Source organism: Miniopterus schreibersii (assembly GCF_964146895.1).
Source record: "Miniopterus schreibersii genome assembly, chromosome: 8".
Lineage (NCBI taxonomy): Eukaryota > Metazoa > Chordata > Mammalia > Chiroptera > Miniopteridae > Miniopterus > Miniopterus schreibersii.
Genome location: NC_138109.1, coordinates 49,187,762 through 49,331,940, shown reverse-complemented (window position 1 = coordinate 49,331,940; position 144,179 = coordinate 49,187,762). Strand labels below are relative to the sequence as shown.

Here is a 144,179-nt window from a genome sequence, read left to right as displayed (position 1 = left end):
TAGTTAGGTCCAAACAACTTTGTAAGTTTATATGTCCTAATAACTTAAATACATTTGAAAAGTAATACACATAAATTTTTAATATTATTTTATTTCATCCTTAAAGCACATTTACTTAAGAATGGCACATGTGTAACTATTGGGCCCTGCACAACTTTTGCAATCTTGGAATCAAATTGGACACCACCACCCTCACTTCCTGTTCCACAATGATTTTCATGCAGTACTTGCTTTTTATCACAGCAACCACCAAAAATCCAGCTTTACAAACGTACAACAGCACCAAGAGGGATGTATCGCTGTAACGTTGATGCTGTGACCTTTATCAAGCTAGTAGTTTGCATGGTGTCCAACAGTCAAGAGTATAATTATGTTTCTCTCAAAATTTAAAAAGCATCCCACAACACCCCCTGTGAATTCAGCGTGGCATCCCAGGGCATCTCAGCTGCAGCTTGGGCATTGCAGGGTAGAATGATAATTTGGAGCATGCTGTGATAGATCATTGCAGTAATGACCCCCATGAATCAGGCCTTTCTGTACCCATGCACTGGAGCCAATGTGATTTGCTTTGGCTAATGGGACATTGGTAAATGTGACACAGGCAGAGGCCTGGAAAATACAGGTACTATGAGGTGAGAAATCCTCTGCCACCATGTAACACACCCAGGTTAGTCCCCAGGGAGATGAAAAACCTTTTAGAGAGAGGCCTCAGCCATCCCAGACACTTGAGTGAGGCCAGCCTAGACCATCTAACTCTATCCAAGCCAACCCAAACAAAAGAGCTGCCCACTGATCCATAAATCATAAAACATAATGAAACTTTTAAAATTTTAAACCACTGTTTTGGGTGCTTTTAGGCAACCAAAGTAACTGATAAAATGTTAAAGCAATTGCACTTTATACTTTAGGTAATAGAAAACCAATAAAAGAATTAATTTCTTTAGTTGAATAGAGTTATTAAATGGATGAATTCATGATCATTCAATTGTCCCCTTGGAATCGTCTTAGAAATAGCTGTGATTTTCAGTTTGATAGCCTCAGGAACAGATCCTGAATTCATAAACATTTTATTGTGAACAAGATTAAAAAATTGACTTCATTCATTTAACCACAGGTCTTAAAATTATAATATAAGTGATCATTAATATGTAAGGAAGCCTGTTTGTAAGGAAAATGTGAATATTAATTTGATTATCAAAAAGGTAAATAGATACTTTTTTGCAAAGTATAAGAATAGCCCATTCAACCCTAAGTCTAATTGCTGACCACTATAACCAGAGTGACCAAAACCCAGCCACAAACATGGAAACGGCCTCACAGCGGCAGAAATGTGTCTGCCACAAGATGCTGAATCTTGATGCTAATCAGAGCCATTCTCAACCAAATGCTAATTCGATATAGCAGGGTCCCAACCAGAGCTCACAGAATGTCAAGGGGAACAGTTTCCAGCAGGGGAAGTAGGCCAACAATCTAAAACACACACACATGACCTTGAAAGTACAACCAGGAGTTGCTCTTCAGGACTATGTGGTTTAAAGTGCTCCAGGAAAATCACCATTGCACAGAACGATAAAATATATTCTCTATAAGGAGGAGACTAAGTCACCAAGAAAATGATGTTTGTGGAAATAAGTTGAAAGCTCTACAAAAAGATTTCCATTAAAAATGATTAAGAAAAATAGTATAGGCCTTGCTCTTCCCCACTTTGTACCTCCTGTGCCTCTTCCAGCTCTTTTTCCCCCCTGCCCAGCCTGCTGGCCAGCAGCAACCCACCACTAGATGCCTGACAGCAAACTCACAGGCAAGAGCTAGGACCAGGTCACAGCCTTCAGTAGACTTCCACACCAGCCCCTTTGCGGTTCCTCGCAGCAGGTCCCCCTCAAGTTCTCACTTGTCCACAGTAACTGCTCTGATTTGCCAACTCTCATCCTAGACCCCCTAATTCTTCAGCTTCAGTTTTTTATCCCAGCAAGGAGTTTTTTGTAGCAATTGAAAAGATGAATCTAAAATTCATCCAAAAAACTTTGACAAAAAACAAAGTTGGAAGACTTGCACCCTTTGATTTCAAGACTCATTATAACAGAATCTATAGCAGAGCTGTAAAGATGGACACCTAAATTATAGAGGGGCAAAATATTTGGTAGAACTGCTGTCTGAGGTAACGGGAAAATCAGGCCACATGTCTACTGAGTCTGTAGCTCTGGGGGAAATGATTGTTGGCCAGAGAATAGCTGTGGGCTCGCTTTCACTTTGTACTTCAGGCAAAGTATTACAAGAGATGAGCTCAGGAAATAACCAGTTACTTTATAAGCAGAAATTGAAGAGCCAGAAATTGGAGGCCCAACTAGAAAACTGTTACAAGAGCTATGCACCAACATGGATGGGAGAAGGGCCTTGCCTTCTTCTGGAGATGTTCATATCCAGATAAACTCCATGCCCAAAACATGTGCTGAAAAATCTAAGCTCAAGAACTACATGGAAATCCTCTTGGAATTGGGCTTCTAACAATTTCTATGTATTGAAAAAAAACATTATAAACCAGACTTTTCTAAGAGAAAGGTATGCTTGGTTACTGGTATTATTGGCAGGACCTTCTGCTGTCTTTCACTCTGTCACTTTATTATAGCTTAATCATTTTAAATCTTACTTTGGATCATTCAAGCTTCTGGGAAGTACTTTGGATTTTTGGAATTAGACTTCATTCTGAAATTTCTTTTCATAGGCTCAAAATGGTTTATTTTATTGGTGCCTTCTTTCATAGTGCCTTTTAAATCCAAGAGTTACTGCTATAAGTTCTTCAAAGAATTATGTCAGTATTACTGAATTTTGTCCCCATATCAGTTTGGTTTCATTACCTTATTAGCTATGGGGAGTTTGGTGATATAACTAGATAGATTCTTGGGATATAACTGGCTTTGTTCTACCTCATTTTAAAGCTTTTGGATTTTACGATATCTGAGAACTTTCAGACAGGTTCTGTGAATATTTTTGCCCAATCGTATTATAGAGTGACTTGTTCAAGTGAATACTTGTTCAATATGTCAAGCTGAATTTCAGAAGATTTTTCTTCCCATCTGTAAGCTTATATTTTCCAAAGAGTGTATTACCTTATGGTTTTACAGAGAAAAAACATGTCCACTGTGCAGAACTGGTTTCAGACCATATCAACACAGGGAAAGATGGGGCTACTTCATTACACCTTCAAATATAATTCAGTCCTATAAATAAGACCACAAAACATTAATTTCATTGGGTTACAATGACTATTACTAAAGGCATTAGGATAGACATCAGTGCCAAAAATGAAGAAAAAGTTTTCCAAACATTTTTGAATACTAGAATAACATTTAAGTGTGTATTTCAATTTTTTTAATTAAATGAGTAAAAGAACACAGTGTTTTTAAAAATATGTAATAGTCAACCTAATATATATATGAATTTTTTTTTAATACATATCTTTATTGATTTCAGAGAGAGGAAGGGAGAGGGAGAGAGGTAGAAACATCAATGATGAGAGTCATTGATCAGCTGCTTCCTGCACACCCCCGACTGGGGATTGAGCCTGCAACCCAGGCATGTGCCCTGACGGGGAATCGAACCGCGATCTCCTGGATCCTAGGTCGATGCTAAACCGCTGAGCCACACCCAGCAGGGCTATGTGAATATTTTTCTACACTATTTGACAGATAATTGCAGTATAAAGTTGTAAATGTGTCTTCTTGTTAATGTTACCAAAAACAGCAACTATATTAGGTACTGCTAAGATTACTCCTGTGACATCTTTCCTAATTCCAGTGGAGCGGGTTCCCTACCTTCTCTGAGGTCCACCAGCTCTCTCTGTCACTCAGGAAGCTACCACTCTGCTTTGCAGCAGAGCTGTTTTCTGACTTGCTGGTCTTGTCTAATCTCTGCTCTAAATTGTGATTCCCCTGAGGACCAGGAATATTTCTACTCCTTATTATATTTCCAGTACCAGGCATAGCACCTTGTATGTACACTGTGGATGTTCAATAAGTATTTTCTGCATGTTAGCATTTTAAATCCAAAACCCACTCCCTGGGATGCTGACTCTGCACATGCCAGAAGTCATTGCACTCTTTGGTTCAGAGCTTAACTGTTGGGTAATGTATGATGCTTTCTCATGGGAGGAGGGCACTTTTGTAAGAGGATTCCGTGATGATGAACAGGGAAAGTAAAAATAGTGCCTAGTTGTATCACAAAAATTAAGACTGTCACATGAGCCAATATTTTAGCTTACTGATTAGAAGAAATTGAAATCCAATTTCTGAACATTTTCTTTACTGAAAAACAATTTTTATAAAAGAAAGTTAGTTAAATTTGAAAATGTCATATCAACATTTTCTCTTAAACAAGCCAGTGAGGAGAAAATGGGCAGTTGCCTCCCTTTCTAATATCAATACATTAGCAAATGGTATTGACACCAGGGCTATACCATTAGCAGGTGGGTGGGGAGGAAGTATTGATTATCTGTAATGTCCCCATATTGGTGATGTAAGGGAACCAGAAGCTAAAACATGGGGACAAATAATCATTATTCAGTATGGAATGGTCAAAGCCAAAAGTGAAAAGATCACTGTCAATAAAATATTGAAGAATACTGAATGTGTTCACTAAAATCTGGAATATAATACAGGAGATATATGCTTAAAGTTGAAGTGGGAACAAATTTAGGGTAAATAGAAATAAGTGCAAGTTTTTTTAAAGGGGAAAACTTTAGATTTTTTTAAGAGACAAAGGCAGATAAAAATGAAAATATAAATAAATCAATAGATAATATCTCCATAGTTTATGGATAGCAGAGAGATTTTTGCAGAAGTACTTCCCAACCTGTTGGGTTCTGGGGCCCCTCGGCCACTGTCATTATTATAAGGAGACCTTAAATACATACACATAACAAGCCTTCTCTATGGATTATACAAATATGCCTAACACGTACGTATTCCCATTTGACATAAACACATAGATGCTTTACTGATGAGTGACATAATGTACAGACAGGTTGGGGAAGCCAGGCAGGCTGATCCAGTAGGATCACACTCACCTGGGAAGAGCTGTCAGAGGGAGTGAGAGGACTCTACTCACTGGGGGGACACATGAGCAGTGGGGGGGGGGGGGGGGAGGTATGGCAGGAGCCTGGGCTTTGAAAGGCCCTGAGCAGAAGAGAGAGAGATGCAAGCAAGACGGCATAAGGCTATGTTGTGAGGAATGGAACCTCTCAGATCTTCAGGAAAATTATCACATTCATAAAATCCTGTGTATGGTTAAAACTTTAATGGGAAATGTTTAAGGGGCTGAGCTTCTGCATTTGGCCCAGAGCTCATCCCAAACAGCAAGAAAGTGAAAGTAAAAGGAAGCGTGAGAAATTAAAATGGGGGGAACTCAAGAAAACATGAGCAGCACATTGCCTGTTACAGGCCTTGGAAATAGGGGTCCAGCCTTTAAGGGACTTGGGGGCTTTGGGCAATAAATGAGTTTCTTATATAAATTTACTTAAAAGTGTTCTTGAATTGTTAGAAGTTTTTGTCATTATGTGTTTCCTTTATTGGTGGAAACATGCAAAAATAAAAGTTTTACATTGAAAAAAATCAATCTCGAGCCCTGGCCAGGTGGCTTAATTGGTTGGAACATCATCACGTACACCAAAAGGTTGCAGGTTCGCTCCCCGGTCAGGGCACAGTCCAGGTGTATAAAGAAGGCGGCCAACCAATGTTTCTCTCTCTCTCTCTCTCTCTCTTCCCTGCTTCCTCTCTCAAAATCAATAAAAACATATCCTCAGGTGAGGGTGAAAAAATTAAAAATGTTTAGGAAAGTGTGCTCCTCTTAACATATTTTTTTAAAAATCAATCTTTATACTACAAGAATTCAGACCACTGTTTTCAGAGCACTGGCCTGTTATGATTTATGTCAAGAGGATCACAAGTTGTCAGCTTCATCAGAGAGAAAAGACTGAGCGGGGTCCACTGCAGAACTGTGAAATGCCATGTAGGCCGCTGTATAATACAGGCCTTACATGACATGTGCTCTGCAAGTTCTTTAAAATAGAATGGATATTCAGAGAAAAGTAATCCAGAAGAAGGGAACAGAAGAAAGAACAAGCTCATGTGATATCCAGGCATGTGAGGTGGCTTTGCTACAGGATTACTGGGTACTGGGACTGACTCCAAGGCCTCTTTGGATTATCAAAGAAGTAGAGTTTACATGAAGGCAAGTTCCCAGATCATTGCTCTGTTTACATTTCTGTGGCAAGAGTTAAATATCTGTTTTAAGTAAAAGAGTACTACCTCTAGCCACCTCCTTTAATGAAAATCATTTAGTAAAGCCACTTCAGAGTTCTAAGAACAGGAAAATTCTGTGTGGTTTTCTTATTCCATTTTACAGCAGGAATCAAAGTTCATTCAGTGCTCTAACTAGCAGAGACCCCTAATTTAATAAAGAACTAGATTTTTACCCTGACTCTCAGTCGGTTGAGAGCACTCCCATGCGAGGAGAGGTTGCTGGTTCAATTCCTCAGGGCATGTGCTAGGGTTGCCGGCTAGATCCCCAGTAGGGGGCATTCAGAAGGCAGCCAATCAGTGTTTCTCTCTCTCCCCTTCTCCCTTCCTCTCTCTCTCTAAAAAGAAAAAAGAAAAAATCAATAAGAACATATTTTTTATTTTTAAAAAACTAGATTTTTTTGTGTTTAAAAAAAAACCTACATTCTTCTGTATGGCAATAGAACATATAAAAAAAAAGTTATTTAAGAATCCTCACTCTATCTTCCCTGCACCCACCTGTTTTTTGTTGTTTTTTTCTAAAAAGCTAGTAACTTTTCTAGGTTAATTGGGGAGAAAGAAGATTTATATCTAATTCTCCTTCTAAAATCTTTCTTTTTACTACCTTCAAATATTTGGGCTTTGCTTTTCACCTTGAAAAATCTTTTTTGAAATACATACACACATAGAATTTTGTCAATCTCAGTTCCAAGTAGAAATGCAGAGTCAGCATCACTCTCTGTAGCATGACGGGAATTCTGATGCCATCAGAGGTCAGACACTCCCTCAAACCCACAGCGCTCGCCCACAGGTACACATATAGCAACTCAAAACCCTTTTCACTTAATATAGCACTTTCCTGGGAAGAAACCCAAAACTTTCATAATCAATATACATAAAACACCATTTAAATAAAGCTGTCATCTCAAAGCCTCCCGAGCAAGAGCAAAACTTCTGGCCTAGGACCATTACATCTGAGAAAAGTGCCTGAGAGCCTTCAAACTCCAATGTTCTGTCTGAAAAAATAAGCACAGCCAATTGTGTGGACACAGAGCCAGTTCACTAGAAAGTAGATATAGAAGGAGAGGTTTCATTAGAACTGAGATGTGGTCAGAGAGGAATGAAAATCATTAACCCCAGGGTTAAAAGTTACCCAGTAATTTTCTAATCATTCTTGCTAATTAAATCATAAAGTCATAGAATCTTAGGATTGGAGGAGGTATTAACATATCTAGATTTCAGAGCAAAACACTGCGTTAGACACATACATGACTATCCATATTTTGTTAATTCATTTCTTATGATTAATGAAATGTATTTGAAGACAAGCAAAAAAAAAATAAAAAAACCTTAATTTTAAAAAGTTACCAGCAATTTTACTTCCAGCTTAAATAATAAAAAAAGAAGATATGAGTATCAGAAGGAAATTCTGATATGCATTTATGTACATTCCTTCTCTATCAAATGTGAAAACTATGGTCACACACAGCGTGTGGCTGCTTCTAGGGCCTACAGTGGGATCTCTGTTTCACTGACATAGGTCAGTTGCTTATACTTCAAGCTCTACTAAGGCCAACAGAGGCAGGTATTTTATTATAAAATTTCTCTATTTCTTTACATTAGCCACATTTCATTCAAAAGATGACTTACATTTGCCCTGGAGTCCAAGACTTTGTTTAAATGAGGTCACAGATGCTTAACACTTCCCAAGCTTATTTCCACCAGTCATTCACTTGGTTCATTTATCTGAGTTCTTTCATTGAACACTGGACTGAAATGCCCCTGATGAGATTTTTCTGGAGAATAATGTGCTGTTGGCCTGAGAAAACTGGCTTTAAAAATTATCTCCTCCTTTAGCTCTAAAAATGTATCAGTTACATCTCTGAGATAAAGCAAAGCATGCGGGGGAAAAACCCACAAATGTCATCCATGTGACCTTGATTTTCTGGGATAATGCAAATTTCATGTATTAAAATATATTACTAAGTGTCAAATAATAGAAGTTTTGTTAAATAAATTGTCATATATCATACAATGGGCAACTATATAACCATTTAAAAGATGTGTGGAAGAATATGAAATGGAGCCTGGCCGGGTGTGGCTCAGCGGTTGAGCATCGACCTAGGATCCAGGCGATCGGGGTTCGATTCCCAGTCAGGGCACATGCCCGGGTTGCGGGCTCGATCAATGACTCTCTCATCCTTGATGTTTCTGCCTCTCTCTCTCCCTCTCCTTTCCTCTCTCTGAAATCAATAAAGATATATAAATTTTTAAAAAGAAAAGAAGAATATGAAATGGAAAATGTAAGACATGTTTAGGTTAGAAGCCAGGTATAAAACACTATTAGTGTATAATCCTAATTTTGTACACCAAGATAATAATTGTAGTTATATTGGGATAAAATAATGTGTAATTTTTATCTTTTAATTTTTCCATATTTTCTAACTTTTCTATAGAAAGTGTTATTTTATCAAACAGATTAAAAATAATTTTTAAAAAATACAGTCACTATTGTCCACTCAGCAAAAGATATCTGAAAAAGTAAAAGTTGCCATGTTTTCTATGATCTTCAGGATAAGTATCTTTTCAATGGTCTTTGAATTCATTCTTGCCCCTTGTTTCCAGTCAAATCTGTATTACTTTCTATTGCTGCATAAGAATTTGCCCCAAAACTTAGCAGCTTAAAACAATGCATGTTAATTATCTCACAGTTTCCATGGGCTGTGAGTCAGCACAGCTTATCTTGGTCTTTTGCTTCATGGTCTCTCAGTAAAGGGGTTGGCCCAGGATCTATAGTCTCATCTGGAGGTTTGACTGAAGAAGGATCGGCCTCCCCAGCTTGCTCAGTGGTTGTTGGCAGTATTCAGGCTGTTGGACTAAAGACCTCAATTTTTTGCTGGCTGTTGGCCAGAGGTTTCTCTCATTTCCTTGCCATGTGTGCTTCTCCCACATAACAGCTTGTTTCATCAAAATACGCAAGCCAAGAAGACAACAGAGAGGATCTGCTCACAAAATGGAAGTCACAACATTTTGTAACTCAGTCACAGAAGTAACAGTCCATCACCTTTTTTTTTTTTTATTAAATATATCTTTATTGATTTCAGACAGAGGAAAGGAGAGGGGGAGAGAGAGGTAGAAACATCAATGATGAGAGAGTCATTGATCAAGCCCACAACCTGGGCATATGCCCTGACCGGGAATCGAACCCTGATCGCCTGGATCCCAGGTCGACGCTCAACCGCTGAGCCACGCCCGGCCAGGCTAGTCCATCACCTTTGTCGTAGTCTGTTGTCTAGAACTAAGTCATTACGCCCAGCCCACACTCAAGGGGAGAGGCCTAGAAATGGCACAAACAAAATAGGTGAGAAGTCTGCCTCCTACTTCATTCTTTCCAATTAGCCCTCTTGTCATTTCTTTAATATATCTTAAAATCAGTTCTCTTTTACATTGAAGCTCTTTCTTTAGAGTCTATAAATTTATAAAAATAAATATAACAAAAGTCAAGTTTTCCGTTTTATACTTTAAAGTTTTTAGATAAAATAAATAATGTAATCATCATTTTCTCCTGATAATAAATTGATGGACTTTTTTGTATGTGTATGTCTTTAAGAGATTTTGTATTTCTTTAAAGGTAAAAAGAAACACTCTATCACCATGTTATCTATACCAACAAGCTATTTTAAAAACCTAAATATGTATATAAAGTATAATACAGTCATCAGAGGGAATAACATTTAATCACTAAAATCATGTTCTAGAAAAACATTTATGACATCAAAAATACCTTCTATATTGTTAAATGAAAAAAAATCAAGACATAAAGAAATATAGAGAGAATGATCACAATTTGTTAAAATATAAAAGCAAACAAATGGGAATACTACTCTAAGTATATACGCCAAAATATTAACAATGCTTCTCTTTGGGTATTAAAATCTCAAGTGATTTTCCCCCTTCATAATACTTTCAGAATCTATTTTATCAATATATTAATAATAAATTATTCTATTTATTAAATATATATTAAATATGCTTGTTATTTATAAATAGTGAATAGCATTTTCTGCTTTCCTCTCAATAAGGCAATATATAAAATTAATATACATCTACTATGATTTAATTAATACAATATTAATATGGCCAATATTATCTGCAAATTCCTAATAGAATCTTTGAATAATCCTTATATATTAAACAATTTTGAAATTTAAGTATTGTAAATGGATTTTAAAAGATGTAGAATATTGAGAAAGTTACAATAACCACTGGAGAGAATATTAGTATCTAATAAGCCTAAAACCAAAAGAGAGAGAGAATGAGTAATCTAAACTCCTTCCAGATGAAACCTCTTCGGAGCATGAAATGAGTGGCATATATATTAATAAAGATTTCAAACAAATTCATTTATTTTTTTTGCTGTACAATTTGAGTGCCTATTGTGTGCAGAGTTACCTCTATAGGTCTAAATTCAAATTGTTAGTTTGGAAACACCAAATCCAAGTGAGCATAAAAATTTTTTCCTGCTTGCTATATTAAATCATTTTTAAATGTCTAACAGTATTTTCTAATTAATTTATTTAATTCTTATGTACCTACCTTAAACGTTTGATAGAAGTTATTTGCTACTGAATTTTTGGTAAACTAGTCTTCTATTTTTGTCACATTATGGGAAGCAGACAAAAAAATTAAAACAGAAAGTTCAACATTAATACATCATCTCCATAGCTTCTAGCAAATTCAATTCATTTTCTTAAAATTTGTTTTCAATTTTTAAGGCACTAAATGGAAAATGAAGAAAAGAAAAATTAAAGGGGCAACCTCTCAAAGTTTTCTGAAGACAAAGTTAGCCACATAAAATTGTCTAATCAATCTTTTTTCATAAACATTATCAATTTTACCATATCTTTCACACCTACATTTTGATATAGGCACTGTCTTCTTTTTTGAATGATGTTCCTTACTAAGTAGAGAAATAATATATAATCATGGTAGAGGAGTTGGAAAATAGACAAAGGCACAAGGAAGAACACACAAGTCACCCACAATTGTACTACACAGATTTTATATTGTTAAAATTTATATTATTACCTTTTTTATATTTTTCACTACAGATCCTGCTGAATATAAAGTCATGTGCTCTCCCTTTTTACTAAATATTAAACATTTTCTTATGACAATAAATGTCTTTTGAATACAGTATTTTAAGGATGTTCCATCCTGGTGATCATCCGTATCCAAATCTCTGTTTAATTATTCAACATTTTTTTTAAAAAATATATATATATCTTTATTAATTTCAGAGAGGAAGGGAGAGGGAGAGAGAGAGAAACATCAGTAATGAGAGAGTCATTGATCGGCTGCCTCCTGCACACCCCCTGCTGAGGATCGAGCCCACAACCCGGGCATGTGCTCTGACCGGGAATTGAACCCTGATCTCCTGGATCATAGGTCGATGCTCAACCACTAAGCCACACCAGCCAGACAATTATTCAACATTTTTTAGCAAGTTTTATAACAGCATTATGCTACACTTTTAAATTAATTGATAAGGTTTTAGCATGATGTCTCTATCCTCTACAATATTTTCTATAAAATAAGAATTATCTTTTCCCAAAACTTAAACAACTCACCTTTTCTAACTATCTGCACGCAAAGTCGTTGTAGAGGTGAGGGGAATTCACCCTGGTTATTGAGCCATTCAGGTTTTCTACACTGAATCAATTTTGGTGGGTTTTTTCCAGAAAATTATGTATTTTATCTATGGTGGGAATTCCTTCTCAAATAGAGTAAGTTGTGCTGAATATTCTAGTTTTCCAAGAATATTCAAGATGGTTTAAATGGGAAAGTAGAAGGTAGCAAATCAGGCACTTTTAGCCTAACTGCTAGAAGTGGCTCAATGGTTGAGCATCAACCCATGAACCAAGAGGTCACCAGTTCGATTCCTGGTCAGGGCACATGCTCGGTGTGCAAGAGGTAACCAACTGGTGTTTCTCTCTTATTGATGTTTCTATCCCTCTCCCTCCCCCTCTCTCTAAAATCAATAAAGAAATTTTTTTTTAATTTACTATGTTCTAGATGATATGCTAAGTGGGGTAGGTGTATTATCTAATGCAATCTTTACAACCAACTCGCAACAAGTAGGTATTATTATTCCCATTTAAGAGATGAGGAAATGGAATATTGGGGAAGTAATTTATCCAACTTAATTCCCTAACTATTATGCAATATTATCTCCTATTAAGAGCCATTTTTCTCTACTGTTCTTTAATGTATTACTTAACTTGATATGTTTATAAACATTAACTATTTCTGTTACCTGTTGCAGGTGATCAAAGAATCTGAACTGAAAAACAAGAAAGGCAATCTAATGCCATTAGATACAAAAGACTTCATCACCATGTCAGAAGAGGGACGGGCTTAGAAAACTCAGACTTTTCCAAAAACTGAAAATGTTACACATTCTACATTTTCATGCCTAAATGAAATTCTAAGTGCAGGGCTTGGTCTGTAGTACATTAAACGATATAGCAATGATATTTTTACTCACCTCCTTATCTTAGAGCCAAGAGATTTGCAACAGCGTGAATTTCTCAGTGTATAGGACATTTAAAACATTAATTATCTACAATTTGTAAAACAAAAGTGAAAATATCTATTAGGAGAATGGTTGAATTAGTGCCTCAACAATCAAATAATCAGGGGTGGGATTATACTAATTAAGAGTCAGTGACTAAAATAATTAAAGGAAAATAAGCACTGGCTTAGATCAGTTCTTAGTACAAATAAAGGAAAATATCACTGCTGTTTAGCATTGCTTGTGAAATCCAATTTGGAAAGTAACTATGTAATTCATTAGTAAGATACTTTAGCATGGACCAGAGGGGGGGGGCGAAAAAGCCATTTGCTCATTTAGATCAATTAACAGCCTGTTAGTTCCTTAAGATGATTTTCTGTGTCCTTCGCACTAAGATACTCTATGATAATGAAGCAATCCTAATAAAATTATTTCAAGTGAAGTCCCATTTGTGTAGGAAGAAAGGATTTTTTTAAAGGAAAAGTACAAGAATTTGAACATTTCAGTCACCCGGTCAGGAGAGTAAAATACAAATGAAACAAAAACGCAGTGGATGGATGCCCGCTCACTGAGCCCCCAACTAAAAGCAGCCCTGACATGTGCCATATTGCCAAAGAAAAATGCAAAGAAAGGAGTGTACGAACAAGTTGTCTCACACCACACAACTAATCTATGCATCTCACTTTTACTTCATGTCTTTGAGAATAAAATCCTCTAATGTGGATCATCTTCTCTGAAGACAATGGGGTCTGCGTGGGTGGTATTGTTTTATCCTATGTCCAGTATTTCATGAACATTCACATAAGCCTCAACAAAAGATGTTAGCCATTTCTTATTCATTAAAGTACTGATTTTATTTAAAAGTAAAAGCAAAGCTCTGGCCTGTGTGGCTCAGTTGGTTGGGCATGGTTTTGTGCACAGAAGGGTTGCAGGTTGGATTCCTGGTCAAGGCACATGCCTGGGTTGTGGGCGCAATCCCTAGTAGGGAGCATGCAATAGGCAGTCCATCAGTGTTTCTGGCTCTCCCTCTCCCTTCCTTTCTCTCTAGCAAAATCAAATCTATGTACATACTTTTTAATTAAATAATAAAAGTAAAATCGTGTCAGCATAGGTAAAGGAAAAATAGTTTACTAATATGCCTGGCTATCTGTTTACTATGCATCATGCCAAAAAAGGATGGGTGGATTTTTACAAATTAGGGAAATAAATTGGGTTGGTCAGACTTAAATATAGACTATTTGTAGTAGTAAATACTGTGGATTGACATGCTCAACATCATTTCCAATGTCCTTGTGTTATTCCTTCTGATTATATAGTGACCATAAAGTCTTTCCCCCTCCCCCCCATTCCCTTGCAGTTACGGGTTCTGGAAATGACCTAAGCCAAAACCACACGCACTCAATACTTGAATTCAGCTCTAGCCGGTTTGGCTCAGTGGTTAGAGCATCGGCCCGCAGACTGATGGGTCCTAGGTTTGATTCCAGCCAAGGGCAGGTACCTCTGTTTCAGGTGCAGTCCCCACCCCCAGTTGGGGCGCATATGGGAGGCAACCTATCAATGTGTCTCACATCAATGTTTCTCTCTCTCTCTCTCCCTTCCACTCTCTCTGAAAAGCAATGGAAAAAATATCCTCAGGTGAGGATTTTTTAAAAAAGACTTGAATTCAGAACTGAATTAATTGTGAGACAGGCAGAGCATGTGGCATTGTTTGTGCTGGTGCAGATAGAGCAGAAGTGACACGGCCCCAGAGTTGGTGCTGATTTCACAGAAGCAGCTTCCTGACAGTGGTAGCAGCTCCTTTAGTAATTCGGTTGGGCAGTGAGGCTTTGGAAGTTCATCCTAATGTCTGCCTCCTAGCTTAGAGTCTTCTCTTGAGTCCTTCTGACAGTTCTGGGACCTCTGTAATAACCTATAATACATCCCTGTCTGCTTGAAACAGCTACAGCAGATTCTGTTCTGTGTAACTGAATTCTGACTAATAAGATGATTTATGTAAAATTCAGCTTAGAGGGGCCCAGAGACAATTAGGGGTCCCAGGTCATCAATCAGGAGGGGCTCACTCTCTTTGGATAGTTGAGATTGCTGCTTGAAGTGGAAATTGTGCCCTCGAAGAAAAGATACATAATCCTCCAGATCTGCAAAAAATGAGGCACATGGATAGACTCTTGTGACTGTCAGTCAGGAGACATGGTCTCTCACAGGCTACTGAAATCCAAGTCCAACATGTAAGAGAAACTTGCCATACCTAATAAAACACTGTGGACAGAGAAAACAAACAGTAGTGCAAAAATGAGGCACAGATCAGCTATGTTAAGGGATCTAACAATAGCTTTATGTCCAACATTTACCATCTAATTGTCCATGCTATTCCTGAAACCAATTACTAAGTTCCAGAGATTATGAGATCCTTATTAAAGCAACATGAAAAATGTGGACATTTAAAATAAGATTAATACTTAAAGAAGGGGCTTCACTAGGTATAGTAAAGGAAATTTTCTAGTAAGGCACTGATTCAACTTTCCATTGGCTTTTACATCCCCACTTTTCTTTGTGAGCCTCTGTTATACTGTGACCAGTTATAAAGCTCAGAGAAAAAAGTTTGAATTGAGGGTATTGATTTGTGATTCAGTTGCTTCTCTCATGGGCAACTCTACTCATACAGTAACAGGAAATCATTCCTACAGGCCCTGGACCTAAATTGACAAGTATAGTCTATAAGGAGGCAGTTCTATGTTATTATAAGTATAGAAAAAATATTACAATTTCAACTTTAAAAACTCTTGTTTCTAACAAATGTCATTTAACTATAGCTAATGATTCTCCCAAGTAATATCAGGTGATAATAGAGCTAATGTACAATAAATAAAAGGAAAATATCCTATGATAAATAGAAAGTATTATACCTCAAAAGTGTTGGTCAATTACTTAAATGTGAAAAACATCAGAGAAGAAAAGTTAGTTCAAGTGAGAGCTGTTGAAACAGTAACATATGAATCAATATCATCCACATAATATTAATTACTAAATGCAAAGAAGCTCAACTTGTTTTATTTATTCAGGCAAAGAACAAATAAATTCAAAATTAGATGCTTGCTTAAAACTTACTTAAAAGTTTTGAAGTCAGAATGAGGTTTTAAAGTTTTTTAATGTACTCATTTAATTTTATGCTTGGTATGAAGCCATCTATAACTTTCACAGGATATTAACCATAATCACCTCAGCAGTACTTCAGTGCTCAGTCATTTCTTTGCCTCTCAGGTCTAGAGGTGGGTTTTGTAAAATTCGTCATTTGCTCTGAATACTCTCTGAGACCATATGATATAATCCCCAAGATTCTGAGGAGAAGCTACCTGAATATCAAAGACACTTTAGCTGTCAAGGAGCTATCCCTAGTGAGATCACAGATGAGTTCAAAAATCAGACTGGACAAGATTGGATACAAGAATATAAAAAATACCAGACTTGCTATTCAGGTTCTGATAGACATGAGGTAGCAGGTGGTGCAGGCGAAGCTCCCACTGGTCAGCCAAGATAGTTTTGTTTTAATTGCCTAGTGAATTCTCTTCTGCCATATTGGGAGGCAAGGTGGTGGAAAGTTGGGACATCTCCTTCTAATCAGTGAAATAAGCTTTAGATTACCTGGAGGAATCTTTCTGGAAGCCAATTAATTTATTTTAAAAAATTAAACAAAGGTGATTAACAATGTTTATCAAGAAAGTAAAAAAAAGACAACCAAAGACATACTCCATAGAATTTTAGAATGATCACTCTTGAAAATGTCACCTGTCTCTATTTCAGTCAGTATAACGTCTAACTTCAGAATTTCTTTGGATGTCATTTAAGTAGGAATCCAAAAATATGTCCTGGGGTTTAGGGGCTGGGTGAGAAGAGTGAAGGGATTAAGAAAAAAGAAAAGAAAAAAGAAAGACTCATGGACACATACAATAATATGGTGGTTTCCAGAGGGAAGGGGTTGTGAGGGAAGGTAGAAGAGAGTAAAGGGGAGATAAGTCATGATGGAGGGAGACTTGACTCACGATGATAAACACAAAATACAATATATAGATAATGTGTTGTAGAATTGTACACCTGAAACCCATATAATTTTATTAACCAATGTCACCCCAATAAATTCAATTTTTAAAATATCCTGATTACAATGAATATTTGATTCTCTGGAAAGAAACATCATTGATTTCATTTTTTAAATCCCACAGTTACAAATAAGGTTACTTTAGGTTTAATATTCAGGGAAGCCTCACAAATATTCCCTATTCATCAACTCATGAGTTAATATGTTGAAACTGACTATGCTTATGTATAGAAAAGAACTGAGGGAGGGAATATATTCAGGGAATTTATAATCATCTCTATAAACTCACCCCTTCAGAATATAATTTAGAGTTTTAGGACAAAAGTGGGCCTTCTGAAGCATTAAACTTCCCAAGTCATTTCTCAGAACTCAAGGGTCTTAGAGGCCTAAAAATGGTAAATGATAAGATTCCACGGTCCATGAAATATCAAATGCTAACGACAATTTCAAACAATAAGTGACACACAGAGCATTTGATAACAAGCTGCTACTTTTTAAAATTTGTTCCCCACTATTAAAAAAAAATTAAAGAACTCAGCAATCACCCCTTAATAGTTTTCTGAAACACATACTACCCAATAATGACTCCAGAAGCAAAATACCCACAGCGCACATCAAAACAATTAAACCATGAAATCACTTTAACCAGAAGAAGCTTTGGAGGCTTCCATTCCCAAAAAAATGGTCCAAACCTTTCTTTTCTTAAATCTTCCAAAAACTTTTTATGCCAGTGATCACAATTTTTTTAAATCCAGACAATTATTAGCAATTAAAGTTTTTTTAACCTAAAAAACCACTGAAATTCTTCAGCATATGTTTTCTAACAGTCATTTAGCCATTTAAGTCTACTTGCTGGCCTGACCTTGCATGGCTGTTCCCTTTACTCGGGCTGAAAAGAGCAGTTAACTGAATCTCTAACCCTGTTCTCCGGGCTTTAATCCCCTCCACAACTTTCTTCAGTTGAGTGACTCAGAACATTGCTCTGGTAAAGTATTAACAGGTTCGATTTTAAAGAGATTTCAGGACTTAAACTCAAAACTGGATTCAAATCCTGTCTTTGCCACTAACCAAATATGTACCATAGAGCAAGTTATTTAATTTCTCTGGGCTGTTTCTTCATCTTTAAAATGGGGATAATCAGCCTGTGTCTCAGTAGTTAGAGCATCAACCTGAGCACAGAAGGGTCGTGGGTTCAATTCCTGGTCAAGGGCACGTACCTGGGTTGCAGGTTCCATCCCCTGCCAAGGTCAGGGTGCCTGCAGGAGGCCACCAATGGATGTGTCTCTCACATCAATCTCTCTCTCTCTTTTTCTCTCTCTCTCTTTTCTACCTTCCCTCCCTTCCATTCCCTCTAAAATTCAATGGAAAAAAAATACCCTTGGGTGAAGATTAACAAAAATAATTAAAAAATAAAATGGGGATAATCATTGCCTACCTCAGAGGCTGCTGAGGATTAGGTGAGGTAATCCTACAACTGCACACACAGTATGTACAACAAATATTTGTTGAAGTTCTTCTTCAATTATGTTTTTAGTGCTCAAAGTATCTTAGGCCTCATGCTGTGTGCTGGGGACACAGTGGTGAGAGGATATAAACAATCCCACCCCCAGGAAGCTAATATTCAAGTGATGAACATAGAGTAAAAACAAGCTAATAAAATAATTACAAATAATGATGTAAAAGGTGGAAACAAACAAGGGCTGAAATGAAGCATACAGTGAGGAGGGAGAAGGTCACAAAAGGCTTCTTCAAAGGAATGGCATTTAAACTAATAACTGAAGGGTGACAAGGACCTGACCATTCAAATAGGAGGGAGGGTGTTTGAGGCAGAAAAAAATAACAAGTGAAATAGCTCTGAGAAAAGTAAGAGCTTGGAAGTGAAAAGAAAGTTCAATGTAAACAGAGCACAGAGCACAGAGCACAGAGCTAGGAGGAATACGGCAATGAGGTGGGCAGGGCTTTGGAAGCCACTATAAGGAGTCTCAAGGGGACTGATGTGATCCCATTAACAAAAGGCACAAAGGGTCATTTGCCCATGTCCCAGTCAGGGCTCTTGCAATGGTTCAATTCAACCTCCCAAGTACAGAGAGCCAAGGTTATCCTGACCACTCCACCAGGCACCCAAAGGACCACTTCTTTTTCTCAGCTTTATGTATATGTAGGCCATATCATTGTGAAAAAAGAACCTGAGAGCAGCCACTGAAATAAGCCAGAAGTTTGGGCTGATGGGGTGACACTCCTGCTGAACAATGACAGGCAAGCCTGCTAACAAACAAAATTCTCGCCAAGTGTTGATGACAGAAACAAAGAGGGGGTGGGGAGTGCTGGCTCTATGGCAGCTGGCAGGCTCTGGTCAATGACTCAAGCTTCCGCAAGGGTCTTGGTGCTCGAACCCCGCCCCTCACTGTGGGTCTTACTGCCTCTGCTGGAATGAGAGATCAGAAATCTTTAGAAGGCTTTGGCTCCTGCGGGTCTACACACTCCATCTAGCCACAATGTGCCTACAGGAAAACAGGGCACAATGCTCCTTTGTGTGGGCCTCCAAAAATACCTCCCTCTCCCCTCCTTCCCAACACACACATTAGTCTACACCTGTGAAAGTTCTTCCTCTTGCCCCCTCCTTCCTCCTAGTTCTTTCACAGTAGACTCTGTGGGCCGATTACTAGAAGCTAAATCCCCCCAAATGAGTGCCCCTTCCCTAAAAGACAGAAAAGAGCTTAATGTCAAACCCTTCCAGAGAAAAAATGAGACACTGACACTTTCATTTTAAAGAAAGCTGAACCCTCATATCCTTCAATAAACCTTTTTAGAGCACTCTCAGGACCATGTAAAATACATTAGAGGGAGCAGGAGTGAAAGAAGGGCGAGCAAGGCAGAACCTGTGGCAGTGGCCCAGATGAGAAATGAGGTGTGGCGTAAACAGACGACAGGCAACTGGAAAGAAGCGGAGATACTTGGGAGGCATTTCTGGAGATACAATAAAAAGGACTCGCTGCTAAATTAGCTGCGGTAGGTGAAGCAGCAATGAGGTGAATTATGATGCCACTGCCAGAAAAAAAGTTAGGAAAATAAGACTTTTAAGAAAAGCCTCAAGTGTTTCAAGTTTTGACAAACCAAGTGGGAATGTCAAGAGAGCAGCTGAACACCAAAGTACTGAGCTCAGAAGAGAGCGAAGAGAGACCCAAACTAGAGATACATGTATCTGGGAGTCGTAAATATAAAGCTGTTCAAATCCATGGGAATGGATGAGTCACCTATGGAGAGTGTAGAGTAGTGGGTAAGAGCCCAGGTCCAAGGCCTGAGGAAACCCATGGAGGGGGATGGGTAGCATGGACAGAGCCAGGAAGGGAAGGGGAGGCGAGGAGAGGAGGGGAGGGCACCGAGGGAAGGTGGCTGCAAGGTTCCCATTCTCCTCCCAAGACTACAGTGTGCCCTTGCTCTTCTGCCAGTCCTTAAATGCCCAGGGTTTCATTTCCTCATTTTTTTTTCCAGAGCAGAAGAGGAAGTTTTCATTTTGTTTAATGCAGAAGAAAGTCTTTGGTTTATTTCATTTTTATATTTCTGTTTACTTTTCACTGGAAAGCTATTAAAATTAAAACAAATCTAGTTATTTTTATAATAACCTATCTGAATAATAAAGGGGTAGAAGTTCTAACTTTTAGAGAAACCACTTTTTCAAGGCTAAATTAATTCATTGGATCTATATCTTAAAATCATAAACATTATTCCCCCGATATTTTTTAGATGACACATAGATAATAAAGGAAATCATGTTCAGCATTCTACCTGTACATGAAGGGACCTTGCTAAGAGAAACATATACAAGGAGAATTCAAGTAGCATTTTTACACACTTAGCCTTCCCATAATCAAAACCACAGCACCCATTGCATGTAGGAGGCAACCAATCAATCTGAGTCTCATCAATGTTTCTCTCTCTCTCTTTCCTCTCTTACTCTCCTCCCCCCCCTTCCACTCTCTCTAAAAATCAATGGAAAAAATATCCTCACTTTTCAACTGAGGACTTTTTTAAAAAGACATTAAAAGTACAATATTTTGGGAAGAAACGCCTGGCTGCAAAAAAAAAAAAAAACAATCATATAAAAAGTGCTCCCTGGGGAGGGAGCAAAATGAGAGGGGAGAGGGTCAATGGTGGGGAAAAAGGGGACATCTATAAAACTTTCAACAATAAATTTTTAAAAAAACAAAAAACTGCAGCACCTACTTTACTCCCATTTCGAGAAGTCACTCTTCTTATCATGCAAGTCAATTCCATTCCACTAAAAGCAAAAATGTTCTTTAGAAACAATTTTTCAGAGGATCCTCATCTATAAAACTAGAAGAAGGTAAAACACCTAATAAGGGTAAGATAAGTAGCCAATATTTATCAACATCAAGCATGAAACAGTGTAAACTAAGGCAAAACCATCACATAGAGTGCCAACTGGAAAGTTTATTTCTTTTTTTTCCCTTCAATTATAGTTTGCATTCAATATTATTTTGATTAGTGTCAGGTGTACAGCATAGTGATTAGACAATCATATTCTCCACAAAGTATTCCCCCTCAATATTTTCAATACTCAACCGGCACCATACATAGTTAGTACAATATTGCTGACTGTATCCCCTACGTTGTACTTTACACCCCGTGACTATTTTGTAACTACAAATTTGTACTTCTTAATCCCTTCACCTTTTTCACCCATCACCCCAAACCGCCTCCATCGGGCAACCATCAAAATGTTCTCTGTGTCTATGATTGTTTCCATTTTGTTTGTTTATTTTGTTCTTTAGATTCCACATAGAAGTGAAATCATATGGTATTTGTCTTTCTCTGACTGACTTATTTCACTTAGCATAATATTTTTCAGGTCTACCCATGCTGTCACAAATAATAAGACTTCGTTCATTTTTATGACCAAGTAATATTCCGTTGTATATATGTACCACCACTTTTTTACCCATTTACCTTATTAACGGGCACTTGAGTTGCCTCCATATCTTGGCTATTGTAAATAATGCTGCAATGAACATAGGACTGCATATTTTTTTTTTAAATATATTTTTATTGATTTCAGAAAGAGGAAGGGAGAGGGAGAGAGAGAGATAGAAACATCAATGATGAGTCATTGATCAGCCGCCCCCTGCACGACCCCTACTGGGGATCGAGCCCACAACCCGGGCATGTGCCCCAACTGGGAATCGAACCAGGATCTCCTGGATCCTGGGCTGACGTTCAACCACTGAGCCACACCAGGCCGGGCCATATATTCTTTTGAATTAGTGTTTTGGATTTCTTCAAATAAATCTCCAAAAGTGGAATTGCTGGGTCATAAGGCAGCTCCATTTTTAATTTTTTGAGGGAACTCATACTGTTTTCCATGGTAGTTGCACCAGTCTGCATTCCCACCAACAGCGCACAAGGGTTCCCTCTTCTCCACATCCTCACCGACACTTGTTTGTTGATTTATTGATGATGGCCATGCTGACAGATGTGAGGTGATATCCCATTGTTGTTTTAAGTTGCATTAGTTACACTGAGTATCCTTTCACATGTCTTAATGGCCACCTGTATGTCTTCTTTGGAGAAGTGTCTCTTCTGGTCCTCTGCCCATTTCTTTAATTTAGATTGTTTGGTTTTCTTGGTGTCGAATTTTTGAGTTCTTCATACATTTTGGATATTAACCTCTTATCAGATGTATCATTAGCAAATATCTCTGGGAAGTCTGTTTCTCTAACAAATACTTCTAGAATACCAAGTTACATTTAGAAAATCACCCACTTAGTGAAATTTTTTAAAACCCTACAGTCATACAGTTATTTCCCATACTATTGTACATCCATTTTACCACTTATCTAACTTTATTAGAGATGTCCTTTATGTCTCTGTTTAGAATTCTTGAAGTCACATCTATAATTCTACCCTCGTGCTAGGCCAGGACCTTCAGAGACCTCAGAATAAAGGTCCATAATTTATTTCCATTGGAATCATCTGGAAGAGGTATTAAAATGCAGATCCCTAGACCCCACCCCAAATATATGGAATTAGCATGGTATTTGTGAGGAGACATGATATTTGTAACAGCCCTGATAGGGCCTTCAAACTGTATCAAGGAGATAATGAATCCAAAGGTTTCCACAACAACTAAGAGCTATGGGCTGATATATCTTCTACTTACATTATCGTTTGGAAACTACTGCCATGAAATTGGTTGAACAAAGAGGAAAGTGTCACCCTGACTAAACCTCCCTCTTATAACAGAAACAGCTTATGACTATTTTATCCTGAAGTACTGTGGCAGTGCAAAACTGCATAGCTTATGTATTTTCACAGAATCAAAGCAAAAATTAGGGAATTTTAAAACGAAGAGAACTTAGAAATTATATCTTGTACAAAGTAAGATGAAAAAAATATATACCAAAATATATTAATAACATAAAGACCTGAACAATCACATGTGTTATTCCCATCATTTATTTAAACAAAAGAAGTCTAATATTTAAAACCTCAAATCTTTATTTTTCTTCATGATAAAAATGTTTCTAATGAAAAATTTTTATTTTAAGGAGTCATTTTAAATACATGAAATATAAAATTATTGTAGCTTTACAAGTAATTTATTTTTGATCAACACATAAAGATTTATACATCTACAAGTAGAAATACAGTAATATATTTTTAAACAATATCAAAATGTAATTTACAATTTCACATATTGCTTCATAGTTTTCTAAAATTCAATCTCAAAAAATCATTTTAAGGAATATGCTATGATTTTAAAAAAGGAAAAACTTTTTTTCCAAAAAAAGTAGAATATTTTACCTGCATATAATCAATACTCTTGCATGGCACAAGCAGTTAAAAATATTAAATGCTTACTTAAAACCACCTTTCAGAATATTTTAATTTCTTTTTTCAGTACAGCTTCAAAAATATTTATGGCTGTGTTTAAGTCTTACAGAGACTTAATGTCTCCAATTGAAATAAAGATGTCATATCCAATTTTCACCCTCCCGACTGATAATAATCCTGAGTCATTTCTTAGAACTAGGTCTTCAGGTAATAGACAGGGACAGGCTGTCCCATTTGTACACTTCACAACCTGAGAAACATTTTATAACCATGATATGTGCAAGGACATGTAATTACTCTGATATCTCTTTCAGTGTGTGTCAAGAAGATAATAGATGCACATTTCACACAGAGCACTAATACTTGGGACTATGAGTTGAACAGCATCTCCTCCCTCTTTATTCACTCCTAGCTTCTAACTTATTCCATCAGAATAAAAGAAATGCTATTGATATCCATATATTTTTAGATGTATCAGAGAATAAGATGGTTATTATGTGATCAGTTTTTTATGTCTTTGGTGGATAACTGTACCTTATTTAGAAGAACCATCATTTTGAAAACATCATTTGCAAATGAAATTCATTTTGCTCCTATGCCAGGTAGGCAATGATAACTGACAGATATTAGGAAGGTTCTCTCTAGACTTGATGAAGATCTACAGCAACGACATGGACCTCAATAAAGTGTGCTTAACTTGGAAAATATTTGTTAAAGTTACAGGTGAAATATTGCACATTAAAAATCATTTGGAAAAATTAAGTTATCTCGAGTTAATTCTCTCTATTTAGTTCATCACATTATACTATTAAATATAGCAGCCCCTAACAAATTACATATAGCAGCCCCAAGCAGTTAACTGATTACTGCTTTAATTATTGAATTATGCAAGAGTTTCATGACATGTAATTATATAATTATATTTTTGAAACATCAGGAAAACCCAAGAAGCACCTATTTGTAATCACCAGAATGTGTACATTTGATGAGCACCAAGCTTTGTTCAAGGCGCCACTGAGCCTAATGGCGAATCATCACCTACATGCTCTGCCGCAAAGAAACATAGTGTGCTCTTAGTAGCCATTGAAAGATGCTGTCTTGCATGGAAGGAAATTAAGACTAAAATAATTACTCTCCACTGGGAAAAAAACCTGCAGAACAAGTGAAAATGACAGAGGCCTCCTGAAAATGTTTAGTGGTGCCAATGAAATGGCACGGTTTTAAAAATAGATGATTTGTCTCATTGTAGCAACAGAAAGGTAGCCCACACTATTAGACTGTGACAACTAAAAAGAGGGTGTGCTCCCTTTGTGCACTGAGAGTCACCAGGAGGCACAAAGTTCACAAATAGATACATTTTCAGGTAAGGGAGCAAAATCACAGAAAGAAACTGTCCCTGTCATCAGTTTAGCAATAGAGGTGAGAGATGAAGACATTTGAAGGAAAAATCTATTAGAATTAAAGCGCCTGTGCCCAGCTGAAGCCCTTAATAATGGTAACTGCCCTTTTAATGCTGACAATTCCAGTTACCGCTGTACATGGGCATCGATACCTTACACACCGAAATCCTAGAGAGATCATGGTGAGCACACTCACTTTGTGAATTTGAGATTCCATAAATCACACGGTATCAGCACCAAGTGTCGATCTTCAAGAGTACCCACAAAGGAAGAACAAACTGATATCAATCAGTAACAAACAATGACTCCCTATTTCAAATCTAACTTCTAGTGCCAAGAAATTTATTTTGTTGTTCAAACTAAACTGTTTCTATGGGCCTCCTAAGTCATCTAATAACTTTCCCATCTCTAAAAATATTCTTTTGTGTGTGTGTATGTGTTTCTTTCTAAGAGAAGTGATATTAAGAATTAATCGCCACTTGAGGACTTCAAAAAACAAAAAACCATGAAATAAGTAGCAACAAACTACAGCCTGAGTTGGATCCTATTTTCCGATGACGGGCAAGAGCAATAAGACAATCCGCATTCTCTGACTACTTGTATTACACTAATGACTAAAACCGCTTCTGTGCAGCTCGAACGAGACAGAGTAGCAGCCACATAGCATTATACTTACGTGAAACGGGAGTGGAAGGCAGCAAAGGTGAAGTTGCACCAGAAAACAAGAGTTATCTAAGCATTAACCCAGCATGAAAAGGGAACTACTTCTGGTTTCCTAGAATGCGGCCCTCACGAGTTGCGGTTTCTGATTACCGTGGCAGCACACAGCATTTTCCATCTAACCCTTTAGAAGAACGCTTGGTCACACCAGGCTCTGCCTTATTACATGATCTATGTTGAAACCATTCATTTCCACTTCTTTTACTTCTGTAAAATGTCAGAAAGAAGTGATAAGACAATCATGTACCCTCAATTTTCTCAATAATGTAAGGTTTTAGAGAGAGTCTGTTAGAACTCTAAAATAATAGTCCCATATATTTTCTCAATACTCCCTTCCTCCTTTATTTTCACTGGGGGGAAATCTATTTCTGACAGTATCTCCTCTAAAGTTTAGGGGGCTTAAAAGTGTTTCTCTTTCACCTAAAAAATGTTCTCAAACATAGTTATTTTCTGAGTAAATCTCTTTCAAAAGAGAAGTTATACAAAGACTATAAAAACTTTCCCTGAAGTGCTTATAAAGGGTAACATAAAAAGTAGGTATGGGTGGAAGAAGAAATAATGTTTTAAGAGCTGTTTTATAAAAATCAAGTATAAGTGATTTGTACCCTATCAGCTTTTTTCACCCTTCTTCCACACGTGCAAACACACACAGCAAAACAGATTTCAACAGGTCTTAAGAAGCAAAGCAGCAATTTACAAAGAAGCAAAATATAAGTCAATCAATCACTGTTTTACAAACAGAGAAAGTAGACCATAGACTTCAACAAGCTATAGGAATCTTCCTCCCCTTACTCGGTGGACTAAAAATTAAAGCAGTGCTTCCAGACCTATAGTAGGTATACTTCACATTTCATTTCCTGAACACTTCCTGTTCAAGCTAGTATAACACAATGAGGAGGCTATGAAACAAATTATACTCCAATCCTAATTTTCACTGCATTAAGATTTTTGCAAAAGAACTACAAAGTTATTGCAATCAACTACTTACATGTGGAAAACAAAACAATGGTATTGATGGGAAGCAAAATCATCTATCTAGAAATACTCCCTAAAACTTACTTTAAGAATACCTTTAGAATGAATATTAAAGTTGATCAAATTTTAGGTGATTTACCTTAAGCATACTATATATTCAACTGCATTTTAAAAAAGTACCTAGAAATCAAAATTATATTTCAAAAAAAAAGAATGTATTCCACACACAAATAAAACCAAAAACCAAACCAGAGTCCATAACAGTGTCTAAAAGCAGATCTTACAGGTTTATTTTGTTTATTTTTTTAAAAAAAGGAACAATGATTAATTCTCCAGTGATGGATCATCCACATCAAATCACCCTCTCTTGGCATCGCCGATGGCTCCCCAAACATCAAAGACAAATTCATCTGGGAACGCAAAGTCTCCAAGAGTTTTGTCAAGTGCCACAGCGAATTCATCTGGATTACCTTTGTCTTTTCCAGCTTCAAATATTGTGGTTGCTATCAAAAATAAATTTTAAAAATTATTGATACATGTGACAGCTTCAGAGGACTGAGAAAAATAGCACCAGAAAAATTACTTTCTAAAAGGAACATGCATAGATATCGCATATTTCTAGTACAAATTAAAACAATGATACTCCCATCACATACCCAGGTAACAAAGATATTTTTAAACAATCTGTCCACCACACCCAGGTTTGCAGCTGCCACCCCTGCCCTCTCGTCCACCGGGGAGTCCCTTCTGTGGGAAGCTCCGGCATTCCTAGGGGCAGAGCAAGGACTCTAGAGAGAAAACCCTGCGGCTAACCGGCCAGGAAACAGGGTCCATCCCTTCCTCCACCTCCCCACTGTCACTAGCTCTCTCAGCCTCCTCTACCAGCCCCACGCTTGGCTCTGATGGCACCTAGTGCTCCTTCCCCAAAGGAGAAAGACAAAGGGTAACAGCTGCAATGAGTCAACCAAGCCAGGGAGAAAGGTAGGAATATATCTTTCTACTCATGGAATCAAGGCAACGTTTTTCTGAGCCCCTTACAAGTTTGGGACAGAAGATGAAGATGGTACCCTTGCTCTGCTTTTCTAGTAAGTTGCCTGGGGAGCCCCACCTCCAGGAGTACGCCTTCCCATGGGAACCGCCTCACCGCCTGGGAGCCCAGGAGGCTCAGCTGGTGGCTTTCTCAGCTCCCTAAAAGCACTGGCAACTAGAAGAGAGATCGTGCGGATGTGATTTGGGACTTGGGTGAAGCACCTCCAGGTAAAAGGGAAACACCAAACCCTAGCCTCTCCTTTCCTCCCAGGTAAGGCTGAACGAAACAGAAGGTTGCATGATTGCTCTGAATGAGCCAAGAGGTCAGGTCCTTCAGTTTAAACCCAATAGGGCTCTGAAGAGCGTTTATGACTGTTCCTCACCTCAAACAGCTCAGGACTAACACACACAGCTATGGGGAAGGGGGGGATTTCAAAGAAAGGCACCACAATCAGAGCAGAAGTGGGATGTGGATGGGGTGACCTGCTGCAGAGGTCGAAGCCCTAGTAAGATGAGGCAGACTTCCACAGAGCTGGATGCCCGGTGTGAGGCTGAGGGTCCAGGCGTTACAGAACAGCGTGGGACTGGGGGAGGGCAGCAGCCGTGCTAATGAGAGATCGGTTGCATACACGGGGACTGATCCCATAAACACACACACACGTAGAATAATAGGAACCAAGTTTGTCACTGTCAAAGAAACATAAATAGGGAAAGGGAGAAAACTAGAATGGAATTGGAATTATAGAGATCAGTGGAGATATATATATACATAGGTATATATTTCAATAGAGAGATTAAAAATATAAAGGTAAATATATGCACACACATTCCTCAATCCACCTGGGAGCAGTGAGACCCAGAAGCAGTGAACACACAAAGCACCCAGATCTTGGTTCTTACAAATCACTCTCGACTAAGAAGTCTCAGACTGAGCTCCTCGGAGCAATGGCTGACTCCAAGGCTGGAACAGGCAAAGTACAATATGAACCAAGAACACCTTCTGCCAGGAAGTAAGAAAGTGTCAAAAATTGTTAGAACATGTGAAAAAGGCACAGAGCTCCCAATGACCAATTCAGGGACAATCTGGGCATTAAAATAAATCATATGGTAATAGATTATAATCCCATTGAACAAAACAGGAAACCACGAATCCAAAATGAAATGATTAATTAATTGACTGACTGACAGGCAGCTGGAAGCAAGGAAGGAGGCTGAGTCATGAGGAATAGGATATTTACATAGTTTCAAAATATCTCCACCAAATATGTATTAATTACAAAGAAAATAACTTTACAGTAGAGCTTAGCAAACACCACCTTACACAAGCCATCAATATGAACAATGTCAATAGTAGAACAAATCCAAACCCCATGCCTCCTGGTAACATGTGAGGGAAAGAATATGCATCCCACTTGTGATATTTCTGCCACAGGGGTAACCTGAATGAATTGTGGAGGAAAACAGGCAAACCAAAACTGAGGAACATTCTGTCAAATGGCTTGCTTGGACGCTCCAAAAGCCACGAAAATCAAGAGCAGGAAATGGTTGCAAATCAAAGTAACATGGTTTTGAACATGCTCTTTTGCTGTAATGGATATTAAGACATTTGGTGAAACATAAGTAGGATATGAATATTAGATGGTAGTAATGCATCAATGTTAATTTCATGATAATATGAAAGGTTATATTGTGGTTAGGTAAGAGAATAACTTGTTTTTTAATTATTGTTAAATTTACTTTTAATTATGGTTGACACACAATAGTATTTCGTTTCAGATGTACGACATAATGAGTCAGCATTTATATACCTTAAAAAAGTGATCCACCACCTCCATGCTGTTTCCTTCAAGGCCAAGCCTATTCAGCAAATTGCCCCCATCGGCGCATTAGATTTCTCTTCCTATAGCTCACCTCCGACCCTATTAGGTAACGAGACAAAAGGACCAGGAAGCTCCTGTCCCTCTGAGATGGTCTGTCATTCCCATATAGAAAAATATTCCTTGGGTTGCCAATGCTTCTTTCAGCAACTCTAAACCCTAGTCTGGCATTCTGACCCAAAGCACCCTGGCTCCAAATGGCTGGACTCCTCTGCACTAACGCTACGCCCTCATAAAGCTGACCGCCCAGAATGCCATCCTGCTTCCTTCCTGCCTTTGCTCAGGACAACCTCCTCCTAATCGCTAGCTCCACCAGCAACATCTTTTCTCTCCTTCAAGGCTCCTTCCTGCAAGAAACTCTGTGTCCACAACTGGTAGTGATATCTCCATCCTCTAAGCCTTCTGCCAGCGCTCTTCACACTTGAGTGTGCAAACAAACTGCCTGGGATGTTGGCAAAATGCAGGTTCTGGTCCGAAGCTCTGCAGTGAAGCCTGGGATTCTGCATTTTCAGCAACTCCCAGGTACTGCCAGTCCCTGGCTCACAGTTTGAGTAATAAAGTTTTACAGGACATATTTAACTTTGCTCTGTATTATCTGTGTTGCCATTATTTCCACCTACATATTTTCTGTCCCATTAGAAAATAAATTATCATCAGATCTTGAATAGCTGGCTCAGTCTTTTATGCATAGTAAATGCTGGTAGAAGGGTAGGCACGGGAGGAGGCCTTGCCATTAGACTATAATAATTTTTGGACTGGCATAGTTAGCATGTATTGGGGAAAGTGAAGCCCAGAACTCTGGTCCCATAGCCAGGATGTGCAAACAAGTACTCAAAACTTAAAGATAAATATTGCAAAAGTAGGACTCAGGTTCAGAATTTTACTTAGTCAACCATTTTAAGTATTTCTTATAGGCCCTACTGATAGCATTTACTGCGACAGTTACCTAAAGATTATACTGATAGAGGGATGACATACAATCTAGTTGAGGGAGAAACAAGATGCACACAGATAAAAGATACAAGAAAACCCACAGACCATTCAGAAGCAGAAATTAACAGTGTGGATGATTTTGTTTTTAATTTTTTTATTTATTGACTTGGGGGAGAGAGAAACATCCATTTGTTGTTCCAATTATTTATGCATTCATTGGCTGCTCCTTGTATGTGGCCTGACCAGGGATGAACCCGAAACCTTGGCGTACAGGAATGATGCTCTAACCAACTGAGCTACCCAGCCAGGGCTGGCAGTGCAGATGACTGGTTCTCTTGAATAGTGAGGGAAACAATGACAGGGATCAGACATTCACAGATGGACACTGGATCAGCCAGTTTCTCTCTCTATTTCTCTCCCTCTCTCCCTCTTTCCCTCTCTCCCTCTCTCCTCTCTCTCTCTCTCTCACACACACACACACACACACACACACACAGAGCTATAAGACAAAAACTTGGTACATGGTTTTCTAGTACCTCAGGAAGCTCAGCAGCACTGTCTGGTGTACCGAGCCCAGACCTATTCAGACCTGGCCTGTTCTCATCTGCAACTCTGGTTTGAGTTCCTTAGTCACAAAATAAGAAAAATGATGGATTAAGATCCCCATACTATAACCTCACAGTCCAAGCTGTAGAATCTCACTCATACACTCATGCTGGCACACACAGCAGAAAAGTGAAGAAAAACTCCTACACACAATATAGTCCCAGAGTTGGCCCAACCTCCAGTTATACAGCCCTACATGTTCTAACTCCACTACCATATTACTAGTAATAACTAGTAATGATCATTGCTACAAATGATAATCGCTATGCCTGTTAATTATGATGTGAGAGGAACTTTATACATATTATTTAATTGAATGCTTTGGCACTCTTGTGAGGTTTTTATTGTACCCCTTTTACAGATGTGGAAATTAAGATTCAGAGTTTAATAATGTGCTCAAAGGCCACAGCTTCAAAATAATGAAATTAGGACTCAGACTCCCTGGGGACCCACCATTTTTGTGCCTCTCATCAGATATTTGGTCAACAAATATTCAGCAAGTATTTACTATGGAAGAAGTACTATGGTAGTAGCTGAGATTAAAAACTGAGGAAGATATGGTATCTTCCTTCAAGAAACTCCTGGTCTCCTGGCTGGGCGTGGCTCAGCAGCTGAGCATCGACCTAGGATCCAGGCGATCGGGGTTCAATTCCCGGTCAGGGCACAGGCCCGGGTTGCGGGCTCGATCCCCAGTCAGGGGCCTGCAGGAGGCAGCAGATCAATGACTCTCTCATCATTGATGTTTCTCTCTCCCTCTCCCTTCCTCTCTGAAATCAATAAAGACATATTTTAAAAAGAAAAAAGAAACTCCTGGTCTTACAGAAGCAACAAAAATACCAATTAGGTAGCTTCATAATTGTGTTGGAAATATTGTGTGTAATACAAAGCTCCATAAATCTTTTAAAAACCAGGAATTTGCTACAAAAATTTTAACAGAAATTGCAAATGCAGTATGCACTAAACATGTTACGAATTTTTGCTAATACATAAGGTATAAACATAGATTTGAAACATCCTTACAGAAGAAATAAACTGGTATGACTGTATGCTTTTTCATAAAAGATTGTATCTCTATTTAAGAGAAAAGCAAAAGAACTAGGAAAATGTATCACATTAACATAACAACAGCTACTAAAATGATTCTCATCTGTTAACTATAATAGATCTGCAATATACTGCAATAATATTTAACATCTGAATACAATCTGGAAATAAATACACCACTAACTGTATTGTTATACCACATATAACAGCTAACTGCTGACCTCTTGTGGCTATTTCAAGAATATCTTTATATCATTACCACTACTGAACAACTTTTATAATAATTTATTTTGGTGATATTGATCAATCTATATTTTCCACAAAGTTCTTAAATACTTAAACAGAACTTTAGACATACAATATTACTGCAAAGGAAAGTCTTGGTATCAAAATGCCAGAATTGAATCTCAGCTCTTTAACTTGTTAGCTGACTTGAGTAAGTTAGCAAACTTCTTTGAATCTATTTTAATAAAATGGCATATAGCAGAATTTAGATAATTAACCATCACCATTGTTAATTTAACCTTTAAATCTATAACTGTATCTCTTTCTATGAAAGGTCTTCAGCACTTACTTTCCCTAATGCTTTTCATAAATGTCAACTCATTTCAAACAAGTCATGAGTCAAACATCAAAATACATCCAATGTAGATTTTTCTAAATGAAATCTATTTCCACCTGGCCAGCATGGATCAGTGGTTGAGTGTCAACCTATGAACCAGCAGGTCACAGTTCGATTCCCAGTCAGGGGACATACATGCCTGGGTTTCGGGCTTGATCCCTGGTAGGGGGCCTGCAGGAGGCAGCCCATCAATGACTCTCTCTCATCATTGATGTTTCTGTCTCTCTCTCCCTATCCCTTCCTCTCTCTGAAATCAATTTAAAACCTTTTTTTTTTTTTAATGAAATTTGTTTCCAAAACTTCATTGGCTTTATCTGAGAAGGATAACTTTCTATAGTGCTTATTGTTTTAAATTCACTGAAAAAACAGAAACCATCCTAGGAAGAAATGTAATTATCTCTATTAAAATACCATTATTATATACTTTTAAAAGAGCAAAAAGGACTTTATAAGAAAAAGTGACTTAGAAACTAGCATTCAGATTTCCTTACTACACATTTCTGGATCTCTTTATAAATTAGAAATCCAAAAATTCCAAAGTTGTTAGAATAATCACCCAACTCCTAAATTGGTATCAATAGAAAATATTATAGTTCTATATACAATTTACACTGCATCTTAATATTCATTAAGAAACTTATATGACACACAATTTTCCATTAAGTTAAGTCAATCCTATATAAGGTCTTAACTCAAAATCTTCCAGAACCTATTTTTCCCCCCAATGGGTAACATTCCAAGGCAACCCTTTGGCACTGCATTGCTTGAAAAGTCCTAGTTCACAACTTAACTTTACAAGCAAACAGAACACTTTTATCTTCAGTTACTCGCTCCATAAACTCACTTGAATTATTTTTTCATTTTCAAGTGGTAATTACATCCCAACATTTTGGGGTTGTTGTTTTGAGGTTAGTGTTTTGGTTTTAGTTATTTTATTGCCATATTACTTTTGTAAATTTTTAATTTACAAAATTAAACTTATATTAACATCTCCAGAACAACATTTCTGAAAACTAAGAAACACGGGGAATACAGACAAATAAATAATTCATCTGTTGAAGCAGTGTAACATTTGTGATTTACATTTCATGCCAATCAGATCTGAATGAGAGAGGTTCCTAATTTAACAATGGGTGCATCCTTCAAATAATTACTTTCTTTGAACTTTACCTCCCTTGGTGACTGATCACATGGCTAATCATGTACAATGATAATGACTTTTCATGTCATTGGAGGAATTTGCTACAGGTGATTAATTATAAAGGTATTTCTAGTTAATTTATAAGAAATTTGTAAGGAACGTTTAGTTCCCTGAATTTGTCAGAGTGAAAGAAAATTGACTCTTAAAAAAAACTGTTTCTTAATTCATTTATAATTACTTGTACCACTGTCCAACATTCTTCCTTATATACTTGTGTATTTTAAAACTAATTTCCTGAACTATTCCCAATTTATACTTAAATAACTATAAGACCTATACCTAAAGTTAAGTTTTAAAGTTGAGAACTGTTCTCAGTTTTCACCTTGAAAAGTGGGCTCTCCAAGGTTGGAGAATCATGCTACTTGATGTCAAAGTACACTATGAGGCCACAGTAATCAGAACAGCATGGTACTGGTCCTGGCTGGTGTGGCTCGGTTGGTTAGTTAGAGCATCGTCCAGTAGACCAAAACGTGGCAGGTCTGATTCCCAGTTGGGGCACATACCCAGGCTGCAGGTTCAATTCCTGGTCAGGGCACATACCCAAGTTGTGAGTTCAATCCCCAGTCGGGGCACATGCAAGAGGCAATGGATGGATGTTTCCCTCTCACATCAATGCTTCTCTCCCCCCCCCCCCCCCAAAATCAATTTTGTAAAAGTGCTTATATAAAAAAAGGAAATTTAGCCCTAGCCAGTTTGGCTCAGTAGTCAGTGTCGGTGCATGGGCTGAAGGATCCCAGGTTCGATTTCAACCAAGGGCAGGTACCTCGGTTGCAGGTTCTGCCCCAGTCGGGGCGCAAGCGGGAGGCAACCAATCGATGTGTCTCTCTCACATTGCTGTTTCTCCCTCTTTCTTTCTCTCTCTGAAAAAGCAATGGAAAAATATCCTTAGGTGAAGATTAAAAAAAAAAAAAGAAATTTATTAAGTACTTGATACAACACACACCCAAGCGCACACAAGAATGCATACAGGCACAAACCCCACTAAGTGCACATTTACTCTTTGCACATCCAGCAGCCACCTCCCCTTCTTAAGGGAATATTTACCTTCATAGAAGGCACCAGGGCTTTCAGAGTCTCAGCCCTTGTGTTTCAGAAATTACTCTCAGCTCCAGAGGTGTGGCCCAGACCTAACCATCCCCCTAAGCTCAGTGACTGGCTCAAGTGAGCCAATCAAACCAACCAGAGACAATCCTGAGCATCTTGTTTGAATGAATGACTTGGCAAAAGCCCTCCCTCTTTCCCATGGCGTTTTACACCAAGATGCAGAGGGGTGGAGCCGTGGCAGTACTTTTGACTTCATGAGGGAGGGTCTGAAGCTGCCAAGAGATACCATGGGGTGTGAAATTAAATCAGAATGGAGAGAAGAGAAGTCACATCCTGATAATAATGTGAGAACTCCAGATCTAGTCATTCTTGAAGCCAGGATCTACCTCTGGACTTTTTAGTTATAAGACCCAATATATTTCCCTCCACCCACGATTTATTTTTTCCTTAAGTCAGTTGGAGTTCAGTTTGTTGTTTTTGTTGTTTGTTATTTATAACTGAGAGAGTCTTAATTGATAAATAAGACTGAGATCCTAATGGTGAATGAGAAATACACAGAAATTCACTGCTCAATTGCCCTTATCAGTCATACACCAGGTGTGTTCTTTTCCTTCATATTTCTGATTCATTTATCACAGGGTTTCATTAATCTTATAAATGTACACAACTTTAATGTAATAAACACAATTTAATCAATGTACAGCTAATATATCAAATAATCCATTTACATGTATCATTTTCAAAATTCTTTTCATATATATTTTTCAAATCCATAAAACAAACCTATGAAGAAAATATTATTACAGTTAATAGATGAGAAACAGAAGTTTAGAAACATTGACTTAACTCTAAGGCTTCACAGCTGGTCAGTGGTAAAGGCCAGGTCTTCTTTTCATTATTCTTTATTATCTCTATTTTCATTATGCTTTTCATTACTATACAGATACATTATATCATGAAAAGTATCAATGACTATAAGTGCAAGACAGACATAAATATTAAGTTCCATCAAATTAAAAAATATAAGACTTTTAAAAATAGTATAATCTTACCTAACTCAGTATCTCGAATTCCCATGTACAATTCAAGAAGATCATCCACTTTTTCAATTGCCTTGGTTTTGGTCTCAGAGGGCTTTATCAAAGAAAAGAGAAGTAAGATATTATACTTGTATATGAACTCTCTTGAATGTCAAGGTGTACACATAGGGGGAGGTCTGAGTGGAGCCAGCTCATGGTTGTTCACTTCAGCTAATTTCGGTGGAAATATATCTAGAATGTGCTCTGCAACTCAATACAAATCTATACAGTAAACACTTATTTTTAGTGTCAGTGAAAAGTAACATAGCCTCACTGGTGTTTTTAAATGATAATTCTGGCTGCTGTGCTGAGCACAGAGGGAAGAGGGGCAGGGTGGACACAGGAAGACTGACTATGTTCAAGTAAGACATTGGTGCCTTAGGCCAGAGTGGTGGGAGTGGAGGTAGTGAGTTGTTGTATTCTGGCCTGTTGTGCATGTAGATCCACCAGAATTTGCTGATGGAAGGGATGTGGGTCATGACAGAGAACAGTCAAAGATGACTACAAAATGTTTCACCTGAGGAGACTGGAATTCATGCATATTATCTTTCATTATCAAAATCTTAAGTATGTTTACTCCTACAGGTGGCTCTGCAACTTTTCTTGGCTCTCAGAGCTTTGGTTGATAATCTCAAATATTCTGAGCCAGTCCAGATGTCTATAAACTCCAGAAAAAGTTGTCTGTAGGAAGCTGAGGATTGCTATAGATCACAGTCTCTTCTCAGGCTCTTAGTTTCTATATTCCTCCTTAAATCCTTCAATAATGTTCATATCGATTAAGTAGGCAATGAATTAAAGTTCGTGCTTTAATTAGGATGTATGGCATCTCACTTAACCTCGTGGTTTTACCTCTCTTTCCAGCTCTAATAGCCATCAGTGTCCATGCATGTCCAAGCAGAATGGTGACTAAATGAGCATAACCTACCACTTCCTCCACGGTGGCAGGGCCTTTTGATCTCAGGCGAAGTGTCTCCCTTCCAGTACCAATTTTTCCTGTCGAGATATTTCCAGCTTTTGACCTTGGCTCTATTTCTGTAAAGATAAAATAGATTGAGGAAAGGTGTATATATTCAGAAAGAATTCCAAAAGACTGCTGGAAAAACTAATGTGGTTTCCATCACAAAACTATGTACAATTATTGTAGAGATTTGATAAAAGTTATGTCTTCTTATAGACTTTCCCAAAGCAAATCTACCTGCCATTCATTAGTCTCATAGGGGAGTCTCTATGAGAGGTCTGGCTACAAAAAGAAAAGGGAAATATTTGAAATATACAGATGGGAAAGACTGGAAGCTATAAGGAATAAAAAATAAAATAATTAGCTTTATTTATTTTATTTTTTATTTCTTTAATCCTCACCAGAGGATATCTTTTTCATTGCTTTTCAGAGAGAGTGGAAGGGATGGAGAGAGGGAAAGAAACATCGATGTGAGAGAGACACATTGATTGATTGCCTCCCACATGCACCCCAACCAAGGCCAGGGATCAAGCTCGCAACTGAGGTATGTGCCCTTGGCCAGAATCGAACCCAGGACCCTCAGTCTGCCAGCTGATAGTTTAACCACTGAGCCAAACCGGCCAGGGTTAGTTGGCTTTACTGTAAGAGTAAAGAGGTGTACACAGCGGGAAAGCAGAGGGACAGAGACACTGTTGTTTGAGTACCTACCTTCTGTTTGATGCCTGTTCACAAAATCTCATTTAGTATTCCCACCAATCTGTGAGGCAAAGTATAGCCCTCATTTTACAGAAAAGGAAACTAAACTCGCTAAGGCGCAGAGCTGGGATTCAAATCCAAGTCTTGTGATCCCAAAGTCTGTACGCTTTCCTCAACACTCCAGCACCTCGCCTCTTAGAAGCACAGGGGATAAACTCAGAGGTGACATAAGGAGAGAAGCAGGTTCTAAAGAAAAAGAGGCTGGGAACAGGTTCCACGGAAGGCTTCCCTCAGGGGGCGAGCAAGAGACAGGGAGCAGGAGTCCAGGGGAAGCCACTGTTTCCCTTACGCTTCGTTTGTGTCTGTTTTATTTTTGGTTTTGGTTTCCCAGGTCGCAGAGTTGCCCCCCAATACTAAGCAGTAGCATAAGTGAGTGAAAGGGTAGGGTGGGGACTGAGGATAACTGGAGGGGCACCCCTACCTAGGCCACGCCAATCCCTTATTCCCTGTGGGAACGTCGGCCTGCGTACTCGTTTGCAAAGAAACTGGATACTCGGAGTTTTTTATGAATCTCCTGATTTTTAAGTTTTGGCCACTGTGTCAAACTTTTAAAAACACTGTGGTAAAAATAAGAGAGACCTGAGGATCGGATTCCAACCACAAGCCACCAGTTTATAACTTCTGCAAATATCCTCCAAGGCCCCTTGACTGAGGCCTCTATGGGGCAGCAGTTTGGGGCAAGGACAGGAGGTGGGGGGCAGATGCTGCACCAAGAGCTGGAGGTAACTGATCTCCAATGGGGAACCCCAGGACAGGCTGGTAAATACAAGCAGGTGGAGAGACCCACTGCACGAACACATTCTTACTGACTCAGAACCTGGAATAATTCCCATCTTCAACAAGAACTGTTTCGCTATTGAGAATCTACTCCAAAGTGATTAAGGATTTTACGTATTAATTTCGACCTGCATTCAGGGACAGAATTACCAAAACATAAGTTTTCCTCTGAGAAGGAAAGAATTAAAAATGTTCATGAGGTAAAGTAGAGCAGATCCCCAAGGCAAACGCCTATAAATGGTGACTGGTGATGCTAATGCTAATCATGGTGGCCAGAGTCTCAGGAGACCGGAGCTACATCAGCAAGTCTACAGCGCTGGTCTCGCCAGTTACACTGTGTCCCGTTTGAGGAGAATGGATTAACAGAAGCAAGATGCCCAGTATAAATTTTCCAAAAAGGGGCCCAAAGAAACGGACAAGGTCAGTGTGTCATCTGCACCATCCAGGATTCTGTACCGCCCAGCAACGCGAGTGCTCTCAGCTGCGCCGTATGTACACCTACAGTGCTCAAGACGGTGCCAACTTAGTAAATAACCTTATGCTCCTTTACCGCACATACACCACACCACCGAGATTTAACCAAGTGACCTGCTCTGTATGCTTTGTCTGCCCATATAAATTTGCTGCGGGTGGGAAATGAGCTGCTCAGCTAACGTGTGTTTTGGTCCACAGCTACGTATACATTTCCAGTTGTAGAGTGATAGATACACTGGCGTTCTAACTTAGCAACAGGTCTCTTGTAAGTTTGGTGAGCATGAGATAACCCTGGAAAACTGAAGAACTCTGGATACATTGGAAAAAATAAAGGGTTTCTGGGATTTACAAAGCTAAGGACCCAGACTCTGGAATGCGGGAGCTTCACGAAGGGGTTGTCGTCCATGCCTGTCAGCCGTGTCAGCCAGCTGCCCTCGAGGATGTCTCTATCTTACTTGGCTCTTACCTGCAACATCAGTTGCTTGAAGGGAAAATGTATGTAGAATAAAATATTTTTTTTAATTAATAAGATTTTTTTAAATCCTCACCTGAGGATATGTTTTTTTTATTTTGAGAGAGAATGATGGAGGGAGGGAAGGAGGGGGGAGAGAGGGAGGAAGGGAAGGAGAGGGGAGAGAGACAGAGATGGGGGGAGAGAGAGAGAGAGAGAGATACCGATGTGAGAAAGAAACATCAATTGGTTGTACAAGACGACACTCCAACAAACTGAGCCACTCGGCTGGGGCAATAAGCTTTATTTTTTAAAGCAGTTTTAGGTTCCTAGCAAAAGTGAGCAGAAAGTACAGAGGTTTCCCATACACCCCCTACTCACACATACACATCGCCTCCCCCATGACCAACATCCCCCACCACAGCGGCACACTGTCACAATCAATAACCTGCACTGACACATTACCACCTAGTTTAAGTTAAGGTTCACTCTCGGTGGTCCATTCTGTGGGTTTGGACAAATAAGTAATGACATGTATCCACTTTTGTAATGTCATGCAAAATAATTTCACTGCCCTAAAAAATCCTCTGTGCTCTCCTGTTGGTTCCAGATTTCCTGTTATCACTGAGTTTATGGGGCCTTCCCTTCGAGAGCAGTATCTCACAATCAACCACTTGGTGGCACCAAAGCAGAAGTTAAATTTTAAATTCTGGCTTGGAGGCCTTCATGAAGGCCGTTTTCACCGCTAGGGAAACAGAAGCCATCTTCTCTATGATCCTGTGATTCAGGAATATAAGTCAACCAGTGTATACATGAAAACAGGCAGGATGCTTCTGTTCACACATTGGGGGAGGCAGGGGGAGAGTGGGCGGTGGGAGCATTCTGTGGTTTTTTAACTTTTTTAAAGATTGTGACTATTTCAGTCTGGCCTACTTTGGGGATGCTGGCCTGTCCAAGTATGTCTAAGCAACCAGGCCAAGCCCTAAACCGGTCACCTCACTTCTCATGAACACATCTGCATGGGGCTCTGTGGCGGCTGAGCAGTGAGAGGGATGTGGTCCACACAGCAGACACTAGTAAGCAGCCTGCAGCCAGCCGGATGCACTGGATTCCCAGGGCTCCCCACCCCTGGGAAGCATACTCAGTACCTGCTGCTGCGGGTTGCTTAGGCACAGGACACTCACAGCTGCTCCTAGTCACCGAGAAGCAGTCCTGTATGTTCCCGACCCTTTTGTGGCAATTATATCTGTTATTCTAATTATGTAATTTAATTTAGAAGTACAAGAGCTGGTAGGTGTGAAACGAGGAGTTATTATTGCTAGGAAAACTAGGTTAGCTGCTTTAGAAAGACTCCATAAAAGTGAGTTGCAAAAAAAACAATTAGGTGTGGGCAAGATGACGCTAGGAGATTAGAGAAAAAGTACCTTTAAACATCCATCATTTCACATATCTGTGTTTTTTTAAATGCAACAGAACCCATAGATATGCATTAAGGTTGTGATTACATAAGAAGGGTAATAAAGCTCCGATTTGTGTCCTCTGCTCAAAGAAAGGGCCTTTCATATCATGAGAGTGGTAAAAGAATGTATATTTATATATCTTTGAATGTGTATAAACACTTGTATTATTGTTTAGAATACCCCACTTCAACTGGCATTTTCAATAAACAGACCAACCCCCAGTCTCTGCTATATCAGAGAGACAGGAAAATGGAGACGGCAAAAGATACCTGTCTTTAGACCTCCCTGGGACCCTAGGGAAAGAAGAGGGACAGGAGCCAAAGCCTTACTTTCAGGAGGAACACATGTAACATGACTTAGATCCCCACTGGCCCAGGCTGACACAGTGGGGAAGCCGGGCACTCTTCCACTTCTGCTCAGAACAAGGTCTGGCTCTGGTCCTGAGGTGGCCTGGAGCACAGATCACAGCTTTCACAGCATCATTTCTGACCCCTTCATCCTACATTCCTACTTTAATTGTTAAGCTTAAAAACAGCTGATTGCTGTTATCTACCTTCTACTCATGATTGACATTCATTCCAAATGCTCCTTAAACATCATTCTAAGAAGTCAATCACTATTTAGGGTGAGTGTCTTGGGACATACAGATTACAAAGTTTTTAGTATTATTAATTATGGTGATTGCACTTTTCTCAGATTAAAAACGTGAGCATTTACTAAATTTTGTGTTAATGGGAGTTTACAATGTGGATGAAAAGGGGTTGTATGGAAAGTAACCTCACTGAGTAATCTGATCATAAATTCCTAAATGGGCAGGTCACACCCGAGACATATAACTTCTTTAGTAAAAGGTTTATCTTGCCTCAAGCAAGCTTTGTCCATTGTTTCTGCGAGTTTAGGTTCACACATCTTTAAAATGCCTCCCATTGCCCAGCGTGGCTCAGCGGTTGAGCATCCAGGAGATTCGATTCCCAGTCAGGGCACATGCCCGGGTTACAGGTTCCATCCCCAGTAGGGGGTGTGCAGAAGGCAGCCGATCAGTGACTCTCTCACCATTGATGTTTCTATTTCTCTCCCTCTCCCTTTCTCTCTCTGAAATCAATAAAGATATATTATTTTTTAAAATAAAATTCCTTCCATCAGACCCCTTAGAAGAGAAACCACCCTCAAGAGAGCACATAATCCTGTTAACTATTCTGTAATCCAATTCCTACCTGGCTTTCTCCCACCTTCATGTAATCTTCCTTTCGTTACCTCTTTAATCCCAAATGCATAAAAGGTGCAATGGTTGCCTTGAGAAGCATTTTTCTCAATCTGTTGAGATGTTGCTTCTAGGCATATCATATCCTCTCTTTGGCTTCAATAAATTTTTATAAAAATTCTCTACAAGTTTGGGCATTCTCAGGTCAACATGAATTAGAGTAGAAAAGAGCACATATTTAGCCTGGGTCTCAGTCCAGCTGGGTCTTCCTATTGGACATGCATTTATCAGTTACACTCAGTATTCATCTAACACATCTGCTGCATCCCACAAAAGAACCTGGCTCTTCATTTATCTTTTCCCATAGTATCTTTGTGGTAGATGCCAAACCCGTGGCTAGTTAGCTATAAGAAGGGCAGAACAAACTCTATGACATAAAAAGATTAAGCGGCATGCTCTACCCCCAAAATTTGTCATTGCGAGCACTTTAAACCTTTGCCAAAAAATACATGAGAGCGCCACTGTCAGATAAAATGCAAAACATCTCAAACAACTTTTCTCCCAGGCATTCCCCAAACCATTTCTACACCCCCACTGCCTCATTTCCAGTTATCACTTTTATCACTTTTATCACTTTCTCTAGGCTCTGAAGGCAGAAATCTTGGGAGTCACATTTGCATATTCTCAGCTTCCTTCCTCTCTGTTTTAGGGAAACATCATAATGCACCTCCTACCCCCACTTCTGCCTTTGCAATATTACCCAGGCTTTTTTCTTTTCTTCGAATTCCCACTGCTGCCCCTAATCCCAGCCCTTATCATTTACCCCCAAACTGCTGCAGCAGCCCCTTACATGGTTTCTCCTCTAATCAAATATAGCTACATTGTTCTTCTGGGTTTAATTCTCCAAAATCTATTTAATCCTGTCATTTTTCAGTTCTAATATCAAAATGATTCCCAATTATCCTCTAAGACAAGCTCAGGTTCCCCTCCTAGTTTTCAGAGTTCTTCTTAACGTGGCCTGGAGCTACTTTTGCGGAAGCATTTGCTGCAGTCCCTCCTGCGAGGCTCTTCACTGTCCTGAACACTTCCCATAGGAAAGCGTCCTTCCTTGTCCATACTTTCCCCATCCCCCAAGGACAAGTTCAAGTGCAATGTTCTCTAAGAATCTTTGTCACCTAGTCCAGCCTACTCATCATATCTTTCCCTTCTCGGAACATCCATTTAAATTTCTGTAGTGGATTTAAATTTTACTCCAATTCTGGAAAAAATAGATGTCAGATTGAACCTGACTTTAAGCTCCCTGCACCACAGATATGGTGAGAAATTGAGTCTTGGTTATGCTGGAGAAGTCTTTCTCCCCCTCTCAAGATCTGGAGGGCTGATGTTAGACTCAGTTTACACAGACTCTACCCTGAAGCTCTATATCCAAGTCAGGGTGCCAAGCCCAGGGCACTGGGAGTCTTTCACCTCAGGTTATAAGGCCATAGCTCTTACAGCTCTAATATCACTATGTAACTCTATCAGGCATCCTGTCACCTCGCAAGGGAAGTGACATTGGAATGGGACAGTGGTCCCTGATAATAGTGGGACCTGACAAAAATCATCTGTCCCGTGGCTTTCTCTTTGGGGAAGTTCCTCCCAATCTTACCACTTCTCCCAGCCACCATCACACTCTAAGCCTTAGAAGCCCTCCTAATCACAGACGAGTCAGCAGAATTTCACTTTGTTTAAATTGCATTACAGCACATATCATAGTTCTAAAGAGGCAATAACACATAACGTTGAGAGCACAAGCCTGGGAAGCAAACAGGAGTGGAATATTATCCTTGCACCTCCCGCCCACCACTGAGTGACCTCAGTGAGGTATTTAACTGCCCAAAGCCTCAGTCTGCTTATCTAGAAAATTTCATAGGAATGGCATGAGGATTAAATCAGGCCCTAACAGTAGTCCTGGTAACAATGACACATTCATGTAGCACTGTGTGCCAAGCACTATTCTAAGTACTTTACATGCATTATTAACTCATTTGATTCTCAGACTTTATGAATAAGTCAACAGGCATGGGGGGGCAAGTAACTAGTCCAAGATCACATAGGTAATAAGCAGCAGAGACAGGAATTAACCCAAGCAGTTTGGCTCAGAGTCTATGCTCTAGACCATGATACCATATTGTTTCTAATAAGCATTCAATAAATGGTACCTATTACTGCTATTAATAGAATTACTTGATTTTTTTTGATTGATTATAGAGAGGAAGGGTGACAGAGAGAGAGAAACATCTATTTGTTGTTCCACTTGTTTACACATTCATTGGTTGCTTCTTATATGTGCCCTGCCCAGGGGTCTAACCCACAACCTGAGTTATTGGAATGATGCTCTAACCAACTGAGCTACCAGGCCAGGGAGATTACTCAACTCTTAAGGAATCTGCTCCTTTATGTAAACTGTAAGCTCCTTGAGGACAACAAAGATGCTGGCAATGTAACAATTGTTAAAGAGCTGGCTCCAGAGCCTCAACGCCTGGGTTAGAAGCCTGCCTCCGTCACTTGCTAGCTCCAAACCCTTAAACAAATTGCTTACCCTTTTAGAATGTTTGTAAGGATTAAATGATTTCCTACTTAGCAAGTACTTATTCAAGTGAATTGTGGCTATGACAATGACATACTGATATATTTCACTATTTGATATGAGACGTGGTATCACCCACCATCCATCTTTCCAGGATCTGGAAGAGTGCCAGGATTCTCAACAAATACTTGCTAATCAGCAACTTAACCACATTGTTTTCCCTGTTTCATGTAGGTTCATCTTGCTTCTAAAATTACTCCATAAAGAAAAGGTTACACCTTCATAATAACAGTCGTTAATATTAGCTAACTTTTGTTGACCTTACAAGGCACCAAGGACTGTTCCATGACTTTTTAAAGACGTTTAATCGTTTAAAACTCACAGCAGCCCAATGTGGTAGATGCTACCATCATCTTCAGTTTCATGAGTTTCATGTGTGAGGAAACCAAAGCAAAGAAAGGTTAAGTAATTCACCTGATGTCACATTATCACACAGATGTATGTGGCAGAGTCTATGTATTTAATGACTTGCACTTTTGTTGTCTCTTTTGTGACTTTTTTCATATTCCCCAGGATATCTGGTAGAGTTCAATAGATATGAAAAAGTACCAAAAGCATTTGTAGTTTGAAATAGCATGAATAATAGAAAGTACTTTTAAATGTTTGAAATATCTAAAAAGTCATACAAAACTTAAAAGCCAAAGTTTCTCTTTAAAATCAAAGTGTACTTAATCTTTAAAAATGAGTACATAAGTTAAGCTGAATCGCGAAGATGAGGTCCGAGTTTTCCAGCTGTGAATTACTCAAAGGACTCAGACATAATTCACATACTGAACATCCTATTCTGATGGACACATAGCACAGAAATACAGACTCTAAAAGAAGACACAGTCCAGAGGCCTGTTACAAAACCTAACCCCGAAATAAAGACTATCAATGCTTTAGGAGGTCAACTTTCTTTCAACTCCGTTTCTCATTTTCAAAACACTTTACAGAAACATTTCAAGCCTCCTTCCACAAACCTCTTTCCATAAAGAGCAACAACTACAAATTTTAAAAAGTCTCCAGGATAAACCAAGCAAAGACTCTTCTAAGTAAAACTGAATCAAAGCCTCATACATTTAATATTTTTCTGCCATTAAAAGGCTTCGTGGGAAAACAAACCAGTTGAACTAGTCTGGTCCTAAAGCCAGTTAAATGGAAGAGCAAATTTTCATAGCCTTGGGAAAATCTAGGTTCACAGGGCACACTCTGCAGGGTTGAGCTCATTGTGGAGATATATTCCTTTTCATTGGCAAAAGAGGAAAGGAAGTGAGCCATGCCCTAAAAAAAAGAAAAAGAAAATACCACTAGAGACATTCCAGCCAATACTTGATAAGGACTGGGAAGGTTGCCATCAACTCATGGCTAGAAGAAGGAAAATTTGGATCAGAAGGCTGCTGACCAAGAGAAACTATGTGAGATATTTCCCATTAAACTACAGATTTTCAACAAGGGAGTCATTTAAACCAGTGGCTTTCAAATGTTTTTCTCTATGACACACAGTGAGAAATATATATATCATATCATGACCCATAAATACACACATATATAAATATACATATATACACATACACACATATATATAAATAAAACTGAAACACATATGCATACACAGAAACAATGTAATCAAAATAATACCCACCGTTACTAAGCACAAAACACTATGAAATTTTTAGTTCTATTCTACTTTGTGAAAGAACACTTTGATGCCATCAGGGTCTCTAGATAGCCCATTGTGAAACAACCATTTTTATAGTACCCAACACCTAGCAGAAAAATCCTTAAAACCAGTCACCCAAAATCAACTGACAATACCTTTAACTCTTCAGATTCATTCTAATACACCAAGACTAAGTGTATCATGCTTGGCTAGAGTCAGATTCAAAATCAAGAGAAAACTAGCACTGCTTTGCCTAAAGAACAAGGTAACAGCTTAGAGAAATGGGAATCTGGGCATCTGCCTTTTTCCTACCCAAAAGGAAACTTCCCCTTCACTGTTCCGTGTGATTTTGGGGGGCCTGTCAGTCATATAGCTTGCCTTCCCCACTATCAAGATGAGCATGCGACCTAATCAGTTTCCCCCTGTACCCCAGGAATTTGGATCATGAGTGGAGTAACATCGAGGCAGAAAATAATTGGAAGAAGTCAATTAGCCAGTACCATGAAAGGTTCCCGGTTCACATATCTCTGAAACAACCATGGTTCCTGAGCTTCCCAAGACTTGATCAAGTCTTTGTTTCTGAGACTTACCTATTAAGCTTTAGAAAAAATGTCTTTTCCTTAAATTAGATAGTGCTTATTCTGTAGCTCTCGAAAACATCTTGACACACATAATGGGCCCTAGAAGTGGGATGTGGCTAGTGGTAGACCTACATCTGGAAATGGGAGCAGGTAGTAAGGATGCCCCTATTCGTGGCTGAGTTGTGTAATCATCCATGTTACACCTTTACAAGGCAGCTAACTGCACTACTCCCTCTTGCATTTTGGGACACACAGTCCACATGCCTTTGCAGGCTAAATCTTTAAGAAAATTGGTAGGAAAATACTGGAGTGTGTGGCCATTTCTGACAACTTTTGGCAAAATCCCAGAAATGACTTAGCTTCGGTCGAGGTGGCCTATCTAAATCAGAGAAGAGAAAATTCAACCTCACCTAGACGGGTCCTTTCTCCTGGTAGAAATCTAAGATTTAAATAGTCAAATAATCATTTTTTTAAAAACCTATGAAATTTGAATCGATGCATCAAGGATAATGCTAGAAAAACAGGGAGGAAGAAAACATAGCAAAAGATTAGGACCAAGAGAACTGGGGGAAACCTAGTTGCTCAGGTGCCTCCTGATGTATACTCCCTCCTTGGCAAAGAGCTAAGTGATGGGATGAAGTCATAGGATGAGAAACAAATTAGTGTTGCCTTTATCTCAGAGGCAAAAAGATAAACTGCAAAATTAAGGGCTCAAGGATGGGCAGGGCAGTAAGACCTACTTCTGAGGGAAAAGTCCCCAGGCTGCAGCCCAGAGGCAAGGACCAACCCACAGAGTAGAAAATGCGTGTAGACCAGCAGACTTAAGTTGTGTACCATAGAAACCTTGGAAAATGAAAACCTGCCATTGCTCCAAAATCAACCTCCAGGTATCCTAACCCACAACACCACCAGAATTTGGGGTGAAATAATATACCCTCACTAGGAAAATTGTACTCGGTGTTGTTCTAAAACCTTTCATGGAATTCTTATGAGGCAACAAAGAAAAATTGGAAATGATTAACTCTGGAAAACCAGATTATGTGGTAGAAATAAATGTAGAAAGAAAATCATATTCCTTGGGCTCTACTATGAGAATGACTTTGATTTACAGAGTCTAAATCAAATAAGAATACTGTATTTCTCTCAAACTGCCTACGTGCTATCAATTTAGATGCTACGACACAATGGGAAGTTGGTTACCAAGCAAAGTGACTTCAAAAGGAGCTGCTGGATAGAAATCCAAGTGCTGGCCCACCTTCCTCTGTGACCAGTGAGCTCAGACGCTGCAAGGCACCATGCAGCATCACTGTATCCACAGCCATGGTTTCTAGAATGGTCCCTCCAGGAGCAGCACTGGCAAAAGGCATCCTTTCCTACACCTTCTTGGAACTCTGTCTCCCACAAGTAACATAACTTACATTATATTTCTATTAAATGGCACAGAATCACTTGGAAGCAGAAAAAAATGTCCAATTCCATATGGCTAGGATCTGCCACGTACTTGCTGAAGGAAGGAGAAATGTAATTCCCCAGACCCACTGAGTTCTCCCATCATTAACATTAACTACCCTGAGAAAATAGCCATTAGACAAACTACAAGGAATATTCATGTTCTGTGAGCAGAGGAAAGAACGTCAAGTGGGTGGGGTCACGGATGAGTAAGGGCCGGCCCAGAATAATTCTGAAGATATTTTGACACTGATGAACACTAGGCCATCACTTGGCTTATTAAAATAGTGCTGGGTACTGAGAGAAGCTGGCACATTTTCCTGGACATGAGATGGCCCTGGGGGTTTGAACAAGAGTTGGAACACAGCTGCCATGGCTAAAACCAAGCCAGTACAGATGTCACACCAAGTAATTTCATACCATCCCACCCTGCCAATTCAGAATGCCAATGGAGGAAAAGTATTGAAGGAAGTCTTTAAAATAGACTAGATAACTATTCTAAATACCGATTCTCTGTGTAACTAAGGTTTTTGCTATTTAGGTCCATGAATGACAGTTAATGTAGTTCAGAGAGCTGAATAAAAAGCTTACTGCTCAGGAAGATGAACGCAATACAATGCGCTGTTCTTGGTTTGGAACAGCCACATCGAACTCAAAGGCTCCAGAACTCCAAACGCTTTTTTTAGAAAATGTCCTTCTAGGCCATGTTTCTGTCCTTCAATGGTTGCTCTCCTCATAAGTAGCACTATTCTTTCCTGTGTTCTTAACTGAAGCACATGGCACCACACCGAGGTGCTCATTTCCCTTAGAGAGAAGTCAGGGAAACTAGAAATTTCAGGGGGAACGCTTTGTAAAGTATATGATGTCTAACCACTAATACAAAATAATATTCAATGTAAACTGTAATTGAAAAAAAAATGTTTCAATAAAAAAGTAAAAAAATAAAAAACAATTAAGCACTGAGAGAGCCCTGAAAAATATAACTAATCATAGAAATAGTGGTAATATTTTTTTTTTAATCCTTACCCAAGGATATTTTTTCCGTTGCTTTTCAGAAAGAGTGGAAGGGGGAGGGGAAGAGAGAGAGAGAGAGAGAGAGAGAGAGAGAGAGAGAGATCAATTGGCTGCCTCCCACACGTGCCTTAAACTGGCCGGAACAGAGCCTGCAACCGAGGTGCGTGCCCTTGGCTGCAGTTGAACCCGGGACCCTTCAGTCCACAGGCCAACGCTCTAGGCACTGAGCCGAACTGGCTATGGTAATAAAACGATTTTTAAAAGAAAGATAAGTCAGGGGAAAGGACCATTTCACACACACACACATAAAACCAACTTACCAAATGCCTTCTTAGGTTCTATTAACTTCATGGTAAACAGTTCCTCTTTTTTTAATTCCTTTAACTTCTTAGCAACATCAAAATGACGCCACCCAACAATATTTTCTCCATTTATGGATTCAATGTGATCCCCCACACAGATTGTTTTAACTGAGTCAATTACGCTGCCATCTTGAATTCTCTGAAAGAAAATTAAGGATAATGCTTAATATAAAATAGAGCTGGGTAACATTACTTTTCATGTTCTCGAGGCGTTATACACACTATAGTAACATATTAACAATGCAGTTTAATGCTCAGTTAAAAACGGAAGACGAAGCAACGAAAGACAACCCTCTCACCTCCAACCATTCTCCTTTCTCTGTAGCATTCAGAATTCAGCTCCATCAGTCACCACCTCCTCTGAGAAGCTTTTCCTGACATCTCCCCCAGCCCCAATCTTGGGGAAGGTGCCACTCTCATGCTCCTACAGTACTTTTCGCTACGTATTCTGAGCTCTAGGCCAAACACTTTACATTTACTATCTCATTTAATTTTAACAACCTTAATGAGAGTTTCGTGTCACAGATCAGGAAAATTGAGGCTTAGGAAGATCAAGTAATTTTCCAAGTTCAGCATAACCACAGTGCAATTGTTCATTGACCTCTCCGGCTCCATTACTGAATTGTAATGTCTTTGGGGAAGGAGATGGTCTTATTGTATGCCTTGTACCTAGCACAATGCCCGCAGAGAAAAGTCCCTCTATAAATGACAACTGAATCATTCCAACATGAAGCCCATTACATAAGAATAGAGCTTGAGCTGTTTATACTGGCTATATTTTTTTAAACCTTTGTTACAAATACCATGACTCAAGACTTCGTACAACCTAAGCTAAGAAAATTGATAGTTAAGAAAAGGCAGGTGTGGTTACCACTTGGGGACCAATAAGAATGATTTTATACTATCATTTTTCATGTAGATATTTTAGGTGAGGAGAATTTAGGGCCCAAGGAGAAATTTCAAATTGATTTTTCTTCAATCTATCTTACTTATATATAATACATCTCTACTGCAGCCTCAAAATAAGCCCTACACCTCCCTGGGATAGCACTAAGAGTTTCTGACGGGATTTTAGGACAGGAGCTCCAGAAAAACTGTATAAGTGACAACCCTGCAAAAGTTGGACAGGTTCCTCCACAGAGGTAAGAAATGGAGCCAAATGAAGGCCACAATCAGTCTCAGGTGTCACAAGTCCTTCATGGTAATGACAGGATAGGAATACCAGGGGCTGCTGCTACTATGTGATAAAAGTATGTGTAGTCCCTACTCTTGCCAGGTGGAAGATTAATAGAAAAACATCTGAATTAGTCTAAGGCTGATGGATCACTGTGTCCAATATTTAAGAGAAAAACTCATCTCATGTACCCCAGCATCTTCACAATATTACCAAAAGAAAAGAAAAAAAGTTGTAAAAGACTAACCTGGGAAGGTTGGGCATTTTTAATTTTTGAATTTTATTAATAATATTCCAAAACTCACAACAGGTTTCTTTTTTACCCCGAAATTTTAAGAACACTGCTATGTTCATTTTAATAGTAACTGTTACTATGCTTCATGCCAATGACACAATAATGCCAATTCAAACAGGGCTTATCATTTATCATTACAATGGTTCATTATAAAGCAAAGAAACCAGAGATTTCATAATCTAACTAGCATTGTTTTATTATAGGTCCATATTAGCCTTGTAAGCTATGGAAACAACAGGGGTAACCACAACACGCCACTCCTAGAAACATAAGCCAGATTAAACAGAACACTAAAGTCCAAAGAAACAAAGAAAAAAAAATCTCTAATATTCTGTCACCTAATCATTCTTAAACCATTAAAGAATGTGAAAATCTATAACTCTGACTTTCTTCTTAATTTTTATTCTAAGTTATTTCTTGATACGTTCTGAACCCATTTTTTTTTCTTCTTTTTTTTAATGTATCTTTATTGATTTCAGAGAGAGGAAATGAGAGGGAGAGAAAGAGAGAAACATCACTGATGAGAGAGTCATTGATCAGCGGCCTAACCTGCAACCCGGGCATGTGCCCTGACCGGGAATTGAACCCCGATCGCCTGGATCCTAGGTCGACACTCAACCGCTGAGCCACGCTTGGCCGGGCTGAACCCATTTTTCTCAATCAACTACACCATACAAATTTCAGTTTCACATATTATTTTTCATGTAAGACATTGTTATAATTTTATTTTTTAAAGCATTATATAAAACTAATTAAATAAAAGTATTTAAAGACCTGTATGAATCTTACCAGTAAATTAAAGGGCAGAGGAACAGAAATCTAGGGTCACCTGGCCTGTGAGTAGCCACAGAAGTCACCAGAGGAGTGCCCAGACAGAGGGAGGAAGGGCAGTCACCAGAAGCCAGCAGGCAGCAAGGTGAGAGTCCAGGTGGGCAAGAGAAAAGTCAAAGCATATGTAACCATCAGGGGCAGCAGATAAGGCTCTGGGATGAAGAGACAGGAAAATCAACATAAGAAACCTACAGAAGAGCACCATAAGGTCAACCAGATATAGAAGCAAAGTGGGGGATGTCCCTGAGCCTTAGCTTTCTAAGTAGATAAAGTATGAGGTAGCAATTGAGACAAATTCTGAAATCTAATATACTTTGATAATCATGCCATAATATGATAGAGATTAATAATGTTGCTAAAGGTGTTATTCAGGCACAAAAGACTAGTAAAGGGGGGAAAGAGGCATTCATTCTATACTTTTATATTTACTGAGTCACTTAACATCATTCTCTAAAACACAGAACTTTCTCTCATCTGACTTTGGAGGATGCTGAAAAAAGCAAAGAAGACATTAAATGTTTTTTGGAAGATAAGAATTAACAACATTATTAAACTTAGAGGTCCCCAACCATTTCAGACCATTATTATAGTATCTTCCATCATTCCATCCCGTATATTGACAGAACTCTGTCTTCTCTCCACAGGTATCAGCAGAACTCTAAGGTGCCATCCCACCCTCCCCAGAGTCTTAAGCAGCAGATTCAAAGTTGTTTGAGCTGCATGGTCAGCAACTTTGAGATCTGTGCTGCTGACCCCCCCAAAACGGTCCTCAAACTTTGTTCAAAATAACAAACTAACATTCATATAACGATTTTAAATAATTGTTTCATTTAGTCCCCACAACAAGCCTAGGAGGGCAATATTTAATATTCCACTAGTGAATGAGATCAAAGCACAATGAAACATGGCTTAACGAAAACAACACAGCTAATCAACAACAGAACTGGGTTTCAAATGGAGACAGTAAAATTCTAAAACCTCATGCTCTTTCCACAAAACACTCAGAATCAGACAGATCTAACTAACCCAAGATCAAATGTCTAGTTAAAAAAAGAAACAGAAGTCAGATGAGATGACCCCAAGAGCAGAGTTTTGGGTTATACCTGTCCAAAATGACCTATCACTTTGATAATCATTTTGCAGTATATATATATATATATGTGAATCAAATCAATGCTCTGTACACTTTAAATGCACATAATGATATATGTCAATTATATCTCAGTAAAGCTGGGGGAGAAAATGACTTGTGATCTTTGAACTCTGAAACCTCTTTTTTGACAACCTCCGCCTTTCCACTTTACTTTTGCTCACAGCTCCTAAAGCGTTCTTCATCCATATCATGGCTTCCAGATTTCAAACATTATCTATTTTCTCAGATCACCACTTCTCTTCTGGCTTTACCTCTTCTCACAGGTCCTAGCTTCCATCCCAGAATCCTCTGCCCCCTTGAGCTTATACATTTCCAACCTTGCTGATTATTAGTTCTGGATAATTAAATAATCAAAAAGTTAGAAATATATAAGTACCATATTTCTCAGAAATAAAGATCATTCTAAAATGTGATTAACTTAGTTCTACTAAAGTAAAAGTACCCCAAATCATAAAGATTTCTGTAAGAGGACATTATGAGAATGACAGTTCGGTGGTTATTTATAAAGCACTGAATTCAAAGTAAATTTAGTTTTTTTAAGTCAATTCAGCCTCATTTCTTAATTACATGGTATAAGCTCTTATTCTTATTTTGAATCAAAAAATAAGTCTTCTCTTAAACTAGGGATCAGCAAACAATGGCTCATATAACCACTTGTTTTTATATAGCTCATGAGTTATGAGTGATTTTTACCTTTTAAATGGTTGGGGGGAATAATTGTGACATGTGAAAATTATACTAAATTCAAATTACAGTGCTCACAAATAAGGTTGCACTTATTTAGAATACATCTATGGTCAATTAAGTATTGTATCTATCTGCTTCTGTGCTGTAATGGCTGAGTTGAGTAGTTGCAACAGAGAGTGTATGACCCTAAATTATAATAAAGCCTAAAATATTTACTATCTGGCCCTTTATAGAAAATGTTGGCCAACTCCAGTCTTAAAATGTTATAGGAATCTATAGATTTTGTTATTTAAATATACTCAAATTTCTGACTAACTTATATACCTTTTCCTGGGAAATGTTGAAACTTGTATATTAAAATCATAAATGTTTAAGTGTGTTGTCTTTTCACCTGAAGAGGTTCATCTGTGAGGACCATGCAGTACTATTCAATACATTTTTCTGCATTGATTCCATCTCCTAATTATGTGATGATGTGTTATTATTGCCATTATTCAGGTATTAGCTATCAATTATGAGTACTGTAAAACAGTTCATATGTGTCATCATTTTATACCTAAATAATCCTATAAAGTAGATGCTAATATTCCCATTTGAGAAAAGGCATAGAGAGGTTTAACGACTTGTCCAAGGTCACACAGCAAGTTAATGAGTGGTTGAACCTAGACTGAAAGCGGGCCTGTCTGATTCTAAAGCCATGCTCCTATGTATCCCACTGCACTGCCTTCCTAATCACAGAATCCTCCCTCCTTGCCTTCCCCTCACCTGAAGCCCTACCACACTGTCCTATTCTTAGCTACCCGACTTCCAGCCGCAGCCGAAAGCATATCAAGTAATCTTTTCAGCAGCACATACACTAAACTGGAACCATACAGAGAAGACTGCATATCATTCTTGCACAGGGACCATGCTAAACTTTTAGAAAGTCTCTTTTTTCTTTTTTCTGCTTATCTTGGCAAAAAGAAACTCTGGAATGGTGAGCCAGAAATTAATGAAACTGATTACTGCTCAGGAGGGGGGCAAATGAGTAATGAGGTAGCAGGGATAGGGGGAAAGCAACACATCTCTGAATATATCTTTTAATATAGTTTTGACTTTGGGTCATGTTAATATTTTACACATTCAGAAAAAAAATAAGTCCAAGAATGAGAACAATAGCTCAGACTCGATTCAGAGAAGCAACTGGAGTCGACAGCATTTCAAATGGATAACAATTATGGGGGGGGAGGAATAGGAGAAACTATTCCAGGTAACTTTTGAATAGAATACTTTGATTATATATAGACATTTAGTTTGCAGACCAAAAACTGCACAAAAATCTTGAACTCTTCCTAATAAATTTATTTTTCATAGTATGGATATAGCAATTCTAAAACTATTTTGTGTATATTGTAGGACTAAGCAAATGAGTACATATTTCAATGATTTTGAAAATTATGGGGAAGTCAAGAAGAACCCTGTGGGGCAGGTATATAAATGGAAGCATAATAACAAATTCTCAATTTCTAAAATGCATGTTTTCTAACCCTGCCACTGAAAAGACCTAGAAACAGTGACACTGCAGCAGCAATGAATGAGTACAACTGGCGTCCAAAACTTGCTTTTGAAATATCAGTCCTCACTAGAAAACATGAGTTCCTTAAAGAAATAGTCGATTCCATACCTGGGGAAAAGAAGATACAAGATGAGACTAGAAAATCTTGTGCCAAACGGAAGGAACTGCTCACTAAAATGACAGGAGCCACATCCAAAGGACACAGGCGCCAGCTGAAAGGGATTCCTGCAGGCCACTCTCAGAGAATTTCAGCAGCAAAATAAGCAATGATAATGGGACTATATAACCCACTGAACGAAATAAGAAATCATGTGTCCATGATAATAGATAAGCAAATAAATAAGTGGAATGCTTTTTTCAACAGAATGTTTTAAAGAAATATATGAGGAATGATGGAATTAGAAAAACTGCCATTTTGCAACCATTATAGTAAAGACTGATTCGGGCAAGACTTGCCAATAGATGCTAAGTCTGTGGGGTATAAGTAAGAGATATTGTCATAATCTCAAAATATCTCCCCACAAATTGTTGCAAAGGGAAATAAAACTTGGCAGTGAATAAGACTGGCAGACACTACCTTAGACAAGTGACAAAAATTCACGTGACAAGTGAGACAAACCAACATAACAAGCCTTCTGATGTAGTGCACAGAGACGGACACACGTCACTTACCTAATTTTCCTGCCAAAAATGCATAACCTGTGTTTCAACATGAGGAAAAATCAGGAAAACCCAAATTGAGGGATATTCTATGAAAGGCTGAGGAACTTTTCTAGGATAAAGAAGACCAAAAAGACATGACAACTAAATGAAATCCATGATCCTATATTGGACCTACACCAGGGGGAAAAGCTATACAGGAAATTAATAGGAGAATTGATAAAATTGCAATATGGACACATAATAGATTAGTTTCAAAACGTATCACTGATAGATTTTCTGAACTTCATAGTTGTACTATAGTTATACAGAAGAGAATATCTTTGTTCAAAGTAACTACAATCTGAAATATTAAGGGATAAATAGATGATATATGCAATCCACTTTTTCAGGCGATTCAGGGAAAATTACATATATGTCTATGTGTGTACATACACACAATATGTGTGTGAGAGAGAAGAAAGCAAATGTAGCAAATGGTAGAAACTGGAGATCTGAGTAAAGGGTTTTATGGGAGGTTTTTATATTATTATTCTATTCTTTTAATAAATTTGAAATTATCCCCCCTCAATTTTTAAAAAATCCTAGCAACCGTGTACACAGTATAGTATTCATTTCTCGTCTAAGTTGAACTGTGTGTCAGCAGTTTGGTTTATGCACCACTTCTCTTCCATCATGTTCTCTGTCCCCACAGGGCTACTGACTGGAGCTCTGAGGCAGGCATGTGTCTGACGAAGCATAAAAAAAAATAGAAACACAAGCCCTGAACATCAGAGGTTAAGATCTAAAAAATCCACGCATGTTTGCAAAACTTCCAAGCCCTTCCCTGCTGGCATTAGGAAGGAATTGCTGCCTGTGGCCCATGTCCTGAGCTTCCCCCAGATAATCCCACATGACTTTCCAACTCATGGATTTTCCATTTGGTCACCCACTCAACCTTCAGCACAGTCATATCTTCTGCAGAGCTAAAAATAGCCATTCTATCAAATAGGAAGGTGCTATTTACAGTTAAGAAGATAACTCCCCTAAGACTGTTTGTGGCGGTTTTTTTTTAATGATGACACTGCATCAGCAAATCAAGGATTCGAACAAAATAAAGGCATGAAAACATGCTCTGTTGCATGAAGTTTATCACTTATTATTAGCTCAGTAGGACTGCCAGCTCTGGAGTCAGATCTCTCTTGGAGTCAAATCCTGAATTTGTCCAGCTGTAAAACTTGGAGCAAGCTACTTAAACCTCCTGATCCTGTTTTCTATGTCTGTAAAATAGAAGTTGATAACTGTGCCCATGGATGAATCTCAGACATTGATGTTTAACAGAAAACACCAGAAACAGTAGAGTACAAAATATATGATTCTACCTATATGAAGTTCAAGAGCAAGCAATACTATGGTGATAGAGGTCAGAAGAGTGGCTACCTTTGCGGGGAGAATACTGACTGGGAAGGGGCACAAGGAAGCCTTCTGGGTGGCAGAAATGAAATTTTCCTTGATTTGGGTGGTGGTTACACAGGTGTAAGTATACCAATATTCATTAAGCTATACATTAAAATTTGTTACACCTCAACAAAAAAGCAAATAAGATAAAAAGCATAGTACCAACCAAACAGAACTATTGTAAGGATTAAATGAGAAAATGTAGGCAAAGTGCCTAGTACATGATAAGTCAGTGTTATTACAACTACTTATTATAATAATAGAACTGTTATTTTTAAGAGATGAATCTACTTTTCTTTTTTACCACTCCTCAGTTCTTATAGTTTTTTCATACCATTTGAAACTTTCTTCTCTTGCCTTTGCAGATCTATTGTGCTCTCCTCGTATTTGGATAAAGGAATTACATAGTTCAGAAAAGTGTGAAGAGCATTTTTAAAGAAGTAAATAAGATAGCCAAAAATATGTGCACTTGGAAATAACACTAAATCAGGAAATCAGCATGGAAATCATCAGATTTAATGAGCTACAGACCTGCAAGGGCTCATATGGATGAGTAGGCACCAGGGCCAGGCTTTCAGTAAGTTCTAAATTCTAGAGGAACTTTAAACTGAACAGAAGAAATTCAAGGAATGGGTAAACAAAAAATGGTGTCTTTAAAACATTTTTAAATGAAACATTACAATTTCCAAGTTTCTTTGACCTGGTAGATTTTCTTAAATGTTACCCTCAGTTAGGTGACACAGTTAGTTTTTTAAGACTTACCTTTATAAAAGCACTGCCAATACCATTATCTGTAATGGTGATACCAAGTGAATCCTCAGATTTATACACATTCACTTCTTTTTTGATCCCTTTCACGTGGGCAAATATGAAATCTTCAAGACCTATCTGTGATCCTAAGAGTTTTTCCATGTCAACTTTAGGTGTGTTTAAAGTGCAGTATAAGATCTGCAAGGAGAAAAAAAATATTTTAGGTCAGTTTCCATCAGGAAAACATTCCTGTCATTAGTTTACTTAATAAATATTTGAGTGAAATAGTCCCTAATTTATGATACAAGAGATTATATCAGTAAAGTACAGCATAGGAAATATAGCCAATAGTGTTGTGGTGACTATGTATGGATGGTGCCAGTTGGGTGCTGGAAATATCAGGGGAACACTTTGCAGGGCATGTGACTGTCTAGGCATGATGCTCTACACCTGAAACTAATACAGAATAACATTAAATGTAAACTGTAATTGGAAAAAAAATTAAATAAAAGGTTACATCAACAATATTAGGTGATATGTATTGTTTCCCATAAGCCAGGCTTTGTGCTAAGCAATTTACATCCATTATCTGATTTAATCCTCACAAAAACTTCATAAATACATTATCATTTTCATATTACAGATGAGGAAGTTGAGTCTTAGTGAAAGTAATAATTTGCCTATGCCAGTACTTGTCAATCAAGATTCAGTTCGGTTCTTATCAACTTCAAAGTGGTTTAAACTTCTGTTACCTTCCATTTACAATGCTGAAATCAAAGGTTGTGTTCCCAGGGCTAAGGTCATGCTATACATATCACAATGCAAATACAGGCAAGACTATTTTTGAAAACTGGTAAGAAAAATTTTAATGAGGATAATTTTATTTATCTTATATTACAGTGCTTGAGAAAGGTAATTCAATTAGTGAATGAGGTGCTAAAATGAAAATGTCAATAGCATGTCTAAAATGGACCTTAAAGATTAATCCATTCCTTAATTTTAAAAAAGAGGAAACAGGTCTGGAGAACTTAATGCAACTTTCCAAATTCACATGATGGTAGAGACGGAATAAAAAACTAGAACACTGAAGAGTTGTGTGGAGATTTTAAAGGGACTTACGTTGACCAAGTCTTTATTTTACCTCATTTCCTTTACCTCATTTTACTTAACCTTCAGTTACTCTTTTTTTTAATCTTTTTTATTGATTTCAGAGAGAGGAAGGGAGAGGGAGAGAGAGACATAGAAACATCAATCATGAGAGTCACTGATCGGCTGCCTCCTGCACGCCCCCTACTGGGGACTGAGCCTGCAGCCCGGGCATGTGCCCCTACCGGGAATCGAACCAAGATCTCCTGGATCCTAAGTCAATGCTCAACTGCTGAGCCATGCCGGCTGGGCTGCAGTGTTACTCTTAAGTTTATCAACCCAAATTTGGGTATTTTCGGGCCCAAATACAAAAAGATGGAAGAGGGGAAAGAGGGTTAAAAGCATGGCCTTGGTTTGGAACTAAGGTTCAACAGACATTTACTGAGCACCTTCAATGTACCAAAGGACGTTTTAACAGAACTGCTTTATACCAAAATGGCTAAATGGAAAATTTCTTAACTTTTGCATTAAGTGATATTTGCCACAAATACTGTTAATCCTTCCTCCACCCCTGAGCCTTGCTTCAGCCCTCTCCCCACATTTCTAAGTTTCACACGTTCTTAACTCCTGCTGGAACCTTGAGCCTTAACATATCCACAAATCTCAGGAGCCTCATGAATCTCAGAAATGGTACAATTACTACCTATTAAATAGCTTTTCTAAGCCACATCAAAGTGGGTCTGAATTAGAACAGCTCTCCCTGCTGTACAATTACAAGTCCAGCCTGGTCAGCATAGCTCCGACCAAAGCCCAGAGGAGCGCGACAGAAGCTGGCGAGGGCAGGGAAGAGGCCTGCGGTGTGGGAGAATGAAAGCCTGTAAGGAGAACTACCGCCCCTCCCTGTCCCCTTCCATTGGGCCGTAAGCTGCGCTAACCGCCTGGCCTGGGACTTTAACCTTCTGTGTTCTCAGGGAGGACGTGTGACTTTGTAGTTAGTAAGTTTTTGCAAATATTCCCTATTGTAAAAATTGTATTATTCACACACAAAAAGAGTCATTTAAGCCAAGAATAGCTCCTATTTCTTATTTTAATGGTAAACTCAATGGTTTCATTAGTCCACTACCAAAAACCATTAATAATTGGTAGAAGGTGAAGGGAGCATGCATAGAAAGCCTTTCCTAATTTCCTTTCTCAAAATGATGAGATGTGAATAAAGAAATAAACATAGTTTCCTCCTTGTTCTTTTCCCAGTGAATCTGTTAATGATCTTCATGGTGGATCCAAAACACCACTAATATAAAAGCAATTTACCAGGTAGACAGGAAATAAAACATTCAAACATACTGATAGTATAAGAGAGCGGGGGGAACCCCCCAAAAGGGAATCCCACGCAAAGTGAGATCCCAGTTATTAAGCCGCTTCCTCTCTTTCCATTTTTCACATGCTTCACTGCAGAGCAACTAGATTTCCTGCAGGTACACCCCTTCTCCACTGTGCTCTCTACCCTGCAAAATAATGTCCCATTCCAGGTAGCCAAAGGTTGGCAGGCAAGGCATCGTCTTTTTCTGGAAGAAGGAGCTGTTCTATCCTTCACAGAACAGAGCTCCACAGAAGGCTGTGTTGAAAACCTGCAGGAATGTAATGGTCCCTGGTGGAGTAAGAGCCAGGCCTCTGCGGCAGCAGGTAAATAAAGCTCCACAGCTTCAGATCCGCTCTTCACTGGAGAATAAGAACCTCACACTCACACAACCTCAATGCACAACTCTCAGCAAATATATCTGTAAGTATGTGATAAAGGTCTAGAAATTCAAACACATCTTCTGTACTGTGTTTTGAACTAAAAAATAAGAAAGTGATCCACCACTTTCTCAATGTTGCAAAGTTGCACCAACTACCTGTTGAACCTGACCTTTTGTACTCAGGAGGTACAAAGATAAAGATGACCAGTCCCTACATGCAAGGAACTGCCCGGTGTGACTCAGTAGGTTGAAGTGTCCCCTGGTGCACCAGAAGGTCATGGGTTCAATTCTCTGTCAGGGCACATACCTGGGTTTCGGGTTCAATCCCCAGTCAGGAGGTGTACAGGAGGCAACTGATGAATGTCTCTCTCTCATATTGATGTTTTTCTCTCTCTCTCCCCTCCTCCCTCTGTAAAAAAAAATTTTTTTAATCCATGAATATTTAAGCCAAAGGAAACTCAAACACATACTGTAAACTTTCCTACCTTCATTCATACATTTCCTTCAATCCAAAATCTAAATTGCCTGTCTGCCCACTCCACTCCTATGCCCTTGTCTACTGACACTGCTCGACTGTGACTGCCCAGGTGGCATCAATCATTCTTTCCACTTTTTTCACATCGTTTAAATCGAGTACCTCATTGGAGTGTCTGAGTCACCTTGCCTTGAAGTCCAGTTGCTGTAACACATATCTGTCACTCTCCCTCTGAGCCATGAGAACCTGGTCATCTTCCTCTCTCCTATAATGTCTAACAACACTGTAGTGCCCTGCTCAGTTTCTATCCAAATGGCACTCACAGTACACATTCACTTATCTCACTGAATGCAATATACCTGTGTACTAGGCTCTATTATCCTCATTTTATAGATGAGAAAATTACCATTTTATCCAATTAGCACAGCTAATAGATGTTTAATGTTAAAAGATTAAAACAAAAAACAAGAAAAGAAACAAGAGGCAGTCATATTATCAATGTTCCTTTAAGAAATATTTGCTTCCAGCTCAGCCAGTGTGGTTCAGCTGTTGAGCGTCGACCTAGGATCCAGGAGATTACAGTTCGATTCCCAGTCAGGGCACATGCCCGGGCTGCAGGCTCGATACCCAGCAGGGTGCATGCAGGAGGCAGCTGACCAATGACTCTCTTATCACTGATGTCTCTGTCTCTCTCCCTTCCTCTCTCTGAAATCAAAAAACTTTTTTTTTTAAGAAATATTTGCTTCCAGAATATAAGTATACTAAATAAAAGGCAGTAAGATGTAAGTGTCAAGTGTCATATAAGGAAAAGTATCCATCCATTAGATAAAACCATTCTGGCAAGTGTCATATAAGGAAAAGTATCCATCCATTAGATAAAACCATTCTGATGTTTTTCATTGTAAAATGTAATCCGTAACATCTTCTGGGGTATCAATACTTGGTGCTGTACCACCATCATTGTCAATTTTCATAAGATAGATGGAGTACTCATGACTGTTTGATTTTCTAGAGCAGCATCGACCAACAGAAACATAATGCAAGCCACATAATTTTAAATGTTCTAATAATCACGTTAACAAAGTAAACAGGTGAAATTAATCTAGTTTAATTTTCTCAATTATATAACCCCATATATCCAAAATATTGTTTCAACATATAATAAATTTTAAAAATTGAGATAGTTTATATTTTATTAAGTTTTTAAGACCTGGTATGTATTTACTCTTATACTTCACCCTCAATTTGAACTAGCCACATTTAAAGTGCTTGTTACCCATATTTAGCTAGCAGCTACTATATTGGGCAGCTCAGTTCTAGAATTTCATGTCTTTACCAATTTTATACTTTGTATTTTTTCCATCTCCAGATATCTACACATGTCATTCCCTTGGCCAAAAATGTCATCGTTTAAACACAACTTCTAAACCCAGTCTGTGTCAAAAAAATTTTCCCCATCTAATGAAATCTAGCTAAAATACTACATCTTCTATTATTATCGCCATAAGCTAAGCTTCCTTCTTCAACTTCTATATACCTATTAAATTCCGTATATCTTTTGTGGGACTTATCATGTGCTCCTTGTACACTCTTAGTACGTAGGGATACCTTACTATCTTACTTGTCTTATTGTGGGCCTTATCTACAGGGCAAATGGATAAATGGGAGGAGAAAGCTATTGCTCTTTGGGGCTACGTGATGGAGGGCCTAGCACTGTTTCTGTGCTGGACATCAATATTTATAGTATCCATTTCCCATCCCCCTGATTTTCCTTTTGAAACTTTTCCTTCCCCATTTTAAGCCATATGGTAGGTAGGTAGCTTGGGTGACAGTGACTCCATCCTCAGTTCCATGGGGAATAAATTATGATTAGGTTTAAATCAGTTAATGACTAATTCATAATCCAATTTAGGCCCACAGAATCCAAGGAAGGATTTGTTGGGGTTTCTGGAGAAAGAATCTTCTCTTTTCCATGGAAACTACTGGAAAGTTCTCTCTCTTTCTCTTCCCTTCCTCCCTCTGCCCACCCCCACCCCCCGTCCCCTCTGCCCCCACCCCTCTCTCTCTCATGTGGAGTCCAAAACTACTGCAGCCACCACTGCAACATTCGAAGAACGAGCCTGGGGACAAAGCTGACACATGGAGAAGGGCAGAACCTCTGGATCCAGTGTCTTACCTGGATCCAGTGTCTTACCTGGATCCAGCAGTCAGTAGTGGATACTGGGAGTTGTCTACCCTTTTCCCCTCTAAACATAACCTTCAGATATCAGGTATCTAATATGTGAACACCTCCTATGTGTTCTAGAGGAAAATTATTTGGGAATAGGCATGCGGCCCAATCCTGGCCAACAAGATATGGGAGGAAGACATCCGGGAAGCTTACAGAAAATATTTTTTTTAACTACAAAACAAACACAGTAAAAGACATCCTCTTCCTCCCCCGGATGTTGCCTCATCTGTATATAGTCTAGGAGTTTCCAGCACCATCTTACTTACAGACTAAGCAAGATACCAATGCCAGCAGAGGCAAAGCAGAGATGGAGCAAACCTAGGTTGTTGACATTGGTGAGCTGGTCTATGAACCAACTCTGGAGCCCATTCTACCTTGTGTAAAATAATGATTTACCTTGTTTAAGCCACTTTGAGTAAATAGTTTTGTGCTACGTAAAATAATGATTTATCTTGTTTAAGCCACTTTGAGTAAATAGTTTTGTCCTACGTGCAGCTGAAAACATCCTGTCTGTTACACAGTCCTATCCCAGAATGTTTAGTTACATAAGCCAATAATTTCACCACATTCTGGATTGGATTTTCTGTTGCTTTCAACTAAAAGATTCATGACTGATAGAATCATCATCCCTTGGATCTTCATAATTCTTCACGGCTTGAAAGTTCTTCCTACCTACTTATAAAACAAAAAACACCGAGGTGCATGGTGAATTGTGTTTCCTTTAATGCATTGAGATATTATGCATTCTTATCTTAATTTCATATTCTATCCCCTCTATCAAAATTTCAGGAACAATAAAATGTACCAATATTTCCAATATCAGCAAAATAAATAGATCTCTACAGAGAAGCTATGTCATCCTTGTAATGGTTGTTAAAAAGGAAGAAAAGATGAGAAAAGGAAAGAGAAAACCACAAAGGATTAAGAGGTAAGAGATTTGAATCTTGTCCCAATTCTGTACTCATAGTGAGTTTAGTCAAGTCTTTTTATTTCCTTGGTCCTCATGTGCATCAGTAAAGCTTGGTCTGTACTCACAGTTGTAGGCAACAAGAGACTATATATAAAAGTGCTTTTTTAACTAAAAAGCTCTATATAAAGGTTATCATTATTAGTCCTGAAATACAGGTGCTTCTTGAATAATATACCTATGCTGACAGCTTCTTAAATCGCATTACTTTTCCTAAAGATATCAGATTTTCCTCCTTTTTAATGTCACAACCAGGATGAATTTCATCTCCCCCCATACATTACATTATCTTTCAACTTTCTTTGTTGTTGAAGGATAACTCATTGACTGTAATCTTACTATGCTTTTATATATCAATTGCTGCTATCTAGTTCTTTTCACATGGTTATGATTATTCGCCCTTGAAATTCAATATGGCTAGGCTGAGATAAGTCTGAACTACTACTACTTAGAGCCCATTAGCATAAATTAATATTGCTTTTTCTCTGACGGCACTCTTAGACATTCCACAAACATGCTTTGTGAATAAAGTTAAATAAATCACTTCTCATTAATGCTTCAAAAGCTAGTCTGGCCCACAAACAGGTTACAAATATCTCAAAAAACACATCAAAATTCATTTTTATGGCTCCAGGAAGTCCATTTTCAACTTTCTTTTGTTTAATGCTTTCCTTAAACAGGAACTAGGTGGGCCCAAGGTTCCACATGTTCCAAAGATCTCTGGAAGAAATTATGGGTTTGTGTAGCTGGCATGGCCTACATTACATTATTTGTGGATATGATTTTAAATATAAGCAAACAGAACAGTTACCTCTTGTGGTTTTCTAAAACAGCAGTGTTACTAAATATTTTAATACTACTTTCCTACATTGCAGTCTATCTCAAGAACCTTGCTAACTTTTTACATGCTTTCTAAAATAGGCATTATAGAAATACCAGCCAATGTCACAATAGAAAACAAAGAAGAGGAAGTACATAATAATAACCTAGTAATTAACTAAGCCATGCTTACATCAAAAGTTAACACCGTTAACTTGTGTATAAAGTTTATACACAAGAAACCCACTTGGATTATGTTTCCTTTGTTAATGTCTAAGATTTTACCTGGGCTGTTGTTATTATCTAAGTCTCAAAGACTTTTTCTCAAAAAGAGGGGGAAAAGAAAAAGGTTATCTTACCTTCATCTAGTTAACTACTCTTAAAATATCAGGAGTTAAAAACAAGCTGAAACAGAATTAAAAACAAGCTGAAACAAAGAAAAAGGTAATTATTGGCGGTGGGGGGATTACTCATTTACCCCAAATGCTCGAATGGAAGGAAGTAACTTAAGCCAAGCCACAGTGACAAAACTTTGGGTGTCTTATCCAACATGATTCCCCAAAAATATGTGGTAAATGTGTTATATCAAGGAACTTCTAGAACTCAAATAATTCTTCAATTACAGTCACAGGCTGGGCTACCTGCACATTGCTCTTAGCTGTACACAGTTTGGATACTGGCTCCCACTTCCAATGAAGTAACTGTGAAAGTGAAGGAACTGGGGAGATAAAGTTCTAGAAGAATTTTTTTTAATCAAAATTAAGGTCCAAGAAATATTCATTTATTACTTACGTGCACCAGGTACTTTCACATATATCTCATTTAATTTTTACAATTCTGTGGGTGGTATTATTATATCCATTTTTTACAGATTAGAAAATAAAGACTTAGAGAGGTAAAATGGCTTGTGGTTAAGTAGTATTTGGTACAAATATAACTCCAGCCCTGATTACTCAACTCCAAGCTCTTTTCCTTGCAATGTTGCCTCTCTGCCACCTAATATCTGCATACAGATGCTTAAATTACTGACCACTTCCTAAAGCATTAGCTCAATTAATCCTGTGTGTGCAGGAGAAAACCAGCTCAGACACAATAGGTAATTTGTCTAAGGTCACGTGGCTACTGATTAACAGTCAAAACTAGAATTCAGGCTTTGGGGCTTTTTCTAACCCATAATACTGTACCTGTGATGTAAATATAAGTTCAGCTCTGAATTTAAAACTCCTAGAAGGCAGAGACTACACTAGGCTATATGGAGCCAAATAGACTGTGTTTATTTAATAAACCACCCACTTCCTAAAAGAGGTGAAGACAGCTATCCATAATTGGACTTTAAAAGTCAAATGTGTTAGATGATTAATAAATATAAAAATATTAATAAATAATTTGATTTACCACGAATAAGTAATTTTTAAATTATTTCTTCCAGTTAAATCATTTCAAAACTGACTAGTGATGCCTTGGCTGGTGTGGCTCAGCTGGTAGGAGCATCACCCCATATACAGAAAGGCTGCGGGTTCAATCCCCAGTCTGGGCACATAAGGAAGGCAACCACTCCATGTTCTCTCTCTCTCTCCTCCTCTCTCTCTCCCTCTCTCTTCCTTCCGCTCTCTCTAAAATCAATTAGCATATGCTCAGGTAAGGCTTAAAAAAATTAAATTTAAATTAAACTGACTAGTTACATTAATTTCTTTGTATTATAAACACAGACATTTAAAACCTCATGCCTATTATTTTCCCAGTATAATACAAATAACAAATTTCTAAGATTTGTTTTTAAAAATACACATCATTTTATCACAGAGTGCCTTTGCCTTAACCTTGTCAACTGCCACAGTCATCTAAAAACAAGTTTCACAGTTTAGAAAAGATATAAAATTGGCTCCAAGACAGAGATTTAGAAACCTAATACTGTATGCTCTATTTAGACCTTCACGAGGATATAGTACAAAGCCCTGCCTCGAACTGTGTAGAACTTTCTATAAATGATTCACTTCTAAATTAGCCGAGGGTCAGCAGTGGCGAGCCTTAAATAAAAGGTGAATCATCCTTTGTCCTCCTCCTTCCCTGGTACTGCTACTCCCCCTCCCCCCCAGTGTTTTTAATAAGCAAATGATGTGAAAAAAATAATATTAGCCCAAAAAAAGGAAAATCAAATTCACATCTTTTAATCTACCAAATGACTTCCCAGAGTAACCAAAAAAAATGTGTTTTATTTTCTTTTGTTAATGAAATGTAATCAAAGCCAGTATGTATCAAAGAAAGTCAAAATCTCAAATCAGTTCTTAAAACACAGGGAAAGGTTCAGAGACGCTAGATAGGGTTTAGTCTTGCCTCTGTGGACATTACACAGACACTGCACCAACAAGTAAGATAAATCCAATGTGTATAGCTATATATAGCACCCTCTTCCACAATATTTTTCCAGTCAGAGGAGTTATCTGAGCTTTGTCCTAGTCTAATAACGCTGCAAGGTTACATGCCAATTTTAAAGACAGTATAAATCGCTGCTCTTCCCCTTGTCAGGTGCAGCCTCAAACTGTCCAGCCTTCTAAGCCACTTATTTTCTCAAAAGCTTCCTCTTGTTTGCCACTTAGGAAGGAAGAAAACAGAAAAGAGCAATGAGAGACTGTCGCAGTGAGGCATTTTACACCTCCATGTCAACAATGAGAACAACTTAGTAGGGTGGTTTGTGAGACATAATATTATAAATTATAACTACTGGTAAAGAGACTTGTGGTTCAACTTTCCAATTTACCAAATATATAAACAAATGTAATTTATTTTAAAATGGCATTAGATCCCAAAGGGTCCTTAAACACAGTTTTCAAATTTGTTTGGCAGAATGGTCATGTAGCACTGTTTTCATATTAGCCCAGGAAGCAGACTTATAACCCTTACAGTGAAATGTCTACAAAGCATGTGATGTTTTAAAACCACCCAAATAAATTATGGAAAATCGAAAAGCGAGCATGGGGAGCTGCTCAGGTGTCAAGATGGAGTGACGGGGGACGGTGGTCTATTCCTTGCTATTTCCTAAAACAGAATTTCTGACAAAAAAAGATGAGCACTTTGTTCGGGGGGGGGGTGGGGCATGTGAGAAACTACAAACATCTTGAGAGAAAAAGATTGAAATTGATTTTTCTTCTAAACGAGGACACCTGAGAGACGTTAGGAAAATGTACTACAGAGTGACAGGGTGAGAGGTGACAAAGGAAAATGTACTTCAGGGTTCCCTAGGTGAGAGGTGACAGAGGGTTGAGGGAAGGGGGTGGAGGCTGACTCACTGACTACCATAAATGCTTAAACGATGCATTAGAAAATTTGAGAAGCACAAAAAATTTTACCTATGGGCAGGGCCAGCGTGACACAGTGAGTTTAGCCCTGAATCTGGAGAATATGAAGATTCTTCTAGGCTCAGGGCTGCTCAGTTCTGAACAATCTGCCACCCCAGGGATAGAGAGCCCCAAGAACAGAGGCCTAGAAGAGGCAGAGAGGAGCTGCCATGAATAGAATTCTGTCACCAAACAGGACACACCAAGGCACAGCCCTGGGGAAAAGTTGTCCCCTTTGCGCAGTTACTGCTGGCTCCCCCTCCCTGCTCGAAGCGGCCTCTTCCCACCCTCCGCTGCCACATTCCTGCCATTCCTGCGGGGAGACTCCTGGGGCTGGGGGCAGAGCACTGAGAGAAGAGGGGGGAGGGCCCAGCAGGCTCCCGCGGGGCTCCATCCTCAACTCCCAGGAATGTGTCACCGCGCCAGAGCCAGGACAGGGCGTCCCAGCTCTCGGGGCTCCCGGCTGGGCGCTGACGCTGCGCCTCCCTACCTGCTTCTATTTTTATGACCACACTCTCCTCTCCCCACCTCAGCGCCAAATGCCTGCAACTCAGACCTTCCTCCCTGCCCAGGAAGCTGGGCTTCTGCATTGTCGGCGCTTAATTAACAAAAGTGTGATAAACTTCCTCACATCCTTTTCTCCCTTCTTTCCTAATAGGCAATCTGGTTATGCTTAGGAGGATGCAAGGCCCAGTGGAAGTTACCCCTCTCACTCTCTGTAACGTCCAGGTTTGGAATATAAATTATATGGCCACCTATTTGGGATGCAATTTCTACCTGCTCAAGTAAACACATTCACACTTCAGAATGGTAAGACTAAGGCAGCATGGGATAAAGGAAAGAAAAACACACACGCAAACATAGGATCTAGATGCTGAGGAAAGGGAGTGGTCCAGTTCTGCCTCTGTCCCTTAGCATCTAAGTGATCCTCCCCAAAAGCAAAAAATCGGTGTCTTGACTTGAGCATGATTAAGATTCTAGGAGACTCAGTAAGTGTGGGGAGAACTGAAAATGAGCTTTAAATGTTCAGTGGGGAAAAGGGAGTAGAATAATAGAATTAAATGCTGAGACAAATTATGTCACAGGTATTCTCTATGCCTAGAAATATGACACAAAGATATACAGTATGGGTTTTACTAAAGAGTTATTTTTAGCTCAGGAGAAGTAAGTATTGACAAGTACAATGCAAAACAACACTGAATAAATTGTTATATTTAATATTTCTCTAGCTTAACTGGGATCTTCAACTTTGTTGATGGAAATGGTTTATTGGGTTTATACTAAAATTTCCTGAAGAAGCCCTCATCAGAAGAGTCCAGATTAGTTACTATAAAATAGAATTCCACACTGAGACAGCTTAGTTTGAGGATCACATACAGAGATATTTTTTTTAATGTTTTTATTTATTTCAGAGAGAGGGAGGGAGAGGGAGAGGGAGAGATAGAAAGATCAATGATGACAGTCACTGATCGGCTGCCTCCTACACACCCCCTACTGGGGATGGAGCCCAAAACCCAGGCATGTGCCCTTACCGGGAATCAAACCGCGACCTCCTGGTTCATGGGTATGTTCAACCACTGAGGCACACTGGCTGGGCTAGAGATATATTTTTAAATTTGTTTTCCTTACTTTTTTGGAGTTAGGCAAAAGGTATGAGAATGAAAATTGTAGAGATCTAAAACAGATAAATTACAAGAAAAAATTGCATATATTTATATATATATGTTGCCAAAAAGCATCTTTTTTGAGGAAAAGAAGGAAAGAATTAACACTTATTGAACCATTGTTCTAGATACCTAACATGCTATTTCATTCAATTCTCACAACGATACTATGAGGGAGATGTTATTTGTACATTTTCCCAATCAGAAATTGAGGCTATATGGTGGCTTCTCCAGTCATCAAACCCAGGCATGCCACCCTAACCTGAAACCCACCTCCCCACTGGACTGACCTCAAAGCTTTCTATACGCCGCCCTGAATCTCTTATCTATCATAGGACCTGGTAAACCTGTGAAATTGCCACACGCGTAGCTTTGCAATATTACAGAAGCTTGGAACATCACAAACTTAACAAACCAACCACATGTTCTACAATCCTATAAGACTGATGCTAAAATGAAAACTATAAAACCAACAGGAGGTCCTTCTACACGGTTTCAAACCTTGTTGCTTTCCCACTTTTTCCCCTTACCTCCTAACTTCACAGTCGCAAGGACTTAACCTCAAGCAACCTGGCATAAAGCGATGTTGCAGGGGGTAGGGTGATACTGACCTCTAATGAAACAGTTGGAAACTTTGTGGGGGCTTTTTTCATTGTTACAATGATTGTGTGATACCGTCACTGGCATTTGGGAGAGACAGGGGATCAGGTAAGAAGACTGTAATGAACTCTAATAGTCAGAGGGCCCACTCAGTGAACTGTGTGGCATTCCACAGGATTTTCAAATGGCCTACTAGAGAGTCATGTTGGGAAAAGAATATATATGTATATAATTATATAAGCCTAGACCCTAACTCTGTTTACAGATAAAGTATCTTTTGTTAAGAATTTTCCTAGAGTCCTGGCCGGGTAGCTCAGTTGGTTAGAGCAACATCCCCATACGCCAAGGTTACGGGTTCGATCCCCAGTCAAAGTGGAACAACAAATTGATATTTTACTCTTTCTCTCTCTCCCCCTTCTTCCTACTCTCTAAAAACAATAATTAATTAATTTATGGGAAAAAAATTTTCCTAGACTACAATGACCATGTAAATCAAGTAATTGTTTGTGAAGAACTTACTAAGAATTGTACATAATTTCAGAAAATCAAGACACTGACAGCAATACTGATCATGTTACTTGAATTTCCAACATAAAAAATTTATATCAGTCTGCTCCTATTGTCATTGCATTATGTAATTCTAAGAACACCTATAAATATTATTTATCTCTATTTCAAAATGTAACATATAAAGAAAACGAGTCAACAATATTCAGTTGAATATTGCCTTATTCTTACTTTTTTCAAATCCAAACTTATGCATTAGAAGTTAAGTACAAGCACCTGACTGCTACATGATGTCTTCTAAGATAGTTTTTCCAAGTATTTGCATATTAAAATCCATATTTGTTTCTAATATTAAAGGTGGGAATATATTAATATTTTTAATTATGTGTCTAGGTAAGTAATATTGTTTATTTCAGGATAGAAAAAGTGGTTCCATAAAGTACTTTTTATTGGAGAACTTTGGGTATAATGAGGTTAAGAACCACTTATGTAAAGGAAAGAGCATAGGCTTTGGACTCAGATAAACCCAAGATCAAAGGCATCTCTTTGAACTCTGTGACTTGAGTAATTTGCTTTTGCTCTGAGATCCAGTTGCCTCATCTATACACTGTAATCATTTCTGTGGGTTCTGGTAAGAATTACTATTTCAGACAAGATAACACAGATTAAGTGATAATGGCAGGTATTCAGCAATAATTTCTTTCTCCTTGATGCTCAAGATATGCTTCTCTTTCCCCAATCACCTTTACATAAAGGTGGGAAATTTAAGATGGGAAGGGGAAAGTATAAAAGATACAGGAGAAAGGGAGTAACAGGAATCACGACCAACACCTCCTACCTAACCACACCCAGAAACAGCAGAAAGACCTCCTGTTGGTTTTATACGTTTAGTGAGAAAGTTCAGGTGGTTAAGCTGGGTTCTGGCCCTGGGTCATGAAGGACACAGTGTCAATACCAATCATATAACCATTACTACATTAATGCAATAAATAGATATAAATTTTTTCATGACTGGACACAGAATTATCATTTTCTCAACCTGATCACAGTGTGTCCCTTTAAAGCCACTTACAGTTAACACTGTAACTTAAGAAACTCTGACTTTTACAGACTGAGATGTAGATCCTGGATTTGAGCCATTTCAAAAAAAAAAAAAAGTTGGAACTATCCCATTACATGCAATTTGATTATCTCCAGGGAGATTTTTATACAATAACACATATACTTTCTAAATGCTCGAGTTCTTGAACCTCTTAGTTACCACTTATCACGGGTCAGATGTGTTTCTAAGACATAAATATTCTATCATTGACAAGGTCAAAGGTCCCGTCCTGCCTCTCACTTATCCAAATAAGCCACAGGGCCTCCTTGGTATTAGCCATGCCCAACCTTTCTAAGATGAATGAGAAAGGCCAGGATTTTTAGATCCCAATCCAGAGAAGCAGTGACAGTCATCCACCCTCAGTTGGCTTCCTCGTTTCTTCCTCTGCCTCAGCAAGTATCCAGCCCAAAGGTACCTGTTAATCAGTTGATTCCATCTGAAAAAGGGTTTTCAGGAAACACCTTTGGTTGCTAAAGTGACGGGGGCTTCCCAAAGCAGCAAAGGAGCACAGAAAGCCTTTTCAGAAGACACTGCCGACTTCTTAGGAAGTATTAAAAACTGGCACTTCAGCATCTCTTTCAGTCCTTTGCTCTGTGACTATCAACTGCGCACAGAACATAGGTACTGGTGTTACCTGAGAAGCGCGTGGATGGTCTTCCTCCATGGCTAGTGGGAGTGGGGTTCTCGGAGAACCGCTGGAAGGAGCATTTCCAGAGGCCCCCACGGAGGATGAGAGGTGGCAGAAAAAGCTTTATTTTTGTGGAATTACACCCTTTGTTTGCCCAAAGTTGGGTAGTGAAGTGAACGGAACAGCAGGAAGGTCAATAGAGGGCAAGGATGAGATGGAAACCCTCCGCAGAGTTCTTCAGGATTAAATAAAAGATAAACATTAAATCGAAAGTCATGACCACAGACGGAACCGTTTTCTTACAGTATAAAACTGATAAATAGCTTTTTTAAAACTATAAGCATTTTTTAAAGTATATATCTTGGAATATTGGCTCAAGGAGTGTTATGCAGGAAAAAAGGGGGCAGGGGAGGGGGCAAGGGCAAATAAACATGGAAAATGAGAAACATCACATTTTTTAATTTTTCAGTGGACTTCTTAGAACCTTTAATGTGTATTATGAATTTATAAGATGCATTTCCCAAAGTTATTTGACAACTGAAGGCAGTTTTCCATACTACATAAACAGACAGTATTCCTTGGAACACATTTCAGGAAATCCTTCCAACTTAACTAGAAACTTCTTGATTTTGAACTGAACTTAACCGGAGGAAGGGGCTATGTCTTTTTTTTTACCTTTATGTTTCCAGCATCAAGCACAATACTGAACTCATAGTAAGCCCTTAGGTAGGTAGACTCCTTCAGCAAAAATTAGTTAAAAGTAATCATGCATGGGCTATATTTTTTTAAATATGTTTTTATTGGTTTTTAGAAAGAGATGAAGGGAGAGGGGAAGAGAAAGAGAAACATCAACATCCATTGGCTGCCTCATGCACACCCCCTGCTGGGGATCGAGCCTGCAACCCAGGCATGTGCCTTAAATGGGAATCAAACTGGTAACCTCTTGGTCGACATTCAACCTCTGAGCAACACTGGCCAGGCTAGGCATGGGTTAGTTATTTGATAGTTGAACAGGTTACAAGTTGGAATACAGTAAAGGCCTTTTCAACTCTAGAATTATAACAACTAACATTTGATAAATACCTACAACGTGCCAGGCACTGATCTGTGTGTTTACATACGTTATTTCATTTACCCTCACAACAATCTTTTATGGTGAGTACTACCATTAACACCATTTTACAGATGAGGAGCTGAAACAGAGCAGCCAGTAACTTGCCCGAAGTGTCACAGATAGTAAATAGCACTCCAACAGCTAAGCTGTATGGTAATTCAACGCTTCCAGCCAGAAGGAAGGTTTAAGAGTCCATGGCACAGAGGAGATATAAAAGTGAGCATATAACCGATGGAGGGTTTTCCAGTAAGAGTATAAACACATGTATGTTCTCCTCCTGCTTGGCAAAGCTTCTAGGCATCTTTTTCTTAAGATGCAAGACCTGTGGATGTAAAAAGTAACTCTACATTAGAAGAGCTCAAAGAATAATAGGCCAACAAATGCCGGGTGTACTCAGCCTGGCTGGTATTGGCCACTGACTCAATAAGCACCCATCTCATAGGGAGGAGGGCTAGAATGAAGCTCCACGTGGGCAGGGATTGTTGTCTGTTTTGTTCATTGATGTATCCCAAGATATGGAGCAGTGACTAGCACAAACTCAGTAATCAAAAAGTTTTCTAATGAGGGATAAGATTGAACAGACCTAATATGTGTACCTACTTAAAAATTATACTTACTGCCCGGCCGCTGTGGCTCAGTGGTTGAGTGTTGGCCCAGGAACCAAGAGATCACAGTTGGATTCCTGGTCAGGGCACACGCCCTGGTTGCAGGCTCAATCCCCAGCAGGGAGCAGGCAGGAGGCAGCTGATTGATGATGTTTCACTCTCATCAGTGTTTCTACCTCTCTATCCCTCTCCCTTCCTCTCTCTCTAAAAATATATTTTTATTTTTTTTAATTATACTCTCTCCTGTAACAAATTAATAACATATACAAATGATAAAAATATACTTTTGTATGATGAACACCTCTTATGAAAGGGTTTCATCATCTTTTTATCCAGTACTTGGTTCTCTAACACATTAGAGGAAGAAATATCTCCCCAGTGATACCTTTTGAAGAATTAAAATTCTTCCAGCGTTCTGATGTAGGTAGTAGCTTGTGTGGCTCTGCCAAGGGTATGGCTGGCAGGGTTTATTTGGGATGCAGGGCTCCCAAAAAATTCTAGCCGTAGGTTCAAAGGCTGTAGAAAGACAGTGTGGCTTCACTGTGCAGACAACAAAAATAGAAAACAGAAAGGACTTTTCAGTGGGCCAGAGTGTATTCCAGCAGGAATATTAACACCATCATAAAATGACTTACCCTATTTTCCCTGTTGATTTTATTTCATTCTTTCAATCAGTAAAAATTTTAACTACACTTTTGATAGTGTCTCATTAGGACAAAAAAAAATCAGAGCTCATCTGATTAAGCCTTAAGATACAACTATCAATTTATAAGAAATACAAGTATAGGGATGCTAGACTACATTATAGAAGCAATCAGCAAAATACAAACTAAAAAAAAACTACACAGGGTAAATGATCTGGCTTCTTCAACAAATATACTGGAAAGGGGGAAATATGATGAAAGGGGAACTACAGATTAAAAGAGGCTGGAGTCAAAAATAAATTATGGCCCAGCCGGGTGTGGCTCAGTGGTTGAGCATCAACCTAGGACCCAGGAGATGGGGGTTCGACTCCCAGTCAGGGCACATGCCCAGGTTGCGGGCTCCATCTTCAGTCAGGGGCATGCAGGAGGCAGCCAATCAATGACTCTCTCATCATTGATGTTTCAATCTCTCTCTCTCCCCCTCCTTTCCTCTCTCTGAAATCAATAAAGATATGTTTTTAAAAAATAAAAAAATAAAAATTATGGACTTTAGGAAAGCATACTTAGGTGATAAAACTATTTTTTAAAAAGGACTCATTACCATAAAAGTAAGCGTAGTGATTCCTCTTAGGGAGAGGTATATAGAAGGTTTTGGAGTGCCTGGTAAGGACTATCTTCTGATATGGGTGTGATTACAAAGGTATTCCACTTACCCATTAAGTTTCATGTGCTTCTCTCTACTTGGGTTGTGTTTAATAATAAGAACTTTTTAAAATGGGGGATGAATCAGTAGATGGGTGGATAAGAAAGCTGTGGGACATTTACACCATGGAATACTATGCAGCTATAAAGAAGAAGAATCTCGTACCCTTTGAGACACTATGGATGGACCTGGGGAATATTATGCTGAGTGAAATAAGCCAGGCAGAGAAAGACAAACATCACATGATCTCGCTTATATGTGGAATCTAAAGAACTTAATAAACTGATGAACAGAATAGATTCAATGACCTGGAAGCATAGATCAGACTGACGAATGTCAGAGGGATGGAGGAGGGTGGGTGGGTGGAGGGCGAGAAAGTAACTAAAGAATTTATTTGCATATATGCACAACCCAAGGACACGGACAATGGTGGGGAGGGGGACTGGGGAGGGGAAGGGGACGGGGTGGAATGGGTCATTGGGGAGAAAAAGGGACATCTGTAATATTTTAAACAAAAATAAAATTTAAAAATTAAAAAAAAAAAAGCAATAGTCTTCTCCATTTCTTATCTTCCTGATAGCAATGAGGTCTATAAGGCAGCTGATTAGATTGTCCTCCCACTTCTCAAAATGAGTGTTTGGGTTTATGATTTGTTGTGCTTTTTTTGTTTGTTTGTTTTTTGCTTGAGTTTTCATACAAAAATGAGGCTGATGCTCAGGAGGGACAGTAAGCAAACACAATGACTGTAATATATTTAGAACTCAGATGACACTGCAATTCCAGAAAATACCATTACATTCAACTTAAACCAAACATTTATAAAGAAAACATAGGGAATGGATGGTTGGTTATGTTTCTACTCTATATAATATGAGTCGGGAATCATTCCTCTTCTGGAAAATAGCTGAGTTATTCTCATTGCCTAGAGAATAATATCTGCACAGCTTCAAGGACATTTGTAGCCTCACTATCTACATCTTTAGCTTCATCCCCCACTGTACTCACCATTTTTTATTTATTAAGCCATCTGGTGACTCTAGAAACAATATTTATTTTTAAAGCCTCAGCCCTCAGGAAGTAGAGGAGTAACTAAATTCAATGTGGTGTGCTGATGCAATGTTAAAATCGTGCAATCGCGAGTACTGCACCGAATCCAGATGGGCAGAGTCACAGGGAAGGATTCTTGGAGAAACTAACAGTTGAGACTAGAGCGGTGAGTAGGAGCTATCAGAACAAAGTGAGAATGGCATGAGAAAATGCATACGGGAATGAAACAGTTAAATATTCTGAAATGTAAAGAGGGGATTGTTAAATGAGGTTGGAGCAGTAGGCATAGGATAGGACTCGAGAGACTGGCATGAATAGGAGGCACTGTTTGGCTGGTGGGAGTTATCTGTAAGTGCCAAGGCCTGAATGTTTGTGTCCTGCCACCCCCACCCCCAATTGAAATGTTGAAATCCTAACCCCCAAAAGAGATATTAGTAGTAGGTAGGGCCTTTGGGAGTTTCTTAAGTCATGAGGGAAGAGCCCTCATGAAAAGGGTTAACGCTTCATCAGAGAGGTTCCAGAGAGACCACCAGCCCCTCCCACCATGTGAGGACAGAGCAAGTAGGCATCAATTATGAACCAGAAAGTGGGCCCTCACCAGAAGGTGACCATGCTGGTGTCATGATCTTAGACTTCCCAGCCTCCAGAACTCTAAGCAATAAATTGTTGTTTGTAATCTGCCCAGTCAGTGGTATTGTAAGTACTTGAGACTCCTGAAGGTTTTTTAAACACATGTGATCAGAGCACCAAAATATTAAAGTAGAAAACGGGTGGGATTGGAGAAACCGTATTCAGGTGCCTCTTTAGAAACTGCCTTGTTCTAATCCAGCAGCGACAACTGTCAATGACCTCCAGCAAAGGACCATCAGGAATTCTCACCTCTAGTGTCTGGCTACTTACAATAAGGCAGACAGCACGCCATGGGGAATTATGGAGGTCTCAGTAAAACGGTGTTGGAAAGAACTTGGGGATGTGTTAGGTGATCTGGGGGGAGGTCCAAGGACATGTGGGTTTGCTCTGGATAGGGTGCTGCCAGGAAATGGGGGCAATGGGGACACCTGGCCATTTTTGAGGTTTGTGTTTGCATCCCTGTTCAGACATGATTACAGAGCAGTCTTATTGTCTTGACCCATCACAGTCACAGAGTGGGCTTGTCAGATGTCGATGTTCTGTGAAATCATTTATGGCCAACAGGAGAATGCCAAGGCCTATCTGTGAGTGTCAGGCCAGCTCCCAGATGTCAGGGGCTGCTTTTCTCTCTCACACACTCTTTCTACTCAGTTTGTTGGGCTTGCTTCATAGTCCTCAGAGCTCGATGATAAAATTCACACTGAATCCCCAATTCCTTCATTTTTGGTACATTTTTGTTGTTTGTTTTTCCTTGGAGGCCTACATGCAAGCCAATGACCCCCATTTCACTCTGTTCTTCCCAGAATTCCCATTTATGAAGCAGAAAGACACGGCTTCACTTGCCAAGTATCTGCGTTGCTGGGAAATGATAAGTCCGCAGTGCAGTTCATGCTCTCCAGAAGTGCCACAAAATACAGAATATTGACTTTCACAAGAGCTCAGTGCCAAGAAGTTGAGAAAGGGAAGCAGTTTCTGGGAAGCTTCACAAGGCAGCTCCCCATACACTGTAATTCATCTAGGAAGCAATTTTGCTTGCAAACAAAGCCTCCAAATTCATAATTTCTGGAATTTGTAGAGATGCACTCAATACAAATACCTCTTACTTCGCTTCCCAGTCTCCATACTTCACCATCATAACCCTCCCCCGGCACAATGCTCCTCACTGCAACCCCCACCTCACACTGGTCTCTTTCCTCACACTACAATATTAAAATATTAATGCCTACATAAGATATGGGTATTGTAACTGGTACTGAAGCTTTGTGCTAAAGCTATAGATTTTAAATACTGTATTTGTGAGGATTCTTTCATTCAACAAATATTTTTTGAGCTCCAACTATGTCTCAGGTACAGTTCTAGGCCCTTGGGGCTCTATCAGTAAACAAAACAGACAAAATCCTTGCCTTTATGGAGCTTATATTCTACATGGTGAGGGAACAATAAACAAAATAGATAAGTTAAATATACAAAGGAACATTCAGTGAGGAAGGGAATAGGGTTGTTGTAATTGTAAATGAGATGGTCAGTGCCAGCCGCACTGAGAAGGTGATATTTGAGCAGACTTCTGCAGGAAGAGGTTCTGGTGAGACTGCAGCCAGTGCAAAAGCCCTTGGGTTCCAGAGTTCAAGGAGTAGCCAGGAAACTAGCTGGAGCAGAAGGAACAAGGATGTTAGAGAGGAAACAGGGCCTGTAGCCCATCATGGGATTTTGGCTTTTTGTTCTATGTGAGATAGGGAGCTATTGAAGAGTTTCGAGCAGAAAGAGAAGATACAGAACGTATCTCACTGGAGACAGCAACCTTTGAGTTCTGTTATAAGGGAGAAATGGGGCAATGGCATAAGGGATGCAGGCAGGTGACAAGAGAAGGTATGTTTCATTTTTCAGAGAAATAATAGCATGACTTTATGTTGAATATAGGGCTTGAAATTATAATCACAGTTCTTTCCTTTTCTGCTTCCCAAGTACACTGCTCTATTTGACTGCCTTTATGTATTGAGAAGGGGCTATATTTGCTTGATCCACGTATTCCATTTATAAATGAACTATTCGATGTAACCAAGTTAAAGGAAATAACTTCTGAAATCTATAAAGAAACTTGAGTTTTCCATTTCTGGACATGTAAAGCATCTAACTACAAAACTGATTTCTTAAAAAGTTTTTTCAAATTCATTATCTTTTCCAACAATCTTTTCCCATAATAGAGAATTAAGAAAACATGTTATGGCACAAACTGCTTGCTAAATAACTACAGTGGTCAATTATTCAAAATGCCCCTTCAATAAATTTATGACTATGGCTCAAGAATTTAATGATCAACTCATTTATATAAACAGAATTTTTTTTTTAATATATCTTTATTGATTTCAGAGAGAGGAAAGGAGAGAGAGATAGAAACATCAATGATGAGAGAGAGTCATTGATCGGCTGCCTCCTGCACACCCCAACCGGGGATCAAGCCCGCAACCTGGGCATGTGCCCCGGCCGGGAACCGAACCACAGTCTCCTGGATCCTAGGTTGAAGCTTAACCGCTGAGCCATGCCCGGCCACGACCTGAATATTTTTAAAGTGATATTAAACTTTTGGTTAAACTGTCCCTGCATTTATGTTATGAGTTAATTATTCTTTTAGACAAGATTAATTTACTTTCTTTTCTTTCTTTTTCTTTTTTTTTCCTTTTTTTTTTTTTTTTTTTTTTTTTACTGAATTGCTCATTTAGTAAAAACAATGTCAGCTGTAAGGGATTTTTGCATAACTGGCCATCTGGTTCAAGGTAACGATCACAGACTGCACCCTGCAAGTGATTCACAGGTTCCATTAGCTTCCTCCTTCAGGGACCATGAAATAGGTGATAACCATAATTGTCAATTTCACAAAGGCATCTTTTTGAGGCAATAAGTCTGAAGCTTTCATTGACCATTTGTTTTAAAAAGAAGCTTTTCTGGTTTCTGTTTGGAATTTGAATACAGCTACCAAGAATCACCCAGGTGCTACATAATGGACTTGGACGAGAAAACCTGGATTTGAATCCTGCCTTTGCCCCATACCAGACCAGCGACTCTGGCAAGGGCTCACTTAGCTCAGCTGTAAAATGAAAAGAATCCTTGCCTCTCTGCTATGGTGAGGGTGGAATGATCACATTGTAGACTTACAAACCAGCCATCATGGACTCCCAGTAAATTTGCCTGAATCAGCTGCACCGGACATCAGATCAAGCCAAGTCCTTCCCTTTTTTCCTCAGTAAAGAGTTCTTCATACAGTGCTATTTATATACTTATAGCCACCTCTCTAGAGAAAAGGTAGGACTTCTGAGTTAACCATGTATTCAACCTACTAAGGGGGAAAATTTTTGTTTTGTTCCCACTGACATCTCAAAAGTTTACATCACTATTTCTCTCGTGGAGGGACTGGGAAGGGAAATGGGCTCTCACTGGTGTGCATTTTATTTTAATAAATGACATACCATATTATAGTAACCAATACTTTACCCTGAATATACTTAACTTTTTTTTAAATATATCTTTATTGATTTCAGAGAGAGGAAAGGAGAGGAAGAGAGAGAGATAGAAATGTCAGTGACGAGAGAGTCATTGATTGGCTGCCTCCTGCATGCCCCAGACTGGGGATCGAGCCCCCAATGAGCCCACAACGAGCCCGCAACATGGGCATGTGCCCTGCCCGGGGATCGAACCCCTATTGCCTGGATCCTAGGTCAACACTCAACTGCTGAGCCTGTCCGGGCTTAACTCTTCTTAATCCAAATGGAAAACATGCATTAATGTTTGTTATATACATAAACATACTTATGTATTGGGGTTATAAAAATTTATGAACTTTGATACAGCACATCGAAACCCCTTGTTTATATTATCTTGGAATTTTATCTTGCAAGTCAGTGCACTAAAAACTAAAAACATTGAACATGACTGTCAAGCTACAGCTAGGACACCATGGAAAACTTGGGAAGCAATATAGCCTATATAACTTCATGGAATTTGGAGTCAGAAAAAAAAACTGGGCTTAAATTCAGACTCTGCCACTCACCATGCATAATTTTGAAAAATTTTTGAACCTCAAAGTCTCAGTTTCCTCTTTGTGAAGCAAGGATATTAATAATACTTCTCAGGGATTAAGTGGATTGAATAAAATAATGCATCTTGAGCTCAAAATAATGTCATTATTATGATGAGGAAAACTTAATGCAATCTAACTAAATCTGGAATCCCTGGGTACGGGAGAGGTAGTTGAAGTTATCAGTTAAGTATGCTAACAAGTTCACTTAGCTTAGAAACCAGAAGATTCAAGTTTAAGTAACAGCCCAGCTTTTTTTTTTGGCTAGCTACATGCCCTTGGCCAAGGCCCAATCACTTTGTACCACAGCCCCCTCATTTAACTGTTAGGTATCAATACGATTAGTTACAATTTGTTAAGCACTGACCATCTACCATGCAATCTTATAGGTTTTTGAGGGAGAAACTCCTCTACCCTCAAGGTTCTTTCAGCTTTCTAATAATCGAATAGACGTGAGACAGACTACCAAGAGAAAATAACGAAGTTTAATACATATGTACGTAAGGTAACCCATATACATGAGAGGTTCAAAGACAGAAAGGGAAAGTGAGGTGTATGACATTCTGAGCTAAGGATCATCTTAGGGTTTCAGAGGGCAGGATGGTCACTGCAGAAGAATAAAAGCAGATATCCAGTAATCAGGAGTCGGCCCAATGGTTACCTCTGATAATACCAAGGGCAGGGTCCCTAATTCAAGTTCTTCTAGGTAGTTAAGGGAGGGCAGGAGTTTCTCTTGAGCCAGCAGGGTCTTGGTTGCCTTTAGCTCAAAATGACCCTCATACCACAGAGACACATCTTGGGGTGACTGGCTCTGAAGCCATTTAGACATAAACTAACCAGTCTTTACAATCGCCCTTCACAGTACATGTTCTTACCTCTATTCTTTACAATCGCCCTTCACAGTACATGTTCTTACCTCTATTCTACAGGTGGCTGAAACTGAGGGAAATTAAACTTGTTCAAAGCCACACAGCCAAGAAGTGGTAGAACCTGGCTCCACATCCAGGTTTAGAAGTCTCCAAATCTTGTCCCTGGGGGCCCAGCGAACTACCTGCCACCAGCCTCTCCTAGAGAGGCTCGGAGGACATTATTCCTGTGAAAGTGCTTTTTGAATTGAGACGTCCTGTTACAAAGGTGAAGTATTACTGTCACTCCTCTATGTCCATATAAATAATTCACAAAACAGGTCTGTGATTTACCTCAGTGCCTGGGAACCTGAAAGATTACACTTCGAGCTCTCTTTCATCTCCTCTTGGAATTGTGCCTTGACCTCAATTTCCCTTGCACAGACCTGACAAACAACGTCCAGGGGCAGGCACCCAGCCGGCTCAGAGTCGCTGCCGCCCTGGGGGCCGGGCACCGAGGCCGCGCGCTTTTCCTTGAAATGTGAGCTCAATACGTTCCCGGGCTAACTTCTCACATCAACCAGCGCTTTAGAAAAATCACGCTGCCCTCGCACCCAGTTCCGGGCCTGGGTGCAGGCAATCCTAATTAAGGCAAACTCCGGGCCCTTTTCAAGGACGTGGCGTGAAATTTAGAGCTGATGCTCCCCTCTGACAATTTGGTTAACTAATCCCACGTAGTTAAGTATAACCTTGAGGTCTCCCCCGTTGGTATCATAAACCTACCACCAAAGAGTTTCTTGTTATTAGTGCACACGAGGGGCAGGCAAATTGGGGCCAAGCGGGCCTGGGCTTGGTATCCCCTAAAGGCGCTGCGTTCCCCCGCCCCGCCCGCGCGCCCCGCCCCGCCCCGGGAGATGCTCAGCGCGGGCCTCTCACCCCCTCTCACCCCGAAGAGGAAGCAGGGGGGTCAAGTCCAGGCAGAGGGAGGGCGCGCACTCGCCCAGCCAGATCTGGACTCCGGGGAGGCGCTCGGGCCCCGCGGCTTATCGGGGACCCCTACCGCACACGCGTTTGCGGTAGAAAGAAAGATCGCGCGCTCCCCAGAAGCCGGATCTCCGAGCCCGGGGACCCGGCCCTTCCCCGAGTCTGGGGCTTACCTCGCCCCTTCCCGGTCGGGCTCTCTCCCTCCCCCTGGGGCGCTCCCCCCGGGCGGGTCTCCGCCAGCGCCGCGTGGGAGAGGCGGGGGCGCGCCGGCGGGGAGCCCGAGCGCCCGGCCCTCACCTCGGACGGCGAGATCTCAAACACGTCGGCGATGCGGGCGTAGAGCTCCCGGATGCTGCTGAAATTCTCCACTCGGCCCGTGGCGCTGCCGTGCGCCAGCTGCGCGTAGAAAACCAGCCTGGGCGGGGTAGCCGGGGGCGCCGGGAGGTGGCCGCCGTCCGCGCCCGCCGGCTCGCCCTCCACCAGCGGGGAGGTCTCCTTGGCCCTGCCTTTCTTCTTCCCGCGCAGCCCCAGGGGCATCCTGCCGGGCTGAGGGCGGCGCCCACCTTGCTGCGGCCGCTGCCTCCCGGGCCGTGCGCCGCGGACTTTGCGCGCTGGGCGCGCGGGCTCCGCGCAGGTGACCGCGGCCGCCCGGCCAATGGCACAGGTGCTTCCGCCCGGCCGCGCCTGGGCAGGGCCCCTACCCCCCGCCCCGGGGCGCTGCGGCGGGACCCTGAGCAGCCACCTGTCATCCCTCCGGGTGGATCTGGAGAGAAGAAAAGTTGCACCATCCCCGCGCCTCACCGCCGGGTTTCTCCCCAACCCCCAGCCCCTTGTTTAAAAAAAAATGGCTCGATTTCCTTAAAAGCCTTGGGATGCTGAAGCTACGGAACAACGAGTCTTAGAATACGGACGTGCTGGCCCCTGTGTCTTTCATAAACGTGTGGTAGGCACCCACACGAGCGGGACCCGCGCCTTCATGTCGGTGCGCCTGAGCCTTCGGGGATATGAATCTGTCAAATCCACCTTCATCTGCCTTCTCTGCGCCTTGCACCCTGCAGGGCAGAACTGGAAGGGAAACTTTTGAGATTGGTGCCCCATTCAGTTTCTATTCAAACACCCTCGATACCTCTCGGTCATCTTTTTCACTTTTTCCCAGGCTCACTTCTCTCCCAAACATTCAGTTCCCTCCCCAAGTCATTAGTTCCACCTACGCCCTTCTTGGTCCCTGCAGTGGACCCTGCCTGAGGGCCCTACACAGAAAGTCAAGGCCATTCAAGGTGAGGTGTGAGCTCCCTTCCTTCCCGCCCCTCGTCTGCAACTCCACCCACCACCCTTCCCCAAAACTGCGGAGAAACCTCTTATTTGACCCTAAGATCTGTCTTCACCCCTTCAGGACCTCTATTTTTTAAGCTACCTGTGGACTGTTGTCCTTCCCCCCCCCTGATGCCACTCAGTGATCCTCCAAAGCCCAGATCTCCTACACGGTTTTCAAGTCGCCCTCCATCCCTGCAGTCGCCCCCACCTGCGTTTTCACAACAAAGCAAAACAGCCTTGAATTACTGGCAGCGTTTCCTCACCTCCCCCTTTACTCAGGCTCGCTGTGACCAGACTTTGCCCCCACACTCCACTGAAATTGCTCTTTCTCTCGTCAGCACGTCTTAATCATCAGCTATGGTTCACTCTTTTCAGTCTTTATCTTACTTGACCTTTGGAAGCATCTAACCGCAGGCACCATTTCACTCTGTTTTGACTTCCTGATCTCTCCCGCTCTTTGCTGCTACTCTGCAAAAATTGTAGGCTATTTTTCTTTGGCCAGCTTCTTTTCTTTGCATGCTACTCTCCCCGAATGACGACCTCTATTTTCTTGGCTGGGTTTTTTGGGTTTTTTGTTTGCTTAACCCTCACCGAGGATATGTTTTTGTTGATTTTAAAGAGAGAGGGAAGGAGAGAGAGAAACATCAATGTGAGAGACATCTGTCAGTTGCCTCCCATACTCGCCCTGACTGGGGATCAAACCCACAACCTAGGTATGTGCCCTGACTGGGGATCGAACCCACAACCTTTTGGTGTACAGGACGATGCTCCAACCAACTGAGCCACCCAGTCAGGGCTTAACCTTGTTTCTCTGTTGTTGAACTCCAAATTTATATCCCCGGTTCAGCCTACCAGAAAAGGAATGTACTGCAGGACACTCAGCCTGAGATTGTGCAAACACATCCTTTCTCCTGAAAGCATCTTTGTTTTACTCCTGATTTCAGGAAGGGGGGTCACATACCCAGAGGTCCAGGCCAGACGTCTTTGAATCATCATACCAAGTTTTTCCCTTTCCCCTCACCTCTCATCAATTCAGTCCTGAAAAGTCATGTCTCTCACATTAAAGTTAGCAGATATACTGGTGGAGGAGAGGGGAGCCTACTTTCTTTAGAGTAATTTTTAAATTTTTGTGTTTTCTGTTTCTGTGGCTTAAAAAATTAATATAAACATATCCCGGTTCATAATCTTGTTCATACTCAATGAACGTGGAATAGTGCTGCAGGATCTCAGGGCTTGAATTTGCCTTTGTGTTTATGATTGCTATTGCACTAAATAGTACTACCTTAATTGTCTTGGGCTAATGAAAAAAGAATAGAAAATACCTAATAAGTAAGTGATGCATTCCCATTAAGTGAGAGCCAAATAATTTCACAATGTAGTGTATGGATAAAAAGTTCGCTGAAGTTGGATTAAAGAAAAGTAGGAAAAGATGTGAGTCATCAGAGGGTATATGCCAAGTACATGATCAATACCTAGACAATAGGAGGGAACACTAGAGGGTGTGAAATTAAGAAACACTTCAAAAAAAAGAATATCCTCAAGCTGTGTCAAATAAAATATCAAATAAATAGAGCAAAAGTATTGGCATAGGGTAGGAACATTCAATTCTATAGCCTTTCAATTCCCTTTAATTTCGAAATCCTCTTATTTATCTAGAAAGTGAAAGTTCCCCTCAAGGCCTACATGAAGTTCACCTTTACTGGAAATCTCATTTAACTATAGTGACTGTAGGAAACAGATGGTACACTCAATAATATTTGGTGATGGTTTAATAAAGGGATTGGGCCCAGCTGGGCATGGCTCAGAGGTTGAGCATCAACCTAGGATACAGGAGATTGAGGTTCGATTGCCAGTCAGGGCACATGCTCGGGTTACAGGCTCAATCCCCAGTCAGGGCTGTGCAGGAGGCAGCCGATCAATGATGACTCTCATCATTGATGTTTCTATATCTCTCTCCCCCTCTCCCTTCCTCTCTCTGAAATCAATAAAGATTTCTTTAAAAATAAATAAAATAAAAATAAATAAATAAATAAAGGGATTGGGCGGGTGGTGGTCAAGGTATACTCATAACATAACCTGACCCAATACTACCATTAGACCTTAGCAACAGGCACACCTGCTCTGGCCCTACAAGGTGTACAAAACCCTATAAGGTACAGAGTCCACAGGGTCAAGGGGCATAGCCACGCAGAACTCATGCCCTTCCTTCTAGACCATGCTCTGGTTACATAGAATCCTGGATTTCCCTACTCATATAGCCCCAAGTCTGCTTCCAGAAACTACATAGGTTTTCCCAGGGTCCAGGCAGCCAGTACCCCTGGTGTGCACAACCCTGTGCCTGGGGGAGGCCAAGGAGCAGCTCTTTGCAGAGTGGGGAGGGAGGGTACTGGGTAGGCTACAGGCAGAACCTACATGTGCATCCCCATGTCTCTACCTTCCAGTATGGAACTCTGGTGAACCGTAAATTTGAACTTGGCCTTTCAGATCATTATGAAAATAAATTGGTCAAAATAGGAGAATAGAACATATTGACAGTTTGTTTTTAAGCAATAAGTTGTCAATAGTTGGATATGGTATCTAGGCCTCCATTTGTACTCTTGCCCCAGGTCCCACAAATGAGAATGACCTCATTCTGCTTCCCCCCTCAGATCATCTGCCCAAACTCAACATTAAACTTAATCAGATGCAGGAAGGGGACTGGGGAGGAGGGAGGAGTCTCTGTTGATTTGGCCCAGGTTGCAGATGCCTCCAGAAAACACTGAAAAAGGTGAAGGTTGGGCACAACAGCCTACCCAATTCCTCATTTCCCTGAATTCTTAATGCATGTCCAGAAATAGTCCTTTACAACAAAGTTTAAGGATGTTGACTTTTTTCACAAATGGTAAATTATCTACCTAACCACACAGCTCCTTGATAATATGGGGGAAAAAGAAACTTTCCTCTACCTTCAAGGTTCTTTCAGCTGGGCTAACAATCAAAAAGATGTGAGACAAACTAACAGAAAATAACCAGATTTAATACATAGGTACACTTGGGAACCGCACATACACAAGAAGTTCAAAGACAAAGTGGAAATGAGGTGTATATGACGTTCTGAGCCAAGGATCACCTTGAGACTTCAGAGAGGAGGAAGGCAGAAGGATACAAGCAGATGTTCAGTAATTAAGAAGTTTGCCATGCACTATAGATGGGTCAAAAAAAAAAAAAAAAAAGCTCTCTCTGATCATCTCTTATTATGGGCAAGACCCCTAATTCAAATTCTCCTAGTTAATTAAAGGTGGTAGGAGGAGTTTCTTTTGAGCCTGCAGGGTCTTGGTTGCTTTAGCTTAAAACGATCCTCAAAAGCACATCTTGAGGATGATTCATTCTGAACCCCTACAGTAGAAACCATGTTTTATATTCCTCTTGAATATCCTCTCAGATTTTCATATAGTACTATGTATGTAATAGATATCAGTAAATATGACTTGATAAAATAAAGTGACCTTTGTTACTACCTAAGATAAATGAATTAACTATAATTAATCAAAAGCACTGTCTTCACTTTATATCTAGGTTTACAGTTCAACCCAGATTATTGATTTACAGTATTTCCACTCAGTAGCTTTTGGTGTTTCTAACAGTCAAAAAATATCAACTATAAAAACAAATATGCAGGGGTCTAAAAAAAAATACTAGGATTAAATTAATATAACCTTATATGTCTGCCAAAAGCAATAACATTACCTTGTTTATAAGAAAACATGTAGTCATCAAATGAATCATAAGATAAATTTACTAACTTGTTTTTCCCAGCAAATATAGCCTCTAATTACAACATGTAACATTAGTTCTGAAGAAACGAACTGTCCCCCACCCTTGACACCCTTACCCTTCCCCACCCCAGTTATGTCAGTATCCAGTAAGCAAATACTTGAGAGAAAATAAACACAGGATTTGTTAAACCACGTGCAGTTTTCTCGGGAACTAAAGATAGCATGTTTTATAGTTGCATGGCAACCATAAACAACTGAAGATGACAAGTGGGCAAGGAAAAAACCTTTAATTCGCTGAAATTCAAAGACTTTTTGAGGAATAATTGGAAATAGAGAACTGGAAAGTGGGAAGAAGAAATGGAGGTGAAATAATATAGTGGGAAGTATAAAGTTAATCAGTAATAATAAGCAGGTGTTTATTGAGCACCTACTATGTGTCTGCCTTAATGCTCAGTATTTTACATGCTTTATTATCCACAGATACTTGGAGGAAATTGTCTGGCAAGGAATCCAAATTATTCTAAATCTCCAAGGTTATGGTAAATAAAACCATAAAGAAGCAAGAACAGATGTCAACAGTAAGCTGACTTAATATAAGTTCTTCTACAATAACATAAATATGAAAGGGCTGCATGGGATTTAGAAAGCAGCCACATTCAAAAGTCACATATCTTAATCATTCAAGAAGTGCATACAAAACTGAAAATAGTAATAGTAATTAGTTGACACATAAGCCTTTCAGATTTGGGCAAATAATTTCCTTTATACAAAATCCAAATGGTACATAGAGTAAAACAAATATTTTCAATGAAAACAACCTAAATAACCCTTTGAAAATAATCATAGTGATTTTAAGGTCAAGATATAGCAAAAACAAAAATGAAAAATGTAATTCCTCTAAAGAAAAATATTCACATAAGAGTAGAAAGTCTGGAGTAATGATATTACACATCAGAAATATGAAACCTGGGGTCACTCTACTATCCATTTGCTGGGGGAAAAGGTAAAAGATTTCCAGGACCCGAGAATCATCAGCTGATGATGAGATTATTGTCTCCAACTGTTCCATTTTGAACTTGAAATACATGTAAATGGTAGGTTTTCAAACATGCCAATACTTTTTTATTTTATTCCTTGGTTTTATTGGAAAAAATTATACTAGTAAATGTTATCCAAAAAGTACTTTGCCACATTTGGTAGTTAAAATTAGAACACTGAATTTAGCCAGAAAGTTTTTAAAATTAAGATTTTAATCTGAAAACTGATCACTATAATATAATCTCAGTAACTTAAGATAAAATAATTCAGGTTTTGCTGTAATTTTAGCAGAGAAAGGGCTGTGTTTGTATCTGACAAACAGAATGTGGAGAATGTTGATTTACATGGCATAGCTATAACCTGAAGGTCCAAATGGAATTTTTAAGTGGGCATCCTGCTTTTCACTTTCCTTTTAAAAGTCAAGGAAACAAATAGGAATAGTGAATACATATAGATAGCTAGATGATGATGATGATGATAGATGATATAGATAGATGATAGATAGATAGATAGATAGATAGATAGATAGATAGATAGATAGATAGATAGATAGATAGATAGATAGATGATAGATGATAGATAGATAGATAGATAGATGATAGATAGATAGATGATAGATAGATAGATAGATAGATAGATAGATAGATAGATAGATGATAGATGATAGATAGATAGATAGATAGATAGATAGATAGATAGATAGATAGATGATAGATAGATAGATAGATAGATAGATAGATAGATAGATAGATAGATAGATAGATGATAGATAGATAGATGATAGATAGATAGATAGATAGATAGATAGATAGATAGATAGATAGATGATAGATAGATAGATAGATGATAGATAGATAGATAGATAGATAGATAGATAGATAGATAGATAGATAGATAGATGATAGATAGATGATAGATGATAGATAGATAGATAGATAGATAGATAGATAGATAGATAGATGATAGATAGATAGATAGATAGATAGATAGATAGATAGATAGATAGATAGATGATAGATAGATGATAGATAGATAGATAGGTAGATAGATAGATAGATAGATAGATAGATAGATGATAGATAGATAGATAGATAGATAGATAGATAGATAGATAGATGATAGATGATTGATAGATAGATAGATAGATAGATAGATAGATAGATAGATGATAGATAGATAGATAGATAGATAGATAGATAGATAGATGATAGATGATAGATAGATAGATAGATAGATAGATAGATAGATAGATAGATGATAGATAGATAGATAGATAGATAGATAGATAGATAGATAGATAGATGATAGATAGATAGATAGGTAGGTAGGTAGATAGATAGATAGATAGATAGATAGATAGATAGATAGATAGATAGAGATGATAGATAGGTAGATGATGATGATAGATAGATAGATAGATAGATAGATAGATAGATAGATAGATAGATAGATGATAGATAGATAGATAGATAGATAGATAGATAGATAGATAGATAGATAGATAGATGATAGATGATAGATAGATATGATAGAGATAGAGATGATAGAGATAGAGATAGAGATGGAGATGGAGATGGAGATGGAGATGGAGATGGAGATGGAGATGGAGATAGAGATAGAGATAGAGATAGAGATAGAGATAGAGATAGAGATAGAGATAGAGATAGAGATAGAGATAGAGATAGAAAAAAATCAGCCATGAGGGAATGTTATACAGAGATGATATCATTTCCTATACTTTCCACAACTGTTATAAATCAGGGAAACTGTTGTTCATGATATTGATTAAGTGCCTGAGTTTTGGATCACGAATCCTGATTCAAGTCATCTTGCTATTATAAATATGATTTATATAATATAATATTATATTATATAACATGATATATAATATATGACTGATTTTAGGAAAATCCTTCAATCTCTCTTGGACAATTTTTCATACTTAAAGATATTAACATTTTATGGTTAATATGAGGTTAACATGAAGTAACATTTATAGATCAACTGGTATAGTACCTAGCACATAGTAAATGATAAAGAAATATTAGTTATGCCCTATGATCCAGAAGATCACGGTTCGATTCCAGGTCAGGGCACATGCCCTGGTTGCGGGCTCCATCCCCAGTGGGGGAGCGCAGGAGGCAGACGATCAATGACTCTCTCACCACTGATGTTTCTATCCCTCTCTCTACCACTTCCTTCCTCTCTCTGAAACCCAGAAAGACATTTTTTTAAAAAAAAGAAATGTTAGTTATTATTGCACAGTAGGTGTTTACGATGAAAATTAATGACATACTGTAAAATCCTATAGTGTTTTTTGAATCAAGTATATGTTCTGTGTTTGATAATAGTTTTCATGTGGCATATTTCATTGTATTCTTAAACTCTGAAAAAAAGGCTATCTAAACATGATATATATTTAATTATTCAAAATAATGAATCAGAATATTTTATTCCAAACATTTTGAATCAAGAAAAGTTGGTTTAAATAATAAATATGTTATAAGAGAAATGTTATAAACACTTGAAATCCAATCATTTTAAAGTACAATAGAAATTTTCAACAATTGAGTAAGCTAATCACCACATTTTTATCTACTCATTGAATCAAATCTTGAAGTACATTTATTAGCAAATAAATATTTCAAGTTTTAAATTAAACTGGAAAATAAACAATCTATCTTCATGTTACAGTATATTTAATATTTAATTCAGAATAACCCATTTACTTCTTCTAAATTGTTTCAATTTCTTATGTTTTAAAACCATTTTGCGTAATCTCCCTACTTGGACATTTTTCTTAAAAAGAAGCATTAACAAATAAGTACCATAAAATGTCAGCTATTATAAATTATTCAGCATAAATTCAACTGAACATTTATTAAGAAATTGTTTTGTATCAGACCTGACCTAAATGCTGGGGAAGAAAAGTCTATTTTCAAGAAGACCAAGGAAGATTAAGACTACTTTAACTTTCTTCTCAATCTTTATCATTTAGAAGGTGGAAATCTATTTTCCTACTTAAATAGAAAATTTAAATTTTACCATCCTTTTGATTGTTAAAATAAAAGATGGTTTCATTTATCTGACTTCCCCAATAGCAAAACCAGAGTGTAAGACCTTAGGATTTTGGAGTAAGGGCAAGTCAACACGCATTTTCCCTTTGAAAACTTCTGACTTGCTGATGGGTACCAAGCAATTATGTGACCCAAGCTGCTCCTTGTGAATTGAATACCAGTTGGTCTACCAAATCATAAAGTTGAAACATGCACTCCACTATTAATGGAATAAGTAATGCATTCCATTAAATAGAAATTGTATGGCAAGGCTGGTGCCAAGTAAAGACTAGTTACAAAGGAGGAAAAAACAAGGGCCTGGATCTGCACAGCATCCTGGCACCAGCCCAAAATGGAAAGCTGCTGTGTTACATCCCACCACCACCCGAAGCACATGGTGAAGGAAAAGCAGCCCAGTGTGCAGAACTTTGGGCATCTCATCATTAATCTTTCTATCTTTCTCTCTCCCTCTCCCTTCCTCTCTCTGAAATCAATAAAGATATATATATATTTTTTTAATTAAAAATAAGGTCTTAGGAGGAGCTCAAGAGCACAGAACCCCAGGCTCTGCCTAATCACTATTGATCATTCCTGTTTGCTGCTATCCATTAAGCAAGGACATTGTCACAGTTTTACCTTTAAACCCTTAGTGAGAAGCACATTGGGAGAAGGAATTCCCAGCCCAAGGGCCCTACATTGAAAGAGAAGGGAGAATAAACAGCCAGGACTATCAGTCAGTCTACATCTGTTTCCATCAGCACTTCCTAACGCCAAGGTCTGGTAATGCTCTGCAGTTAGCATCTGCAACCCGGGCTGTTGCTTCCTATTTCAGAAGTGAAGCGGCCTGCAATGTCTGTCACGAGATAATACAGGAGAAAGGCAAGAGCAGACTTAGCTTTCCTCTAGCTAATCCTCTCACCAGCTTGCCATTCATCAACTCTGGCAGACTAGTTCAAGACAGGCCAAGCCTCTGTAGGGTTCCTCCAGTTTCCATCTAACTCCATAGCTTTTCTAGGGTTGATGATCAGAGAGGGAGCTTGCAGCGTCTGCTGTTTTCCTGCTATGTTGGCCAGGAACTAGAAACCCTGGAATTCTCATGAATCTAATGCCTGGCATGGAGTTTGCTCTTACATGCTTAATTAATATTGACTGAACAGATCCGAGTACTGAGGCCTGGTATTAGGATTCTAAATTCACTTGCAATGGAAAGATGCTATGACTCAGAATAGCTAATATTTACTGTTGAGCCAGACACACTTATAAGTGCTGATTTAAGTGAGGTAATACATTTAGTAAAATGAAACAACTACAATTTCCTTTTGTGTTCTGAGTGGGAAATAAGAAGCATACTTCTTTAGAGTAACAACATGATTTAAGTGCTCACTGTGTGTGATAGTTAATTTGTGTCAACTTGAGTAGGCTAAGGGATAGCTGGAAAAATATTATTCTGGGTGTGTCTGTGAGGGAGTTTCTGGAAAACATTAACATTTGATTGAGTACACTGGAAAAGAGATCTGCCCTCACCGGTGTGAGTTGGCATCATCCAATCCACTGAGGGCTACAATGGACCAAAAAGGGGAAAGAAGGGCAAATCTCTCTCTCTCTTCTTGAGCTGGGGTGTCCATTTTTTCCTGCCCTGGTACACCGGAGCTCCTGGTTCTGGGGCTTTCAAACTCTGGAATTTATACCTGGGGAACCTCTGGTTTCTCAGGCCTTAGGACTTGGACTGAATATACCACCGGCTTTCCTGGTTCTCTAGCTTGCTTACGGCAGATTGTGGGACTTCTCAATAACTACTTGAGTCAATTCCTATTGTAAATCTCCATATCTATTTCTCCAGAGAATCCTGACTAATACACTATATACAATGATTTTCCTAATAAGGCTAACCTTCCAAATTAGTCAACTAATACTATGATATTTTTTCTGGAAAAAAAGAAGAACCTTTAGTTTTTCTGAATATATATTTTCATGACTTTGGAAATTATACACACACACACCACTGAATGCAAATTAATTTTCTAATAATTTCTAATTTTTTAAAAGAACAGTTATTAGACAATTTCCTGACTGCTGCCTTAGAGATATATGTATGTGGCCCATTTAATTATATCCCAGAAGCAGACCTTGGACTGAAATAGCAGTAATAAAGAGGACACTTACGTGAAGGTCTGTGAATTCCAACAGACTACACATAAATAGTGTATGTACAGTCTCCTAAAGCATCAAGATTACACTTAATGGTTACAAATGAAAACCATTGAATGAAACAACCTGGGAAACATACTTTTCCCTACATTATTTTTGTGGTCACTAATCATGACCATCAAATTAAATCATGTGAAAACAGAATTCAATCAGACACTTTTAATGGTATTTTGTTTTCTCATATATAATCCTGAGAGGAATGATTGTGGTCCTGGCAAGCAGAATAAAAAGTTTTGAAAGTAAATTTAAAAAATTTTTGAAGTAAAAGTGTGTTTTATTTAAAAGTTATCTTCCCTACAATTAGGGTAAAGCAGACATATCAGAATTAAGCTCACTCAAATCCATTCTGAACTAATACTTCAAATAAATTTAATGAGAAATTTAAGACACTCCTTTCTTTCTAAAACAACCCTCTCTTTATATAAGATCTTCATAAAAGTCTTTGGTTTGTACATTTAATTTTTAAAAATATTACCAGCTGCCCTGGCCTGTCTTGCTCAGTGGTTAGAGCGTTGGCATGTGAAACGAAGGGTCTCGGGTTCTATTTCTGTCAAGGGCACATACCTCAGTTGCAGGTTTAATCCCTGGCCCAGGTAGGGGCTCGAGGGAGGCAACCAATCCATGTGTCTCTCTCACATGGATGTTTCTCTTTCTCTCTCTCCCCCTCCTCCCTTCCCTCCACTCTCTTTAAATATATATATAATCAACTAATACATTTGCTAAAATAATGTATAAACAGAATTTGAAGGAAATCTGAATGCTATTGTTACAGATGATATAGGCCTTTAATATGGTAAATTTAATACAAATACACATTCTTATCTACAATTATCTTAAGTTCTGGTGGAGGGAAAGGAATGAACTTCATCTATAAATTAATTGAAATAGTAATTGTCTTTGTTAGAATTTGCTTCATGACCAGAAAAGAGCTATATCTACTGCTGTTTCAGCAATCAAATAATGAGTTGACGATTCAATCAATAGTTTAAAAGTGAATTGAAACAAATTGATAGTTAAGTTTTAAATTTTAGCAATCACTGCATTTATATTCTTATGAGAATACCTAGGAGTGTTTTTCAAACTGCAGAGCTATTTCACAAATATAAATCATGAAAGAAATGTAGTGGAGTACAATCAGAAAAAAAATGTAATGAACTAGAGTAAAATAGAAAATATCTGGGTCATTCCATCTAAGAAGTTTAGGTGATGTTTTATGAAAATTTAGTTTCGTATACATATATATTTTTGTATGAGTTTTTTATAGGTCAAAAATTCAGATAATTTAAATTGCTATTTTTATAGATCAAAAAATTGTATACAATTTCATATGTTTCAAGCTATTATACATAAACATTTATAGACAAATGTAACCAATTAGATAGTATAAAATGTATTCTTACTGGCAAAGAGTAAAAAACATAAAATGAAACATTATTATACATTACATATTTCCAGAAAATAGCTTAATATTTAAGAATTTTTATTTCTATTGAATTACAGAGTAGTTTTGCTTATTTGTGAACTTTTTATAGTTTATTAACTTTTACCATATGTTATAGAGTGTATTGATATTTGAAAATGGACTCCAACAAGCTTTGTAATATATAGATATTTTAAAGTTTCTAAACTTCTATAATTTTTATTATTTCTAGTAACTCCTTTTAGAATAAAAATGGTTAGGTTAAGTGAAGAATAGTCAAGAGAGGTAGGCAAATTAATCTTCTAATTTTGTTCCCTGGGCCAATTTTCCAAAGCCATATTATTCCTATTAGTTTAAATTTCAAAGCATTATGAAGCAGTAACACTACCAAATTTAAGTTCCATGCATCATCTACTGTGATTTGTTATAATTAGGAAGGGAATACATTATTCTTGTCTACTCTTCCACTATTGGTACTTTTTTTTTTTTTTAAAGAAACTTAGAGGACCTTCCAAAGTTGTTAGTGGTACAAATAAACTTCTGGCCCATGACTATTATTATAACTACCTTGGAAAAAAGTTATGTAAACTTGAACACATCCTGAGACACAGTCATCCTCTTCTGGGTATTTACCCTAAAGAAATTTGTGCACATGTGTGCCGGGGGAAATGGACAAGAATCTTCTCGGCAGCATTGCTCATGGTAGGGAGGTTCTGGAGACAACCTACACACCATCGTTGGTAAAATGGACATGCCGTGTGTTCATACAGTGGAATATTATCCTGTAATGAAAATGAAATCCAGTTCCAGGCAACAATATGGGTAAATCTCATGGGCATGTTAAGTGATAGTAAAACACACAAAAAAGGTATGAATGTAATCACATACTACTCAAAAACTGGCAAATCAATATATTGTTTAGAAATGCAGAGGAAAGTATGTAAAAAGCCAGAAAAAGATTATTGCAAAATCAGGTCAGTGGTTACCTGTAAGGGAGAGAGGAAAGAGGTTAACATTGAGATGGGCACACAGGGTGCTTCGAGGTCCTAGCAATGTTCTAATTCTTGCTTTGGGGAAAAAAACCAAGCTGAATTCTAAGTGCCCTAGAAGGCAGAACACTGCTCATAGTCCCTGGGTGAGATTTACTCATGTGTCCACACCTAACTGCAAAGGAAGCTGAGAAGAACTGTACTCCAGCTGTCTGTGTCCACTGCCCAGAACAGCACCTGGCATCTCAGTTGGTCCCAGCCAAATCTGTTGAATGAATGAATACTGGCTGTGTGACTTTGGACGAGCAAATTAACCCCTGAAGACGTTGGTCGTCGCTTTTGCTCAATGCAATATGACTTTAAACAGAGGCCATTATAAAACAATTTTATGGCTATAAATGCAGCATGTGCTCCTTGGAGAAAAATTTTTAAATAATGAAAATAGGTATAAAAATGAAAGCAACAGTCACCCTTAATCCCACTATTTCAAGATCATCACAGTTAAACATTTCAATTTGTTTTCTTCCAGTGTTTTTTCTATAGATAGCATTGTATCCTAATTTAAAATTTTTGAGCTGCTTTAAAATAAAAAATTAAATAATAAAATTTTAAAAGTAATTATTCTATATATTCCTTGTTAGGAGTACAACATTTTTAAAGCCACTTACAGCATACAAATCATCTTATTAAACTTTTTATTTTACCAGTAAAGAAAAGGTATGGCAGAGAGGTTAAACAACTTGCCAAGTTCCAGATGTCAGTGATAAAACCTGATGCCTAGTAGTATTCTTTCCACCATCATTTTGTCTTCCTTCTTAAGTGGGTCATATTGTAAATAGGCCACCTTTTCTATTATATTGTTATGTACTTTAATTATTTTATCTTATACAGTGGTCCCTCGGTTTTCAAGTGTGACCTGTCCTGGAGGCCGGCCGAGGTCTGAAACGTTGGAAACCGAGGGATCCGCAGCCGACAGCTGGGCCTCAGGCCCTCGCCCTCAGCGGGAGCCGCGGGGCCTGTTCCCCTTCCCAGGCGGTTCGAAACCCGAAGCATTTCCTTCTGGGTCTACAGCACTCGTAACCCTAAATGTTCCTCAACAGAGAATTCAAAAACCGAGGTGGCCCTGATTTCAGAAGTGAGCAAAACTAACACTCATTTAAAAAGAATAAAGATATATTGACCCTCTTTCTCCGAAGACATTTGTTAAAACATATTATTACTAGTATAAGCATTTTCATAACTGTACAAATATGACAACTAAAAATATTACAAGCAACTTATCCTTCCAAAAAAAGCAATTTTTAACTTGTTCGGATGTAAAGTTTACTGGGCTCAGGTATGAGACAGCATGAGAAGCTATGTAAACCCACTCCCTAGGGAAACTGGTGAAAATTCTTTTTTAAAACAACTTTTTAAGGTCTCTGGGAATGGTTCTAAGGGCACATAGCAAATGAAGAAAAATGTACTGGAGAAAATCTATTAAAATGTAGTAAGAATAGTGAGAGTCTGTGGTATTTGAACCAGGACCCACTCTATCCCTCCCACTTCCCGCTCAGTAGGAGGGACCCTCCCCTCCAGGTCACCACGGCCAAGGATGTCCTGCTACTCCCACTGGAGGAGCTATAACCCAGTCAGAGGGTTATCCTTCTGGGAAGGGCAGAACTTCACCATTTTTCATCCTGCCCAGCTAGCTGTTGCTGAGGCTAAGTTCTGGGAAAGTGTGAGGGAGACTTTGGGGATCCCTTCTTCCAGCCCCGCTCTTGGGATGGAGGATCTGCTTTGGATGCAGGTCTGCTGAAAATATTAGAGCCTTACTGCCCCTACAGTGGTTCATGGGGCAGGGATTCCATGCTGGGAGAGACAGGTCGAGGAGGCCTGGGCTCTCACATTGCCTGCCACAGCAAGCACTCAGCTCCTAGAGCATGATGCCGCTCAGAAAGAACAAGACTGCCCCTACTGCCCAGCCCAGCACTAGTTTCCCATTGAGATAAGAGGGAAGAGACATGGGAGGAGCCCTCTCGAGGTCAGAAAAAAATCTCCAAAAAAAATTCAGAACTATCCCTTCCAATCTGATTTGACTAGTTTTTGGAGAATTTACGGCCTAAGGGCATTTTTGAAACCAACAGAATATCAGCCGATTAGTGTAGCTTAGCATCTGAATGTGGTTAGGGAAAGACACAAAGGGAACCTTGCCAAAACCAGTCATCCCAGGTGACTGTAAGCATACCCAAGGTGGCATCCTCTGAAGAGGGGCTTCACATTAAAAGGGAACACAGACTTCACTAAAATAATTCAGCTAGTCACTAAACAAGTAAATATCAACAAGTCCTAAAGGAGGATGGGGACTTGTAGCCAGAATTGTTATATTATCTAAGTGCCTAATATCACCACTTCCAAATAAATTACAAGACAGGCAAAGAAATGAAAAGAATGATCCATACACCAGGAAAAAGGAAAAAGACACTTCCTGTGAAGCAAGTAGATTTTGGATTTGACATACAAAAACTTCAAAGTAGCCATTAAAAATATGTTCAAAAAACATCCCTGCCAGGCGTGGCTCAGTGGTTGAGCGTCGACCTGAGATCCAGGCGATCGGGGTTCGATTCCTGGTCAGGGCACATGCCCGGGTTGTGGGCTCCATCAATGACTCTCTCATCATTGATGTTTCTATCTCTCTTTCTCCCTCTCCTTTCCTCTCTCTGAAATCAATAAAGATATATTTTTTTAAAAAAAATGTTCAAAAAACAAAAGAAAGCCATGGTAAACTTAGTAAAGGAAGATATGATGATAATGTCTCATCGTATAGAGAATATCAATAAAGAGAAATTATTTTTTAAAATACCAAATGGTCTGGCTGGGTAGCTCAGTTAGAATGTAGTCCTGATAATGCCAAGGTTTCAGGTTTGATCCCGTCAGGGCACATACAAGACCAATGAATGCATCAATAAGTGGAACAACAAACCGATACCTCTCTCTCCCTCTCTCTCTCATCCTCTCTCTCTCTCTAAAAAAAGCAATTAATAAAAAAATTTAAATACCAAATGGGTACAGATGGATTACAGAATTGTACACCTGAAAGCTATATTATTTTATTAACCAGTGTCATCCTCATAAATTCAATAAAAAGGAAAAATACTAATTTATAGTTTATCTAAAAGCTCAGATGTGACCTCACAGTATTTTGAAAATAACACTGGAGTACACTTTTTTAAATTAATGATGGATACATTTCAATTTTAGGACATAACCTCTTTTAAAAAAAAAAAAAAATAGCCAGTTTTTACAATTACTATTTCAAAAGTTTTCCAGTTAACACCATAAAATATAAGTTTATATTTCCCATGTTCATAAATGACTCAAAATATTTTAAATGTGCTAAATTACACAGACTACACAAATAAATAGGCAAACACACATTAACAGAATTTGAGCTTGTCTCAAATATATTTAATCTATAAAACACCTATTCGGATAAATATGGATTAAGCTATTATTTAAAAGTAACAAGCCACCTTTTCTTTCTATAATTCTCCATAAAGAGGGGGCGGAATTCCATCCCCTCTTTATGGAGAATTATAGAAAGATATATAGGCAGTTCACTTCATTACACATCACTGGATAAATATTGTGTTGACTGGATTAAGGATAATGTTTAACCTTAATTCTGTGAAGTTAACTAAATAGTCCATGGATGAATCTTGAGAATATCATGCTAAGCAAACTAAGGCAGACAGAAAAAGTCAAGAACCATATGACTTCACTTATATGTGGGATATAAAACTGACAGCAGTAGGGTGGTTACCAGAGGGAAGGGGGTTAAGGAGTAGTAAAGGGTAAAGGGGGTCAAATATATGGTGATAAAAGATTTGACTTTGGGTGGTGGGCACACAATGCAATATACAGATGGATGTATTATAGAGTTGTACACTTGAAACCTATATAATTTTTTTTAAATATGTTTTTATTGATTTTAGAAAGAGGAAGGGAAAGGGAGAGAGAAACATTGATGAAACGTCAATCGGCTGCATCCCACACACCCCCTACTGAAAACAAGTGAGCAACCCCAGCACGTACCCTGACCAGGAATCGCACTAGTGACCTCTTGGTGCATGGGATGACACTCAACCAACCGAGCCACACTGGCCAGGGCAAAACCTATGTAAGTTTATTAGCCAATGTCACCTCAATAAATTTTTAAAAATTGTCCTTGATGTACAAGGAGAGAAAATCATTTCTATGCCATTGACTGAGTCCAATCACATATATTAATTTTATTTTCTCCATCATAACTAGTCAAATGATAGTTTCTTAAAAATAAACAAGCAAAAGCATTTTAACTCCTTTCCCCCAAGATAAGCTAATAGTGAGCAGAAGTGATGAGATAAAAAGTAAAGTAGGAGGTCACAAACTCAGATGCTTTCCAAGGCGGTGAGGCAAATGAACTAAATGTGTGAAGCAGCTTTATGTAGCACGATAGAGAGTGGTAGGTAGGTCAGTTGCAAAAGAACAGGGCACACCTTGCCCAAAAAATCCTAACTAAAAAACACAAGCAACTTGTGGTTTTCTTGTAGGAAAGATAAACATCTTTATCAATTAGCTTACTGGGATCCACAGTACTTCAAACTTAGTCCAGGTATCCAAGAACCTGGTTGAATTTAAAGAAAACATTTAAAAATCAAACGTACTTTCATAATTTAAATAAACAAGAAAACTTCAAACCTCTTTTAAATTAATTCAACATTCAACAAACAAAAATTGGGCACTTATTTCATGCTAAGGCATTATCGATATCCCTTAAGAAAGACATTGGTATAGTTTTGTTCTTGTTTTTGTTTTGTTTTTTAATCCTCACCTGAGGATATTTTTTTCCATTGATTTTTTTGAGAGAGTGGAGGGGAGAAAGGAGGGGGAAGGGGGAGAGAGAGAGATTGGAGCCGGGGATTAAACCTGCAACTGAGGTATGTGCCTTGACTGGGAATAGAACCCAGGACCCTTCAGTCCACAGGCAACGCTCTAACCACTGAGCCAAACCAGTCAGAGTGGTATACTGTTTTTATATAGCAATGCAAATTAATTTTTTACTACTAGAATAATTCTATACTTTAAAAAATACTTTTTAATCCAAAGATTATTCATCTATATAGCTATAAATCCTTTATTTAATTTAGGAGAAAATACTTAATCAAGAAAATTTGAATGAAAGACAGTGCATCTAAAATAGAAACCAAACCCACCACTCCGACTTGGTATTCAGCTCTCTCTTTAAACCTATGAGTAAGTTCCCAGGACATTTATACTTCCTTTGTTTTGTTTCAGAAAAACAAAGTTATAAAGGAATCATTTATAAATAAGATGGAATAATATGTATGATTAGCTAAATTCTCTGGTATTTTCAAGAATTTTCCATGCAACTAAAATATATGGTTATCTCCAGTAATTCTATTTTAGGTATATACCCAACAAAACTGAAAGTTATATACACAAAAAGTTGTACAAAAATATTCATAGCAGCATTATTAATAATAGCCAAAAAGTAGAAATAACCTAAATGCCTATAAACTAATGAATGGTTAAACAAATTTGGTATATCCATACAATGGAATAATATTCAGTCATAAAAAAGAAGTGAAGTACTGATACATAATGCAACACAGATGTATCTTGAAAACATTATGCTAAGTGACAGAAGCCAAACAAAAAAAAGCTATATATCATTTGCTCCCATTCATATGAAATGTTCAGAATAGACAAATCCAGAGAGAGAGAAATAGATTAGTGTTTGTCAGGAGCTGGAGGAATGGGGAATGAGTGCTAACAGATACAGGACTTCTTTTGGGGTAATTAAAATGTTCTGGAGTTAGAGAATGGTTGCATAATTCTGTGGATATCCTAAAACCAATGAATTGTACACTTAAATAAATTTAAGAAAATAAAAGGGTAAATGTTATGGCCTGTGAATTATATCTCAATAAATCCATAAAAAAGATGGCGATTGCAACCTGTTTATTGAATTTCTAAAAGATTTCATATTTTACTAAAGAGCGATAGGATCCAGTATACCTGTGTGTGCACGTGCATATGTGTGTGTGTATCCCTGAAAATTACTCTTGAGCCAACACTGTTTCAAGACATCATTTTCACTATAGTTTGCAAAACAGAAGACAAAGCAAAACAATTTTTTAGATGTAAATATATTTAAAAAATTAAAACACCTAAGAAATGCAATCTATGCATATGAAAAAGTAAAATATTGATATGCATAACAAGTAGTGGCAACATGATCCAGAAGCAGCAGTTAGTGTTTATTTTCCCCCTAGTTTGGGTTGACACCGTAGTGGTAGTTTATTCTTTTCAGGGAAATTGTGTAAGATACGTACAGCATGTTATGAGTAAGTTATAGAAGACTGCGTAATTGGAAAATTAATTCCAAGTAACAACATTTCCTCTAAAAACATATTTATTATTAAACAAACTAGTTTAAACTAGTGGACAATAAAATGTGCCTATAATTTATTAAGTCCAAGATATATAGTCAACTTGCATAAAATTACATACGGCATTTTTAAAACGGCCTATTTCTAAAATATCAGTAACTGAGGCAATTGGGATTTCCACAGGAGATAAACTGCCATTAATTTCCATTTTATGGAGAAAAGTTCCGCCTTAAGAACATTACAACTATGTTATTAACAAACGCTATAGCATAGTTTAAAAATCAAAATGGTGAAACGTATGTGTTTGGATATTCTTTTATGGGTACCAGCCCTATAGCAGCATTTCAGATAGTGATGTAAAATCTAGTTAACCACATTTCCAAATGACTTGGGTTTTTATTTTCTAGAAATACATATCACATGTACGATTTAGTTAAGAATATGAATTTCCATTATAAATGAGAACCTACCATACTGACAATGTAAAGGTATAGGAAATAAAGTACTTGGATAGTCTAGTACTTTATTAGAAATATATCTACTAACTCCACAAAAACAAATTTTACATGTAAGCAAAATACTAGAAATTTCTGACTTGGGAGAAATATAATAGAGTGAATGGCTTCTCTTCACCTCTAGCTGTAAAAATCCCTTTTGCCTGTTTATTTGACCCGTCTCTGTTCATGCAATTTAGTGAACCCTCAAAATAATTTACACATCTTTAGACAGAATTCACATCTACATCAGTAAACAGCCAGTCCTTTTATATTTTCAGTGCCTTATCAAAATATGCATAACAAAGTTTTTCATTCTATGAGGCAGGAAGATGTTTCCTAAGTATTTCTTTGGATGATGAGGATATAGAATCTGGGAAGGACACCTCAAATTCTATTAGAAGGTCACCGCGCTGGTCAGGGTTTTTGGGAAACGGCAGCCCATATCCAATAATTCTTCTCCTCATTCCGGGTTTCACAATGTCATTTACTGACATAGGTATGGTTCTTCCATCCATTGTTGGCACATTAACTGAGCAGCCACACAATGCCTACAAAGCACAAGATAAAATTAACAAACTTCAAAACTTAGAAGTGTAAAGGATAATACCACTATGGCAGAATTTTAATCTCCTAAAGAATATCAGTAATTATGAAACCATATCCCCCATCAGAAAATCCCTTTAGGACATGCACAACCAGGCATGTTACACAGGAAGGAAAGCAGAAGGGGAAGGAAAGCAGAAGGAAAAGAGGACGACAGGGTGTTGTTCACGCTGCCCTGAGCTGAAAACGATAGTTTGGGTCTGCTGTTAATGGCATTCAAGACGCAGGGATGGGATGGGAGAAATAAGGGAGAAATTCAGGACTGGAAAGAACAGGATAGGAGCAACTACCTACTTCTCTGGAGGGAAAATGTTAGAACAAGAAATACATTTATTGTTTTAGTCAACAAGTATTTACTGAGTACCTACGACATGACACACGTTGCTGATAGATGTTGGGCATGTATAGGGACCCCACCTTAAGAAATGCACAAGGAACACAGAAGCAAACTAGTCATTATAACACAGTATAATGCCGGCACAACAGTATGTGCAGATGTCTTTTGTGAGAGAAGGGGGGCACCCAGCTTACCCCCTTAGCTCCTGGGAGTACAGAATGCTTAAGATAAGCATTGGACCAGTAGCTGGTATTGAGACAGAGTGAGGAACAATAGTGTTCCACAGAGTAGGACTCAGACAGTGACACAGGCATATACAAGATAATAATAGAGCAAACTTAGGGAAATGTGTATACGTTTATGGGTAGCAATTAGATTTAAAATGACCTTTTATGTTAAGCTAAAGAGCTTGGACTTCATGATAGATGCTATGTGGAGTCATTTAAGAATTTTATGCAGGGAACTGACATGGCCATATTTGCAGGATTATAATCTAATTTGAGAAATAGTGCTTAAAAAGAACAAATAAAAGTGTATGTATTAAAGTAGCACCCTTATAAATTATTTTGTCTTTTAATATATTTTTTGTTATATAATTACTCCAAATTAACAATTTTTGAAAAAATTTTATACATGGACTAGACTAAGGTGGATTGCAACACAGATCTCATAAGCCATACTTGTAAAAACAGAGTAGAGTTAACTTGTTATTAGCCTCACAGTACATAACCCAGTTAGCACTTAAAATTGGCATTTAAATTGTTATGGGTAACTAAACTTAGAATGCATAATCCCTTTATTATTAAATTTATTGGGGTGACATTGGTTAATATGATCATATAGGTTTTAGGAATATATAATTTTATCCATAAAAGAGGTATAATAGTAGTAATACCTCAGAAGGTTCTTAAGAGAACTTAAAAAATAATGTGTAATAAGCATTAAATAAATCTTAGCTATTATTTAAATTCCCTAAAATCAAATGTATAATTGTTTGGTTTCAGAATCCAAGGTGTTGCTAACTTACCTCTCGTAAACTAATTTTAGCAGTATAAATTATATTTGATCCATCTCTTTTAAATTTTGGATGATCTTTATCTTTAATAATAAAAACAATGTCTGCTGGAATACTAGTTGGTGTTTCATCTCCTTCCCTTGGAAAAGTAATTTTGGTGCCTTCTTTCCACCCTTTTTTAATCTCAATGGTGAGAATTTTGTCCTCAGATCTATAACTCCTTCCATCGGGGTTTAACCTTTTCCGAGAAATCTTCATCCGTTTTGTACAACCACTATATATTTCTTCTAGCGATACTCTAAGTTCACGAATAATTGGAGGGTCTTGTCTGAGGCGGGATGGCCCCACAGAATTCCTGTCTCTTGGATATCCATTCATGCTGAATCCAAAAGCACTAAAAGGATCTCCATCTACTTCCATTTCTTCAGAATCTCGACCACCACCCATCCGTCTGCCAAAGAAAATTTCAAAGGGGTTGGAACCTCCAAAAAATGCTGCAAATGTGGCATGAGGATCGCCATGAAAGGTGTACCGGAAGGTACCTCCTTGTCCATCCGTACCTCCTGCCCCGCCTTTCAACCCTAGATGAAGAAATAAGCATGATTAGAATAAAGTTAGCAACTCTTGGAAGTTAAATTTTCAAAAATTGTATTACTAATAAACTTCGGCCAACTTAGGTGGTAATTTATTAATATTGGCCAGAAATGCCATTATAACTAAATACAGAACAGCTACATAATGAGTCCATCCAAAGTTAAAATTTTAGCTTCGGATTCTTCCTCCAACTACCCAGCTTCAGTGATAATTTATCCCTGAATCTCTGTTCCACAGATACATAAGAAAATAAAAGTCAGGAATCTCTTATCTCATAAGCTACTGGTTGACAATCTGAAGTATATAAATTTAAGTTTTTAACAGACATCAATCAAAAAGTCTTCAGTAATCAATGAAAAATGTATAACCTAAATCTTTAAGTACCATTATCATCAATGAGCACAGCCATCAACAATATGAAATACCACATTCATACTAACAAGTTTTACTTCAGGTCATCTTTTACTGTTTAAGAAATAAAACATGACTCTTCCTGTGGCTGAGCAAGTCTAATAATATAAAAAATGTTTTTTAGATACTAATATTGTTATCACTATTCCAGATAACAAAATTGTTCATCTAGGCATACCATGTGATAGCATTAATTTCAATAGCATTTAAAAAGAAAACTAAAATCAAGAGCTGTAAACCCTCTAGACATGTAAGGCATTTGGACTGGTTATGTCTGTCTACTGTGGACAGTCCCCTTTAGACACCAAGTTAGTAACCCTCTGACCCTGTTCTCTAAGGCTCAACTAAGTAATATGTAGCTTACAAGAGATTACATATTTGAAGCATCATGACCACTGCATAGCAAAGAAAGATTCTACTACAACCCACAAACAATAGTATAGTGATCTTTTAAGGGACCAATACTGACAAGGATTTATATCATTACAGTATCAGTAAACTTTCTGAATGAGCCTTATGGGCATTCCTGACCAAAGAAATGAACAGGCACAGAATCTAAAAATTATAAAACTGATAAATTCAAGAGATTAAGAGATTCCAATATGTTCAAACAGTGAGTAATTTGAGGGGCAGGAAATATTTTATTCATTTCTGCGTTACTCATGCATACAGGGCTGAAAATGACAGGCGCTCACGTTTATTGAGTAAAGGGAATGATCTATTCTTAAAGTCTCCTAAACAGAAACTTTAAAAGGTATCTTGAGTGTCAGCACAGAGATGGGGCAGAAACAAAAGCAATATAAAGTATAATCACACATACACATATATGAGATATTTAATAATAAAAAATTCTACTGGAATCACTAAGCATGCTTTCAGAGAGACTTGGTTGTACATGCTGTATTCTATCTGAGTTCTTCTGTTAAAAGATATACATGTACTCTACTTCACCCAACAGTCTTAGCTAGTGTTTAGATTTTTACCTTCACCCATGAATAGAAATCTGGAGAGATCAAGAGAAATCTAACCTGAAAATTGTCAAAATATGTATTGAATGATATATCCAAATAGCACTTAGAGATATTCCTCAGAGGGACAGAATGACAAGTATAAACAGGACAAAAACTTTTAACATGCAGCCCATCCAAAACTTTTTTTAGTTACATTTTAACGGCATAGTTATAACTTCAAAGGTTAAAAATAAAAAGAAAAGCTAGTGACAGATTTTTTAAAATGATAGACTATGTATACAACTCAAGGTCATGGCCAATGTGACTAAACCATTAAATTATTTCAATCATTTCATTTTTCATTCCACAAATACAACACAGTATAATCATTTAACAGAGCTAATAAAGTAAATTGACTAAATTAGCTGCCCAATCTAGTTTAATTTTGTTGACAAGACAAAATTTAAATGTTTGAACCCATAATGAATTCAGGAAAAGAAAGAATATTTTAAGTTGTTATATCATGGGTTTGGCTTTTCCCTAAAACCCATTTCCTCCTCTGCCAAAAATAGTAACTCAACTAGGATTACAGAGTCCCGGAGAAGATTTATATACTGTCTAAAATGATATGTAGCAAAGCTGGCAAAAAGCCTCCAACAGAGCTTTGAAGTTTTCCTGACTCTAATCAACTACATTGCTCCGATAAATGACAAGAAATGACAGAAAATCCAACCCAAATTCACACTGCTACCATATAACATGAATTATTATGCAAGTATCACTTGCAATGCCGAGCACTTGAGCTGCAACAGGCATGTCATCAATTATACAGTCAACTCTTTTATTACGTACTTTTCAACTGCTCATGGAAAATTTTAAAAGTCAACTGGATTCCCTCTGGAACCCAAAATGCTTCCCAGACAGGAAAATCCCTTTGTGTGAATAAGGAATGCACTCTAGAATCAGCGTTTGCCTCTGCCTTAGAAAGACTGCTATTATTTAAGAAACAACCAGTGGCCCTCGCTGGGTGGCTCAGTTGGTTGGAGTGTCACCCTGTGCACCAGAAGGCTGTGGGTTCAGCTCCTGGTCATGGCCCCTACGGGAGGGAGGCAGTCTCTGTCTCTCTCTAAAAGTCAGTGAACATATCCTCAGGTGAGGATTTAAAAAGAAGAACCGAGGAAGCATCGAATGTACACTCCAAAAACAAATAAGCGTTTGGGATACTAATCGTGCAAAGATTTCCATCAGTTAGCTGACTAAACTTTATCAAAAGCAGCAGCATTGGAGAAGAATTAGGACTTCAAAAAAAATTGTACAACTTTAATAATTCTCACTTTAAGGAGATCTAATATTTAAAAATCCAAATTTATAGCAAGACTTAGAGTTACTAGCATGAGAGCCTTTAAACAGTTTTGATTCATAAAAATCCAATTTATTTATTTTTAGAAATATATAGTAAATAAAAAGATCCAGTTGATTAAAAAAAGAACTGAAGAAGCAAACTAGTATAGACATTAATGTACTAAATAAAAGCCTGATCATATAAATACTTTCGGTATTTAAAGTAAGTTATTGATTAAACCATAAACAATAAATTAAAAAAGAAGACATAAAGAAATGTTAGAGACCTGGAATACTATAAGGATGCATTATTGAAAAAAATTGGTTTTAGTCTCTTAATGCAAACTTGTGTTAACATCCACTGAACAATTCAGAACTAAACCTAAAACTTTTTGGGAGAGATGGATTCAAAATCCAATTTTAAATTTCTGTAGTTCTATGATTTTTGTTTTCAAATGATTCGAAAATTTCTGTTTTTTAAAATAATGTTATTTACTACATACCATAAAATTAACCCATTGAAAATATACAATTCGATGACTTTAGTAAAAGTTATAGAGTTGTGAGACTATCACCACAATACAGTCATAGAACATTTTTCTCTAGTTTCTATTCGTAGCTAATCCCTGTACCTACCTCTAGCCCTAGGAAACCACTGATCTGCTTTCTTTCTTTACAAATTTGCCTTTTCCATGTATTTTATATAAGTAGAATCATAGACTATATAGTCTTTTACATCTGACTTCTTTTATTTAGCATAGTTTTTGAATTTCATCCATGATGTAGTAGGCTTCATAAAATCGGTCCTTTTAATTACTAAGTAGTATTCCGGGGTGTGTGTGTGTGTGTGTGTGTTAGACTGCACATACATAGTATATATCACATTTTGTTTATCCATTCACCAAATGATGGTACTTTTGACTTGTCTCCAGTTGGGGAACATAACAAATAATGTTGCTATGAACATTCACATACATGCCTTTGTGTGAACCTATATTTTCATTTCTCTTTTATAGATTCCCAGGGGTGGAATTGCAATGTCATATAGTAAATTTAAAACATCTCTATTTTTATCCAACTTTTAAAAAACACAGCATTTAAGGCCCTGGCTGGGTAGCTCAATTGGTTAATGTCTTCTAGATACACCAATTTTGCGGGTTCCAGTCAGGGCACATACAAGAATCAACCAATGAATGCATAAATAATAAGTGGAGCAGCAAATCAATCTCTCTCTCTTTCTCTCTCCCCCTTCCTCTCTCTCTCTAAAAATCAATCAATGAAAAAGAAAAAAATTTAAGCCCCAGCATTTAAAATTGTGGATATTAGAGATTTTCAAGCCATGAATAAACTGGATCACTGGTTCTCTTCTTTTCTAAATACATAATTTAGCACACTCAACTCATACACTTCTCAGGTCATGGTCCCAGGCCTTGAAAGGGTGCAATAATTGAAAACAAAGTATCAGGTAAATTAGTAACGACTCCTGTCATAAAATTCAGTGTTTTGTTACTGCTCCAGAAACCCATAGGGCTGTGGAACCAGGCCTGCAAGCATGAACAGACCCAAGAAAGGCAAAGAGAAAAATGTTTTCCCACACTTTCACAGTATACCTAATGGGAATTTTTTTTTAAAGAATTAATGAGACATTATGAATAAAAAGCAAATATAATGCTTTTCTGTAAAGAAAGAATAATTTCTATAAAAGAATCAAAAACAGTAATTTTTATTTTAACTGTATTTTCAAGTAACAATTAGAGAATGTTTCTGAATAATTATTTCAAAGCATAATATATTTGAAAAGCTTTGAAATATATTATTTAAAAACTTTAAAAACTTATTCTCCCCTCATTGTTACCCACCTCTATTGCTTATATAAATTATCTGAGTCAAGAAAAAAAAATTCAGGGTACATAGATGATCCTGCTTTAGTTTTGTTTTGTTTTTAATTCACTCACTGATGACAATCAGTAAAAATCAAACTGAAGAAATATCACTCAAGAAAAACACCATTAAAAGGTAATGTTAAACCACGAAAAATGTATCATTTGGTGACTTGAAAATTCTGAAGACAAATTATCAGTGAGATGTGGATTAAAGCAGTGGGTTTGTTTTTCCATGGGAATTTGTGGGTTTCTTTTTTAAATTTTTTAATTGAATTTATTGGGGTGACATTGGTTAATAAAATTATATAGGTTTCACGTGTGCACTTCTATAATACATCATCAACATATTGTATTGTGTGTTCACCACCCCAAATCAAGTCTCCTTCCATCACTATTTATCCCCCCTATTTGTGGATTTCTCTACAAAATTACAAAATAAGTTCTTCGGAAATAGTACACTGTTAGTAGTACCTGAGAATCCTGCTTAGCTTTTGTGATAAACTGAACCATAGAATTTTGAGTAGTATGGCCATAGGAGCAAGCAGAATTGAATTAGCAACTATTTGTCTTTTTCAATATTTACTTTATAAGAACCTGACACTACAAGTCCTCATCACACCAAAACTAGCAGCAAAAACTGCTATTTTTGGCAACTCAGATCAAAACGAAAAACAAAACAAGGAGAAAAATCCTCAACACAATCACCCTGCTTATATAAGTTTAATTTTTAACTTAAAATGAAGTCACTGTTTCACTGTATTTTAGGATATGTTTCTAATTAGAAAAATTTAACATTAAATGCAATAAAGGGAGTAAAGAAATAACAGAAAAGTTTTCATACCTACAGTAATTTAAAAGAGAACATTTTGGGTGAAAATAATAAAATAACTTAGTCCTGATTTTAAAAACTGAAAACACCAGAAGCTGTAGGAATTAAAGTATTTTTCTTGTTGTTAATTAGCAATTTAAAATAGACTTACTTTATAGCTGCATGTATATGGAGATGATGACAAACTTAATTTAAAAACCAGAGTGATAAAAGAATCTTAAAATACCCCATTTACTGTACTCAACTAGCTTCTAATCTCACAATGCAAGAAACAAAAGTACAGCAGGGAGAGGAAAGGGAAGTTGTCATGCTTTTCTCTATACCTAGACAGTAAAATTTCAAAAGAAACAGTGTTACCTAAAAGTAAATCAATAATTGTACAAAGTGGCCATTTTAGGTAAAAAATTGTATTTCTGATATCTCATTTTCTTGGCACACAATTACTGTTTACAATTAAGCTAAAAACTTGTTCTGGTATTTTATGACATCAGGAAAATTCTTTCCTCTCCAGGCGGAATGCCAAAAACAACTAGAGCTAAATGCCTGGGCCTTCTCCTTCTCAGAGAGATGACTCTCTTGTTCAGGCGAAGCTAGCTTTGCTATAAGAAAGGCAAAAACTTCTTTTGTTTTTGTGACTAAAATATAATATAACTACCCAGAATGTGAACTGCTAATCTTAAGATTTTAAATGACCGAAGGATCTTTACTGGCAGGAAACTCAAAAAATAAAACAGGTTGCATAAGACTTTTGACACAATTCATTAACGTGTATGAGAATGTAAGGTTTCTTTTCAAATACACAATGTTAACATGATAAATCTAATGGTAGAATAGGGATATTACGAAATGCCAAAAATCTATAAAAAGGTAAACAAGTATCTTTGATTCGCAGCTATGTAATATTCATTCATATGATCAGAGATAAAATTTTGTTTTTATCTATTATTTATCTTTGTACTTTGATAGGTCTGAGAATTTAATTTAATGATCACCAGAAAGCTGAGAGAGAAAGGGGGAAAAAAGAGAGAAAGAAAGACAGGGCTGGAGAGACAGAAGGATATACACGGAATACTTACCTTCCTCCCCAAACTGATCATATATTTCTCTCTTTTTAGGATCACTCAACACTTCATAAGCTTCTGCGACCTCTTTAAATTTTTCCTCTGCCTGAGGAGATTTGTTCTTGTCCGGATGAAATTTGAGGGCTTGTTTTCGGTAAGCCTTTTTAATATCTTCGTCTGAAGCTCCTTTTTCAATTCCCAAAATGCAGTAATAGTCTTTCCCCATTTCGAATGCCTTGAAACGAACTTAGAGTCCCCTTTGTGAAAGAAAACAGCGTCCCCAGGCTTAGCAACACAGCGATTCTATGGAGAATAAACCAAGCAGGGTATTTTTAAAGTTAAAGCTAATCAGCAGTTCAGCTTGGCTGTCTTAAGGCAGCAAGCAGACAGCATATCCGTATTTAATTCCTTCCCCACAGCTCACTTACAGATAAATATACACTACACGGGAGACAGCCTCCTTCTAGGTCCTCCCATTTTCACTACGTGTCTCTGCACTTTCTAGAACAGCAAATGCTACAGGACGTCACTTCCCCAGCCGCTGCTAGTCAAAGTACTGAGCTAGGATTTCTCCTCCCCCATGATTAACTATTCATTTTCCTTCTGGCTCTGCCCTTTTATTTCCCTTTTAAGAGGCCAAGTAGGTTAAGAAAACAATGTTTCGGCGTAGATGTCATAACTAAGCTCTTTTATTTTTTACTCCATTCTAGGTGAAAAGCAACAAAAATAATTATAGCTATTAAGCAATCCTATGCTAAAGTAAAGTCATTATACAAATAAAAGTGCCCATCTGTTATTTTAGGGATCGTCATTTTAATTTCAACTTATTCAAATGTAAAATATACAGTACTAAAATATGGTTTGTTTAAGTTAAAATTTTCAAAAAATTTGTGTCATTTTCAGAATTCCTGGGGTCTATCAATCAAAAATGCCAAGAAGTCAATATACCAATTTCACATTGGGCTATATCATAAACTTCAAAAGCAGTATTTTAAAATAAGTAAAAGACTTGAATATTATTTTAACTAATGATTTTAAATAGTTAAGTAAAGGACTTGAATATTATTTTAGCTAATGATTTTAAATAGTTTTTTGTAGTATACAAAAGTTAATAGTTCTGGCAAACTAATGTTTATGAAATCTTCATATCTGATTTTAGTTACTTCAACTAAAACAGAATGAGACACCCCCCAGTTCCTTAGGGTCACTAAAGACCTTTTGTGTTGCAGGAAAGACGAGAAAAGTATCAGGTTACCAACAGTAAATACTCATGTTTCTTACAAAACCTTAACTGGACCAGCTTAAAATCTGGATATGCTATTTATGGGGCCAAAATATGAGAAATATTTTTCTTTTAAAAACATATTTTTCCTAATTATAAATATAAATTATTGTTAAAGATTTTGGAAAACAGAAAGAAAAAAGATTAAAATAAAAACCTCCCTATCATATCCCTGCTAAAGTTAGTGTATTTCCTTCTAATCCTTTTTTTCTTATGAATATTTAGGGTTATGTATTGTAGTTTTGTATTTTTTATCAACAAGTTTTATATCATATCATTTATATACCCCTTTGATGCCTATATATATATATATATATATACATTTATATATATATATATTTATGAGAAATATTTTCAATGTATATAACTAATATTTTATTTCTTATATGGTTTCCTCATGTTTTCAAAAATGTCCCCATTAATATAATATTGGAAAGATATATTAATAAGAAAGTGGCAAAAGAATTGCATAGAAAAAAGAATTGCATAAAGCTTTATACTTAATTATCTTAAGTCTGTAAACTTAAAAAAGAACATTTATGAGGAAAAGTAAATGTAAATATATGTTTAGAATATAATGAAAAGATGATGAAGTGTTAATCTCTAAAGATATGGGAACACTTACTGTATATGCCAAACAGCTTTACATTAATGATTCAGCAATTCTTTCAGATGTCCATCTTTGTGCATTTTGACAGCTTAGGGTTTCCTATTTCTCAAAACTCTCTATTTTAAAAACACTTTGGTATTAGAAATTTAAAACATCTATCTAGCCTACTTACAGATTATATAGGTTTCTCAGCTATTCAGCAAATATTTTAGTCCCACCAAAAAATACTTAATGTCAAAAGATAAATTTTCAAATAAGAAAAACATTGGGGGGAAAAAGTCACTTTAAGACTCCTACTTAAAATCATACTGCAAATTGGAGTCCAGTGCAGGGGTCGGCAACTAGAGTAGGGTAAAATATAATAAAAACTACCATTCTATAGTTAATTTCCAAGAAAGTTCCTTTAAATATTCATTACCAAAGGAATACTGACATTATTATCTATGAAAAGCCTAAGTTGTTCTGGTGGGTAACACTGAGAAGAAAAAAAAGTAGATTTTTCTGTGATTTAATAATTTTCAGAGAGCTAGAAATATTGTAAGGACTTGACATATTAAATGATTTTAAAACTCAAAGACTAGGTCTTTCACATTTCTGAGAAATGAATTATTTATTAACAAATGAAAAGAAATCTGGTTCTCCACACATAGAGAAAGGTGATAAAAGGATTTTCATAGTTCTTCAAATATCTTGAACACATAAAAGAATAATAGTGGTAAAGTTGAAAGGCCCAGAATTCATCTCAACTTGGAAATTTCAAGTTAATAAGGAAGCAAGTGTAACCTTAAGACTTCAAATAATAAAACAATCAACTAGCTTTTGACAAAATGAGCAGATACTTGCACACTTATAGCTTTGTAACTAATTCTTTCAAACATTTGGGAATAGTTATTAAAAATGGTTTTAAAAACTCTGTAAATAATGTACCTGAAAATTTATCCTTAGAAAATAATTCATAGAATAAAATTATTATATATACAAATATACTCATTGCAATTAGATGCAATAGGGTAATGGATCAATATGATCATTATTAAACTACATAGTATTTTAGAAACATTTCACCCTTACATTCATATTTTCAGACTGAGCTCTTTCCTCTACCACTTAGGGGTTGAAGATCCATTACACAATCACTTTACATTAAGTTTTCTTTCGTCATCCAAGTTTGTATGAGATAAATGTGGGGGTTTTTTAGGGGAGTGGGGGTGGGGAGGCCAGCAATTGTCATTCCTGTAAATAATTATCATGACAAAAATAAAGTATATAAAGGGAAAAGTAGTGGCAGCCTTTAGGGAAAATGGAGCAGAGAAAAGATGTGAACAAAGCTCATTTAATTGTTTTCAAAAGTAAAATTAAAAAGAAAACCAAAAATACTATAATAGTCTATTTGCAATATTATTTAGAAATCACATAATTGCCTGATTAGTTGATATTACAGGTACGTGTGGAAGAAAGTTTGAAGAGAACAAAAACTAGCTTGAGTTTGTAATGTATTTTTTTTCCTTAAATTCATTTAAGGCTGCTATATTTTTAACAAAGATGATATTAGTGTTGGTATTTTTAAATTTTTACTTTACTACTCAAACATTGATGAGATTACTCCATGAAAGCACAATTCTTTCCTTTCTTAAAAGAAAATTACTGAGTCAGATTCTTCTCAATATTTATAGTTTACATGGTCAAGTTCTCATGCCGGGGTAGGGCTAGTTCATCGCTATATATTGAAGGCAAGTTACAATATATTTTATTTTTTCTGTAACATTTTTTATTAATATTTTTTCAATAACTTTTTTGTAAATACTTTTTTTATTTTAGAGAGAGAGAGAAAGGGAGAGGGAGAGAGACAGAAACATTGATGAGGGAGAAATCAATCAGCTGCCTTCTGCATGCCCCCTACTGGGGATGGAGCCAAAGCCAGTAATGAAACAGATGACCTCTTGGTGCGTGGGGCAATGCTCAACCAACTGCGCCATTCTACCCAGGCTACAATATATTTTAAATAAATGATTTTCATTTTTTCAACCAAATCAGGAAACTTAAGAGTGTTTATTATTTTGTTTATCAAAGTTAATAAAAACAAACTTTTTGTGCTTAATATATTTGGGGAAAATGTGTCACTCTATTTTAGGGTCATGCATGGGCCAGGATTAAGTAAAAATTCTAAAGATATATTTTGTTTTCTATAACTTCATTTTTTTACTTATTTGTTTAATAGTTCATTGACTTTTAGAGAGAGAGGAAGAGAGAGAGAGAGAGAAACACCGATGTGAGAACATTGATCAGCTGCCTCCTGCATGCCCTTGACTGGGAACTGAACCTGCAACCTCACAGCACACGGGACGATGCCCAACCGAGCCCCACCAGAAAGGGCTCTTTTCTACAACTTTAAAAAGCTTCCTTATTTGGCTTATTAGGCTCTTTAATAATAAATATGGAAAAATTATTTTTACAAAAGTATGAGATTTTTTATTTTTTAATCATAGTTCAAATACTAAATATAAAAATGAGAAAAGGGCAAATGTTAAATATATTTAGATAATAGGAATGAAAGTCAAAGATAATTTTGATCATAAAAAACTGAAAGTATATAACTAGTCATTCAACTAATGCTATCTTAATCTTAATACTTTGGCTTTATTCATAGACAATAAAAAAATGTTTTCGCCCTAGCCGGTCTAGCTCTGTGGTTAGAGCATTGGGCCTCAGACTGAAGGGTCTCAGGTTCAACTCCGGCCGAGGTCACATGCCTCAGCTGCAAGCTCAATCCCCTGCCCCAGTCAGGGCACCAGCAGGAGGCAACAATCGATGTGTCTCTCTCACATCAATGTTTCTCTCCCTCTCTCTCTCTCTCCCTCTCCCCCTTTCACTCTCTATGAAAAAGCAATGGAAGAAGTATCCTCTGGTGAGGATTAAAAAAAGTTTTCTTTCTCCAAATCACAAATCATTTCTCAGCTTATAATAAATTAGTATAGAGAAAGGCAGCGTGCCTTCTAGAGTCTCAGGGAAAAAATTACTGTTAAAATTCAGATCATCATACTTAAATACTCAAAGACAAATGGCATCTAATATTTTACCTATGTTCCTGTTGAAAACTTTTCTGTCAATATTTAGTTATTAAATAAGTACATTTAGTCCTGAAATTCCTCATTTAGTGATTGGTATTAGTAAATTATGACTTTCATTCCCTGCTACTCACCCAAGAATAAGAAAACTGGGGCTCTTTTATACCTTGTTAACAGTACTTTAGATAGTTGAATATAATCTCAAATATAAGTATGTAACAGTGGTTGTAAATTTGCTAAGGTGGCACCAGGGAATATTGATAGTGTGATTGTTAAAAGCACAGATTTTGGAGCCAGACAATCTGGGTTAGAGTCCTGGCAACACCACTTAGCTGTGTGGCCTTGATTTTAACATATCTGTGCTTCAGGTTCCTCATCTGTCAAATGGGATTAACATTAATACCAACTTCTTATGGTTGTTGTGAGGATTAAATGAGGGAACTTTGTGATGCATTTAAATGTGACTGGCACATAGTGAGGACTATTTAGGTTCTATCTACTATTGTGATGACAATGATCTCATCATATGAACTAATTTTTTAGAAAAAATTACTATACCATATGTATAATAAAATATCCTTTTTACAAGCATACACATCTGTACACACAAAAACTGTCCAACTAAGAATTAATGGGTCTCTCCAAATATTCCAGTTCATATTCACTACTTACTCATCTTGATTCTGTTAAAATTTCATCGTTAAAACTTCACATAGGTAGTATTCACTGTATTGCAAATATATTCATTTGTATTTCAAATGCATTCATTGTATTTCAAGTGCATTGTGTTTCAAACACAGTAATCAAGATAGTGTGGTATTGATGAAAGAAGAGGTAAATAGATCAATGGAAGAGAATAGGGAGTCCAGAAATAGACTCATAATTACAGTCAACTGATCTTTGACAAAGACGCAAAGGCTAAATAGCACTGGAACAACTGGACATCCATTTGCAAAGAAATAAATCTAGACACAGACCTTACACCCTTCACAAAAATTAACTCAAAATGGATTACAAACCTAAAAATAAAATGCAAAATTATAAAACTTCTAGAACATAGGAAAAATCTAAATGACCTTGAGTTTAGCAATGACTTTTTTTTGTTAATCCCCACCCAAGGATTTTTTTTCATTGATTTTTTTTTTTTTTTTTAAGAGAGAGTGAAAAGGAGGGAGGGAGGGGGGAAGAGAGGGGAGAGAGAGAAAGAGAAACATCAATGTGAGAGTCACATGGATTGGTTGCCTCCCAAGCCTCAAATGGGGCCCAGGATCCAACCTGCAATACAGGTACGTGCCCTTGACCTGGAATTGAACCTGCAATGGTTTCAGTGTGTGGGCTGACACTCTAACCACAGAGTCTCACAAGCTAGGGCAGCAATGATTTATTTTTAATGCTCACCCAAGGATATGTTTATGATGTTTATTGATTTTAGAGAGAGGAAAAGAGAGAGAGGGAAACACATCGATGTGAGTAACATCCATCGGTTGCCTTCCGTATTCGCCCAGATGGGGGATTAAATCCACAACTTTTGGTGTACAGAATGACACTCCAACCAACTGAGCCCCCCAGTCAAGGGTGACAATTACTTTTTAAGTACAATACCAAAAACATAATGTATGGTGTCAGATGGGTACTAGATTTATCAGGGTGATCACTTTGTAAGTTACATAAATGTCTAATCACTATGCTGTACACCTGAAATTAATATAATATTGCATGTCAACAGTAATTTTTAAAATTACTTTGCTTATATTTTTAAAATACTGTATATCTCTTTGATTTTCAAGTCAGCAGATCTTTCTAGCTTTAATTTCCATTGCTGCCTCATATACTTCAATCACACTAAGTTATTAAAAGCTGCTTAGGGGAACCGGGCTGGCATGGCTCAGTGGTTGAGCATCAACCTATGATCCAGGAGGTCTCAGTTCAGTCTGGGGTCAGGGCACATGCCTGGGTTTCAGGCTCAGTACTCAGCAGGAGGCATGCAGGAGGCAGCCAAGCAATGACTCTCTCTCATCACTGATGTTTCTATCTCTCTCCCCCCCTCCTAGGGGAAACTATTGTTTATCACTGAATATTAAAATCCTGTTAGTGGACTAGCATAAAGGGGCTACAAATGTCTAAAGAATAAAGACCTAAGAATTTGAATGCTTGATTTCTCATTTCACCTCTGCCACTTATAGGTGAGTAATTTAGGCAAATCATTTAATTTCTCTGAATTCCTAACTTATAATGAGAGTTAGATGAGGTAATATACATAAACGCAATAAAATTTATATAATGACATATACATATAAGTTGTTTTTTATTATTTTGAGCTATACAAACATTTTTGCTACCACTTGGAGGTCATCTCCCTTTACTTAGGAAGTTTTATTTGGCATAAAGCATTAACGTAAGTACCAGAGTCAGCCCCAAAACACTCAGGCATCCTCCAAGATCATGTTACTTTTTCAGAACTTTATCTCTGAATTTTAGTCTCTTAGTGTTAAAAAAAAAAAATAACTATTCTATGTCTTCCCCATAATAGTAACATTTATACAGTACAGTTCATCTAATACTTCCACATGCTTTCTCATGTGTAATCTATATATATGTACACATATCTGATATTGAAACTAGTGAAAAGATTTCAAACAGCTTTTCTATAACTAGTGAGCTATGATATTCTTAACAATATTAACATAAACTTAAGGAGTACAAGGACATATCTGTTCTAACATTTGGCCTGCTTTTTACGTAATATCTAAGTAATTACATATAACCAAACTACTGGCCATCTATTAATAGAATATATCTTACCTCTACATGTTATACAGTTGGCCCTCCATATCCATGGGTTCCGCATCTGCGGATTCAACCAACAATGGATGAAAAATATTTGAAAAATATATATTATGTTGTTGTTGACATGTACTATGTATTTAGGATTATTACAGTTGCATCTATACTAAACATGTACATACTTTTTTTCTTGTCATTATTCCCAAACAATACAGTATAAAAATTTTACATAGCACTTACATTGAATTAGATATAAGTAATCTAGATATGATTTAAGGTATACATGAGGATGTGCATAGTTTATATGAAAATATCATGCCATTCTGTATAAGAGACTTGAGCGTCCACAGATTTTGATATCCTAGGGGTGACCTGGAACCAATCCCCCAAGGGAAGAACTGTACTTTCCTAAAATGTCTTCAAGCACTAAGAGGCATCACTATCATAGATTCTGCCCCCCCACACCCACCTCTGTGTTTTAAAAAATGTTTTTATTGATTTGAGAGAGAGAGAGAAATATCCATTGGTTGCATCCTGCATGCACCCCAATCAGGGATCGAACCTGAAACCTGGATATTTGCCCTGACCAAGAATAGAACAGGTGACCATTTTGGCACATGGAACAACACTCAACCAACTGAGCCAAACCGCCAGGGCCTACATCATTTTAAATGGATCTTGTACATTAATATCTGAGTATACACTTTGATTATGTTGAAAGATCATATAACGTAGAGGAGCGCTGTCCAACAGAAATATAAAGCGAGCTACAGATGGCAAGCCACATATGTAATTTAAACATTTCTAGGATCCACATTTTAATAAAAGTAAAAAATTTTAATAATGTATTTTATTTAACCCAAGATATTATCATTGCAACATGTAATCAATATAAAAATTATTAGTAAGCATTTTACGTTCTTGTTTTTATACTAAGTCTTCAGAATCCAGTGTGAATTTTACACTTCACACTGTATCTCAATTCAGATAGCCACATTTCAAGTACTTAGCAGCTTCATGTGGCTAGTGGCTACTGTATTAGACAGTACAGATGAAGAGGTTCCTTCGCATCACCAGTGCTGCAATCCAATTTTTCAGAAGCCTCAACCTATGAACTGAAGTATATCACACATATACATCTCTCACATGCACATTTAGGGAAAACAAAATCCTAACAGATGAACACTAAGGAAATTTTATTTTCACTTATAAAATAGTATTCCAGTGCTTGCTTCAGCCATATATATACTATAATTGGAATAACATGGAGAAGATTACCATGGCCCCTGTGCAAGGATGACATGCAAATTTGTGAAGCATTCCATATTTTAAAAAAGATAAATATATGAGGTGGTGGCTGTGTTAATTAACTAGAGGGGAGGAATCCTTTCACAGTGTATACATATATCAAATTATCACAATGTACACTTTAAATACCTTATGATTTTTAAATTAAATTTATTGGGGTGACATTGGTTAATAAAATTATATAGGCTTCAAGTGTACAATTGTATGATACATCATCTGTATCTTATAATTTTACATGTCAATTATATCTCAATAAATTTGAAAAATAAAGTAAAATGGTATTCCATTTTTCATCTACAAGAAAAAGACACTTGTGAGGAAGTTTTGAAATAATACTTTACACTTAGAGGAAAGTAGTGGGACTGGCTCTATTTACACATGTTTACTTCATACATACTTTCACAATGTTAAAAGTAAAAAACCAACAAACAAACAAAAAACTAGGAAATGAGGAATTTATGTGATTTTCACTTTATTCTTTTCTAAAGTTTCTCCTCTCATAAGCAGCCAGGGAGGCCATCAGAATCACTTGGAAAACTTAATTGGCTGGTCAGAGAGAGGGAGTAGTCTGTGGCCAAAGTGAAACCAACAGCCCCTCACAGTAAGACAAGTAGTAACAGAAAAAAATGTCTGTAACAGCACAGAGTGAGGCAGGATTGGAGAGTAGGCTGCTGTTTCACAGAACTGTTAGGCTCTTAGCCAAGCAATAAACTGATTATTAAGCAAGTTTGTTTAACTCTCCAACTATTTACAACTCTAAAATAATTTCTTTCCATTTAAATCAGTACCTAACCTCAACTATAAATTATCTTTATAATGCATTGCATCCATGAAGGCATAATAATTAAACCACTGCTATTGTGGAGCCTTGACTATGATTCAAAGAATTTATTGAAACCTACCAAATGTAAGTATAGGACATGTATAAAAACAAGCCAACATGTTCTATAATATTCACCAACTACTATAAAAGTAGGCCATTGACTACCTAATTCCAAATACAATGAGCGCCAGCTACTGTAATTGCTTAAAGAAGGACACTTACAGATAAAAGAAAAATAGTATTTCTAGAATAATTCCATTTTAAATGTATGGGTTTCAACTGTTTGAGTTTTTAGTATTTTAAAATATAGCCTATTTCTTATTTAGGCTAAATCAGCAGTCAAAGCAACTGTTTTGACACCCTACTGTGTTATGTGCCCTAAAGAATACTTCAGTATAAGGCATGATCCCTGCCGTTAAGCAGTTTATTACATGCATATAATACCTATTGTCTATTGCTGCCTTTGCCATACAGTGGCAGAGTTGAGTAGCAGTAGCAAAGACTGTATGGCCCACAAAACCTAAAGATTTACTCTCTGGCCCTTAACAGAAAATGTTCGCCAACCTTGTTTTATACAAATTATTCCTGACTGGAGTAAGAGGACAGTCTTAAAAAACACTAAGCACAATAAAATTTTATTATATCTAGCAAATTTTTTAAAACTGTAATATTTGACTATAAAAGCTCAGTTTTCACTATAAAACATCAGCTTGGCTAATGGTAAAATAAAACTTACAGGCTAATTCTCAACTTGGCTGTGTCTGCTAAATAAATACATATATATATATATATATATATATATATATATATATATATATATATATATTAGAATATTTAGAGTAGTGAATAAGATGTTTATCAAAAGAGGGCATGTGTTTTAAAAGGTTAAGACTTTAATAATCATACCTCTCTAATTGTCTAGCTTGACTCACCACTTCTGGCCATAAATGACTGGCTGTTTCCCAAAATCAAATTTCCCCCTGAAAGTACTCAATTCTCATTATTTGCCATAGTTATAGTCTATAAAGTTGCTGTGAATGCTGAATTAGTGAATACTGAATCATTACCCCTAAGGGAAATGCAGAGTTAAGTCAACTCGTCAATATATAACCTTGTTTTATGTGTGTTTCTGTTTAACAATGCCTTAGTTAATATAACATTGAACTCAAGACCAACAGCACTATAACTCATGCCTGAATAAAGCTTCTCTAACACAGGTATTCTCTCCATAAGGCACATCACAGCCTTCCTATGCTTAGGAACATAATTTAGACAGCATTTCAGCACTACACTGAAACACTTCTTTAAACAGTGAAATCACCAACAAAAAGCACGAAAATGCAAAAAATGTAGAAGTATACTAAATAGTCTACAAAAACACATTTATAATATGAGAGCTGAAATAAAGCTAAGTAAGCACTGCTTTGTTGGACCTCAGTTGGGAACATAGGACTCAAATTTTTTTTGCCCATGCTCATTTCTGCAAAAAACCTGCAAAGAACCCCAACTACTTGATTTCAGGGTTACAAATAGATTTTAGTTAGTGGGCAAATTCAAAAGTACAGAATTGGTAAATAATGAAGGATCAACTGTATAATGATGCACTACTACTGATAACCTTCCAAATAAATTATGATGTTTAAAAAATTATTTTTGAGCAAGAGCAAATTAGTAAGTACACTGGCACCCAAAATAATGTCTTTAAAGTTATATTTCTTTGGTATGTATAAAGTGAATGGTAGGAGTGTATAACTCTCTTTCTCACTCCACACTCAGTTTACTACTACTTTGAGACAGCCTCTAGTTGGCCAAATCTGACTCCCAGCTTGGCTTAAGTTCTCCTGACCTTGAGTTCCCATATTTCTCCCAGCATCTCGACTCTATCACAACTACATAACTATGTGTCTGCTTATGCCTTGCGCACTGGGTTGTAACCTCCCTGAAAGGTCCTGTTTTGTTTTCTCTAGAACTTATTTTCTTATACTAGGACTTATCTAGAATGTATTGCTGCTCAGTTAACTTTTAATGAGTGAATAATTCAATGACATGAGTAATTATGAGGACCTAAAGTAAGATGACTGTGAAATAAAAAAGACAAATGGTTAAATTTAAGTAATCAAGAGGTTGACTATGGACAATTTGCCAACCAACTGTATGTGGAGATTTGAAAAAGTTTTAGATTGCCCTAGTTTCTAGATTGAACAAAGATGTGCACAGTTGGGCTACTAATGGGAGTATAGAATATAAGAAGAGTACATTTGAAGAGAAAGGCAAGTTTTGTTAGAATATTCCTATAACCCTATCAATCACACCTTCATCTATGCTACTTCTATACTTGGTAAAATTCATTGCTTGAACTATATTCCTAATTACTGCCTGTGTTGTAATAACTTGTTTCTCTAACACCTCTACAATAATGTAAAATCATACAGGGCAAGGTTTATCTAATTTTTGACTCCCCAAAACCTAGTAATACAATATTCAATTAAATTGAATGTGGATGAAGGTGTCTAGGAAAGAGAGTTGGATATTCTGAACTGGGACTTAGGAAAAAAGTCTTAGTTGTAGATAAAGATTTACAAAAGGTTGTAACAGGTAGTATTTTAAAGTATAAAAGAGGGATAATTTTTGAAAAAATCAAAGCCCAAACTTTGGGATGACCAGCATTTAAGGGGCACGTCAATCAAAAAATGACAATGAAAAAGACTGAGAATGAACAATTAAAGATTTACCAGGTAAGAATGGTATGGTAGACGCTACTGATAATAAAGCAAATAGTCATTCCTATCTTCTTTTTGGCTAACATATCTAATATCTTTTAAAATCTAGTAATGAACTCAAGGAAGGTATAAGCTTCCCTCAGTCCCTTGGAAATGACTCATGGTTAATTTAAGTCAAACACAGTAATTACATGTGTTTTGCCAGCAATTGGTGTAGGGGTGGCCACTGAGATGTAAGGGAAATGCACTGGGGAACTTTGGAGAGATTCTACTTCCTCTAAAGAGAAATCCAGGAGAAAGCCCAGCACTGCCTTTTCTGCTTTCAGATAATGAAAATATGATACTTGCTATCTCACAACCCTGAAAGAAGGCCAACCGTCTGCAAAGCAACGAGAATGACAGAGTAAAAAGAGAACAAGAGCCTGGATCCTTGATATTGTTGTTGCATCTCTGAATCAGCCTTGGAACCACCTATCACTGGGCTTATTGTTAAAAAGATTCTGTTACTTGAAGCTGAAAGCATCCTGATACCACTGGTGTCTCCAAACCCAGAGGACATGGAGTGATAGAAAAGTACTCCCAGGTAAGAATGATTTTAATTTCATTAGTGACAGCTAATCATGCAAACACTCAAAAAAACAACAACAACAAAACAAAGAAGCAAATTTATGTGCAAGCATTATTCTAAACTCTTAACACATGTAATATCATTTAATCTCTCATAACAATCCTAGGAGGTAGATGAGATTGTTGGCAATGAAAGCAAGAGCCAGAAGCCAGTGACTTGAACAATCAGAGGCATGAAAATGTAATAGTAAATTTAAACATCTCAAAAAAATCATCTGAAACAAAAGAAGAGAGTTGTGGAGCATTCTTGCTCTCTCTGGAGCATTCCCAACCCTTTCCCACTCTCCTTCCCTCAGGCACACCCTGCTTTTCTTTTTCCTAAATTCCAAGGGCCCTTTTTTTGCCTCTGTAACTTGTTTCCTGAGCCCACACAGCCCAGCTGGCTCACTTCTTCCATGGCTCACCTCTTCTACCTATGTGACTTTCTAAACAGACTTGCTTGTATTTGAGTCTTGGCTCTGAATTCTTTCTTGGGGTGGGGGGGGGAAGAAAAAGAAGAAGAGAGTTGTAATAAGGGCGGGATAAAAGGTTTTAAGATGGTCAAGAGAGGAAGAAAACAATATTGAGGAAAATGAGACATATAAAGAAACATACAATACATAAAGAAAGAAAAAACTGCTTAAGTAAGGTCTTAGAAAATAGGAAGGTTTGGTACCAAGAGTGCAAGTAGATGTAATTTGAACAAAATTAGAAATGAGATTTTTCTAAAAAATTAAAAAGGACAAATTTATAAATTTGTAAAGCAAGGTAACTATGAAGACCAAGAAGTTCACTGATGTTATCAAACATTTTTTAAAAATTATAAAAAGGACATCCACTATTAAAGAGCTGAGAATAAAAGTAGGGCATTTGATAAGAATGGTGATGGTTTGGCATACCAATTATGGGAAATAGGAAGGAAACTGATTAGATACAAGTAAAGAATTACTAAATCTCACTGAGGACACCACTAAAACCAGAAGCCATGATGAATGGACATTCATTTTATTCATTTCTTCACATTTTATTAAGAACCTTCCATATGCCAAGACACTTTTCTAGGTACTGGGAAATACAGTATAAACAAAAATCTGTGCCTCATATGCTTTACATTCTAATGGGGAAGATAAAGTTTTAAATTTTTTTAATAATTAATAACAATTTAAAAATATATGGAATGTTAGATGGTGATAGGAGCTAAGGAAAATAAAGTAGGAAAGGGAAATAAGAGAATTAAAATTTTAGATGGGATGGCCAGGAATGAGTTTAAAAGATTGAGGAATGACATCTGCACTATGACCTAGAAAGGGGCAAGAGGAAATAAGCAAAATAGGAAAGGGGAAAAACTATGTATATTTGTGGGGGTAGAACATACCAGGTAGAGATAAATATAAAAAATTCTAGGCACCTTTGAGGTGCTACTGTGTCAGAATGATGAAATGGGTATGGTGAAAAGGTTAGAAGGCAGTCAGAAAAATAATAAGTGGCTAAATGGTGTGGAGCCTTGTAGACTACTGACTGGCTTGTATGAGGGTAGATGAGAAGCCATTGAAATTTTATGCAGGATGTCGGGATCACTTTGGCTTCTGGTGTTAAGAATAGAGTGGGACAGGATGGTAAAGACTAAAAAGAATGTATTGCATTAATCCAGGTGGTTCGGACCATGATGTAACTGTGAAGGGGCTATTTTATTTATTTTAAAAGTAGAGTCAATAGGATTTCCTGATGAATCAGATGTGTGATATAAAAGAAATCAATAATGACTCCAAGGTTTTTCAGCTTCAGCAAACTGAAAGAACAAAATTGCTATTTCCTAAAATAGGAAGATAGAAGAGCTGAAGGGAGAAATTAAATTTAATATTGAACATGTTAAGTTGAAGATGCCTATTAAACTTACAAATGGTAATGTCTAAAAGGCAATTGAATATATAAGTCTGGTATACATAGAAGCAAGCGGTCCAGAGGGAAGATAAGACATTGGGAGTAGAGGTGATCTTTAAAACCATGAGACTGAAGGAGATTATACTAGAGTGAATGCAGATTTAAAAAAAAAAAAAAGTCCAAGGACAGAATTCTAAGGGTCACAAATGTAGTAGTAGTAACTATTACTAGGAAAGTGGGGCCTCCCCCTTGCCCCAGATGAATCTTAATTATTCGAAACCAAGTATGATACTTGCTAGAGTAAGTCTGTGTGATTCAGCTCTGAGTCCAACTGGTATCCAGGGGAAGGAGGTAGAAGAAAGAGAAGAAACTTTCCTCGTCCACTTTACAATCATGACTGCATAACACCGGGAACTGTGGCAACCATTATGCAATCATTAGGGGCATTAAACCACATACTAAGGATGGCAGAGGGCAAAGATGAAAAGAACACTCTACCTCATATATTGTTGAGCTGCTAAGTCAACCAGTCCTAGAGCCACTCTGCATCTGGATTTTTTGGTTATTACTTAATAAGGATTTTCATTACCTATGGGCAATAGTATCTGGTTACAATAATGTCATTTAATTTTCATTACAATGCTTAGGGTACCAAAGAACAAACTGAGACTCAGAAAAAAGTTAAACTTGGAAAAGTTAAATAACTTGCATTTATGTAGCAAATGGTGAATTGAACTTCATCTAACTCCAAAGTCTATTTCAAGTGATTAAGAGTAGTGAATTTAAAGAGTGGACACAACTAAAAGACAAAGGAAAATGGGAGCTGAGAATTCTTGAAGTGACCGGCAAAGGCCAGGAAGTAACAGAGATTAAAAGAAAAGGGAAGTGCCAAAAGACTAGAAGAACAGATGAAATATATTAGTAAACAAGCTAAAGTGATAATAGGTCTTCATGAGAGAATACTGGAGTTGAAGATTTTTATTTTTTGAGTAGTCTGAATGAAGACTAGATGTAGACTGTAGCTATGAGTAAGGAAGGAAGTGCATTTTGAGTGGTCAAGAATTGATTAATTACTAACATCTACTATGTGGAACGTTATTTTATGCACTTGGTATACAGTAGTGACTGAAATAGGTGCTCCATGAGCTCATACTCTGGTGTGAAGAACAGACAATAAACAAGTAACAAGTAACAAAATAGAATTTTGATGTGTATGAAGTTTTGGGCCAGCACAGTCAGAGACACTGCACTCAGAGGTGTATAATTTGAGATGAAGATCTCTGGTGGTGGCCTGGCTTGCAGCTGAGGCTTTTATTCAAGGTTACAAACAGAACACAAGAACTGAATGGTAATCGGGAAGACAACGACTAGCAATTATGTGATTTCAAATTATTTTACATACTTACACTAGAAAATAAATGTTTAATGAATAAATGATGTAATTACTAAGCTTCTCCCATTCCAATTCATCAACTCATTGCTTAATAAACTACAGATTATTCTTTTTTAGGCTGATGCAAATAACTATCTGAAAACAAGCATGGAGTCTTTGCAAAGTGATTCATGGTTTCATTCAATATTCATACACTAGAATAAGCTCCACGAGGGTAAGGATATTGTCTGTTTTGATTGTCACTTCTGTATATCCAGCACCTAGAACAATGCCCAACATTTTTACTGAACTGAATAATGAATAGATTAATAAGCATCCACTGGATGCCAGGTATTATGTTAATCTCAAAGGTAAGTAAAATAGTCCCTGCCCTTAAGGAGTTTAGCACTGAAAGACTCTTAACTGCCTTGGCCAGGTAGCTCAGTTGATTGGAGCTAGCTGGAAAATAATACAATAATTAATAAATAATAATACAAGAATAAATTATGCTTCAAGTACTCACAACTGTAAACCTACTTTTGCCCCACTCTGTATATAGTTAAGGAGCAAAGTTGTTAATCTAAAAGTAGTATCTATCTGGGATAAAAGAAATTTATTTTAGATTTCATGTTTTTAAACTTAGAAAATAAACTACCATTCTACCTAGAAAAATTAGTATCATTAGGTACTACAATTAGATAAACTGCTTGCTATAAACAATCATTATGATAACTCATAGGAAAATAGTTATTTCAGATGCTTCTTCTAAAAATTTTAATTTCTTCTCAAGTCCTTGCAAATACATTTTTAAAAAATGAAATGAGAATATCAGTTAAATATGAAGCAACATAAAAGAACAAACAGAATCAGAAGGCAAATTCCAAAGAGATCACTGCTATAAATAGAGACATGGAAATGTCAGGACAGAGAAGAAAAGTTCCACTAAAAAACAACAACAAAACTGTATGTCAAGTGAGTTTTACATCTCATAACTATCCATCATCAGTGAAAGATTTCATTTGCAAATAATCTAATAATCTATTTCAAAAAAGTAAATATGAGCCCTTGGCCGGGTAGCTCAGTTGGTTAGAATGCAGTCTCAATACCCCAAGGTTTCGGGTTAGATCCCAGGTCAGGTCACATACAAGAAACAACCAATGAGTGCATAAATAAGTGGAACAACAAATCAATCTCTCTCTCTCTCTCAAATCAAACAATAAAAAATATATTAAAAATAAAAAAGTAAATGAGTAAAGGTAGATGTCCTAATTATAAAAACCAAGATATTATTGGTTCTGCACAAATTCTTCTTCCTTTCATACCTAAGGAGCAGAAAACCTCCTTCTGAAAGGTAAGTCAATATCTGCTGCTTCATAGAGAATTTTTTTCATAAAATAAAGAGCATTAGATTAGGAATCTAGTCTTGTTTCTGCACTTAACCCTATCACCTTTACATGGCATTCAAGCAATCTGGGTCACAATTTCCTCTACCACAAAATGAAAGAAACGGACTAGATGATCTTTAAGACTTTTCCAAATCTGATTTATTTCTTCTAATAATTTTTTTAATTTTTAAATTACAGCTGATGTACCACATTATGTTAGTTTCAGGTATAAAACCCAGTGATTAGACATTTATACAACTTACTAAGTGATCACCCCAATAAAATATAGTACCCATCTGACACCATACATAGTTATTGAAATATTATTGACTATATTCCCTGTGCTGTATTTGACATCCACATGACTATTCTGGCACTAGCAATTTGTACTTCTTAATCCCTTCCCCCTTTTCACCCATCTCCCCCAACCCCCTCCCATCTGGCAACCATCACAATGATCTCTGGCCAGGCTGGGTGTGGCTCAGCGGTTGAGCATCGACCTAGGATCCAGGAGATTGGGGTTCGATTTCTGGTCAGGGCACATGCCTGGGTTGCAGGCTGCAGCCAATCAATGACTCCTTCATCACTGACATTTCTATCTCTCTCTATCCCTCTCCCTTCCTCTCTCTGAAATCAATATATATTTTTTTAAAAGTTCTCTGTATCTGTGAGTCTGTTTCTGTTCTACTTGTTCATTTACTTTGTTTTTAGATTCCACATATAAGTGAAATCATCTACATTTGTCTTTCTCTATCAGACTTATTTCACTCAGTGTAGTACCCCCTAGGTCCATCCATGTTGCAAATGGTACGATTTCATTCTTTTTTTATGGCTGAGTCATACTCTGTTGCGTATATGCACTTCTTCTTTATCCATTCATCTATTGGTGGACACTTAGGCTGCTTCCGTATCTTGGCTATTGTAAATCATGCTGCAATGAACATAGGATGCATATGTCTTTTTGAGTTAATGTTTTTGGTTTCTTCAGACAAATACCCAAAAGTGGAATTGCTGGGTCCTTCTTTGTCTCTTATGATAGCCTTTGTTTAAAAGTTTGTTTTGTCTGCCCAGCTGGCATGGCTCAGTAGTTAAGCATCAACCTATGATCCAGGAGATCGAGGTTCGACTCCCAGTCAGGGCACATGCCCGGGTTGAGGGCTTGATTCCCAGTGGGGGCTGATTCCCAGTGGAGGCTGTGCAGGAGGCAGCCAATCAATGGCTCTCTCATCATGGGTGTTTCTATCTCTCTCCCTCTCTCTGAAATCAATAAAGATATATTTAAAATATGTATATATTTAAAAGTTTGTTTTGTCTGATACAAGTATTGCTACCCTAGCTTTTTTTTTTTAAGTTTCCATTTTCATGAAATATCTTATTCCATCCCTTTACTTTCAGTCTACGTGTCTTCTATCTGAAGTGAGTCTCTTATGTACATCATATGTAACGGTCTTGTTTTGTTATTCCTTCAGCCGCCAAATGTCTTTTGATTGGAACATTTAATCCATCTGCATTTAAAGTAATTTTGATAGATATGTATTTATTGCCACTTTATCATTCATTTTTTAAATCCTTTTCTTTTTTTCTTTTTTTCAAGATATGTTTTGATTCCTAGAGAGAGGGAAAGGGGGAGAGAGAGAAACATCGATGTGAAAGCGAAACATCGATTGGCTGCCTCCTGCACTCTACTTCCCAAGACTGCAAATTGGGCATGTGCCCTAACTGGGGATCTAACCAGCAACCTTTTGGTGCATGGGAGGGACAACACCCAACCACTGACCCACACTGGCCAGGGCTCTTTTTCTTCTTCTTAAAGAAGACCCTTTAACACACTGCTTTGGTGGTGATGAACTCCTTTAGCTTTTTCTTGTCTGGGAAGCTCTTTCTCTGTCCTTTGATTCTAAATGCTGGGTAGAGTAATCTTAGTTGGTAGGTCCTTGCTTTTCACAACCTTGAATATTTCTTGCCACTCCCTTCCCGCCTGCAAAGTCTCTGTTGAGAAATCAGCTGACAGTCTTATGGGAGCTCCCTTGTAGGTAACTGACTGCTTTTCTCTTGCTGTTTTTAAGATTCTCTCTTTGTTTTTAACCTTTCACATTTTAATTATGATGTGTCTTAATGTGGGCCTCTTTGGGTTCATCTTGTTTGGGACTCTCTGTGCTTCCTGGACTTATAAGTCTATTTTCTTCACCAGGTTAAAGTTTTCTGCCATTATTTTTTTGAATAGGTTTTCAATTCCTTGCTCTCGCTTCTCTTTCTGGCACCCACATGATGAGAATGTTGGTACATTTGATATTGTTCCAGAGGCCCCTTAAACTATCCTCACTTTTTCGATTCTTTTTTCCTTTTGCTGTTCTGATCGGGTGTTTTCTGCTTTCTTATCTTCCAAGTCACTGATTTTATCCTTTGCTTCATTTACTCTACTGTTGATTCCATGTACTCTTCTTTCAGTTAATGAATTCATTTCTGACTAGTTCTTTTTTATGCTTTCTACTTCCACTTCCTTATAATCAGTGTTCTAAACTCTGCATCTAGTAATTACTTGTTTCTATTTTGTTTAGTTCTTTTTCTGGAGTTTTTTTTCTGTTATTTCACTTGGGACATGCTTATATTCTCATTTTGGCTGCCTCCCTGTTTGTTTCTGTGTGTTAGGTAGAGCTGCTTTGTCTCCCAATCTTGGGAGAGGGGCCTTATGTGGCAGATGCCCTTATAGAGCCTATTGGTGCAGCCTGTTGGTCACCTGAGCTGGACATTCCAGGTGTAGCCCCCCCCCCCGTGTGGACAGTGTGCACCCTCCTGAGACTTGATTGCTGTTGGCACATCAGTGAGAGGGATTTACCCCCAGACTGATTGATTTCAAGGACTGGCAGAGACCATAGCAAAGCATCTGCTGTCCAGGCACAGACCCAATGGAGTGGGAATTGCTTTAGCAGGGCTCCAGTGCTCATGCAGGTGGTTGGGTGGTACTCCAGCTTGTTCTGAAGCTGTCCACTGGGTTCACTGGCTCTGGGGCCTCCCAGAAAGTTCAGGCCAAGGTCAGCAACCACTTATGCCCTGCCTGGGGACACTGGGCATGAGCTACAAAGCAATCTCAGATGGCTGCTACTTGTGTTGAGTTTGGAGGTGCCCGGGAGAGGCCAAGCTGCAAACCAAGGCTGAATGCCCTAGTACCCGGCCTTGGGACACTTAGCAAGGTATATGAAGCATGCCAAGGCCAGAGGCTGCTTATTTGGGGTTTTAGAACCTCTGAGAGATTTTAGACAAGTCTACACGAGCCAAGACAGGCCATTTGTATTTAAAACCCACTGAAAGGCCCAGCTGGGAGTGGCTCAGCAGTGGAGCATCGACCTAGGATCTAGGAGATCATGGTTCAATTCCCAGTCAGTCAGGACACATACTTGGTCCCCAGTGTGGGGCATGCTGGAGGCAGCCGATCAATGGCTCTCTCACCACTGATGTTTTTCTCTCTCTCTCTCCCTTCCTCTCTCTGAAATCAATAAGATTTTTTTTAAAAAATAAAATAAAACCCACTGGAAGGATTTTTGGGTGGCCCCTCAAGTTGGGTGTGATGGAATCTTAGAAAATCACCAGGGTGGGGCAAACAGTGTTAGCCAGGTTGATTGGAGACTCAGATATGCCACCCACCTTTGGACTCTGTGGGGGGAGGGCTCAACAAAGGAACAATGGCTTCTGCCAGCACTTCTGCTTGGCAAAAGCTGCCCCTTCAGCCCTCGATGGACAATTCAGTTTCTCCCCATATGTTTCTGGTGCCTTTAGAGTTGCTGCCCCAGTGCTGGAGCTCAGAATGAATGAGTCCAAGTAGGCCTATGAGTGAGCTCATTAAGAGAAATGCCTGGGACTCCAGCATCCCTCCAGCTCACTCAGCCATAATCCCCATTGGTTTTCACAGCCAGAAGTTATTAGACTTTTCTTCCTGGTACTGGAACCCTGGGCCTGGGGGGGTGGGTTGCTGGTATGGGGCTGAGACCGCTAGCTCCACAGGCAGGACCACTACAGCTGAGATAGTCTTTTTTTTTCTTTTTTTTCCCCTTGCTGTTGTAAATCCTCACCCAAGAATATTTTTTCCATTGATTTCTAGAGAGAGTGGGAGGGAGGAAGAGTGAGGGAGAGTCAAACATCAATGTGAAAGAGACACATCCATTGGTTGCCTCCTGCATGCACCCCAACCGGGGCCAGGGAACAAACCTGCAACCTGGGTACGTGCCCTTGACCAGGAATCAAACCTGAGACCCTTGAATGCACAGGCAGCACTCTATTACTGAGCCTCACCAGCTAGGACTCCCTCCCCAATTTTTTTATTGTTTTTATTTCATAACCATAAACTTAACTCTGCAATCCAACTAGACTTGGAAGGGGTAAGGAAAATATACAACCCAATGGACTATGGCAAGAGCATGAAGGTTATAGAACATTCCAAGCAGATGGGGGTGAAGGGGTGCTCTCCTGAGCTACAGAGAAATAGTCTAGTAGTTAAGATAAAACACAGTCAAATTTATTAGAGTTTTCCACAGTCAGGAATGGTCATCTTTTTGCTGGTCTTGCCATTCCTGGACCCAGAGCACTCCATGGCTGTCACAATATCCATGCCCTCTTTCACCTGGCCAAAAACCACATGCTTGCCATCCAACCACTCAGTCTTGGCAGTGCAGGTGAAAAACAGGGAACCATTTGTGTTGGGTCCAGCATTTGCCATGGACAAGATGCCAGGACCTGTATGCTTAAGGATGAAATTCTCATCACCAAATTTCTCCCTATAGATGGACTTGCCAACTGTGCCATTATGGTATGTGAAGACACCACCCTGGCACATAAATACCAGAATAATTCTGTGAAAGTAGGACCATTTATAACCAAATCCTTTTTCCCCAGAGCTCAGAGCACAAAAGCTTTCTGCTGTCTTTGGAACTTTGTCTGCAAACAGCTCAAAGGAGACATGGCCCAAGGGCTCACTATCAATGGCAGTTGAACATGATGGGGTTCACCATGGCTGTCATGGGCAGCTCTGGGGCAGGGGAGTCTACAAAGGCCCCTCCTGATTTTTAACTGCCACATGTATACTGAGCAAACCAAAGAATAAGATCCAGCCCTCTCTTATACAGAAGGGAAAGTGGAGAGGACAAGATCTCTGTACTCAGAACATTTACAGTCTAGCTGGGGTAACAAAATTTAATTCAGCTTAATTTTGCAAACACTTATTAAATTCTTTTTACATAAAAGGGCAGTTTTCAAACTTTGATAAGCATAAGATCAACTGTGATTTTTTTTTTAAAGTTTCTGATGAAGCTTGTGTTGGGAGGCAAAAAAAAAAAAAAAAAAAGTAGATGTCCTCTTCCTGGTCAGTGTGGCTCAGTTGGTTGGCGCATTGTCCCACACACTGAAAGGCTGCCGGTTTGATTTCTGGTCAGGGCACATACCTAGGTTTGGTTTTGATCTGATTAGGGTGCATACAGAAGGCAACCAATCAATGTTCTCTCTCACATCAATGTTTCTCTCTCTTTCTTCCCCCCTCTAAAATCAATAAACATATCATCAGGTAAGGATTAAAAAAAAAAAATGTAGATGAGGCCAGGTAGCCACATTTTTAAAAAGCACCCAAGATAATGCTCATAGCCCTTGTTTAAGAAACACTGCCCTAGCCTAGATCAACAAAAAGTTGACTAGGTTCAAAATTGAAAACATTTCTAGACCTTCAGGTTTCAAGACTATATGCCCATAACAGTTAGAGAACTGCAAGGCTTCATTAAAAATAAGCAAAAGTCTGACAAAGCATGTAGACTTCAGTTATATTTCAGTGGTTCTCAAGTGTGATCAACCTAGGAAATTTTTATAGATACAGATATTGATCAATTAAATTGACTCTGGGAGTGGGGGTTGGGACTCAACATTCACATTTTAAAAATATATAATTTTTAAAAAATATGTTTTTATTGATTTTAGAGAGGGTCGGAGGGAGGGAGAGGGAGAGAAACATCAATAGGCTGCACGCCCCCTACTGGCAATTGAGTCTGCAACTGGTGACCTTTCCGAGCCACCCCGGCCAGGCTCAACCTTCACATTTAAAAAAAGCTCTCTGTAACCAAAACAGACAACCACTGAATTAAGAGATCACTGGAATTGGTTAGTCAGGTTACATTTCATGAAAAAAGATGATTTTTAACCTGGATCTTTAGTTGGCTAAAAATTTCATGAAAAAGATAAATGTATCGGTGATGTATAAATACATGATCCAAGTAGTGAAGAAAAAAATAAACATTTTAACTGCGAAATAATGGAGAATAAGAACAGTAAATATATTAATTTATTTTAGACATTTTAGTTCTGAGGCAAAATGCAAAATGTTTTGGCGACAGCTGCAGATACAGGTTTGGAAACACATCTGGGGGAATAAATGCAGAACCAATTTAAAGTAAATTATGAAACCATATGTATATATAATATATATATTCTGCATTTCATTTTATATTATATTCTGAAGCATTCTATATCAGCTTTATTATAAGTTATTGGAATGCATGCTGTAGAATTAGCTAGTGACTCAAAAACTGGGTGGTAAAGGCCAGTTTTTTGAGACAAATGTTTTCAGAAATCCCAAATTTTCAACCTAGCATTATCCCTACAGTAATGGGAAGCTGGGAGTGTTATGGCTTACCAGCAAGGGCAGGCAGCTCTAAACTTTTCTCACTAATTATTGATTTTCAATTTCTTACATATTCTGTGATGCTGCATTACATCTCTTATGATCCTAGTCAAAGGACAGATCCTGCTTACAGAACAGATGCCAACACGTGTGTACAAGTAGCTAAACAAGCACTCTGTACACATTCAAAGAGGCCCTTTTTATGATACAGTAATGAGAGATGTTTATTCTTTCATTAGACTTGAAGAACCCTGTAAAGTCAGGAATGGTAGTTTAGCAAGCCCCTCCCATCCACCTTCACTGAAGAGGTAGGTCCTAAAGGGCAAAGAAAATTTATTTTCACAAAGAAGCTTTGTCTCACGCATTCATTGTTCTAAAAGATTAAATTATAAAGAATTTTATTCAGAATTCTCAGAATGGTCTAATCTAAAAGCTCTAAATATGCTTCTTTCCGCAGATGAGCTATTTTGTAGAGTAATCCAGTATGCAGAAAAACAGTACAAACACTATCATAGGTGCTGTGTGGTAATACATAAAGAGGAAAAATGAAAATTAGTTAATCCTATCCTTGCCTTGAAGAGATTTACAATCTAGTTAGTGATGTGGACTACAAACACACAAACCCCCTGAATAATGTATTTGAAATATAACATTAATCATCATCAAATCCATACGTACACATAAGTGTGTGTGTGTTCCATAAAGCACTATCTATTCTAGATTACTAACCCACCCAATACAATTAACAATACAGAAAAACAGCTTCTATCATGCTGTACAACATATGGGTTCTTTAAATTTTGTAAGTAATCTATAGTTATTTCCTTACAGTAAGAGCTGCCTTTCCATGAAGAATTTTGGCGTAAGTCTTGATAAAAACTAATACAAATGTTTTAGAATCCAAGAAAAAAATACGAAGATGTGAACCATACCCTAGAAATTATAGCGAGAAACATTTATTATTTGACTTTTTATAGATTCTTCCATTCTTTCAAGTCAGGCTGCCTGGGTTCAAATCACAGCTCCAACATTTACTGACAGGTGACTTCATCCAATATAGCGCTATTATTAGCTATTGCTATGTTTTAGAGTGTGCTATGCAATAAAGGCACAGAAAGAGACGTGGCCCTTACTGTCATGGACCTTATATTCCAGTGGGATTTCCAAATAAACAATAAATGATATTATGATATTATTACCATAATATTGTACATGAGAAGAAATAGGAGTCTCTAACTTAAGAGAGTTTAGGACAGACTTTCTGAAAAAAATGGAAGGTGCTAGGCAATAGTAAAATGGAAGAAGTGAGAACTATTCCCAACAAAGAGAAAAATCTGTGCAAAGGCTCAGGGGCTCTACAGTTATGAAGAGGTGAGAATGACAAGAAGGACAAAAGGCCGGGTCTAGGGCAAATCAGTGGTCACGAGCAATATCCTCGTACTCATCAATCCTCTAATAGCCCTTCAGTCAGGAACACCATCAAGTTTGGCATCCAAATCAGAAGAAATTTCTAACAATTGAGGGTGAGAGGATACTCTGATACCTTATGAAAGGAAAACAGAAATCACTGTAAAAACACTTTTTATAATCCTTTACTGTTGGCTACTTTTCAGAAACAAATTACCTCCTCTTTTTGGTATGCAGGTAAAAGGAAGAAGTTGTGTGACTTACCAAAGGGCATATAGGTCAGACTTGAATCTAGATCCTCTGGAACCAAATCCAGAGTCCTTTACCCTATATGGAGCTGCCTCCAGTTTCAGACACTGGTCAACTTGTTATTCTCTACAATGTTCCAAAGTTACATTTGAGTTAGCAACTCTGTCCTCTAAAACGAAAAGTTTTCCTGCTTCCATTCATCTCAGTCTGAAGTAGAATCTTAGAAATTCAATCAGAAGGGATATAAAAGTCATTAAGACCAATGACCAACCTAATGCTCAAATATCCTAACATACTGGACTATTTAATTTGAAGTGGCCCCTTTCCTCCTTTCTAACCTGAATCTGTTGTTGACTGCCCACTGAGAAAACACAGGCCTAGTTTAAATGACACATAGAGTATAGCATAAAGTTATGAGATCCTTCTCGCTAAAAATGAGGAGGTGGTGGGTATAAAGGTGAGGCAGTAAGCATGTACAATTTTGCCACTCTTAAAACGCCTCTACAAAAAGCCATGTTAGATAATTTTTCTCCAATAGTTATAAGAATTTGTTAATACTGTACACAGATGTAACAAATACAGTAGTGAAAAGTTGTGCCAAGAATCACTCAGTCATTTGGTAACCAATAAATCAAGAGATAAAATGAAAAACTTTAGCAATATATTTAATAGCCCAACTTTTATTATCTTTGCTAATCTTTTCATTCTGTTATTTGGCAAATCTAAATGCTCCCTGTTAAGACTTCTATAAGCTCAAAAACACTGACCTTTGCTTCATCCTGAGGATGAAATATGGAATCACAATTTCTGTGATAAGAGTGTGACTATACAACAATTCAGCCAACTCTTAAAGCACAATAAACTAATTTTAGGTCAGCTATGATACATCCACTAGTAAGAGAATTTACATTGCAAAGGGGAATAAACTTAGTCAAGAAAGGTCTAATTTCATCATCAGTTATCATGAAAGTATCTAGAATAATTTCATCAGCGAAGTACAAATGGCTTTGAGATTGAGTGGACTCAAAACGAACTCACAAGTAGTCTAATCAAAAGTCCCTGGTTAGTCTACCCAAAACTAAGATGTGAACATAGCTGTTTAATCCAAAAAATTTATAGAAGCAGAGTACCACGGATTATCCTTTCCTGATTATGATATACCAGAAGCCAAATTATGTTTGGTAATACCAATTCCATTTGCATAACACTTTATAGTTTCAGCAATGCTCGTATAGATATCTTACTTCAGGATAGCAAGGCAGGTCATGATTATTATGTAGATGAGATATGAGTACAGAGACTAAGTCACTTGCCCAATGTCACAGAACCAATGAAAATGTAGAGGCATATTTTTTTCAATATTCATTTACACATATCTAGAATGCTAAGACTTTGTTTTAGGGCTGGGGTGGGGAGCGACCAGCCCGCAGGCAGTATACAGCCCATGAAATCATTTGGTCTGGCCCTGCTAAGGCAATCGCAGGAGGGGCTCGATATTCAATAAATCTAGGAGCTTTTTTCATAGCTAAATTTTAAGTTGATAATTTTGTATGGCCCTCAAATGATGTTATAAATATCCAAATGGCCCTTGGCAGAAAAATGGTTCTCTACCCATTTTAGGGCCTGGTCAATGGTAGAGATAGATAAAGTCCTTGACCTCCAGTTTACATTCTAGTGGAAGAGAGGCAATAAACAAGCAAACACACAGAACATAAGATTTTATATAAGCGCTTTAATTTTAGAGAAATGCTATAAAGAGAACATGGTGATGGATAGAGTGGTTGCAGAATGGCACAACTAGAGGTCAGAGATGGTCTAAGGAGATGACATCTGAACTGAGGCCCGAATGGAGATGACAAATCACTCATGTGACGGTCTATCAAGGTCTTTCCAGGCTGAGGAAAAAGAAAGTATAAAGTCCCAAAGACAGGAATGACCGTGGATAACAAGGTGACCAGATAGCTGAAGTGGATTAAGAGGGAGGACGAAAAAGAGGGGAGAGAGTAAGAGACAGTGGTTTGATTATACGGAGCCCTTAGGCCACTCCAGAAGGTAGTATTTAAAGAGAAATTGAAGACATATGTGGGATGATCTGATGTGCGTTTTAAAGAAATCATTCAAGTTGCCATAAGAACTGTAATACAATCAGCTAGCAGCACCCTTGAGCTTCAAAAGTACTAGTAAGTCTATTCCTTGGACAACATTCCTGGAGAGTAGATACATGGGTACTTTTTACCTTTGAGAGACTTAACATGTGTATTATACACTTTTCTGTACAAAATTCCATAGTTTTAAAAAGTAAATTGACAGATATAAGGGTGGAAGAAAAACCACCAAAAAGCTTCTGTAACAGTCCAGGAGTGAGGTGATGGTAACTTGGGAGGAGTGGACGTGAAAAGTAACGGAATTTGTAATTTATATAGTTCAGAACTATGGTAATTAGGTCTTCCTGATAAATGGAGGCAGGGGCAGGAATCAAGGCTAACCAGTGGTTCTTAATGTGGGACGATTTTGCCTGCCAGGGGACATTTGGAATGTCTGGAGACATTTTTGTTTGTCACAATTGGTGGTTGGGGGAGGGTGGGTGGTAGGCTACTGCGCTTTATGGGTAGAGGCCAAGAATGCTAAACATACTACAATGCACAGTAGAACTGCAAAACAAAGAATTACTTGGCTAAAAAGTATTAATAGTGCTGAGGTTGAGAAATTCTTACCTGATTCCAATTGGTTCCCATCCCAGAATAGCCATACTTCTGGGAGAATCTACCAAAAAGAAAACAACCCACCCCCAAACCTAGAAATGGCAGTCCTTATTTTCAATATTTAGAGACAACTAAAATTGTTGTATACACAAAATAGTTTATTTGTTTAGAGATAAATTATATCGCTGTGGTTAACTTTATGTTGATTAGAAAGTCTGATTGGTACAGGAGTCTAACAAAATATAAAAACACTAATTACTGATTAATAAATGCTATTTGTTGAACACTTGCTCAAAATGCAATTAGAAAACTTCTATTTGGCAATACCACCCAACACTGCTTTTAATTTTCCTTTTTATCAGCTTGTTTAATCTGTAGACCAATAGTCACTACTTTTTTCAAATAAAAATTCCTCCAAAATCTAAAGGGATGGCTATGAACGCTGAAAAGATAATCACAACTATAAATAGATAAAATGGCAGGAAAAGCTGGAGGAAAATAACCCACTTGTGTGTATGTGCATATAACTATTTAGTTATCTGTCTTATTTTGGGCCTTGAGCAAGTGGACACATTAGTTTTAGGTATCAGAAGACTGCAGCACACAGTTCTCTCAATTACTCTAAGACCAGCTCAACAAATCACAAAATGCCAAAGTTGATAAAGTGCCTTTTACCTCATTCTTTATTAGCTAAAAGGAAAGAATTTGGAAAAAGTCACTGTGAACCTTTCCCACAGCATCCTCAAAGTCTGGAACTACTACTAATGCAAAAATTACATGCCACGACATTCTCAGGAAGATCTCAAGATCTGAAATTACTTGGTAACTGAAGTAGGTAACAGAAAATACAAAAATTATTATCTACTCCTACGATGGCAGTTCAGAACATTACCTTCCATTTGAGCTCTCACAAAGTGGGGCTGGGGGAAACTATATCTAAGACGCTACAACGTCAATTTTGGTTAAGAAAAGGATGCTCTTAATTATAAGAACCTCAATGAAATTGGTCATGGACACATGCAATAGTAGGTTACTAAGTCTGCTTAAAACTGAATTTTAGTAACAATTACGTTTTCAAAGATAAAAGGGGGGGGGCAGTCACATTGTCACAGGCTCATTCACATCATTTACCCAAAAACTTGGAAATCACCTCGCAAACTAAGAGGCCTCCAGCCTGAATTCCTC

At 37.9% G+C, this 144,179-nt stretch overlaps 2 protein-coding genes and 1 pseudogene across 9 annotated transcripts in view; all 3 read right to left on the bottom strand.

The window, feature by feature from the left end:
- Nucleotides 1–27,080: 27,080 nt before the first annotated feature.
- GIPC2 (GIPC PDZ domain containing family member 2) lies at nucleotides 27,081–85,080 on the bottom strand. The gene is made up of 6 exons (XM_081143547.1): nucleotides 84,708–85,080; nucleotides 58,630–58,815; nucleotides 50,034–50,214; nucleotides 37,247–37,353; nucleotides 36,295–36,376; nucleotides 27,081–27,389 (listed from the first exon to the last, which is right to left on the bottom strand). The coding sequence occupies exons 1-6, from the start codon at nucleotides 84,945–84,947 to the stop codon at nucleotides 27,244–27,246; spliced, it is 942 nt and encodes a 313-aa protein (XP_080999673.1). The 5' UTR covers nucleotides 84,948–85,080; the 3' UTR covers nucleotides 27,081–27,243.
- Nucleotides 85,081–104,678: 19,598 nt separating this feature from the next.
- Nucleotides 104,679–144,179, bottom strand: part of DNAJB4 (DnaJ heat shock protein family (Hsp40) member B4) — a 39,973-nt gene continuing 472 nt past the window's right edge. Inside the window, exons 2-5 of one of the 7 annotated variants that reach the window (XM_081143884.1) lie at nucleotides 121,905–121,950; nucleotides 114,161–114,448; nucleotides 107,089–107,657; nucleotides 104,679–105,669 (exon numbers count right to left, since the gene is read on the bottom strand). In XM_081143884.1, coding sequence (XP_081000010.1) covers nucleotides 105,436–105,669; nucleotides 107,089–107,657; nucleotides 114,161–114,371 — 1,014 coding nt within the window. In that variant the 5' untranslated portion in view covers nucleotides 114,372–114,448; nucleotides 121,905–121,950 and the 3' untranslated portion in view covers nucleotides 104,679–105,435. Of the gene's footprint in view, nucleotides 105,670–107,088; nucleotides 107,658–114,160; nucleotides 114,666–121,904; nucleotides 121,951–144,125 lie in introns of those variants that run through there. The other 6 variants (XM_081143885.1, XM_081143882.1, XM_081143883.1 and 3 more) reach the window with 6 other exon arrangements.
- On the bottom strand, nucleotides 136,495–136,984 carry LOC308560850 (peptidyl-prolyl cis-trans isomerase A pseudogene; annotated as a pseudogene). The gene has a single exon. The product of its transcript is annotated as a peptidyl-prolyl cis-trans isomerase A pseudogene (transcript).

Excerpts from the sequence above, each read along its gene's own strand:
- GIPC2 (XM_081143547.1), bottom strand. The coding sequence starts at position 84,947 with ATGCCCCTGGGGCTGCGCGGGAAGAAGAAAGGCAGGGCCAAGGAGACC. Across the intron at positions 36,377-37,246 it reads CTGCCACCGTGGAGGAAGTG|CCCTCTGAGACCAAAACCAA; the intron begins GTAGGTTATGCT and ends TCTTTGATAAAG. Across the intron at positions 27,390-36,294 it reads AATTCGAGATACTGAGTTAG|CAACCACAATATTTGAAGCT; the intron begins GTAAGATTATAC and ends TATTTTTGATAG.